Source organism: Chiloscyllium plagiosum, unplaced genomic scaffold, assembly GCF_037043375.1.
Source record: "Chiloscyllium plagiosum isolate Xiang-an unplaced genomic scaffold, Cpla_swu_hap1 HiC_scaffold_33, whole genome shotgun sequence".
NCBI classification, from domain to species: domain Eukaryota; kingdom Metazoa; phylum Chordata; class Chondrichthyes; order Orectolobiformes; family Hemiscylliidae; genus Chiloscyllium; species Chiloscyllium plagiosum.
This window is the reverse complement of record NW_028270171.1, coordinates 5,882,636-6,015,152: the sequence shown is the minus strand read 5'-3', so window position 1 is coordinate 6,015,152 and position 132,517 is coordinate 5,882,636. Positions and strand designations below refer to the sequence as shown.

Genomic DNA, 132,517 nt, shown 5'->3' with positions numbered 1-132,517 from the left:
GGGAGAGAGGGGGGTCGGGGAGAGAGGGGGGTCGGGGAACAGGAGGGGGAGAGAGGGGGGTCGGGGAACAGGGAGGAGGAGAGAGGGGGGTCGGGGAACGGGGAACAGGGAGGGGGAGAGAGGGGGGTCGGGGAACAGGGAGGGGGAGAGAGGGGGGTCGGGGAACAGGGAGGGGGAGGGGGGCCGGGGGGGAGGGGGAGGGAGGGGGGTCGGGGAACAGGGAGGGGGAGAGAGGGGGGTCGGGGAACGGGGAACAGGGAGGGGGACAGAGGGGGGTCGGGGAACGGGGAACAGGGAGGGGGACAGAGGGGGGTCGGGGAACAGGGAGGGGGAGAGAGGGGGGTCGGGGAACAGGGAGGGGGAGAGAGGGGGGGTCGGGGAACAGGGAGGGGGAGAGAGGGGGTCGGGGAACAGGGAGGGGGAGAGAGGGGGGTCGGGGAACAGGGAGGGGGAGAGAGGGGGGTCGGGGAACAGGGAGGGGGAGAGGGGGGGGTCGGGGAACAGGGAGGGGGAGAGGGGGGGGTCGGGGAACAGGGAGGGGGAGAGGGGGGGGTCGGGGAACAGGGAGGGGGAGGGGGGCCGGGGGGGAGGGGGAGGGAGGGGGGTCGGGGAACAGGGAGGGGGAGAGAGGGGGGTCGGGGAACAGGGAGGAGGAGAGAGGGGGGTCGGGGAACAGGGAGGAGGAGAGAGGGGGGTCGGGGAACAGGGAGGAGGAGAGAGGGGGGTCGGGGAACAGGGAGGGGGAGAGAGGGGGTCGGGGATCAGGGAGGGGGAGAGAGGGGGGTCGGGGGAGAGAGGGGGGTCGGGGAGAGAGGGGGGTCGGGGGAGAGAGGGGGGTCGGGGGAGAGAGGGGGGTCGGGGGAGAGAGGGGGGTCGGGGGAGAGAGGGGGGTCGGGGGAGAGAGGGGGGTCGGGGGAGAGAGGGGGGTCGGGGGAGAGAGGGGGGTCGGGGGAGAGAGGGGGGGTCGGGGGAGAGAGGGGGGGTCGGGGGAGAGAGGGGGGGTCGGGGGAGAGAGGGGGGGTCGGGGGAGAGAGGGGGGGTCGGGGGAGAGAGGGGGGGTCGGGGGAGAGAGGGGGGGTCGGGGGAGAGAGGGGGGGTCGGGGGAGAGAGGGGGGGGTCGGGGGGAGAGAGGGGGGGGTCGGGGGAGAGAGGGGGGGGTCGGGGGACAGAGGGGGGGGTCGGGGGAGAGAGGGGGGGGTCGGGGAGAGAGGGGGGGGTCGGGGGAGAGGAGGGGGGGGTCGGGGGAGAGAGGGGGGGGTCGGGGGAGAGAGGGGGGGTCGGGGGAGAGAGGGGGGGTCGGGGGAGAGAGGGGGGTCGGGGGAGAGAGGGGGGTCGGGGGAGAGAGGGAGAGAGAGGGGGGTCGGGGAACAGGGAGGGGGAGAGAGAGGGGGGTCGGGGAACAGGGAGGGGGAGAGAGAGGGGGAGAGAGAGGGGGGTCGGGGAACAGGGAGGGGGAGAGAGAGGGGGGTCGGGGAACAGGGAGGGGGAGAGAGAGGGGGGTCGGGGAACAGGGAGGGGGAGAGAGAGGGGGGTCGGGGAACAGGGAGGGGGAGAGAGAGGGGAGTCGGGGAACAGGGAGGGGGAGAGAGAGGGGAGTCGGGGAACAGGGAGGGGGAGAGAGAGGGGGGTCGGGGAACAGGGAGGGGGAGAGAGAGGGGGGTCAGGGAACAGGGAGGGGGAGAGAGAGGGGGGTCGGGGAGAGAGAGGGGGGTCGGGGAACAGGGAGGGGGAGAGAGAGGGGGGTCGGGGAACAGGGAGGGGGAGAGAGAGGGGGGTCGGGGAACAGGGAGGGGGAGAGAGAGGGGGGTCGGGGAACAGGGAGGGGGAGAGAAAGGGGGGTCGGGGAACAGGGAGGGGGAGAGAGGGGGGTCGGGGAACAGGGAGGGGGAGAGAGGGGGGTCGGGGAACAGGGAGGGGGAGAGAGGGGGGTCGGGGAACAGGGAGGGGGAGAGAGGGGGGTCGGGGAACAGGGAGGGGGAGAGAGAGGGGGGTCGGGGGAGAGAGAGGGGGGTCGGGGAACAGGGAGGGGGAGAGAGAGGGGTCGGGGAACAGGGAGGGGGAGAGAGGGGGGTCGGGGAACAGGGAGGGGGGTCGGGGAACAGGGAGGGGGAGAGAGAGGGGTGTCGGGGAGAGAGAGGGGTGTCGGGGAACAGGGAGGGGTGTCGGGGAACAGGGAGGGGGTCGGGGAACAGGGAGGGGGAGAGAGGGGGGTCGGGGAACAGGGAGGGGGAGAGAGGGGGGTCGGGGAACAGGGAGGGGGAGAGAGAGGGGGGTCGGGGGAGAGAGAGGGGGGTCGGGGAACAGGGAGGGGGAGAGAGAGGGGTCGGGGAACAGGGAGGGGGAGAGAGGGGGGTCGGGGAACAGGGAGGGGGGTCGGGGAACAGGGAGGGGGAGAGAGAGGGGTGTCGGGGAGAGAGAGGGGTGTCGGGGAACAGGGAGGGGGGTCGGGGAACAGGGAGGGGGGTCGGGGAACAGGGAGGGGGGTCGGGGAACAGGGAGGGGGGGTCGGGGAACAGGGAGGGGGGTCGGGGAACAGGGAGGGGGGTCGGGGAACAGGGGGGGGGGTCGGGGAACAGGGAGGGGGGGTCGGGGAACAGGGAGGGGGGGTCGGGGAACAGGGAGGGGGGGTCGGGGAACAGGGAGGGGGGGTCGGGGAACAGGGAGGGGGGGTCGGGGAACAGGGAGGGGGGGTCGGGGAACAGGGAGGGGGGTCGGGGAACAGGGAGGGGGGTCGGGGAACAGGGAGGGGGGGTCGGGGAACAGGGAGGGGGGGTCGGGGAACAGGGAGGGGGGGTCGGGGAACAGGGAGAGGGGGGTCGGGGAACAGGGAGGGGGGTCGGGGAACAGGGAGGGGGGTCGGGGAACAGGGAGGGGGGGTCGGGGAACAGGGAGGGAGAGATGGGGGGGGGGTCGGGGAACAGGGAGGGAGAGATGGGGGGGGGGGTCGGGGAACAGGGAGGGAGAGATGGGGGGGGTCGGGGAACAGGGAGGGAGAGATGGGGGGGGGTCGGGGAACAGGGAGGGAGAGATGGGGGGTCGGGGAACAGGGAGGGAGAGATGGGGGGGTCGGGGAACAGCGAGTGAGAGATGGGGGGGTCGGGGAACAGGGAGGGGGAAAGAGGGGGGTCGGGGAACAGGGAGGGGAAAGAGGGGGTCGGGGAACAGGGAGGGGGAGAGAGGGGGGTCGGGGAACAGGGAGGGGGAGAGAGAGGGGGGTCGGGGAACAGGGAGGGGGAGAGAGAGGGGGGTCGGGGAACAGGGAGGGGGAGAGAGAGGGGGGTCGGGGAACAGGGAGGGGGAGAGAGAGAGGGGTCGGGGAACAGGGAGGGGGAGAGAGGGGGGTCGGGGAACAGGGAGGGGGAGAGAGGGGGGTCGGGGAACAGGGAGGGGGAGAGAGAGGGGGGTCGGGGAGAGAGAGGGGGGTCGGGGAGAGAGAGGGGGGTCGGGGAGAGAGAGGGGGGTCGGGGAGAGAGAGGGGGGTCGGGGAGAGAGAGGGGGGTCGGGGAGAGAGAGGGGGGTCGGGGAGAGAGAGGGGGGTCGGGGAGAGAGAGGGGGGTCGGGGAGAGAGAGGGGGGTCGGGGAGAGAGAGGGGGGTCGGGGAGAGAGAGGGGGGTCGGGGAGAGAGAGGGGGGTCGGGGAGAGAGAGGGGGGTCGGGGAGAGAGAGGGGGGTCGGGGAGAGAGAGGGGGGTCGGGGAGAGAGAGGGGGGTCGGGGAGAGAGAGGGGGGTCGGGGAGAGAGAGGGGGGTCGGGGAGAGAGAGGGGGGTCGGGGAGAGAGAGGGGGGTCGGGGAGAGAGAGGGGGGTCGGGGAACAGGGAGGGGGGTCGGGGAACAGGGAGGGGGGTCGGGGAACAGGGAGGGGGTCGGGGAACAGGGAGGGGGGTCGGGGAACAGGGAGGGGGGTCGGGGAACAGGGAGGGGGTCGGGGAACAGGGAGGGGGGTCGGGGAACAGGGAGGGAGAGATGGGGGGGGGGGTCGGGGAACAGGGAGGGAGAGATGGGGGGGGGTCGGGGAACAGGGAGGGAGAGATGGGGGGGGTCGGGGAACAGGGAGGGAGAGATGGGGGGGTCGGGGAACAGGCAGGGAGAGATGGGGGGTCGGGGAACAGCGAGTGAGAGATGGGGGGGTCGGGGAACAGGGAGGGGGAGAGAGGGGGGTCGGGGAACAGGGAGGGGGAGAGAGGGGGGTCGGGGAACAGGGAGGGGGAGAGAGGGGGGTCGGGGAACAGGGAGGGGGAGAGAGGGGGGTCGGGGAACAGGGAGGGGGAGAGAGGGGGGTCGGGGAACAGGGAGGGGGAGAGAGGGGGGTCGGGGAACAGGGAGGGGGAGAGAGGGGGGTCGGGGAACAGGGAGGGGGAGAGAGGGGGGTCGGGGAACAGGGAGGGGGAGAGAGGGGGGTCGGGGAACAGGGAGGGGGAGGGGGGTCGGGGAACAGGGAGGGGGAGAGGGGTCGGGGAACAGGGAGGGGGAGAGAGGGGGGTCGGGGAACAGGGAGGGGGAGAGAGGGGGGTCGGGGAACAGGGAGGGGGAGAGAGGGGGGTCGGGGAACAGGGAGGGGGAGAGAGGGGGGTCGGGGAACAGGGAGGGGGAGAGAGGGGGGTCGGGGAACAGGGAGGGGGAGAGAGGGGGGTCGGGGAACAGGGAGGGGGAGGGGGGTCGGGGAACAGGGAGGGGGAGGGGGGCCGGGGGGGAGGGGGAGGGAGGGGGGTCGGGGGAACAGGGAGGGGGAGATGGGGGGGGTCGGGGAACAGGGAGGGGGAGAGAGGGGGGTCGGGGAACAGGGAGGGGGAGAGAGGGGGGTCGGGGAACAGGGAGGGGGAGAGAGGGGGGTCGGGGAACAGGGAGGGGGAGAGAGGGGGGTCGGGGAACAGGGAGGGGGAGATGGGGGGGGTCGGGGAACAGGGAGGGGGAGATGGGGGGGGTCGGGGAACAGGGAGGGGGAGATGGGAGGGGTCGGGGAACAGGGAGGGAGAGGGGGGCCGGGGGGGAGGGGGAGGGAGGGGGGTCGGGGAACAGGGAGAGGGGGGGTCGGGTACAGGGGGAGAGAGCGCGAGGGGGGGGGGAACAGGGAAGGGGGGAGAGAGAGAAAGAATTGGCATTGGCAGCGAGAGAAAATTGGGGTGGAGAAAAACAAAAAAAGACAGAAAAAATGTGAGAGACAAAAGGGGGAGAGGAAGAGCCAAGAGTAAAACAGGACCCGCCAGGAAAGCGGGGAAGCCGAGGTTGCCCTGAGTCCTGAGGGAGACAAGCTGAGCTCAGTCAGACTGCGGGTTATTATTCTCCCCTTTTACAAACACAAAAGGAATAACCTCCAGGGAACACACCCAGGGAGCAGGACACTCACCAGGGAACACACTGCTCCGAACGTCTGAGAACTGTTTTCTTTCTTCGGAAATACTTGACAAAGTTTCCCTGAGTTGCTGGAGAGGTCAGGAAAGAGAAGTTTCAAACTTCCGAAGCTCCATTCCAAACTTCTGAAACTATCAGCAAGTTCTTACAATGAAACTGACACAGAGTGAGGGGAAAAGCAGCCGGCCGGCTTCCGGGTTCTGCTCTTAAAGGGATCCGGAACTGTTTAATGTCGACAGACAATAAACAAATCACATACCCTGGGGCGGCAGTACCAAAGTATTTATGCTTCTGGTTGGAGACTGAAGTCCAAATCCCACTGTGGAATTAATAAACCAAAGTACTGCGGATATTGAAGATCTGAAACAAAATCTGAAATTGCTGGAGAAACTCAGCACCTACCGAGAGAAACCAAAGTGAACGTTTCCAGTCCAGTGACCCTTCTCCAATCATCATGGAATTAAAATTGTTCCTTGGAGTATAGGAACAGGAGTAGGCCATTCACCCCCTCGATCCTATTCCCTTCAATGAGATTCTGGCTGACCTGTGACCTCACTCCAATTACCTGCCTGAACATGTTTGCTGATTAAAAAAAGAAATCAATCTCTGATGTAAAATTAACAACTGGCCCAACATCCGCTGCTGTCTGTGGGAGAGAGTTCCAAACCTCTCCCATCCTTTGTGTGTTGAAATGCTTTCTAACATCTCTCCTGAGCAGTCTGGCCCTAATTCTCAGACTATACCCCTAGTTCCATAATCTCCAACCCGTGGAAATGGTTTATTTTCATCTATCCCGTCTTTCCCTGTTAATGTCTTGTAGGGTTTGATCAGGTCACCCCTTAACTTTCTAAATTTCCAGAAGAATCAAGCCTAATTTGCAAAATCTCTCCACACAACCTACCCCCTGACGTCCATGGATCATTCTTGTAAACTTTCTTTGGATACTCCCTCCAATCTATCCTCCCTGAGCTGACCAGGCCTGCTCTCAGTGCTCCAGGTGGGGTTGAACCAGCATTCTGTAGAACGGCAGCATCACCTCTGCATCCTTGTATTCAAGTCCCTTAGAAATAAAGGCCAACATTCCATTAGCATTCTGCATCTAGTCCTGGTGTTTGAAAGATCAATGCACCGGAACATTCAACTCTCTTTCAATATCCACTGTATTTAACTTCATACCTCCTCCAGCCACTATGCCCCTCCCTACCTCTGTAACCTCCTCCAGCCACTATGCCCCTCCCTACCTCTGTAACCTCCTCCAGCCACTATGCCCCTCCCTACCTCTGTAACCTCCTCCAGCCACTATGCCCCTCCCTACCTCTGTAACCTCCTCCAGCCACTATGCCCCTCCCTACCTCTGTAACCTCCTCCAGCCACTATGCCCCTCCCTATCTCTGTAACCTCCTCCAGCCACTATGCCCCTCCCTACCTCTGTAACCTCCTCCAGCCACTATGCCCCTCCCTACCTCTGTAACCTCCTCCAGCCGCTATGCCCCTCCCTACCTCTGTAACCTCCTCCAGCCGCTATGCCCCTCCCTACCTCTGTAACCTCCTTCAGCCACTATGCCCCTCCCTACCTCTGTAACCTCCTTCAGCCACTATGTCCCTCCCTACCTCTGTAACCTCCTCCAGCCACTATGCCCCTCCCTACCTCTGTAACCTCCTCCAGCCACTATGCCCCTCCCTACCTCTGTAACCTCCTCCAGCCACTATGCCCCTCCCTACCTCTGTAACCTCCTCCAGCCACTATGCCCCTCCCTACCTCTGTAACCTCCTTCAGCCACTATGTCCCTCCCTACCTCTGTAACTTCCTCCAACCCCCTACACCCCTTCATTCCTCCATCCTCCATTCCTCCATCACCTAAAACACTCTTTATCACTGTAACCTCCTCTATCCCTTATAACCCTCTATATACTGTACCTTCTTCAGTGCCGAAACCCTCTTAATCTCTCTAAGCTCTTCCACCCCCTGTAACCCTCCATAACTCTGTAATCTCCTCATCCCCTATAACTCTCTATATTTCTGTAACCTCTTCCAGCCCCTATACCCCAGATATCTCTGTAAGTTCCTTCTGTCCCTACAACTCTTGAGATCTTTGCACTTCACTAACTCTGGCCTCTTCTACATCTCAGGCATATCACTTCCCCATTAGTGGTGGGAAGGTTATAGTGTGATAGTAATATGAGACTGGATTGGGGAAATTCAGAGGCACAGACTGATTTATTTTTATATTTCAAAAATATACTTTATGCATAAAAAATTGTCACAAGTGCAGTTTTGTTATGTATAGATGCAAACACACAAACATTGGAATTTGACTCTATCCGAATAAACTAAAGACATCTCTTACTTGACCAAGACTATGTTTACATGTACTTGAGGCACCAGGAAGGTCTGATAAGTCAACTGACCCCAATTCTCCCCAGTTAGAAGGATGAGGGGGGATCTAATTGAAACTTACAGAATACTGAACAGAGTGGATGTTCATCATAGATCATAATCGAAACAGGCCATTTGGCCCAACAAGTCCACACCAACCCTCCGAAGAGTAACTCACCCACCTCTATTCCCCTCCCCTATATCTCCCTGACTAATGCACTTAACCTACACATCCCTGGACACTATGGGCAATTTAGCATGGCCAAGTCACCTAATTTGCACATCTATGCACTGTGGGAGGAAACTGGAGCACCCGGAGGAAACCCAAGCAGACGCGAGGAGAATGTGCAAACTCCACACAGACAGTCACCTGTGGCTGGAATCGAACCTGAGTCCCTTGTGAAGATGTTTCCATTGGTAGGAGAGATTAGGACCCAAGGGCACAGCCTTAGAGTAAAGAGAAGACCTCTTAGAATGGAGATAAGGAGAAACATCTTCAGCCAGAGAGTTGTGACCTTGTCCATTGCCACAGAAGGCTGTGGAAGCCAGGTCATTGAGTATATTTAAGATGGAGATAGATAGGTTCTTGATTGTCAAGGGGTTCAGGGTTACAGGGAGAAAGCAGAAGAATGGGGTTGAGAAACTTAGCAGTGACTGAATCGTGGAGCAGACACGATGGACTGAATGGCCTAATTTCTGCTCCTATGTCTTATGGTCTTATTTAACTTTGGCAGAGAGACCTCAGAAGGTGGCCTTTCCCCACTGTGCCTTGGCAGCAGCTGCCCCAGGCTTTAGTGCTTCCCTCAGCACGTGGTCCTGGACCTTGGAATGTACCAGTCTGCATCACTCGCTCAGGGTCAACTCCTTGCTCTGGAAGATCAACAAGTTTCAGGCAGACCAAAGAGCATCGTTCATTGAGTTGATGGTCCTCCAAGCCCAGTCAATATTTGTCTCTGTGCCACAGATTGGGGACACAGGTTCATAATCCTACCCAGGTAGTTGGTGCAATTTGAGGATAGTTAATGGATCTCCTTGTAAAAACTCGTCTCAGTAATAGTGACCAGGAAGTGTTTGTTGCAAAGACCCATGTAACATCCTTCAGGAAAGGAAATCTGCTGTCCTTCCATGGTCTGGCCTCATTTTGACTCTATTCCCCTCGAGTCCCTCATCGTAACTGCCCTCTGAAATGGCCCAGTGGGCCAAGAGGCATGTGCAACAAATGCTGGCCTTGTCAGCAACGCCCACATCCAATGAAACCATTTCTAAAATCTGAGGCTTTAAAATTCCCTCCCTACCCCTTTCACTCTCCTCATTTAAAACTCACTGCTTTGAGCAGGATCTTAGTCATCTTGGGGTGGCACGGCCAGAGACCTGGGTTCGATTCCAGCCTTGGTCTACTGTCTGTGTGGAGTTTGCACATTCTCCCTGTGTCTGTGTGGGTTTCCTCCATCAATCCAAAAATGTGCAGGCCAGATGAATTGGCCATGCTAAATTCCTGTAGTATTAGGTGGAGGAAAGTGGGTCTGGGTGAGTTACTTTTCAGAGGGTCAGTGTGGACTTGTTGGGCTGAAGGGCCTGTTTCCACACTGTAGGGAATCTAATCTCTAATCAACAGTCACCTAACATAACCTAATGCGACTGAATGTTAAATTCTGTTTGGTTATAATCTTGGGACATCTTACTCTGTCAAAGGTGCTATGTAAATGCAAGTTGGTAGTTGATGTTGGTCAAAAAAAAAGACATCAGAGTTGACTTCAAATGCCTCTCATGAAGTAGCCCCATGTGGTTTTTCCATGTGGTTTAATGTTTGACATTAAACACAGGAAGCCATTATTGGTTGTTCTGAGTGGTGCAGAGGAACTCCTGGCTTTTCCAGTAATGTTGGCAATTCACCAAGGCTCCTCAGACAGCACCTTCCAAAGCCGCGACCACTGCCATCTAGAAGATCAAGGGCACAGGAATGCAAACTCCTGAAAATTCCACTCCAATCTGGATTAGCACGATGGCTCAGTGGTTAGCACTGCTGCCTCACAGAGCCAGGGACCTGGGTTCAATTCCAGCCTTGGGGTGACTGCCTGTGTGGAGTCTGTACATTCTCCTCGTGTCTGCATGGGTTTCCTCCGGGTGCTCCGATTTCCTCCCACGGTCCAAAGATGTGCAGGTTCTGTGGGCTGTGGGTTATGGGATAGGGAGGAATGCCCTCCAGAGGGTTTGTGTGGACTTGATGGGCTGAATGGCCTGCCCCCACATTGTGGGGATTCTATGAGGAATCACACACCACCCTGACTTGGAAATATACCACCTTTCCTTCAGTGTTGCTGGGCCAGAATCCTGGAATGCATGGGTCTACCTCCACTCCAAAGGACTGACTCTCAAATCCATCTTCTCAAGGGCCAATTCAGGATGGATGATAGATGCTGGCCAATGACACTGACGCTCCAAGAATGAACAAATTTTATGCCATACACCTTTCTGCCACAAGTGGGTGCCCATGTGCTGGATTCCTGCTTATGAACCACTACTCAAAGCATTGACAGTGACAAGATGACAGCACATGTTTTCACACTGGGAATTCAGTATTTGTTTATGGTTGTGAATAATCCCATGGGCTATTCTGTCCTTCCCCCAACTGGCAAAAAATAAGCAGCTGGAATGTGATATCCATAATTTTGTCCTTGTCATAACATCATAAAGGACCTCCAGTCATTTGGATCTGTAATGCCAAAATATACTACTACTGATAATAATCCCACCTTCCAGCACTAGGCCCAGGACCTTGAATGTTATGACACTTAAAGTGCTCATTTGAATTTTTTTTAAAGGTTGTGAGGTTTCCCACCTCAACACTCTCCCCCCACCCCAGGCAGTGCATTCCAGACCTCCAACATCTTTCCCTATATCTGTAACTTCCTCCAGCCCCTATTCCCCTCCCTATCTCTGTAACCTCCTCCAGCCCCGACACCTCTCCCTATCTCTGTAACCTCCTCCAGCCCCGACACTTCTCCCTATCTCTGTAACCTCCTCCAGCCCCTACACCTCTCCCAATCTCTGTAACCTCCTTCAGTCCCTACACCCCTCCCTATCTCTGTAACCTCCTCCAGCCCCTACATGTCTCCCAATCTCTGTAAGCTCCTCCAGCCCCTACACCTCTCCCTATCTCTGTAACCTCCTCCAGCCCCGACACCTCTCCCAATCTCTGTAAGCTCCTCCAGCCCCTACACCTCTCCCTATCTCTGTAACCTCCTCCAGCCCCTACACCTCTCCCTATCTCTGTAACCTCCTCCAGCCCCTACACCTCTCCCTATCTCTGTAACCTTCTCCAGCCCATACACCTCTCCCTATCTCTGTAACCACCTCCAGCCCATTCACCTCTCCCTATCTCTGTAACCTCCTCTAGCCCCTACACCTCTCCCTATCTTTGGAACCACCTGTAGCCCCTCCAATACTCTTTGATCGCTGGCTGTGTTCTTTTCTAAACCAGAGAGTGATACAGATGGTGACCATTCAGCCATTGTGTCTGTATTACAGAAGTGTACATTTGTCTTCAGGTTTACTCCCCATCACCCTGCAAGGCCTTCCATGTCAAGTACTCATCCAAAGCCCTTTACTAGGAAGATGCATTCTCGGTGACCACACCCACATAGCGACCTTGTTATATTCTGAAGACAGGTTTGTGATGATAACCTTGATGTAAAGTTGTGGGGACTCAATCGTAGATTTGAGGGTCTCTCCTGAAACGGAATCGTGAGTTAGCATGTCTGTAGATGGGGAGCATGCTCAGCTCAACTGCAGCACTATCCAAATGCAAGCTGTTGTTGTTACCTCTGAATATCACCAGCCTGTGAACCCTGAGTTCTCCTGTGTGGTACAGAGAGTCTGAGGGTTGTTGGTGAGCTGTGAAGGGGAGGGATGGGCTGGGGGAAAGTGGTGAGGAGTCTATCCAGAGGAAGAAAAATGGAGCTGTGCATTTCCATAGTGCATTTCATGACCCAGAACATCCTATCATACATCACAGTCAATGAAGAACTTTCTGAAGTGTTATCTCTGGAGCCATGTCCTTTAGGGAAGAAAGCTGCCATTCTCTTACCTGGTCTGGCCTACATGTGACTCCAGACCCACAGCAATGTGGTTAGCTTTTAGTTGCCCTCTGGGTAATTAGGGATGAGCAATAAATGCTGGCCTGACCAGCGATGCCCTCATCCTGTGAATGAATGTAAACAAATTGTCTGAAACATGGCAACCAATTTGTGCTCAGCAAGATCCCAGCTTGATGATCTAACCTTGTGATGTTGATCGAGGTACTAGGACAGTGGAGAGAACGCCCCTCCTCTTCTTTGATTCTTGCGATTGGAGGATAGGGAAGACCTCAATTCTCCTCTGAAAGACAGCTCCTCTGACATTGCAGTCTTCCTACAGTACGGCACCAGGAATGCGAGATTTATGGTCGGTTTCTGCAGCGTGGAGTCCCTTCTATGTATGATAATGTTTCTGAAATGTTTAATATTTGAGACTACATTAAGCTCTGTTGTCTATTGTGGCTGGAATAGAGTCCTGAAACCAATTCTCCTTTCCAGGCTGACTCTAAAGGTTAATCTAATTAGTAATGATACATGAGTTACCACTTGGGAGTCTTAACAAGGCTTATAGAGGTTTACAAAATTATCAGGGGCAAGGATAGGATAAATAGACAAAGTCTTTTCCCTGGGGTGGGGGAGTCCAGAACTAGAGGGCATAGGTTTACGGTGAGAGGGGAAAGATATAAAAGAGACCTAAGGGGCAACATTTTCACACAGAGGGTGGTGCGTGTATGGAATGAGCTGCCAGAGGAAGTGGTGGAGGCTGGTACAATTGTAACATTTAAGAGGCATTTGGGATGTGTATATGAGTAGGAAGGGTTTGGAGGGATATGGGCCGGGTGCTGGCAGGTGGGACTAGATTGGGTTGGGATATCTGGTCGGCATGGACGGGTTGGACCTAAGGGTCTGTTTCCGTGCTGTACATCTCTATGACTCTATGTCATTTATGACAGGATCACAGTCGCTACAAGTTACAATGACTGCTAGGCCTAATTATGCATAAAACCTATCAGGAGCCAGACATGTTATGTCTGACTCAATGTAACTAGTAACATTAACCCGTTCAGAACCATTATCTTATACAACAGATTGTACTCAATCTGATAATGTCATGTGAACTTAGGTGACAAAAGTCAGAAAGCTTAAAATCTGTAGAGTGTATTTGCTATGTCGTTTCAGAAAGTTAGTAAGAATGTGTATCTCACTCATGAAGTTTGTTCCTAATTGCTAGCTTTGCTTTAAGACTCACGAGTGTTCCTACAACCAAGGTGACTTGGTAGATGTCTATAAAATTATGAGATGCATAGATAGGATTGACTGTTAGGATCTTGTTCCCAGCACTGGAATGACTAATACTAGGGGATGCATTTAAGGTGAGCTGGGGGAAAGTTCAAAGGCAATGTGAGAGGCAAGGTTAATACACTGAGAGTCTGGAACGTACTGCTAGGGGTGTTGGTCATGGCAGATACAGTTATTTCTTCTATAGCGCAATAGTTGCATTTCTGTGTGACGGTGCACCCTACAAGAATCATGCACTACAAATTACACTCAGTGGTGGTGATGCAATTGCACTATAGCCAGTACATGTTTTAAAATTTTGTGCTTTAGAAACAGTGTCCCCTATTGGTCAGTTGCATTATGCTTTGATGAAATATGCGTTATAGCAGAATGACCTGTACAATGGGAACATTTAAGAAACCTTTAGATTAGACATAAATATACAAGGAATGGAGGGATATGGAGCAAGGGCAGGCAGAAGGGATGCATTTAATTTGGTGTCATGTTTGGCACATCATAGTGCGCCAGAGGGCCCGTTTCTGTGCTATACTGTCCTGTGTTCTGTGTCCTGTGTTCTGTGTCCTGTGTTCTGTGTCCTGTGTTGTGTGTTGTGTGTCCTGTGTTGTGTGTCCTGTGTTGTGTGTCCTGTGTTGTGTGTCCTGTGTTCTGTGTCCTGTGTTGTGTGTTCTGTGTTCTGTGTCCTGTGTCCTGTGTTGTGTGTCCTGTGTTCTGTGTCCTGTGTTCTGTGTTCTGTGTTGTGTGTTCTGTGTCCTGTGTTCTGTGTTGAGTGTCCTGTGTTGTGTGTTCTGTGTTGTGTGTTGTGTGTTCTGTGTTGTGTGTTCTGTGTTCTGTGTCCTGTGTTGTGTGTTCTGTGTTGTGTGTTGTGTGTTGTGTGTCCTGTGTTGTGTGTTCTGTGTTGTGTGTTCTGTGTTCTGTGTTCTGTGTTGTGTGTTCTATGTTGTGTGTTATGTGTTCTGTGTTCTGTGTCCTGTGTTGTGTGTTCTGTGTTGTGTGTTCTGTGTCCTGTGTTCTGTGTTCTGTGTCCTGTGTTGTGTGCCCTGTGTTGTGTGTTCTGTGTTCTGTGTCCTGTGTTGTGTGTTCTGTGTCCTGTGTTGTGTGTCCTGTGTCCTGTGTTCTGTGTTGTGTGTTCTGTATCCTGTGTTGTGTGGTCTGTGTCCTGTGTTCTGTGTCCTGTGTTGTGTGTCCTCTGTCGTGTGTCCTGTGTTGTGTGTCCTGTGTTCTGTGTTCTGTGGTGTGTGTTCTGTGTCCTGTGTTCTGTGTTGTGTGTTGTGTGTTCTGTGGTGTGTGTTCTGTGTCCTGTGTCCTGTGTTCTATGTTGTGTGTCCTGTGTTGTGTGTTCTGTGTCCTGTGTCCTGTGTTGTGTGTTGTGTGTTCTGTGGTGTGTGTTCCGTGTCCTGTGTTGTGTGTTCTGTGTCCTGTGTTCTATGTTGTGTGTCCTGTGTTGTGTGTTCTGTGTCCTGTGTCCTGTGTTGTGTGTTGTGTGTTCTGTGGTGTGTGTTGTGTGTCCTGTGTTGTGTGTTGTGTGTTCTGTGGTGTGTGTTCCGTGTCCTGTGTCCTGTGTTCTGTGTCCTGTGTCCTGTGTTCTGTGTCCTGTGTCCTGTGTTCTGTGTTGTGTGTTGTGTGTTCTGTGTTGTGTGTTCTGTGGTGTGTGTTCCGTGTCCTGTGTTGTGTGTTCTGTGTCCTGTGTTCTGTGTTGTGTGTCCTGTGTTGTGTGTTGTGTGTTCTGTGGTGTGTGTTCCGGTGCCTGTGTTGTGTGTTCTGTATCTTGTGTTGTGTGTTGTGTGTCCTGTGTCCTGTGTTGTGTGTTGTGTATCCTGTGTTGTGTGTTCTGTGTCCTGTATCCTGTGTTGTGTGTCCTGTGTTGTGTGTTCTGTGTCCTGTGTCCTGTGTTGTGTGTCCTGTGTTGTGTGTTGTGTGTTCTGTGTTGTGTGTTCTGTGGTGTGTGTTCCGTGTCCTGTGTTGGTGTCCTATGTAGTGTGTTCTGTGTTGTGTGTCCTGTGTTGTGTGTTGTGTGTCCTGTGTCCTGTGTTGTGTGTTGTGTGTCCTGTGTTGTGTGTTCTGTGTTGTGTGTCCTGTGTCCTGTGTTGTGTGTTGTGTGTCCTGTGTTGTGTGTTCTGTGTCCTGTGTTGTGTGTTCTGTGTTGTGTGTTCTGTGTCCTGTGTTGTGCATTCTGTGTTGTGTGTTGTGTGTTCTGTGTTGTGTATTCTGTGGTGTGTGTTCCGTGTCCTGCGTTGTGTGTTGTGTGTTCTGTGTTGGTTGTTCTGTGTTGTGTGTTTTGTGTTCTGTGTTGTGTGTTGTGTATTATGTGTTGTGTGTTCTCTGTTGTGTGTTCTGTGTCCTGTGTTGTGTGTTCTGTGTTGTGTGTTGTGTGTCCTGTGTTGTGTGTCCTGTGTTGTGTGTTCTGTGTTCTGTGTTGTGTGTTGTGTGTCCTCTGTTATGTGTTCTGTGTCCTGTGTTGTGTGTCCTGTGTTGTGTGTTCTGTGTTGTGTGTTCTGTGTTGTGTGTTCTGTGTTCTGTGTTATGTGTTGTGTGTTCTGTGTCCTGTATTGTGTGTTCTGTGTTGTGTATTGTGTGTTCTGTGCTGTGTGGTCTGTGTCCTGTGTTGTGTGTTCTGTGTTCTGTGTCCTGTGTTGGGTGTTGTGTGTCCTGTGTTGTGTATTCTGTGGTGTGTGTTCCGTGTCCTGCGTTGTGTGTTGTGTGTTCTGTGTTGGTTGTTCTGTGTTGTGTGTTTTGTGTTCTGTGTTGTGTGTTGTGTATTATGTGTTGTGTGTTCTCTGTTGTGTGTTCTGTGTCCTGTGTTGTGTGTTCTGTGTTGTGTGTCCTGTGTTGTGTGTTCTGTGTTGTGTGTTGTGTGTCCTGTGTTGTGTGTTGTGTGTTCTGTGTTGTGTGTTGTGTGTCCTCTGTTATGTGTTCTGTGTCCTGTGTTGTGTGTCCTGTGTTGTGTGTTCTGTGTTGTGTGTTCTGTGTTCTGTGTTCTGTGTTATGTGTTGTGTGTTCTGTGTCCTGTATTGTGTGTTCTGTGTTGTGTATTGTGTGTTCTGTGCTGTGTGGTCTGTGTCCTGTGTTGTGTGTTCTGTGTTCTGTGTCCTGTGTTGGGTGTTGTGTGTCCTGTGTTGTGTGTTCTGTGTTGTGTGTTCTGTGTCCTGTGTTGTGTGTTCTGTGTTCTGTGTTGTATGTCCTGTGTTGTGTGTTGTGTGTCCTGTGTTGCGTGTTCTGTGTTGTGTGTTCTGTGTCCTGTGTTGTGTGTTCTGTGCCCTGTGTTGTGTGGTCTGTGTCCTGTGTTCTGTGTCATGTGTTGTGTGTTCTGTGTTCTGTGTTGTGTGTCCTGTGTTCTGTGTCCTGTGTTGTGTGTTGTGTGTCTTGTGTTCTGTGTCTTGTGTCCTGCATTATGTGTTTTGTGTCCTGTGTTGTGTGTCCTGTGTTGTGTGTCCTTTGTTATGTGTCCTGTGTTGTGTGTCCTGTGTTCTGTGTCCTGTGTTCTGTGTTGTGTATTCTGTGTTCTGTGTCCTGTGTTGTGTGTCCTGTGTTGTGTGTTCTGTGGTGTGTGTTCTGTGTCCTGTGTCCTGTGTCCTGTGTTGTGTGTTGTGTGTCCTGTATTGTGTGTCCTGTGTTGTGTGTCTTGTGTCCTGTGTTGTGTGTTGTGTGTCCTGTATTGTGTGTCCTGTGTTGTGTGTCCTGTGTTGTGTGTTCTGTGTCCTGTGTTATGTGTTCTGTGTCCTGTGTTGTGTCCTGTGTTGTGTGGTCTGTGTCCTGTGTTCTGTGTCCTGTGTTGTGTGTCTTGTGTTCCGTGTCTTGTGTCCTGCATTGTGTGTTCTGTGTCCTGTGTTGTGTGTCCTGTGTTGTGTGTTCTATGTTTTATGTTCTAACAGGCAGGGCCTCTAGACCCAGTTGAGGAAAGAGGATGGTGGCAGCAAAATACCTGATAGCGGTTGGCATGGCAGCACATATGAGGGCTTTAAGAAATAAATTGGGCCCGAAATGCAGCTCTAACTTTAAAGAAAGTTTGCAGATGGAAGGATCACGGCTGTATATTAAAGTGTTTGAAGAAAGGGTTTGTGATGTGACTTCTGTCTTCAAAGTCTGTGCTAACTCAGGACACAAGCCTGAGTTAGGTTTTGCCTTCACGGATTCCAGCAACCATGGGGTCTGGGTGCCTGTCCTTCACTCCTGAGGCTGCCGCAGTTAGTCTGCCCTTACTCTGCTGTGTCTCTGCCTTGACTCTCAGGGATTTCTGTAATTCTGGATTACATACAACTCTGGTTTAACTCTTCCATTCCTCCCTTCTTAGTGAATGTTGATGGATATCATCATCATGGCCAGACTTGTTCCCATTAAGCCACAGATATCTGGGAGGGTAGAAGGTGTAATAAAGACCAGTACACACTGACAGTTAAGGGGCATTGGTGTCTGAGAAATAAGGAAAAGATTTAGCAAGGAATTCCACAGAACAGATCTACAACAGCTAGCCTGTTGGAGTAGGAAGGAAACCAATTGAGTAAGAGGGAATTCATGCTTCAGTTAAACAGGATACTGAATTAACTGAATTTGGGGCAGCATGGTGGCTCAGTGGTTAGCACTGCTGCCTCACAGTGCCAGGGACCCAGGTTCGATTCCTGCCTTGGGCAACTATCTGTGTGGAGTTTGCACATTCTCCCCGTGTCTGCTTGGGTTTCCTCCCACAATCCAAAGATATGCAGGTCAGGTGAGTTGGCCATGTTAAATTGCCCACAGTGTTAGGTGCATTAGTCAGGGGTAAATATGGGGTAGGGGGAATGGGTCTGGGTGGGTTACTCTTCCGAGGGTCACTGTGGACTTGTTGGGCCGAAGAGCCTGTTTCCACACTGTAGGGAATCTAATCTAATGAATACCTGGACTCATGCACCTAATATCCGTCTCTTTACATAAGGAAGGATGTATTCAAGTTCATTGGAAGCAGCTCAGTGAAGGTTTATTGGGCTAAAACCTGGAATGAGTGGGTTGTGTTATGGGAAACGGTTAGACAAACTGGGCATGCTTCCATTTGAATTTAGAGGTTTTTTGGGGGTGACTTGAAGGTAAGATAGAAGATCCTGAGGACTCTGGACAGGGTTGATGTGGGGGAGGCTCTTTCCTCTTATCGGGGAGTCTAAAAGTGTTTAAAAATTAGGGTTCACCCTTCTGAAACAGAGATAGCTGAACTTATTTTCTTTCAGAGAGTCAGGAGTTTTTGGAATTCTCTTCCTGAGAAAGTGGTGGAAGTAGGGTTAATGAATATTTTGAAGGCAGAGCTGGAGAGATTTCTGCTCAGCAAGGGGTAGGGAGATGAAAACTAACCAGGGCGTGGTCGGAATGCAGATTGGAGGTCACAATCAGATCAACCATTAACTAACTGAATAGTGGGAGCAGGCTCTAGGGGCTGAATGGCCCACTCTGCTCCTTTGGTCATCTGTAAGACAGTGATGGTTGAGTTACAATGCTATAAGAGGTGGTGTTAAAGTGGTGTTAAGGTGGGGTTATGATGATTTTAAAGTTGGACTAAGGTGGCGTTAACGTGGGGTTAATTTGGTGTAAATGTAGAGTTATGATGACGTTGAAGTGGTGTTAAGGTGTGGTTATGATGATCTTAAAGTGGGATTAAGATGGTGTGAAGGTGAGGTTAATTTAGTGTTAAGGTAGTGTTACGATGATGTTAAGGTGGTTTACCCTTGGAAGTCATGATTTGGAGATGCCGGTGTTGGACTGGGGTGTACAAAGTTAAAACTCACAACACCAGGTTATAGTCCAACAGGTTTATATGGAAGCACTAGCTGGTGTTGTGTGATTTTTAACTTTGTATACCCTTGGAGGGATTTACAAAACATGGACAAGATTTTTAAATTCATGTTTTGGACACGTTGCTGTCAGAGGAAAGAACTGTAATTTCCAAATCATTTGTTCTACAATTTTTATCTAATATCAACAAAAAGGTGGAGTTTGTTCCTCTGTGTTTATTTGATGTAAAAACCACTATTCCTGAGGCGAGCCAAGAGGTAAATGAAGGCCAAATGTTGAACCTTCTCAATCAATTGGCTTTTCACTCTCCTTTTTATTGACAAATGCATCTCAGAAGCTCCTGCCCCAGGCTTACTCAGAGTCTTCACCCAGTCAACTCTGAGCTTTAACCTCCAGCCCCATAAGGGGTGACCTTTGTCATCAGGACCTGATTATTTCGGTGACTGCCCAATCTTGGATGGGTTAGGGCTAGGGGGTTTCCTTCGGGTGCTCCAGTTTCCTCCCACAGTCCAAGGTCAGGTGAATTGGCCATGCTAAATTGCCCGTAGTGTTAGGCGAAGGGGTAAATGTAGGGGAATGGGTCTGGGTGGGTTGTATTTCGGCGGGTCGGTGTGGACTTGTTGGGCTGAAGGGCCTGTTTCCACATTGTAAGTAATCTAATCTAATCTAATCTAATGGTGCTGAAAGGGTTAATGTTGAATGCTTTAAGCTCTGCCCAACCTGATGATATCACACAGTCCATGGGTTGGGAATGAGGAGTTGAGCACAAGACCCCTAGTGGAGACGGAGACATAGTTACTCTCTGTAACTATGACAAACTGGTCAATGTAACTTTTACCAATTGCTGTCATGCCATTAACTACATCTTGATGTTAAGACAAGTGATTCTTCATATTCAGAGTTGATTGTTGTTTAATTCTCTACTGGGTGGCACGGTGGTTAGCACTGCTGCCTCATGGCACCAGGGACCTGGGTTCGATTCCACCTTCCGGTGACTGTCTGTGTGGAGTTTGCACATTCTCCCTGTGTCTGCGTGGGTTTCCTCCCACAATCCATAGATGTGCAGGCTGGGTGGATTAGCCATGCTAAATTACCTGTAGTGTGCATCCTACAGGTGAGGACATGTAGGATTACACTGATTGGTTAAGGGGGTGGATCTGGGTGGGATGCCCTTTGGAGGGTCAGTGCAGACTCAGTAGGCTGAATGGCCTCCTTCCACCCATTAATTAGATATACACAGCGTTGCAAAGGAGGCAGTGTTCCTGATTCAGATCCTGGTGCCCACTTTCTAGCTCTTAAACCTGTTTACATCAGGCAGCGAGTGCTTCAGACAGAGGGTTTAAGTAGGGCTACTTGTGGGGCAGTGGTAGTGTCCCTACCTCTGAGCCAGGAGAACGTGATGGCTGGAGATCAGAGTCGAGAGTGTGGTCCTGGAAAAGCACAGCAGGTCAGGCAGCATCTGAGGAGCAGGAGAATCAACATTCGGGCAAAAGCCCTTCATCAGGAATGAGGCTTGTGGGTTGGGACTGAGAGATAAATGGGGGCGATATCTCTGAGCCAGGAGACCCAGGTTCAAATTCCACCTGTTGCAGAGGAGAGTCATGACATCTCTCGGGGGAAGAAAAAAATGCGAATAAGGCAGCACTTTATCCAGGCCTTTAGTTGTTCACTTGGCAATATATGTCTTGCAGAAGAACAAATGAGCCCCATTTCCAAGGAAAGAAATACAAAACAACACAACAGCCTTGGTACTTTTCTTTTATAACTTTATTAAACATAGAAAGCATTTCTTATTTTTAAAAAATCTTTACAAAATAGAAGTAAGAAATTTACAATCGTTTAATCCCCTCGCATGATGAAAATACCAACAGGAACTACTATTACCAGGTTGGGAGATTATCGGTATATGTCCGAAAACTTTGTAGAGGGTTTCCAGTGATCAGGGATAGTATCAATAGATGATCACGATGCTGTTTGAGAAGGCAGCTAGCACACTCGGGGAAATCGTAAATTCAGAGGATTGCTCTCTTGACCAGACCACTCACAGAATTTTGCACATTCTAAGGTCAGCAGAGTTTTACACCATTTGGAATACAGTTCCTAACATTTCCAGATTTCCTGAGAATTCAAGTAATCCCTATAGTGTGGAAGCAGGCCATTCGACCCATCAAGTCCACACCATCCCGCTGATGAACATCTCGCCTAGACCAACCCCATTCCTGCATTTCCCATGGTGCACACCCTGGGCAATTTAGCATGGCCAGTCCACCTAACCTGCACATCTTTGGACCATGGGAGTAAATCCACGCAGACACGGGGTGAATTTGCAAACTCCACACAGACAGCTGCCTGAGGATAGAATTGAACCTGGGTCCCTGGCTAACCACTGAGCCACCATACCATCCACTTAGGCAATTCCCTCTTTCGAGAACCTTTAGTTGAGGTAAACCCCCCCCCCCCCCCCAATTGAACTGGGTGCAATACTCTAGTTAGGGACGAATCAGAATTTCAATAGATTAATTTAATGGTTTTGTTGAAATGCAGAGAGCTGCCAACATTTCAAGTTGAGACGAGACTCTGATTTCCAGCATCTGCAGTCCTCATTTTCGCCTAACATTTCACGTTAGCTGACCCTGAGGTGCAATCAGCACAATATAAATGCAACTTCCATCTGGCCTCTCCTCGTGTCACTGGTTCTTTTGTCCTAGAAGCTGACCTGAGCCAATGAAAATCTCTCCGTGGGTATCTCAGGATTACCCATCAACATAATTCAGATTCCAGTCCCTCATGGAAAGTCGAGGGGACTGGAATCCTGGTTGAGCTGATCTTGGCTGTGGCAGTCAACTGAGCTGCCAGAGTTAACCTCAATGTTTCTTCTACATGGCTGGCCTGAGAGAGCGGATGTGTTTGCGCAGCTCCCCAGTCAGCCTGAACTGGTACACCTTGCTACAGGCCATTGACCAATTGAAAAGATGCCCAGTTTTGACAAAACAAAACAAGCTAAGAGTTTAAACAAATAATCCAAAATTATGCAATGCACTGAGAGTACGTTAACTCATAAATCCACAAAGGCCACACCTGTAATCTTTAAGGACAGTAATTTTCATAAAGCTTGTATTCTGATTTACACATCTCTTTCACTGGTCATCCCCTGTTCCCAATGGTCTATAATGCCTTCTGACTTTTTACTTGAAATTTAGATTTGAAATCCTCCTTCTCGTGTTCAAAGTTATCCATTTCCTCAGTTTTGTCTGACCCACCTCAATCTGCAGAATCCTTTGGGGTCTTTGTTCTCCCACAACACCACCTCCTACACACTCCCTTCATCTCACTGCTGGAGACTGCAATACGGCACTAAGTCTGGAATTCCCTCCCTAAACCTCGCTCTCCTCCTTAAACTCTACATCAGGGACCAAACTTTGGTCCACCAACCTCCTCTACTGCAGCCTCAAATGTTGTTTGATGACCCTGCTATAGAGCACATTGGAAGGGTTTTACTGCATTGAATGCTCTATATAAATTCCACTCATTGTTTGATGCGGAAGGGGAACTGAACAATGATCAGCATTTCTTTGGTTAGTCGTAATTTTTGTTACTCACTCGTGGGACATGGGTGTCGTTGCTGGGCCAGCATTTATTGCCCATCCCTTGTTGCCCCATGAGAAGGTGGTGGTGAGCTGCCTTCTTGAACCGCTGTGCTGGAGGTCCACCCACTGTTCCCTTAGGGAAGGTATTCCCATTAGTTGTGAAGAGTCGGTTGAGGTTTGGAGTTGTATAGAATCCCTACAGTATGGAAACAGGCCCTTCGGACCAACAACTCCACACAGGCCCTCCAAAGAGTAACCCACCCTGACCCCTATTGATCTATTTTTACCCCTGACTAATGCACTTAACCTAAATTGTGAACACTATGCACAATTTAGCATGGCCAATCCACCTAACCTGCACATCTTTGGACTGAGGGAGGAAACCCACACAGACACTGACAGAATGTGCAAACTCCACACATACAGTCACCCGAGGCTGGAATCAAACCCAGGTCCCTGACGCTGTGAGGCAGCAGTGCTAACCACTGAGTCACCGTGCCACCCCAAAGTTGTTGGAGGCTCCCAAACATCTCTCTCACGACCCATTTTCCTCACCTAATGCCTCATCTATAGAGACTAATCAATGATTCCATACATGTGATGAGCAGGATGGTGGAGAGAGTGGATTAGATGAACTTTGACCTTCTGTTGGCCTTCAATGCTCATGTCTCTTAATCCCATGAAACTGTAATGTGACAAATCGTAGAGGATTAAGGTAATTATGTTGATACTTCCCCTCGACTCAGAGGGTTGCTCTCTCATTAGAGAGAGAGAGAGGGAGGACTGGTGGAGAGGTTAACTGAGGCGAGGTGGAGAAGGTAGGTTATGACCTCTCTCACTGGAATTGAAACCCTGTTATTGGCATCCCTCCAAGCCAGCCATCCAGCCAGTTGAGCTAACTGGCCCCAATTTACATCAGTGCTGCCCAAGTCCTAGTGAGGAGCTCTACGCCCTGATACAACATTGGCTCCTGTGCATCTCAGCGTGAACTCAATTAAAATGGTATCATGCGACCCTATCCTTTCCCCAAATTCCTCCCATTCTCTCCCAAAAATACTCACTCAGAGGACCATGTTATGTACCTTTCCTGAATGTTGGATATGGATGTCACAGGCACTACCTTTTGAAGGTGATGGAATGTTACCTAATAGTTGCAACTGAGAGGCATGATGGGGCATTTCAGAATAATGGCATCACTGTGGGTGTGGAGTCACATATCGGCCAGACCAGTTAAGAATGGCAGATTTCCTCTGCCAGAAGGATTGAAGTAAATCAGCTGGGGCTTTTGAGGATAATCCAAATGGATGCCATTACCAACATCAAAATTTTAATTCCAGATTGTATTTAATTTCTTTTTGAGTCATATAGCATGGAAACAGGCATTTAGTCCAACTCGTCCAAGCTGACCAAGTTTCCCAAACCAGGTTAATCCCATTTGCCTGCAGTTGGTCCATATCCCTCTAAACCTTCCCTGTTCCAATATCTATCCAAACGTATTTTAAATGTTGTAACCGTATCTGCATCTATCACTCCCTCTGGCAATTCATTCCACACACAGAAAAATTGTTTGGGTTCAAATCACCTAGAGGCTGTTACAGGATTTGAACTTCATACCTTTAGATCATTTGTCCAGACCACTGGATTTCTAGACTGGTAACATAAGTACAAAGTACTGCACCACAAGGGGAATTATGTAATGTAGAGGTGTGGTATACAGAGAGGTGAGTTATAGAGTGGATGAGGTTATATGGGCAGGTGTAATTCTCAAGATGTGGTTTATACACAGGTCATACAGAGGGCAGACTGGACATGAGGTGGAATGATACTGTCGATGGTTTCAACCCAATCTACACAGGGATTTATCCAGGGAAGACATGGGCACAGGGTGTTAAGGCCAAAGCAAAATCTTAGGTCAGATCAGCAGCTCCATGAGCAAAGACTAACTTTGAAAAGTCTTCATTAGCTAGCTGACTCTCAGACTGCAGCCATGGTCCGAGTCATCTGAATTGTGGAAAAGCTGTTTTGCTAATGTCTAAGTAAACGGAGGTGGCAACGGTTAAAAGGACAATGATTAGGTTGACACTTCAAGTTGCATTGTCTGATAGCTACCAGATGGCACTACTTCACCATTGAGGAAACAATCGGTGATGGACTGATGATAAATGGAGCTATTGATCTTGACGGACAGAGTTCTGGTCCTACACTGTTTCTGGACCTTTTTCTGTATTTGGCTTTGGTTATGACCAATTGATTTGATTTATTACTGTCACGTGTACCGAGGTACAGGGGAAAGTGCTTTACAGGCAGATCATGCTGTACAAGTGCATCGAGGGAACAGAACAGAGTGCAGGATGTAATGTTACAGTTGCCGAAAAGATGCAGAGAGAGATCAACATTAACATCTAAGAGGTCCTTTCAAAAGTTGGATAACAGCGGGGAAGAAGCTGCTCTCTGCACGTGTATTCAAACTTTTCTGTCAGTTGGGAGAGGTGTTAGCTCCATTTCTCATCCTGCCAACCCCAGAATGCTTCACCGCGACTTTTGTGAATGAAGCCCCTCAGCTTTTAGAATAGACGCAGAAATGACAGTCAGCTGAGAAATGAGGCTACTAACGGCGAGGGAGGGCTTGGATCCTGAGTCCTTGCCGCCTCCAGGTTCCTATTCTACACGAGTGAAAACACCTGGCGTGAGGGAGAGGGTTTTGTTTTTGTTGTTCTTGCTGTTGGGGAAATCCTTCAGCCCTTCAGCTCCTCCTAATTCTGCTCTGTTCACCCCACATTACTTCTTAAAATAAAAAAAAATTCAGCTAGTCGCGTGGCCAGGTTTCCCTCAAAAGGTCCGAAGTCAACTTCAAGTGCTAGACCCTCCTCGCTCATTTTGAATGGGTCAGGACATCGAGGGAGAGAGCGGGCTGCCCTGAGGGAGGTGTCAGTACCGTACTGGACCATACCCGCTGCTGGGACGGGTACCGCGTGTGCCTTGTGCCCTCATCAATGCGCAGCGAGTCTTTGCCCTGTCCCAGCCAATCAGGGATCTCAGTTTTGGGGGGAACAGCGAGGTTGGTGGTGCTCAGGTAATGCTTCAGGGTTCCTCCAGTCCAGGTGAGGTAGTCCCGATTGCTTCTAACCGACCGCTTCCCCATTGTCTATTTTAAAGATGAGAAGAAACCACAAAAAAGATTCAAGTCTTTTGGAGTTTTATTTCTGAATTGAGAGTCATAAGAACATAAGCAATAGGAGCAGGAGTAGGCCATTTGGCCCATCTAGCCTGCTCCACCAGTTATTAAGATCATGGCTGGTCTTTTCATGGACTCAATCCCACTTACCCGCCCTCTCACCATAACCCTTACTTCCTTTACTGTTCAAAAATCTACCTATCTAAAAAACATTCAACGAGATAGCCTCAACTGCTTCACCGGGCAGAGAATTCCACAGATTCACAACCCTCTGGGTGAAGGAGTTCCTCCCCAACCCAATCCTAAATCCAATCGGACACTATTACCGACACCAGATTTAGGGACATGCTTCAAATATGGGCGATGGCCTAGTGACCTGACTGGGATGTACAAGACCATGAGGGGCACAGACAGGGTGGATAGGAAGCAACTATTCCCCTTAGTTGAAGGGTCACTAACAAGTGCTCATAAAGGGGCTCTTGTGACATGGTGGTAGAGTCCCTATGGAGGAGAAAGTGAGGTCTGCAGATGCTGGAGATCAAAGTTGAAACTTTATTGCTGGAACAGCACAGCAGGTCAGGCAGCATCCAGGGAACAGGAGATTCGACGTTTCGGGCACAGGCCTAGAGTCCCTATGTCTGGGCCAGGAGGTCTGGATTCAAATCTCACCTGCTCCAGAGGCATGTAAGAACATCTCTGAACAGATTGATTGGAAAACAAGGGGGCATAATCGCTGTACTATTAATCCAGAGACCCAAGTAATGTCCTGTGGATCTGGGTTCGAACCCCACCATGGCAGATGGTGGAGTTTGGGTTCATTAATAATCCGGAAACAAGATTCTAATGGTGAGCATGAAATGATTGTCGGGGAAACACCCACATGGTTCCCTTTAGGGAAGGAAATCTTTAATCCTTACCCTGTCTGACCTACATGTGATTCCGAACCCACGACAATGGGGTTGATTCTCAACTACCCTCTGGGCTACTAGGAATACACAATAAATGTTGGCCCAGCTAGTGATGCTCACATCCATTAAGGAATTAAAATAAAGCTGAGCCCCTTTGGCTCATTGAGCTGAGCTGATACTTTTAAAAGTGATCCCACTTTCCCACACTAGACCCATGGCCTTGAACATTATGATAGTCAAGTGCTCATCCACGAACCTACCTCACCTCCCCTCCCCTCCCAGACAGCACATTCTATATCTCCGCCACCTACAGGGCGAAAAACATTTTTCCTATAATCCTCCAGCCCTTCACTTTAAAATTATACCCCCTCATTCGATATTTTCCGATTGATCTGTTCAGAGATGTTATTACATGCCTCTGGGACAAGTGAGATTTGAATCCAGGCCTCTTGGCCCAGATGTAGGGACACTAGCACCATCTCAGTTGATATTTTGTGCGGAGGACTGTGTACGAGTTGTTTTGCTCAGATTTTTGATTGCTAACATACTCCTTTTGTCCAGTGTCAATTTCAATACAGTGGTACCTAGGAAGTTAACATCTTCCGTGTGCGTTGTGACTTTAAGTTTAAGGGAGGGTTGATAATTGGTGAAGATATTGATGAATTCTTCTAATTCTGCTTCGGGGTGTTTCCCAAACATCATATCAACTCAAGTACAGAACGTAATATCACCAACTGATGTTATTACCCAATAGTCTAGATTAGAGTGGTGCTGGAAAGCACAGCAGGTCAGGCAGAATCCGAGGAGCAGGGGAATCGACGTTTCGGGCCAGACCCTTCATCAGTAATGAGGCTAGGAGCCTTGGGGGTGGAGAGATAAATGGGAGGGTTGTGGGGCTGGGGAGAAGGTAGCTAAGAGCATCCTGCTCCTTGGATGCTGCCTGACCTGCTGTGCTTTTCCAGCAACACACTCTCGACTCTGATCTCCAGCATCTGCAGACCTCACTTTCTCCATCTAGCACATATCAGTCAGATTCCTCCCTCCTCAACATCTCAGTTCCAAAGAAAATAACCCATGTTTATCCAGCCCCCACTCAACGCTAAACTGCTGCCTCTCAGGGCGCAACTCGATGAATCTCACCCGAACTCAGTGTCTGGCTTTTCCACAGAGCAGCCAGAAACCAAGCAGACGCAGAGACACCCTCCACCTGACAGTGGGGACCCTCATTTACCCCAGGGTAAGGCAGGAAATGAAGGAATCCCAGCCAGGATCCTGACTCAAACCATCAAAAAGTGAAGGACGTCCATTCCAGCTAACATTTATCACTCCAGAGGGAGCTGGGAAAAATTGAAATCACTGAAGGACTGAATTCTTGCAGTTGAGCATGGAGTCTCTATCTTAAGCACACAAGCGATTGGGAGCTACAGGGCAGAAAGAGGCCATTCAGCCCACTGAGTCTGTGCTAACCCTCCATAGATCATCCCACCCAGACTCAGCCCCCTACCCTATTTCCGTAACCTTGTATTTACCACGGCCAATCCACCTACTGTGCACATTCCTGGATATAATGGACAATTTAGAAATCACTGAATCCCTTCACTATGGAAGGAGGCCATTCAACCCATTGAGTCCACACTGACCCTCTGAACATCATCCAACCCAGATCCACCCCTCTACTCTGCCCTTGTATTTTCCATGGTGAACTCACTTAACCTACACACTATGGGCAATTTCCCATGGCCAATCCACTCTAAACCACATATCTTTGGACTGTGGGAGGAAACCGGAGTATCCAGATGTAACCCACGCAGACACAAGGAGAATGTGCAAACTCCACATAGACAAGTCGCCCGAGGCTGGAATCAAACCCGGGTCCCTGGCACTGTGAGGCAGTAATGTTAACCACTGAGCCACCGTGCCACCTAAATACAAACACCTTTGAGTTGGAAGGATGTAGCAGATGCTATTGCAATGAACATTGTCAATTGTTAAGTTTAAATCTGCGATTGAGATCTGAGATGCAGTAAAAATGTAGTCTCTGCCTGGTTAAAATATCCTCACTTCATGCATATGTGCAGCAAGCACACTAACTGAGACCTCACCATTCTGTGGAAGACATTTTTAGGGTGATGATATTTTGTGCGGAGGACTGTGTACCAGTTGTTTTGCTAACATACTCCTATTGTCCAGTGTCAATTTCAATACAGTGGTACCTAGGAAGTTAACATCTTCCATGTGTGCTGTGACTTTACGTTTAAGGGAGGGTTGATAATTGTTGAAGATATTGATGAATTCTTCTAATTCTGTTTCGGGGTGTTTTCCAAACATCATATCAACTCAAATACAGAACGTAATCTCACTATCTGATGTAATTACCCAATAGGAGAAAGTGAGGACTGCAGATGCTGGAGATCAGAGCTGAAATTGTGTTGCTGGAAAAGCGCAGCAGGTCAGGCAGCATCCAAGGAGCAGGAGAATCGACGTTTCGGGCATAAGCCCTTCTTCAGGAATGAGGAAAGTGTGTCCAGCAGGCTAAGATAAAAGGTAGGGAGGAGGGATTTGGGGGAGGGGCGTTGGAAATGCGATAGGTGGAAGGAGGTCAAGGTGAGGGTGATAGGCCGGACTCGGGGTGGGGGCGGAGAGGTCAGGAAGAAGATTGCAGGTTAGGAAGGCGGTGCTGAGTTCGAGGGATTTGACTGAGACAAGGTGGGGGGAGGGGAAATGAGGAAACTGGAGAAATCTGAGTTCATCCCTTGTGGTTGGAGGGTTCCTAGGCGGAAGATGAGGCGCTCTTCCTCCAGTCCAAGGACCTGCATGTCCTTGGTGGAGTGGGAGGGGGAGTTGAAGTGTTGAGCCACGGGGTGGTTGGGTTGGTTGGTCCGGGTGTCCCAGAGGTGTTCTCTGAAACGTTCCGCAAGTAGGCGGCCTGTCTCCCCAATATAGAGGAGGCCACATCGGGTGCAGCGGATGCAATAGATGATGTGTGTGGAGGTGCAGGTGAATTTGTGGTGGATATGGAAGGATCCCTTGGGGCCTTGGAGGGAAGTAAGGGGGGAGGTGTGGGCGCAAGTTTTGCATTTCTTGCGGTTGCAGGGGAAGGTGCCGGGAGTGGAGGTTGGGTTGGTGGGGGGTGTGGACCTGACGAGGGAGTCACGGAGGGAGTGGTTTTTTCGAAACGCTGATAGGGGAGGGGAGGGAAATATATCCTTGGTGGTGGGGTCCGTTTGGAAGTGGCAGAAATTACCAATACTCTAGATTAGAGTGGTGCTGGAAAAGCACAGCAGGTCAGGCAGCATTGACCGACTAAATCAACATGGAAAGGGAGCCATAGAAAGGTTGCGCTTAGAGAACTGCCATGGGCAGCATGGTGGCTCAGTGGTTAGCACTGCTGCCTCACAGCGCCTGGGACCCAGGTTTGATTCCTCCCTTGGGTGACTGTCTGTGTGGAGTTTGCACATTCTCCCTGTGTCTGCGTGGGTTTCCTCCGGGTGCTCCGGTTTCCTCCCACAATCCAAAAGATGTGCAGGTCAGGTGAAATTGGGGATGATAAATTGCCCATGGCGTTAGGTGCATTAGTCAGGGGTAAATGTAGGGGAATGGTTCTGGATGGGTTACTCTTTGGCGGGTCGGTGTGGACTTGTTGGGCCGAAGGGCCTGTTTCCACACTGTAGGGAATCTAATAAGAAAAAATATATTTTTACCAATGGCACTCAAATCGCATGAAGGAATTATAAATTGACTACACTTGAAAATATACTCTAAAACATATAAGATTGCTTTGAGGTTCTCAGAGGTAATGCATTAGCTCTTCCTACTGGGGCTGGATGAGAAAAACTGGACTAAAGTACGAGGAAGGTGTACTGTTATTTCTCAGTGGCACTCACCCTATGTAGCATGGTCCTCTGTGGAGCTGTAGAAGGCGTGGATCTGGCTGTTTCGGGTGGTATGGCACAGTACGTCTCCAATATCAGAAGGTCACAGCTACGAAAGCAGCACTGCTCCACAATGCCTCGGTTCTGTCTGTTCCGACGACCCACCATTTTGCTGACTAGGAACCAGAAAAGTGCAGCCATTAAACGTAGGGGAGTCTAATGGTTGATCACTCAGACTAGTTGCTTCAGTCCTCCTACCTTGCACTTCACTCGAGTTCTTTGCTTTATCTTCTGCTCCAATAATTTTCATTAGTGGTAACAGGAAAATGTTCTACATGCTGGGCAGTAGGACTCCCCATCAACCGCTCCCAGGACAAGGACAGCATAGGGTTAGATACAGAGTAAAGCTCTTTCTACACTGTCCCCCATCAAACACTCCCAGGACAAGGACAGCATAGGATTAGATACAGAGTAAAGCTCCCTCTACACTGTCACCATCAAATACTCCCAGGACAAGGACAGCATAGGATTAGATACAGAGTAAAGCTCCCTCTACACTGTCCCCCATCAAACACTCCCAGGACAGGGACAGCACGGGGTTAGATACAGAGTAAAGCTCCCTCTACACTGTCCCCCATCAAACACTCCCAGGACAGGGACTGCACAGGATTAGATACAGAGTAAAGCTCTTTCTACACTGTCCCCCATCAAACACTCCCAGGACAAGGACAGCATAGGATTAGATACAGAGTAAAGCTCCCTCTACACTGTCCCCCATCAAACACTCCCAGGACAGGGACAGCACGGGGTGAGATACAGAGTAAAGCTCTCTCTACACTGTCCCCCATCAAACACTCCCAGGACAGGGACAGCACAGGGTTAGATACAGAGTAAAGCTCTCTCTACACTGCCCCCCATCAAACACTCCCAGGGACAGTACAGGGTTAGATACAGAGTAAAGCTCCAACTACATTTTTAAACTGAAAGTAAAGCTTTCTCTGCAATGACCCATCAAGCGCTCCCAGTACAGGTATAGCATAGGGTTAGATGAAGAGTAAAGCTCCTTTTACACTATCCCCATCAAACACTCCCAGGAAAGGTACAGCATAGTGTTAGATACAGAGTAAATCTCTCTCCACACTATCCCATTAAATACTCTCAGAAGTACATTAGTATTATAAAATTATTACAAATAGATTTCATCATAATAGATTTTGTAGTTGGGAATATAGAATAATTTCAAAGAGCAGGCCATTCAGTCCACTGTTGTTGTGTCTGCATATTGAAATATCTCCCATCCCTATAATTTTTGTCTGAGCACTACATCCTGTCCAACAAAGTACTTAACCAAATCCCATGTTGAAAGATAGTATTGAATCTCCTTCAATCACCATTTCAACCAGTGCACATTATTTAGTATTTGATTAAGCTTATCTGCTCACTGATCCTTTTACAGAGGTTGATTGCTTTAGTCTATGGCTGAGTGAAGTAATAACCTCTTGACTCTGAGAGGAAGTTTGGAAGGTGGGCTGGACATGTGGCTCCCCCTCGCTATAATGGCATGCATCGTGACAGTTCTATAATGTTCCCACGATGTTTTAAATTAACCGATTTTAGAACTGAGAAATTTACTCTGAGATAAGCAAGACATACAGTAACTCAATCTAAACATATCACACTGGATTGTAAAAATTCACTTCGTAATTTCCTGAAGGAGTCTCTGATTCTGTTTCCAGCTATTTAAATTGTATCCCTAGGTCACAGATCCTCCAGCCAGTTACTCTATTTACCAACGCATGTGTGATGCTGAACATATCAATCAAATCTATCCTGCTCTGAGGTGGACAACCTCAGTTAGTTACATCTCTCCACACAACTGCACCTTCCATCTCTGACTACTTGAGTAAAAGCCTGAGATGTTGATGGAGGCAGGTACTCTCGCAACATTTAAGAAACATCTGAATGAGCATTGACGTAGCAGGCTATGGACCAAGTGCAGATTTTTAAATTCATTCATGAGATGTGGGCATCACTGGCTGGGCCCAGCATTTATAAGCCATCCCTAGTTGCCCTTGAGAAGGTGGGGGTGAGCTGCCTTCTTGAACCGCTGCAGTCCATGTGCTGTAGGTAGACCGAAAATGCCCTTAGGGGAGAGAATTCTAGGAGTTTGATCTAGTGACACTGAAGGAACGGTGGTATATTTCCAAGTCAGGATGGTAAGGGACTTGGAGCATCTTGCAAGGGGTGGTGTTCCCATGTATCTGCTGCTCTTGTCCTTCTAGATGGAAGTGGTTGTTGCTTCAGAAGGTGCTGTCTGAGGATGTTTGGGGAATTTCAGCAGTGCATTTTGTAGATAGTCCACACTGCTGCTGCTGAGCGTCACTGGTGGAGGGAATGGATACTTCTGGGTGTGGTGCCAATTAAGCGGCTGCTTTGTCCTGGATGGTGTCAAGCTTCTTGAGGGTTGTTGGGGCTGCATCCTTCCAGGCAAGTGGGGAGTGTTCCATCACACTCCTGACTTGTTTCTTGGACAGATTTTGCAGAGTCAGGATCAGTTATTCAGCACAGTATTCCTCGTCTCTGTCTTGGGATCAAAAGCAATGTGTAGTTTGGTCAGCATTGATGCGATGGGATGAATAGCCTGTTTCTATGCTGTTTAACTCTGACTCTAAATCTCTAACAGTCTCAAAGGCCTTGACACTCTTCGGAATGTGTGGTTCCGTGAATTAGTCATATTCTCAACCTTTGCAATGCAGGCATCGCTACTGAATCTAACATTTGTTGTCAAGCCCTAATTACCCCTGAGCTGAGTGGCTTGCTGGACTATTTTAGGGAGTCGTTAGGAGTCAACCACATGGCTGTGGGTCTGGAATCACAAACAGGGTCAGGCGAGGTTAGCACAGCAAATCTCCTTCCCAAAAGAACATCAGTGGACCAGACCAGGCTGTGTAACAACTGCTGCTAGTCTTTTGGCTGCGTTTAAACTAAATAGCAGGGGGGGGGGGGAGGGGACAAACTGGAAGTTTAAGAAGGAATTTGAAGGGAAAGTTAGAACAAAGGAAGTCAAGAAAGACAACGGTATCAATGAAGCAGAAAACTCAAAAAGGGATCATGCTGTAAGGTTGAGTGAAATAAGAGTTGATAGGAAGGGTGAGGGCAGTAACAAATTAAAAATACTATATATGAATGCACGAAGTATTAGAAATAAGATGGATGAGCTTGAGGCTCTTTTGGAAATTGGCAGCTATGATATTGTGGGGATAACTGAGACGTGGCTTCAAGTGGACAGGGCCTGGGAAATGAATATTCAAGGCTATATGTGCTATCGTAAGGACAGACTGACGGGCAGAGGGGGTGGGGTGGCCCTGTTGGTAAGGGATGATATTCAGTCCCTTGCGCGAGGGGACTTAGAATCAGGGGATGTAGAGTCAGTATGGATAGAGCTGAGAAATTCTAAGGGTAGAAAGACCCTCTTGGGAGTTATCTACAGGCCCCCAAACAGTAGTATGGATGTAGGGTGTAAGTTGAATAAGGAGCTGAAATTGGCCTGTCGCAAAGATGTTACTACAGTTGATATGGGGGATTTCAACATGCAGGTAGACTGGGAGAATCAGGATGGTATTGGACCTCAAGAAAGAGACTTTGTGGAGTGCCTCCAAGATGGATTCTTTGAGCAGCTGGTGCTGGAGCCTACCAGGGAGAAGGCAACTCTGGATCTGGTATTGTGCAGATCAGGGACCTCGAAGTGAAGGAGCCATTAGGAGGTAGTGACCATAATACAATAAGCTTCAATCTGCAATTTGAAAGGGAGAGGGTACAATTGGTAGTGACAATATTTCAGTTGAATAAAGGGAACTATGGAGCTATGAGGGAGGAGCTGGCCAAAGTTCAATGGTGCAATACCTTAGCAGGGATGACAGTGAGGAAAAATGATTCTAAGAAGATGATAAGCCAACAATTGCTAACCAGGTAAGTTTAGGATGTCATCAGATTGAAAGAAATAAAATATAATGTAGCAAAGATTACTAGTATTGGGCTGCTGTGTTTTTCCAGCACCACATTTTTCATACCTGGCATTTATCCAACTTAAACCCCATCTGCCACTCCTCAACCCATTGGCCCAATTGATCAAGATCCCTTTGTAATCTTCTTCACCAATTTTGGTGTCATCCACAAACTTATTAACCATACCTCCCATACTCTCATCTAAATCATTTATATGAATGACAAACAAAAGTGGACCCAGCACCGCTCCCTGTGGAAAACCATTGGTCACAGGCCTCCAGCAACCCTTCACCATCACTCTCTGTCTCCTGCCATTCAGCCACTTGGCAAGCTCACCCTGAATCCCATGTGATCTCACTTTACTAATTAGTCCTCTAATTAGTTTAGTTTAATTTAATTAGTTTACTAAGTAATCCCAGTGTTTGAATTCAATTTATAATACAGTCCCAAATAGGGTTCTTGTATTACTGGAAGTGTCCCTACCTCAATGGAAGACGGACCTGGTTCAAGTCGCAACTGCTCCAGAGGTGAATAATAGTCTCTCTGAACTGGTTGGTTAGAAAATATTAATCGTCTCAGTGACAATAGACAATAGACAATAGGTGCAGGAGTAGGCCGTTCTGCCCTTCGAGCCTGCACCACCATTCAATATGATCATGGCTGATCATCCTCAGTCAGTGTCCTGTTCCTGCCTTATCTCCATAACCCTTGATTCCACTATCCTTGAGAGCTCTATCCAACTCTTTCTTAAACGAATCCAGAGACTGGGCCTCCACTGCCTTCTGGGGCAGAGCATTCCACCCAGCCACCACTCTCTGGGTGAAGAAGTTTCTCCTCATCTCTGTCCTAAATAGCCTACCCCTTATTTTTAAGCTGTGTCCCCTGGTTCGGGACTCACCCATCAGCAGAAACACGTTTCCTGCCTCCAGAGTGTCCAATCCTTTAATAATCTTATACATCTCAATCAGATCCCCTCTCAGTCTTCTAAACTCAAGGGTATACAAGCCCAGACGCTCCAATCTTTCAACATAAGTTAGTCCCGCCATTCCAGGAATTGACCTCATGAACCTACGCTGCACTCCCTCAATAGCCAGAATGTCTCTCCTCAAATTTGGAGACCAGAACTGCACACAATATTCCAGGTGTGGTCTCACCAGGGCCCTGTACATCTGCAGAAGAACCTCTTTGCTTCTATACTCAATCCCTCTTGTTATGAAGGCCAGCATGTTATTAGCCTTCTTCACTACCTGCTGTACCTGCATGCTTGCCTTCATTGATTGGTGTACAAGAACACCCAGATCTCTCTGTACTGCCCCTTTACCTAACTTGACTCCTTTTAGGTAGTAATCTGCCTTCCTGTTCTTGCCACCAAAGTGGATAACCATACATTTATCCACATTAAACTGCATCTGCCATGCATCCGACCACTCACCTAACCTGTCCAGGTCACCCTGTAATCTCCTAATATCCTCCTCACATTTCACCCTGCCACCCAGCTTTGTATCATCAGCAAACTTGCTAATGTTACTATTAATACCATCTTCTATATCATTAACATATATTGTAAAAAAGCTGCGGTCCCAGCACGGATCCCTGCGGTACCCCACTGGTCACTGCCTGCCATTCCGAAATAGAGCCGTTTATCACTACTCTTTGTTTCCTGTCAGCCAACCAATTTTCAATCCAAGTCAGTACTTTGCCCCCAATACCATGCGCCCTAATTTTGCTCATTAACCTCCTATGTGGGACTTTATCAAAGACTTTCTGAAAGTTCAGGTACACTACGTCCACTGGATCTCCCTTGTCCATCTTCAGAGTTACATCCTCAAAAAATTCCAGAAGATTAGTCAAGCATGATTTCCCCTTCATAAATCCATGCTGACTCTGACCTATCCTGTTACTGCTATCCAGATGTGTCGTAATTTTATCCTTTATAATTGACTCCAGCATCTTTCCCACCACTGAGGTCAGACTAACTGATCTATAATTTCCTGCTTTCTCTCTCGCTCCTTTCGGAGGGATATGTGCCTGGAGCAGGCAGGTGGGGCTAGTTTAGTTTGGGATTATGGTCGGCATGGACTGGTTGGGCCGAAGGGTCAGTTTCTGTGCTGTCTGACTATTTGAAGCCACATCTTTCATGAAGCAATCAGTTGGCTTTTGAGATTACTAACTCACCATCTTCTTTAGCTATCCCTAAGCACTGCTGTGCAAAGTGTCAGTTTCATATTTTAGCTTCCTTGCAGTGTGGAAACAGACCCTTCGGCCCAACAAGTCCACACCAACCCGCCGAAGCACAACCCACCCAGACCCAATGTGCAAACTCCACACAGTCAGTTGCCTGAGGCGGGAATTGAACCCAGGTCTCTGGCGTTGTGAGGCAGCAGTGCTAACCACTGTGCCACCATGCCGTCCATGCCTTGTATTGATTTTAAATCCTGAGAGGGTGATAAGGTAGATTGATGCAGATAACCATGATCCAATTGAATGGTGGAGCAGGCTTGAGGAACCAAATGAATCAGAGAAACCCTACAGTGCAGATGCAGGCCATTTGGCCCATCAAGTCCATACTGCCCCTCCAAAGAGCATCCCAGCCAGACCCATCTCTCATCCCCCAACCCTGAATATCTCATAGATAATTCGCCTAGCCTGTACATCCCTGGGCAACGTAGCCAGGCCAATCCACCCTAACCTGCACAGCTTTGGACTGTGGGAGGAAACTGGAGCACCCAGAGGAAACCCACACAGACACGGAGAGAATGCGCAACCTCCAAACAAACAGCCACCTGAGGGTAGAATCAAGCCCAGGTCCCAGGCACTGTGAGGCTGCAGTGCGAAGCACCCTATATGGTCTAAGCTATTCCAATTTCTTATAAATCTTTATCTAAAACAATAGATTTTTCAATTTTCTTCAAGTAAAAGCAAAAACCTGGAGAACGTAGGTGAGATCCTGCATCGTGCAAAGCCTTGTGAACTGATAGTGCTTTGATTAAACTGTTAGCTCATTTTCCAAAAAGTTCATTAATCTTCTGAGGTATTGATGCAGCCAACTAAACATGCCCCATCGATCACTCTGCAGACTAAAAACATCTAGTCAGCACTTCCAGTCCCCACACTGGTGACATGTCATGGACAGTAAATATAACTGAACCGAAGTGCAAATATACCTTAACTTACATGTAAATATACCAACTTAATGCAGAGTTCTGCCAAGTAGCCTGGCCAATATTTATCCTTCACACAGCATCAATGGAGAGGGTGGCGTGGCCATTATTGCATTGCTGTTTGTGGAATTGGGCTGTTCATTATTTGCCTGTGTTGCAGCCCTGACTGACATGCACTGGCTGCAAAATACTTTGGGGCCTCTCAAGGAATTGCTGAGATGCGAAACAAAGGAAACCCATCTGTTCTCCAGGAACAGTGGTCAGTCACCAGGAGAATGAATGGGAGCTGTACAACAATGTACCCCAACCCTGAAACATCTCAACCCCGAAATACCCCAATACTGAAACATCCCCAGCCGAGAACACTTCAACCCTGAAACACCCCAAATCTGAAACCCGCACAACCCTGTTATACCCAACCCTGAAGCATCTCAACCCTGAAACACCTCAACCCTGAAACACCCCAATACTGAAGTACCCCAACTGTGAAACACCCCCAACCTGGAACACTCCCAACCCTGAAACACTCCAAATCTGAAACACGCCCAACCCTGTTACACCCAACCCTGAAACATCTCAACCCCAAAACACCGCAACCCCGAAACACCCCAATACTGAAGTACCCCAACCCTGAAACATCCCCAACCTGAAACACACCCAACCCTGAAACACCGCAACCCTGAAACACCCCAATCCCGAAATGCCCCCACCCTGAAACAGCCCCAGCCCCAAAACACTCAACCCCGAAGCACCCAAATCCTAAAATACCAAAACCCAAAAAAACCCCAGCACTGAAATATCCCAACCCCGAAATACCCCAACCCTGAAACACCCCAACCCCAAAACATCCTAGCTCCAAAATATTCCAACTTTGAAATATCCCAATTCTGAAATACTCCAACCCTGAATTGGTACTCAATCACTCCCAGAATTGAAACCCTGTCGCGAAAGGGCCACCAAGAAGTGTTTACAATAGCCTCCCAGGAAACACCGGGTGAGGAAAGGGTCAAGCTTCTGTGTGTTCCTGGCACCTCATAGTGGGTGAGTTTCAAGAAATATTGATCCCATCCATGGCTCAGTTATAAATATTGATCCCATCCATGACTGAATTATAAATCGATTGACTTGATTGTAAGCCAACTGGACAAGGGATTCAAACAACATTGGAAAAGATTGGGAAATGTGCATGGGCACACAGCAACAGGAGAAGATAATCCAGCTCCTTGAGTGTATCATTTTCCATCTCCCTCAACTCCATGCTTCCACACTATTCCCATTTCCTTTGATGTAATTCATAGCTGGACATCCATCAATATTCGCCTCAAGCTTACACCTCCTCCCTGTGCAGGGGATTTCAGTGATTCATCACTCTCTGTCTATCTGTGTTGTATTGGTGCTTTGAGACCGTCATGTATGGTGTGTCCACAGGTTGTGGTGTTTAAAGACACACAAATGGCTGTTCTCACCGAAATAGAAGCCCCTCTCTGCACAGATGAACTGCAGTGCGTCCACGAGTTCAGCTCCACATAAAGTCTCCTCGATTCGTGCCTCTGATGTTCCCATGCAAACAGTGAGAGCAAGCAAGAGACACAGTGGTTGCACCGGGCTCCTCGAACCAATTACCTGCGTTGGAGAAAGAGAACTTGCCTCAGTTTGCTTCTGTTTTCTTGCAAAACTCTCAGGACGAGGCAACCTCACTCACCCCAAACTTAAGGCACGGCACAGTGGCTCAGTGGTTTGCTCTGCTACCTCACAGCGCCAGGGACCCGAGTTTGATTCCTGCCTCGGGGCGACTGTCTGTGTAGAGTTTGCCTATTCTGCCTGTGTCTGCGTGGGTTTCCTCCGGGTGCTCCAGTTTATTCCCACAGTCCAAAGACGTGCACGTCAGGGTGGATTGGCTGTGCCAAATTGCCCAGGGATATGCAGGCTAGGTAGGTTAGCCATGGGAAACACAGGGATAGAGGAGGGTTTGGTTGGGATGCGCTTCAGAGTGTCGGTGTGGGCTTGATGGGCCAAATAGCCTCCATCCACACTGGAGGGATTTTATGATTCCCTTTTGTGACCAAACTGAGATAAGGAGAAATTTCTTCAGCCGTAGGACGGTGAAGCTGTGGAACTGTTTGCCACAGAGGGCTGTGGAGGCCAAGCTATTGAGTGTATTTAAGCCAGAGATAGTTTGAGTTCTTGATTAGTAAGGGAGTCAAGGATTGAAGACAGGAGAATGGGGTTAAGAAACATTTGTCCATGATCAAATGGTGGAGTAGACTCAATGGGCAGAAAGAAGGGCTGAATGGCCTGAATGGCCTGAAGAAGGGCTCATGCCCGAAACATCGATTCTCCTGTTCCTTGGATGCTGCCTGACCTGCTGCGCTTTTCCAGCAACACATTTTCAGCTCTGATCTCCAGCATCTGCAGTCCTCACTTTCTCCTCAATGTGCAGAAAGGCCTAATTCTGCTCCTATGTCTTATGGGCAGTTCTCGTCTTTTTTAAAAAATTGATCTTGGGTCCACCCAGCTACTTGACTTTCTCGCAAGGAATGAAGGGATACGGGGAGAGTGCGGGTAAGTGGCGTTGAAATGCCCATCAGCCATGATTGAATGGCAGAGTGGACTCGATGGGCCGAATGGCCTTGATGGCCGAATGGCCTTACTTCCACTCCTATGTCTCATGGTCTTGTGGACTTCCTGATCTTTCAACCTTTGAAGGTGGGTGGTAATGGAAATGGAGTGGTTATCCCGCTGGATTATTAATTCAGAACCTCAGGCTGATGCTCTGGGGATGTGGGTTCGAATCCCACAATGGCAACTGTTTAAAATGTGGAGTCATTAACAAATTGGAATGCAAAACCAGCCAAGTGGAAACCAGGTAAGCACAGTCAATTGTTGTAGAAGCCCTAGCAAAAGCTCAGTAGGTCTGGTGGCATCTGTGGAGAGAAAGCAGAGTTGATGTTTCGGGTTGAGTGACCCTTCCTCAGAGCAAATTACCCTTGTGGGAAAATTCTGTGGAACGTTGACCGGACCCGAAAGGTTAACTCTGATTTCTCTCCACAGATGCTGCCAGACTTGCTGAGCTTTTCCAGCAATTTCTGTTTTTGTTTCTGACTTACAGCATCTGTAAGTTCTTTCAATTCTTGTGTAATAGAAACTCATTTAGTTCACCAGTGCCCTTTAGGGAACGAAATCTGCCATCCTTACCTCGTCTGGGCCTACACGAGACTCCAGGTGTGGTCGACTCTGAACTGTCCTCAGGGCAATTAGGGACGGGCAATAAATATTGGCCCAACTGGTTCTCCCATAAGATGTAGCAGCAAATGTAGGCCATTCGGTCCATCATGTCTGCTCTACCATTTAATGAGATCATGGTTGATGCTCAACACCACTTTCCTGCCTTTTCCCCAAAAATCTTGATTCTCTTCCTGATTAAAAATTGTCTGTCTCAGTCTTGAATATACAACAACTCAGGTTCCATTGTCCTCTGTGGCAAAGCATTCCACAGATTTGCTAGACTCTGAGAGAAAACATTCCTCCTCATCTCTGTCTTAACCTCTTATTCTGAGATGATACCTCAACCACTGTTGGAATATTGTGTGCAATTCTGGTCTCCTTCCTATCGGAAGGATGTTGTGAAACTTGAAAGGGTTCAGAAAAGATTTACAAGGTTGGAGTGTTTGAGCTATAGGGAGAGGCTGAGTAGGCTGGGACTGTTTTCCCCGGAGTGTCGGAGGCTGAGGGGTGACCTTATATTGGTTTATAAAATCATGAGGGGCATGGATAGGGTAAATAGACAAAGCCTTTTCCCCGGGGATGGGAGAGTCCAAAATTAGAGGGCATAGGTTTAGGATGAGAGGGAAAAGATATAAAAGGGACCTAAGGGACAACTTTTTCAAACTGAGAGTGCTACATGTAAGGAATGAGCTGCCAGAGGAAGTGGTGGAGGCTGATACAATTACAACATTTAAAAGGCATCTGGATGGGTCTGTGAATAGGAAGGGTTTAGAAGGATATGGGTCAAGTGCTAGCAAAAGGTTAGGATATCAGGTCGGCATGGATTGAAGGATCTGGTTCTGTGATGTACATCTCTATGACTCTATGGCTCTGTGGCTCAATGGCCCTATGCCTCTATGACTCTATGATTCTGTGACTCTATGATTCTATGACTTTATGTCTCTGTTACTCTATGACCCTATGACTCTATGATTCTACGGCCCTATGACTCTATGTCTCTGTTGCTCTATGACTCTATGGTTCTATGACTCTATGATTCTATGACTCTATGAATCTATGATTCTACGACTCTATGACTCTATGACTCTATGACTCTATGGCTCTATGATTCTATGAGTCTATGGCTCTGTGACTCTATGACTCTGACTCTATGACTCTATGACTCTATGGCTCTGTGATTCTATGACTCTATGACTCTGTGACTCTGTAACTCTTTGACTCTATGATTCTATGATTCTATGACTCTATGTCTCTGTGACTCTGTGACTCTGTGACTCTGTGACTCTACAACTCTATGACTCTATGACTCTATGATTCTATGACTCTGTCTCTGTTGGTCTATGACTCTATGGTTATATGACTCTGTGACTCTGTGACTCTACGACTCTATGATTCTATGAGTCTATGGCTCTGTGACTCTATGACTCTATGATTCTATGACTCTATGACTCTACAACTCTATGGCTCAGTGATTCTATGACTCTATGACTCTGTGACTCTGTAACTCTTTGACTCTATGATTCTATGATTCTATGACTCTATGTCTCTGTGACTCTGTGACTCTGTGACTCTGTGACTCTACAACTCTATGACTCTATGACTCTATGATTCTATGACTCTGTCTCTGTTGGTCTATGACTCTATGGTTCTATGACTCTATGACTCTGTGACTCTGTGACTCTGTGACTCTACGACTCTATGATTCTATGAGTCTATGGCTCTGTGACTCTATGATTCTATGACTCTGTCTCTGTTGGTCTATGACTCTATGGTTCTATGACTCTATGACTCTATGGTTCTATGACTCTACGACTCTATGACTCTGTGACTCTATGGTTCTATGACTCTATGACTCTGTGACTCTGTGACTCTGTGACTCTGTGACTCTACGACTCTATGATTCTATGAGTCTATGGCTCTGTGACTCTGTGACTCTACGTCTCTATGACTCTATGACTCTATGACTCTATGACTCTATGACTCTATGTCTCTGTTGGTCTATGACTCTATGGTTCTATGACTCTATGACTCTGTGACTCTATGACTGTATGACTCTACGACTCTATGACTCTATGACACTATGACTCTGTGACTCTGTGACTCTGTGACTTTACGACTCTATGATTCTATGACTATAACTCTGATACTATGATTCTATGGCTCTGTGGCTCTATGCTCTATGACTCTATGACTGTATGATTCTATAGCTCTATGGCTCTATAGCTCTATGGCTCTATTGCTCTATGACTCTATGACTCTATCACTGTATGGCTCTATGGTTCAATGGCTATTTAGCTGTAAGGCTCTATGGCTCTATGGCTATATAGCTCTATGGCTCTATGGGTCTATGACTTTATGACTCTATGACTCTATGATTCTATGGCTCTGTGGCGCTGTGACTCTATGACTCTATGTCTCTGTGATTCTATGACTCTACGTCTCTGTGATTCTATGGCTCTATGTCTCTATGACTCTATGGTTCTATGACTCTATGACTCTATGAATCTATGATTCTACGACTCTATGACTCTATGACTCTACGACTCTATGATTCTATGAGTATATGGCTCTGTGACTCTGTGACTCTATGATTCTACGACTCTATGGCTCTATGGTTCAATGGCTATATAGCTCTATGGCTCTATGGCCCTATGGCTCTATGGATATATAGCTCTATGGCTCTATGGGTCTATGACTTTATGACTCTATGACTCTATGATTCTATAGCTCTGCAGCTCTATGACTCCATGACTCTATGTCTCTGTGACTCTATGACTCTATGTCTCTGTGATTCTATGACTCTATGTCTCTATGACTCTATGGTTCTATGACTCTATGACTCTATGAATCTATGAGTCTATGAGTCTATGACTTTATGACTCTTTGACTCTATGACTCTATGACTCTACGACTTTATGACTCTATGATTCTATGAGTCTACGGCTCTGTGACTCTATGACTCTACGACTCTATGGCTCTGTGATTCTATGACTCTATGACTCTGTGACTCTGTAACTCTTTGACTCTATGATTCTATGATTCTATGAGTCTATGTCTCTGTTGCTCTATGACTCTATGGTTCTATGACTCTTTGACTCTGTGACTCTGTGACTCTACGACTCTATGATTCTATGAGTCTATGGCTCTGTGACTCTATGGCTCTGTGATTCTATGACTCTATGACTCTGTGACTCTGTTACTCTTTGACTCTATGATTCTATGATTCTATGACTCTATGTCTCTGTTGCTCTATGACTCTATGGTTCTATGACTCTATGACTCTGTGACTCTGTGACTCTGTGACTCTGTGACTCTACGACTCTATGATTCTATGAGTCTATGGCTCTGTGACTCTGTGACTCTATGATTCTATGACTCTATGACTCTATGACTCTATGGCTGTATGATTCTATGACTCTGTGACTCTGTGACTCTATGACTCTATGATTCTATGACTCTGTGACTCTGTGACTCTGTGACTTTACGACTCTATGATTCTATGACTATAACTCTGATACTATGATTCTATGGCTCTGTGGCTCTATGCTCTATGACTCTATGACTCTATGATTCTATAGCTCTATGGCTCTATAGATCTATGGCTCTATTGCTCTATGACTCTATGACTCTATGACTCTATGGCTCTATGGTTCAATGGCTATATAGCTGTAAGGCTCTATGGCTCTATGGCTATATAGCTCTATGGCTCTATGGGTCTATGACTTTATGACTCTGTGACTCTATGATTCTATGGCTCTGTGGCGCTGTGACTCTATGACTCTATGTCTCTGTGATTCTATGACTCTATGTCTCTGTGACTCTATGACTCTATGTCTCTGTGACTCTATGACTCTATGTCTCTGTGATTCTATGACTCTATGTCTCTGTGACTCTATGACTCTATGTCTCTGTGATTCTATGACTCTATGTCTCTGTGATTCTATGACTCTATGTCTCTATGACTCTATGGTTCTATGACTCTATGACTCTATGACTCTACGACTCTATGATTCTATGAGTATATGGCTCTGTGACTCTGTGACTCTATGACTCTACGACTCTATGGCTCTATGGTTCAATGGCTATATAGCTCTATGGCCCTATGGCTCTATGGATATATAGCTCTATGGCTCTATGGGTCTATGACTTTATGACTCTATGACTCTATGACTCTATGATTCTATAGCTCTGCAGCTCTATGACTCTATGACTCTATGTCTCTGTGATTCTATGACTCTATGTCTCTGTGATTCTATGACTCTATGTCTCTATGACTCTATGACTCTATGAATCTATGAGTCTATGACTTTATGACTCTATGTCTCTATGACTCTATGACTCTATGAATCTATGAGTCTATGACTCTATGACTCTATGACTCTATGAATCTATGAGTCTATGACTTTATGACTCTATGACTCTATGACTCTACGACTCTATGACTCTATGATTCTATGAGTCTACGGCTCTGTGACTCTATGACTCTACGACTCTATGGCTCTGTGATTCTATGACTCTATGACTCTGTGACTCTGTAACTCTATGGCTCTATGATTCTATGATTCTATGACTCTATGTCTCTGTTGCTCTATGACTCTATGGTTCTATGACTCTTTGACTCTGTGACTCTGTGACTCTACGACTCTATGATTCTATGAGTCTATGGCTCTGTGACTCTATGGCTCTGTGATTCTATGACTCTATGACTCTGTGACTCTGTTACTCTTTGACTCTATGATTCTATGATTCTATGACTCTATGTCTCTGTTGCTCTATGACTCTATGGTTCTATGACTCTATGACTCTGTGACTCTGTGACTCTGTGACTCTGTGACTCTACGACTCTATGATTCTATGAGTCTATGGCTCTGTGACTCTGTGACTCTACGTCTCTATGACTCTATGACTCTATGACTCTATGTCTCTGTTGGTCTATGACTCTATGGTTCTATGACTCTATGACTCTGTGACTCTATGACTGTATGACTCTACGACTCTATGACTCTATGACACTATGACTCTGTGACTCTGTGACTCTGTGACTTTACGACTCTATGATTCTATGACTATAACTCTGATACTATGATTCTATGGCTCTGTGGCTCTATGCTCTATGACTCAATGACTCTATGATTCTATAGCTCTATGGCTCTATAGCTCTATGGCTCTATTGCTCTATGACTCTATGACTCTATGACTCTATGGCTCTATGGTTCAATGGCTATATAGCTGTAAGGCTCTATGGCTCTATGGCTATATAGCTCTATGGCTCTATGGGTCTATGACTTTATGACTCTATGACTCTATGATTCTATGGCTCTGTGGCGCTGTGACTCTATGACTCTATGTCTCTGTGATTCTATGACTCTATGTCTCTGTGATTCTATGGTTCTATGACTCTGTGACTCTGTAACTCTTTGACTCTATGATTCTATGATTCTATGACTCTATGTCTCTGTTGCTCTATGACTCTATGGTTCTATGACTCTTTGACTCTGTGACTCTACGACTCTATGATTCTATGAGTCTATGGCTCTGTGACTCTATGGCTCTGTGATTCTATGACTCTATGACTCTGTGACCCTGTTACTCTTTGACTCTATGATTCTATGATTCTATGACTCTATGTCTCTGTTGCTCTATGACTCTATGGTTCTATGACTCTATGACTCTGTGACTCTGTGACTCTGTGACTCTGTGACTCTACGACTCTATGATTCTATGAGACTATGGCTCTGTGACTCTGTGACTCTACGTCTCTATGACTCTATGACTCTATGACTCTATGACTCTATGACTCGATGTCTCTGTTGGTCTATGATTCTATGACTCTGTGACTCTGTGACTTTACGACTCTATGATTCTATGACTATAACTCTGATACTATGATTCTATGGCTCTGTGGCTCTATGCTCTATGACTCTATGACTCTATGATTCTATAGCTCTATGGCTCTATAGCTCTATGGCTCTATTGCTCTATGACTCTATGACTCTATCACTGTATGGCTCTATGGTTCAATGGGTATTTAGCTGTAAGGCTCTATGGCTCTATGGCTATATAGCTTTATGGCTCTATGGGTCTATGACTTTATGACTCTATGACTCTATGATTCTATGGCTCTGTGGCGCTGTGACTCTATGACTCTATGTCTCTGTGATTCTATGACTCTACGTCTCTGTGATTCTATGACTCTATGTCTCTATGACTCTATGGTTCTATGACTCTATGACTCTATGATTCTATGATTCTATGAGTATATGGCTCTGTGACTCTGTGACTCTATGACTCTACGACTCTACGACTTTATGGCTCTATGATTCTATGACTCTATGACTCTACGACTCTACGACTTTATGGCTCTATGATTCTATGACTCTGTGACTCTGTGACTCTGTGACTCTATGACTCTATGATTCTATGACTCTACGACTCTACGACTTTATGGGTCTATGATTCTATGACTCTGTGACTCTGTGACTCTACGACTCTATGATTCTATGAGTCTATGACTCTGTGACTCTGTTACTCTTTGACTCTATGATTCTATGATTCTATGACTCTATGTCTCTGTTGCTCTATGACTCTATGGTTCTATGACTCTATGACTCTGTGACTCTGTGACTCTACGACTCTATGATTCTATGAGTCTATGGCTCTGTGACTCTGTGACTCTATGATTCTATGACTCTATGACTCTATGACTCTATGGCTGTATGATTCTATGACTCTGTGACTCTGTGACTCTGTGACTTTACGACTCTATGATTCTATGACTATAACTCTGATACTATGATTCTATGGCTCTGTGGCTCTATGCTCTATGACTCTATGACTCTATGATTCTATAGCTCTATGGCTCTATAGCTCTATGGCTCTATTGCTCTATGACTCTATGACTCTATGGCTCTATGGTTCAATGGCTATATAGCTGTAAGGCTCTATGGCTCTATGGCTATATAGCTCTATGGCTCTATGGGTCTATGACTTTATGACTCTATGACTCTATGATTCTATGGCTCTGTGGCGCTGTGACTCTATGACTCTATGTCTCTGTGATTCTATGACTCTATGTCTCTGTGATTCTATGACTCTATGTCTCTATGACTCTATGGTTCTATGACTCTATGACTCTATGAATCTATGATTCTACGACTCTATGACTCTATGACTCTACGACTCTATGATTCTATGGCTCTGTGGCGCTGTGACTCTATGACTCTATGTCTCTGTGATTCTATGACTCTATGTCTCTGTGACTCTATGACTCTATGTCTCTGTGATTCTATGACTCTATGTCTCTATGACTCTATGGTTATATGACTCTATGACTCTATGGCTCTATGATTCTATGACTCTATGACTCTACGACTCTACGACTTTATGGCTCTATGATTCTATGACTCTGTGACTCTGTGACTCTGTGACTCTATGACTCTATGATTCTATGACTCTACGACTCTACGACTTTATGGGTCTATGATTCTATGACTCTGTGACTCTGTGACTCTGTGACTCTATGACTCTATGATTCTATGACTCTATGACTCTACGACTCTACGACTTTATGGCTCTATGATTCTATGACTCTGTGACTCTGTGATTCTACGACTCTACGGTTCTATGACTCTATGACTCTGTGACTCTGTGATTCTACGACTCTATGACTCTACGACTCTATGGCTCTATGATTCTATGACTCTATGACTCTTTGACTCTGTGAATCTACGACTCTATGACTCTATGATTGTATGACTCTGTCTCTGTTGGTCGATGACTCTATGGTTCTATGACTCTATGACTCTATGACTCTGTGACTCTATGACTCTATGATTCTATGACTCTATGACTCTACGACTCTATGGCTCTATGATTCTATGACTCTATGACTCTGTGACTCTGTGACTCTATGACTCTATGATTCTATGACTCTATGACTCTACGACTCTATGGCTCAATGATTCTATGACTCTATGACTCTATGACTCTGTGACTCTATGACTCTATGACTCTATGACTCTATGATTCTATGACTCTATGTCTCTGTTGGTCTATGACTCTATGGTTCTATGACTCTATGACTCTGTGACTCTATGACTGTATGACTCTACGACTCTATGACTCTATGACACTATGCCTCTGTGAATCTATGACTCTACGACTCTATGACTCTATGACTCTACGACTCTATGACTCTACAACTCTATGAGTCTATGGCTCTGTGACTCTATGAGTCTATGAGTCTATGACTTTATGACTCTTTGACTCTATGCTCTATGACTCTATGACTTGATGGTTCTGTGGCTCTATGGCTATATGCCTCTATGACTCTCTGGCTTTATGGCTCTATGACTCTATGACTCCATGTCTCTATGACTTTACGACTCTATGATTCTATGACTATAACTCTATGATACTATGATTCTATGGCTCTGTGGCTCTATGCTCTATGACCCTATGACTCTATGACTCTATGACTCTATGGCTCTATGGTTCAATGGCTATATAGCTCTATGGCCCTATGGCTCTATGGATATATAGCTCTATGGCTCTATGGGTCTATGACTTTATGACTCTATGACTCTATGACTCTATGATTCTATGGCTCTGCGGCTCTATGACTCTATGTCTCTGTGATTCTATGACTCTATGTCTCTGTGATTCTATGACTCTATGTCTCTATGACTCTATGGTTCTATGACTCTATGACCCTATGAATCTATGAGTCTATGAGTCTATGACTTTATGACTCTTTGACTCTATGACTCTATGATTCTATGAGTCTACGGCTCTGTGACTCTATGACTCTACGACTCTATGGCTCTGTGATTCTATGACTCTATGACTCTGTTGCTCTATGACTCTATGGTTCTATGACTCTTTGACTCTGTGACTCTACGACTCTATGATTCTATGAGTCTATGGCTCTGTGACTCTATGGCTCTGTGATTCTATGACTCTATGACTCTGTGACCCTGTTACTCTTTGACTCTATGATTCTATGATTCTATGACTCTATGTCTCTGTTGCTCTATGACTCTATGGTTCTATGACTCTGTGACTCTGTGACTCTGTGACTCTGTGACTCTGTGACTCTGTGACTCTATGACTCTATGATTCTATGAGTCTATGGCTCTGTGACTCTGTGACTCTACAACTCTATGACTCTACGACTCTATGGCTCTATGATTCTATGACTCTGTGACTCTGTGACTCTGTGACTCTACGACTCGATGACTCTATGACTCTATGATTCTATGACTCTGTCTCTGTTGATCTATGAATCTATGGTTCTATGACTCTATGACTCTATGACTCTGTGACTCTATGACTCTATGATTCTATGACTCTATGACTCTACGACTCTATGACTCTATGATTCTATGACTCTATGACTCTGTTACTCTGTGACTCTACGTCTCTATGACTCTATGACTCTATGATTCTATGACTCTGTCTCTGTTGATCTATGAATCTATGGTTCTATGACTCTATGACTCTATGACTCTGTGACTCTATGACTCTATGATTCTATGACTCTATGACTCTACGACTCTATGACTCTATGATTCTATGACTCTATGACTCTGTTACTCTGTGACTCTACGACTCGATGACTCTATGACTCTATGATTCTATGACTCTGTCTCTGTTGATCTATGAATCTATGGTTCTATGACTCTATGACTCTATGACTCTGTGACTCTATGACTCTATGACTCTATGACTCTATGACTCTATGACTCTATGTCTCTGTTGGTCTATGACTCTATGGTTCTATGACTCTATGACTCTGTGACTCTATGACTGTATGACTCTACGACTCTATGACTCTATGACACTATGACTCTGTGAATCTATGACTCTACGACTCTATGACTCCATGACTCTATGACTCTACGACTCTATGAGTCAATGGCTCTGTGACTCTATGACTCTATGACTCTATGAGTTTATGACTCTATGACTCTATGACTCTATGACTCTATGACTTGATGGTTCTGTGGCTCTATGGCTATGTGACTCTATGACTCTCTGGCTTTATGGCTCTATGACTCTATGACTCCATGTCTCTATGACTTTACGACTCTATGGTTCTATGACTATAACTCTATGATACTATGATTCTATGGCTCTATGCTCTATGACTCTATGACTCTATGATTCTATAGCTCTATGGCTCTATAGCTCTATGGCTCTATTGCTCTATGACTCTATGACTCTATGACTCTATGGCTCTATGGTTCAATGGCTATATAGCTCTATGGCTCTATGGGTCTATGACTTTATGACTCTATGACTCTATGATTCTATGGCTCTGTGGCTCTATGACTCCATGACTCTATGTCTCTGTGATTCTATGACTCTATGTCTCTGTGATTCTATGACTCTATGTCTCTGTGACTCTATGGCTCTATGCCTCTGTGACTCTATGACTCTTTGGCTCAATGGATCTATGACTCTATGACTCTATGACTCTAAGACTCTGTGGTTCTATGGCTCTATGACTCTATGGATCTATGACTCTATGACTCTATGACTCTAAGACTCTAAGACTCTATCACTCTATGACTCTATGGTTGTATGACTCTATGACTCGATGATGCCTCTGGTCCTAGTCTCTCCCACACAAAGGGAAACAACCTCTCCGCATCTACCCTGTTGAAACGCTTAAGAATCTCAGATGTTTCAATAAATCCACCTTGTTTTTTTTAACCACTCCAATTAATACTGGACTAACCTAGTCAGCTTCTCCGTATACAATAATCCCTTTTGACCCAGGATTGAAGAGAGAGTGAAAAGTTTAGGCCGACACTCTCTGGAATTTAGAAGAATGAGGGGAGATGAAATTGAGGCGTCCATAATGATAAAAGGTGTGGATAAACTGAGCAGCTGCTTCCCCTTGTCGGGCATTCTGGGACGAGGGGTCATCGTCTTAGGATAAGGGGGAGCAAATTTAAAACAGAGGTGATGAGAAACGACTTCTCCCAAAGGGTTGTTAATCTGTGGAATTCACTACCCCATAGTGCTGTGGATACTGAGACAGTGAAGAAGTTTGAGGAGGAGCTGGACAGATTTTTAATTGGTAATGTGTTGAAGAGTTATGGAGAGAGGGCATGAAAATGGGGGTAAGGAGCATATCAGCCATGATTGAATGTCGGAGCAAAATTGATGGGTTGAATGGCCTAATTCTGCTGCTAGATCTTATGAACTTATGAGGGTCAGCCTGGTGAACTTTCTCTGGACTGCTTCCAAAGCGAGCATACCTTTCTTCAGTGAAAGGGAACAGAACTGTCCATAGTGAACCCACAAATGAAAAAAAAATCCTTAACCCTTAACCCTAGGATTGCCAAGAATTAATTCACCTGTGGGATGCGTGGGTCAGCATTTATTGCCTGTCCCTAGTTGCCCTTTGAAGAGGTGGAGGTGAGCGGCTGATTACTTCCTAGATCCCGCTGTGAGAAAAGCCAAGAGAAAAATCATAGCCGTGTAGTTTTTGAACAATCGTCTTTGATTTCTTTTGCTTCTTGGTTAGTAGAAGAATTGGAGATGTGAAAGAGAAAGAGACTTTGGCTGGTAGAGCCAATTGGATGGGATCTTCAGGAATGCTTCCTTCCAGAATTGATCACCTGATGTCTAACTTGTGCTAATGTCTCAGAGGAACTGAGACACAGATGGCCCAACCTCTCACATTCTGTCACTTACATAGGCATCAGATTGAAAGGAGCAAGCTCAGCCAAGCTAGAACATCAGAACTAGGAGCAGGAGTAGGCCATTCAGCCCCACGAGCCTGCTACCCCATTTAAGACAATCATGGCTGATCTCATCTCGGCCTCAACACCGCTTTCCTGCATCGCTCTCCATAACCCTTTAACCTTCACTAATTTAAAATCTGTTTGTCTCCATCCTTAAATTTACTCAATGTCCCAACATCAACCTCACTCTGGGGGGAGTGAATTCCACAGATTCATGACCCTTTGAGAGAAGTAATTTCTCCTCATCTCTGTTTAAAATCTGCCGCCCCTTATCCTAATACTGTGACCTTTCGTCCTGGACTAGCCCACGTGACCTCTCTTAACCTCTATTTTGTCTATGCCCTTTAGCATCTTCAGGACTTCGATTAGCTCTCCATGGGCAGCCTGGTGGCTCCGTGGTTAGCACTGTTGCCTCACAGCGCCAGGGACCCAGGCTTGATTCCAGCCTCGGGTGACTGTCTGTGTGGTGTTTGTACATTCTCCCCGTGTCTGTGTGGGTTTCCTCTGGGTGCTCCAGTTTCCTCTCACAGTCCAAAGATGTACAGGTTAGGTGGATTTGCCATGAGAAGTGCAGGGTTATAGGGTAGGGTTGGGTCTGGGTGGGATGCTCTTCGAAGGGTTGGTGTGGACCCGATGAGCCGAATGGCCTTCTTCCCCACTGTAGGGTTTCTATGGGCCTTCTGAACTCTGGAAAACATAGGCCTAAACTTCTGATTAGACATACCCCTCATCTGTGGAATTAATTTAGTGAATCTTCAATGAATCCATCAAACTTAGGGATCATAACTTGAGACAGATGCTAGTAAAATGAAGAAAAAGAAAGACTTGTGTTTTTAAAGCACCTTTTACAATTCCAACTTTTACAATCAATGAAGTACTTTTGCAATTGTAAAAACGATTATAAATGTAGGAATGGAACAAATGTGTGCACACCAAGCTCCAACAAGCATCAATGTGACAATGACCAATTAATTAGATTAGATTCCCTACAGTATGCAAACAGGCCCTTCGGCCCAACAAGTCCACACTGACCCTCTGAACAGTAACCCACCCAGACCCATTCCCCTACTTTATATTTACCCCTGACTAATGCATCTAACACTATGGGCAATTTAGCATGACCAATTCACCTGACCTGCACATCTTTGGACTGTGGGAGGAAACTGGAGCACTCGGAAGAAACCCACGCAGACACGGGGAGAATGTGCAAACTTCACACAGACAGTTGCCTGAGGGGGGAATTGAACCTGGGTTCCTGGTGCTGTGAGGCAGTAGTGCTAACCACTGTGCCGCCTAATCTAGAACTTTGTGATTTGGTTGAAAGGTAAACATTGCTTATTGAAAAATCTGCTGCAAAGGCTTCTCGTCTTTAATATTTATTTATAAAGATTGGATAATTCATGCAATTACCAATATAACAACAAAGCCATCATTGGAACCCTTTACCTTTAAAAAGTGGAATTCACCATCAGATAAAAGTAGTTAGTGCAAATAGTTTGGAGAGAAAGGGCCGAATGGTCTTGTTCTGTGCTGTCAATGACTAAATGGTCCTTTATTGGTCAGAGCATTGAGTATAGGAGTTGGGAGGTCATGTTGAGCTGTACAGCATTTTGGTTAGGCCACTTTTGGAATATTACGTTCAATTCCATTGTCCCTGTTATAGGAAGGACGTTCTGTAACTTGAAAGGATTCAGAAAAGATTTACAAGGATGTTGCCAGGGTTGGAGGGTTTGAGTTATAGGGAAAGGCTGAATAGGCTAGGGCTGTTTTCCCTGGAGCTTCGAAGGCTGAGGGGTGACCTTATAGAGGTGTATAAAATCATGAGGGGCATGGTTAGGATAAATAGCCAAGGTCCTTTCCCCAGAGTTGGATAGGTTTAGGGTGAAAGGTGAAAGATTTAAAAGGGACCTAAGGGATAACATTTTCATGTAGAGCATGGTGCGTGTAAGGAATGAGCTGCCAGAGGAAGTGGTGGAGGCTGGTACAATTACAGCATTTAAAAGCACCTGGATGGGTTTATCAATAGGAAGGGTTTAGAGGGATAGGGGCCAAATGTTAATTTAGGATATCTGGTTGGCATGGATGAGTTGGACTGACGGGTCTGTTTCCATGCTCTATGACTCTATGATTCTAAGATTCTCTGGCACTATGACTATATGACTCTCTGGCTCTATGGCTCTATGACTCTGTGGCTCTATGACTCTATGGCTCTATGGCTCTATGGCTCTTTGGCTCTATGACTCTATGGCTCTATCGCTCTTTGGCTCTATGACTCTATGACTCTGTGGCTCTATGACTCTATGGCTCTATGATTCTATGCCTCTATAGCTCTGTGACTCTATTGCTCTATGACTCTATGACTCTATGACTCTTTGACTCTTTGACTCCATGGATCTATGACACTAAATAGAATTTAAAGGGAATCTGGTTAAATGCATGCGCAAAATGAGATAGAAGTGTACAGTGATGGAGCACAATGTGCAAAATGAATTAAACTAGTGGGAATCTAACCAGCCTCCCTTGCCTTTCAGTTACATTACCATCACGGAATAGCTGACCACTAACATCCTCTCATCGTTAACCATAACAAAACTGGAGCCTTTGGAAAAATTCCGTGGCTTCCAGAGGTATGGAATTTTGCAGTGTGTGACACACCTCCTGAGTCCATTAACCCTTTCCACTTGGCTGGATGGGTGCAGCTCCAACAACGTTCAAGAAGCTTCTCCAGAACAACGTGGCACACTTGATTGGCACCACATGCATCCCATTTTGTACCATCTGCAAGGTGTTTACAGTAACATATCAAGCCTCCTTTGACACCACTTGACATGTCTGTAACCTCTACCATTTAAGGCAGTGGCTGTCCTTGATTTGAAATCTCTTTAGCTAGTTACAGACCACCCTGATCTGGAACTATATCATTGTCCCTTCAATGTCACTGGGTCAAAATTCTGGGGCTTCCTCCATATGAGCATCTTTGCCACGCAGACTGTATTGGTTCAAGACTGTGGCTAGCCACCATCTTTCAAAAAGCAAAAGATGGACCCAATTAATGTTTGGCCTTGCCATTGATGTCCATGAATTAATTTGGAATAAGTAGCAATTAAAACTGGTGGTTCTGTAGATAGATTAGGGAATTCTCCCCAGTGTTCAGTCTAAAGTACCTCCGTCAATCAATGCCATACTAATTGGTTGCTGCATTTCATTGCTATTAATGGGATCCTGCTGTGCAGAAGGTGCTGCTGCACATGCAATTTTGACAAGAACGAGATGAGGGAAATTTCCGGCTGTCCAGGAATGCACTGCTTGAAAGGACAGGAGAAGAGATTCAATAGCAACTTTCAAAGAGGATTAGGTTTTTAAAATGACCAGTAAAGTTCAGGGCTCCATGCAACGTTCTGGTGGGGAGTTCCTTTGAGAAGTCAGTACCAAGACAATGAATTAAACAGCCTCCATCTGTGCTGGGAGATTCTGGGAATGTATTCTGTATGAAATACTGTGACAACCATGTGATGAAGTTTTCAGTTTGTAAAGACTTGAAAGAGAAATCTCTGCAGTGAAATGCTAAAGTACTAAAATTCTGGAGCGTTTCTAAGTTACCTTAAAGGGGTACGTTCCCGTGGAAGGAGGAACCTGGCAGATCCCAGTGAAACTGAGGACACAAAGTTTTCCCATCGTCGAGCTGCTTGCTTTTCCACACACGAGCCAAGGAAATCCTCACAGTGGGATTGAGAGCCAAAGTGACCCGCAGCTAGGAGCTGCAGCAATCATTATCAAAGTCTGTCAGAAGGACTTTGCTCTGGCAAGTTTGCTAGCCAACTCTGTGTTTGTATGTTTAAGTATATGTATGCATGGAGTGTTCGAGTGTGTTTCTCATGTGTGTGGATGCATTCTGTGTGTACGTGTATCTGTTTCTTGTGCGAATATGTGCTGCTGATGGTGTGCATGTATGCGTTTCTTGTGTGTGTATGTCTGTGTGTGTGTCTGCACGAGTATGTATGTGCATGTGCATGTGTGTGTCTGTGTGTGTATGTCTGTGTGTGCATCTGTGTGTCTGTGTTTGCACATATTTATGTATTTGCATACACATGTATACATATCTATGTGTGCATGTCTGTATCTATGTTTGTCTGTGTTTGCATATGTGTGTCTGTGTATGCTTGCCTATTTGTGTTTCTGTATCTGTGTGTGTCTATGTTTCTTTGTGTGTGTCTGTGTGTGTGTGTGCCTGTTTGTGTGTCTGTGTTTCCATGTGTATGTTTCCATGTGTGTGTTTGTGTGTTTCTGTGTGTGTGCCCATGTGCATGTGTGTGTCAGAGAGTGTGTGTGTGTGTGTGGGAGTGTGTGCGTATGTGTGTTTCCATGTGTGTGTTTCAGTGTGTGCATGTATGTGTGTGAGAGAGTGTGTTTGTGTGTGTGTAGGGGATAGAAGGCACGGTATGTATGAACTAGGAGCAGAATAGGCCTTCAGGCCCTTGAGCCTGCTCATTGCTGACTTGATTTTGCCTCAGCTCCCACTTTTCTGCCTGTCCCCTTGATTCCCTTGTAAGGCCCAAGTGAATCCCCTTGATTCACTTGGGCCTTACAAATATTCAATAGCCTAGCTTCTACCCATCACATTAATGGATTATTACACACACAATAACTCGATCCAATGTGACCCCAGTGCAGTTGGTGACAGAAACACTGAGAATGCAGAGAGAAGCTATTTGTCCTGTCTGATCCACACAAGCGCAGTCACCTTCCCTCTACATTTAACCCTTTTGACATTCCAATCCTTTCTCCCTAACGTCTCCCTTTCTCCCCCTATCCTTTTCTAGTTTCCGCTCATATGTGTCTCTCCTCAATTATTCTCTGTGGGAGCAAGGTCTGCATTCTAACCATTCCCTCCTTCTCCCTCAGAAATGAAAACCATGCAGACCCCATCCAAATTCACTCGAGTGTTTCCTCGTGACTCCTTTAATCTTCCAACAATCTGTGCAACCCCCCACCCCCACCCTGTGCCAACGCTACGGGAGTCAGGTCTTCAGTCCATGCCCCAAATTATGTTGTACACATTAATTACTTCACCCCTCAGCCCCCAGCTAATCCAACCTTTCCTCATGCCTGCAATTTTCAACCTCTGGCTAACATTCTCGTAAATCTCCTCTGTATTCTCCCTAGAAAATCAATGCCCTTCCCAACTTCATCAGAAGGACCTTCCTCGGGCCCCTCCCGAGCAGTTATTCCATTCCTGAGCCAGATGGTGAAGATCCGTTGTAGACCAGTTCTGAGATGTTCCTCCATGTGTCGGCCTGAGCCATCTTTCACCTGGGTCAATGGAAAGATTCTTGGTAGTGTGGATGTGCAGAGGGATTAGATTAGATTAGATTACTTAAAGTGTGGAAACAGGCCCTTCAGCCCACACCGACCCTCCGAAGCGCAAACCACCCAGACCCATTCCCCTACATTTATCCCTTCACCTAACACTACGGGCAATTTAGCATGGCCAATTCACCCTAACCTGCACATTTTTTTTGGACTGTGGGAGGAAACCAGAGCAACCGGAGGAAACCCACGGAGAGAATGTGTAAACTCCACACAGTCAGTCGCCTGAGGTGGGAATTGAACCCGGGTCTCTGGCACTGTGAGGCAGCAGTGCTAACCATTGTGCCACCGTGCTGCCCACTGCCACCGTGCCACCCACTTGGAGTCCATGTACATAAATCCCTGAAAGTTGCCACCCAGGTGGATAGTGCTGTTAAGAAGGCATACGGTGTGTTAGGTTTTATTGGTAGAGGGATTGAGTTGAGGAGCTGTAATGTCATACAAAACGCTAGGACGGCCTCACTTGGAATATTGTGCAACTTCTGGTCACCCCATTACAGGAAGGATGTGGAAGCATTGGAAAAGGTGCAGAGGAGATTTACCAGGATGTTGCCTGGTCTGGAGGGAAAGTCTTATGAGGAAAGGCTGAGAGACTTGGGTCTGTTCTCATTGGAAAGAAGGGGCTAAGATAGGGACATACAAGATGATCAGAGGATTAGATAGGGTAGACAGTGAAAGTCTTTTTCCTAGGATGATGATGTGTAAGAGGGGGCATAACTACAAATTGAGGGGTGATAGATTTAAGACAGATGTCAGAGGCAAGTTCTTTACGCAGAGAGTGGTAAGGGTGTGGAATGCCCTACCTGCTCATGTAGTTAACTCAGCCACAATAGGGGCATTTAAACAATCCTTAGATAAGCACACGGATAATGATGAGACAGTGTAGGGAGATGAGCCTAGATTAGTTCACAGGTCGGCGCAACATTGAGGGCCAAAGGGCCTGTTTTGCGCTGTGTTGTTCTACGTTCTATGTGGCAGTGCAGACAGCAATGAAACAGCATTTCCATAGCACCTCTGGGAAGCTACCAATGTGCATCACAGAATTCGGTTTGATTTATTATTGTCCCATGTACCTAGGAACAGTGAAAAGTTTTGTTTTGCCTGCAGTGCAGACAGATCATACCATACAAAGTGCATCGGGGTAATAGAACAGAGCGAGGAATAGAATGTTACAGCTGCAGAGAAGGTACACAAGAAGTGAGGTCAACATTAGATTGAAAATTAGAAAGATCCATTCAGCACTGAAAAGTGTGGCCCTGGGAAAGCACAGCAGGTCAGGCAGCATCCGAGGAGAAGGAGAGTTGTCCGAGAAGTTGATTCTCCTGCTCCTTGGGTGCTACCTGACCCGCTGTGCTTTTCCAGCACCACACCTTTCGACTCTGACCCTCCAGCATCTGCAGTCCTCACTTTCTCTCAGGTCCACTCAACATCTGATAACAGCGGGGAAGAAGCTGTTCTTGAATCTGTTGGTACTTGTGAGCGTCATTAAGCAAAATCTGATAATCCCACCACCCTATGGTGATGTGGGACTGGAGAGCTAAAGCTTGGTCAATGAGTGCTTTAAGAGAGGACGGAGAGATTTAGGGAGGAAATTACAAAGCTTAGGACCCAGGAAGCTAAAAGCAACAGCCTTTAAGAATGAAAACCGGGGATGTGTGGTAGTGGTGTCTGGAAGTGGACGCTGATCAATGCTCATGGGCCACTTCAAGCGGTTGTGTGACTACACAGCTTAGAGGGACATTGATCAAGGTCTGGAACCGTTCAAGAAGGTGACTCACTCCATCTTTCCTGATTAGGGATGGGCATTAAATACTGCCCCAACCAAAGACCTCCAGATCCCATGAATGGATAGATGAATGGATGTAGGCAATAGATTAGACATGATTCAAAAGCCTTGAATAAGCAAGCACGTACTACGCAGCCTGTCAGAATTCAACAATTTTCCATCACTCAATCATTCAAATGAACCACTTTGAATTTTAAGGTCAGTAAATTCACATCCTGCTTACTTGATTTCAACCTGGAATGGGACAATTTAAAGATAAAAAATGTGAATCATTTCTTTTCAGGTTAATGCAATCTCAGGAGGAGCTCTCTGCTAAATTAGCGTATCCTTTTCAGCTCCCTCAATAGCAATCTTCTGTTTGGTTTGGCTAATTAATTATACACAGTTCTGAGAACTAGGTTTAAAGTCATTTAAATTAAGGCAGATGTCTTGTTGTGTCTGATTAATTCCCTCCCTAAGGGCATTGTGGGTCTACCTACAGCACATGGACTGCAGCGGTTCAAGAAGGCAGCTCACCCCCACCTTCTCAAGGGGCAACTAGGGACGGGCAATAAATGCTGGGCCCAGCCAGAGACACCCACATCCCACAAATGAATAGTTAAAAAAAGTGAATATTGGTGAATTTCTGCAGTGCATCTCATAGATAGTACACGCTGCTGCTGTGGGTGATGGAGGGAGTGGATGCTTGTGGATGTGGTGCTAATCAGGCAGCTGCTTTGTACTGGATGGTGTCAAGCTTTTTGGAGCTGCACTCATCCAGGCAAGTGGGCAGTATTCCATCACATTCCTGACTTGTGCCCTGTAAATGGTGGACAGGCTTTGAGAAGTCAGGAGGGGAGTTACTCGCCACAGGATTCCCAGCCTCTGACCTGTTTTTGTAACCACTGTATATATTTGGCTGGTTTATTGCGATTCTGATCAATGGTAATCCTCTCCCTGTGATGTTAAAGGAGGGGAATTTAGTGATGGTGATGTCTGGAGGTAAGTGATTAGATTTTCCCTTGTTAGAGATCGCGGGGAATTTTCCACCTGTATCTACAACCATAATGAGCTGTTAGAGATAAAGATACAGGCATCCCCTGCTTTTCGAAAGTTCGCCTTACGCCAGTTTGTTTTCATGTTAGACTGACGTTAGTACCTGTTTTCACTAACTGAAAGAAATCTGAAGAGGATTTTCACTTTTATGAGATAAGGTGAAATTTTTCTCCATGTAAATTAACACTTCTTCGCTCTACGCCATTTCGGCTTATGAAACGTTTCATAGGAACGCTCTCGGATAGCGGGGGAACATCTGAATAGAGAGCATTGGCACCGTGAGAGTTAAAACCAAGTACGTGACTGCAGGCAGGATATTTCTGGTGAAGGGTTCAGACAGAGTGAGAGAGTGAAAGCTGAATGGGATGGGCAGGCTAGGACTGGCTCAATGGGAGGGCGTGGATCCAGGTTGAAAAACAGCTCCCTGCCTCTCCACTGCCTCTCACTCCAGGAAGGGTTCTGCTTTGTTCAGGCAGCACCCGCCGGAGCGGCTGCTCCCCGGAATGCCAATCAGCACAGAGCTGGAGCCAGGGGCGCGTGCCTTGGCAGGACGGAAGGGGAGGGCGAGCCCGGCCGTTCTCTCGCGGGGACCTCGGCGTGCTGCTGACGCTGGTGACCGACGCAACGCGCGCGAGAGGGACCGGGTGCGGCTGGTCAACCTGGGCTTCGCCAACCTGCAGCGGCACGTGCCCCAGAGCCGGGCAGGCAAGAGGATGAGCAAGGTGGACACCCTGAGGTCAGCCAGCAACTACATCCGGGCGCTGGAGCTGCTGCTGAGGGAACCAGGCACTCGAGACTCCCCGCGGTCTACCATCTCAGTGACGGTCAGCGGGTCCCCCTCCGACTCATCCCCCTCTGACTCGCCTCCCTCTGACTCCCCCCTCTCTTCTTACTCCTCGGGGGATACCTCCCAGGACTCCAGCTGCTCTGGGCGGGACCTCGTGGCCTACAAGGAATGGCTGAGGATTGAGTGACCAGGGTAAGTCTTGACCTCCCGAGGTGAGGCCATTTGCGATCATGTTGAATGGCGGAGCAGGCTGGAGGGGCTGAATGGCCTCCTCCTGCCCCTCGTAGTTGGGAGGGTGGTGTTCATGGTGTTCTGGGTTGGGGAATGGTGGGTGGGGGATATTGGTTTCCCCTGGCGGCCCAGAGAAGCTGCCGAGTATGAGGAAATGGTGGTCCACTTACAATCCCAGGAGGCTCCGGGCAGGGATTGCCTCTACATAGCGCCTTTCATTATCTTGCCCAAGTCCTTCTGGAAACGCTTTCTGAGATGCAGTGTGCTGCCCCAATTTGAGCTTGGCCAACGCCCACAAGTACCAACGTGGGAATGAGCGCCTGGTGTGTTTGACAGAATGTTGACTGGGACACCGCAGAGAGTCGCCCTGCTCTGAAATAGCGCTGTGTGATCTTTAACATCCACCTGAGAAGACAGCCAGGGCCTGAGGAAAGGTGCTCCTGGACGCGTCAGCCGGGAATCTGAGATCCAGCCTCTGGACTACTGAGTGAGAGCTGAGAATGTTACCCACTGTTCAAGCAAGAGTCTGTAGTGGCCATCACAGGGAGGCTGTACGAGACTGCTCTGAGATCCTTTGTAGCAGGAAGTTAGAACGGGTGGCATTAGGTATGATTGGTTGCCTCCAACTGTTGCTAAACATGAAATAGGATAGTGATACAAAGTTAAAAATCACACAACAGCAGGTTATAGTCCAACAGGTTTATTTGGAAGCACTACCTTTTGGAGCGCTGCTTCATCAGGTTGTTGCGGAGAATAAGGTTGTAAGATACAGAATTTACAGTGAACGTTTACAGTGTGATGTAACTGAAATGATATATTGAAAAAGACCTGGATTGTTTGTTCAACCTCTCATCTTTTAGAATGATCTGGAGATGCCAGTGTTGGACTGGGGTGTACAAAGTTAAAAATCACACAACACCAGGTTATAGTCCAACAGGTTTAATTGGAAGCGCTAGCTTTCGGAGGTCTGAGGAATGAAGTCAAACATGCTAAAGGTCTTCTTCACCTCTCGGTCTACCTGCGACACAAATTTCAAAGCATTATGTACTTAAACCGCTAAGTGTCTCTGTTCCATAACACTAAGTAGGGCCCTACAATTAATTGCACAAGTCTGTCATTAACTATTTCTGAAATAGCTGTCATTTTTCAATCATCTTTTCTGCTAAATTCCTTTCAGTCCACACCAGCCAACTATGCTATCATTGCTTTTTCATTACCCTTCTAGAGGTGGTTATCACGATCTTGGTTTGGAGACGCCAGTGTTGGACTGGGCTGTACAAAGTTAAAAATCACACAACAGCAGGTTATAGTCCAACAGGTTTATATGGAAGCACTAACTTTCAAAGCGCTGCTCCTTCATCAGGTGGATGTGGAGAATAAGACTGTAAGACACAGAATTTATAGCAAACGTTTACAGTGTGATGTAACTGAAATGATATATTGAAAAAGACCTGGATTGTTTGTTAAGTCTCTCATCTTTTAGAATGACCATGTTGGTTTCAGTTCTTTCATATGTAAATTGCAAAACTTTTTAAAAAAATGTTACATTCTCAAGTAAACTTTAACAATATCTGGGCCAACTTGACACCCATTGTTAAAGTTCGCTTGAGAATGTAACTTTTAAAAAAAGTTTTGCAATTTACATGTGAAAGAACTGAAACCAGCATGGTCATTCTAAAAGATGAGAGACTTAACAAACAATCCAGGTCTTTTTCAATATATCATTTCAGTTACATCACACTGTAAACTTTTGCTATAAATTCTGTGTCTTACAGTCTTATTCTCCACATCCACCTGATGAAGGAGCAGCGCTTTGAAAGTTAATGCTTTCATATAAACCTGTTGGACTATAACCTGCTGTTGTGTGATTTTTAACTTTGTACAGCCCAGTCCAACACTGGCGTCTCCAAACCAAGATCGTGATAATAAGCAGCAGCTCCCATAGGTCAGTTTTCTGTCCTTCCTCCCTGATTGAGTTTGGGAATAAATTATTGCTCCCAATGATAGGAGGCTGCATATCACACACAAAGAATCATAGAAGCCCTACAGTAGGGAAAGAAGACATTTGCTGGAAATGTGTTGCTGGAGAAGCGCAGCAGGTCAGGCAGCATCCAGGGAACAGGAGAATCGACGTTTCGGGCATAAGCCCTTCTTCCAGCAACACATTTCCAGCTCTGATCTCCAGCATCTGCAGACCTCACTTTCTCCTCAAAGAAGACATTTGACCCATCGAGACTGCATCGACCCTCTAGAAGAGCATTTCACCCAGACCAAGCCTCCCCCCTCCCCCCCAATCACTGTAACCCCACATTTCCCATGGCTAACCCACCTAGCCACACAATGGGACATTTAGAGTCAAAGTCATAGAGATGTACAGCACAGAAACAGACCCTTCGGTCCAATCCGTCCATGCCAACCAGCTATCCCAACTCAATTTAGTCCCACCTGCCAGCATCTGGCCCACATCCAAACCCTTCCTATTCATGTACCCATCCAGATGCCTTTTAAATGTTGTAATTGTACCAATTTAGCATGGCCAGTCCATCTAACCTGCACATCTTTGGACATAGACATGGTGAATGTGCAAACCCCACACAGACGGTCACCCAAGGCTGGAATTGAGTCCGGGTCCCTAGCGCTGTGAGGCAGCAGTGCTAACCACTGAGCTACCGTGCCTCCCCAGAGAGGAAAGACTAAGGGAAGAGCTGATAGTTTTCAGAATCATGAGGGCCTGGACAGAGTAAATGAGGGGAAACTATTCCCACTTGTAAAAGGATTGAGAACAAAAGGATGCAGATTTAATTTAATTTGCAAAAGAAGCAAATGCCATAAGGGGCCATCCATTTTTCTTAAGAAATGGAAGTCTGACTGCTATATAAATTAGATTAGATTCCCTACAGTATAGAAACAGGCCCTTCGGCCCAACCAACCCTCTGAAGAGTAATTCACCCAGACCCATTTCCCTCTGTCTAATGCACCTAAGACTATGGGCAATTTAGCATGGCCAATTCACCTGACCCGCATATCTTTGGACTGTGGGAGGAAACCATGACACCCAGAGGAAACCCACGCAGACACGGGAAGAATGTGCAAACTCCACACAGACAGTCAGCCGAGGTTGAAATCAAGCCTGGGACCCTGGTGCTGTGAGGCAGCAGTGCTAACCACTGAGCCACTGTGTGAGAGTTTCACAGCCTGGGGAAAGAAAAAGCCATTTGTAGCTGTGCAAGACAATCTCAAAGCAGTGAGGGGGATATTTGAGACAGAGTAGCTCCAAGTGATGGGAAAAACTGCTTAGCAACTGTCATCGGTTGGAATGAGCTGCAATTTGTGACAAATGTGTAGGTGCAGGGCAGCCACCGACTTGTGAGACAGAGAAAAACTCGCTCTGCTCCTTTGGAGGAAAGGAGAGAAAACCAAGAATGTTTAAAAGCTAACTCAATTTAAAAGGACGTATTTTGATTTTTAAAAAAGCAGCCCTAGCACCACTGGGTCAATTGTTAAAATGAAGAATGGCCACACTTCAGATAACGGTGCGCTCAAAACTGCAAGGAGCTGTGAGGGACAACTCAACCCATTCTTGTGGTCTAGACTTTTGATCTTCTGAATTTTATTCCCCATCTACAGATTTTTCCATTCATAATATCTCTGTCGAGCCACCTGTCTGAAATGTAAATGAGTCGGTGTGCATTTGAGGGTTTTCAAGGGGTATAGTTTTAGTTGCACAGTTGTAGATTCATAATCCTTTCTTTGCAAAAGTTAAAGAGTGTTACCACTGAGCTATTTTCTGTTCACCACAAATCCTGCTGCTGCCAGACAGGCAAATGGGTCAGAGAGTCACAGAGGACTACAGTACAGAAAGAAAAAGGCCCTTCAGCCCATCAAAGCCGACTAAAGAGACCTTGGAATGCAGGTTCATAGTTCCTTGAATGTGGAGACACTGGTAGACAGGATGGTGAAGAAGGCTTTCAGTCTGTTTGCCTTTATTGGTCAGTGCTTTGAGTGCAGGAGTTGGAACATCATGTTGTGGCTGCACAGGGCACTGGTTAGGCCACTTTTGGAATTTTGCATGCTATAGGACTCCCTGCTATAGGAAAGATGTTGTGAAACTTGAAAAGATTTACAAGGATTTTGTATGTAGGTTTGCTCGCTGAGCTGGAAAGTTCACCTACATCCAAAACCTCAACCTGAGTTACAAATCTTCTCAAAAATTTACAAGGATGTTGCCAGGGTTGGAGAGTTTGAGCTACAGGGAGAGGCTGAATTGGCTGGGACTGTTTTCCCTGGAGCATTGGAGGCTGAGGGGTGACCTTACAGAGGTTTATAAAATCATGAGGGGCACAGAAAGGGTAAATAGACAAGGTCTTTTCCCTAGGTTGGGGGAATCCAGAACTAGAGGGCATAGTTTTAAGGAGAGGGGAAAGATTTAAGAGGTACAAGGGACAACTTTTTCACGCAGAGGGTGGTGTGTGTATGGAATGAGTTGCCAGAGGAAGTGGTGGAGTTGGTACAATTACAGCATTTAAAAGGCTGGGTATATGAATAGGAAGGGTTTAGAGGGATATGGGCCAAGTGCTGGCAGGTGGGACCAGATTAATTTAGGATATCTGGTCGGCATGGATGAGTTGGACCGAAGGGTCTGTTTCTGTGCTGTACATCTCTATGACTCTATCAAGTCTGCACTGGTCTGAAAAACACATTCTGATTGCAAAATTGTCACTTTGATGATCTAATTATAATTTTATACATTTTGTGATGCTTTGTGGAATATTGGGGCACAGTTTATTGACGTGGTACATGATTCCTACTTAGGGCATGGCAACTCAATGTGAGAAAATACCGTTTCTCTCAGAGGGTAGTTCAGGTCTGGAGTAAACTTCTTGGAAAGATATAGAGGCAATTTCAATAGAGGCATTGAAGGAGGTTTTGGATGATGATGCGAAGAGAAATCAGGTACAGAGTTGCAGGGATTAAGGCAGGGGAATGAAATTAAGCAAAACAGAAGTTGCTGGAAAAGCTCAGCATGTCTGGCAGCAGCTGTGGAGAGAAATCAGAGTTAACGTTTCGGGACGAGTGAGCCTTTCCCAGTTCTGAGAATTGTTCACTCGGATAGTATTCTGCAGACATGATGGGCTGAAAGGTCTCCTCCTGCACCACAACAATTCTGTGATTCTGGGAATTCGTGTACTCCATTGGCCAATGCATGAAGTCAGTAGTGTAATCAGAGGCTCAGACAGAAGGTGTTGGAGAAACGTTTCAGGTCTGGTAGAGAGTGATGAACAGAGTGAAAGTTTTGAGTTCAGTGACCCTTCATCAGAACACACATGCACAACGCATTCACAGTGTGGGGTTTCCAAAGTCATAAGGAACTAACTTTAGGCTTGTGGTGGAGTATTAAAATACAGAATGTCACTAATCTGGACCAGTCTCAAATCCATTTATTTTAGAATCCAGGATCTCACTTGTGGCTTTGAATTGGTGCCAAGCTATTAGAACGCATTCCATTCTGTGATTTTGAGAAACCTCATACAAACTTCGGGAAGCCACGTGCACATATTCTCAACTTTCACACTCACACAGACCTTCTCGTGACTGGGTGGGCGCAGTTGTCATAGCAACAGCCGAGCAGGAAGTTAGAGCTGGAAGTTGCCGAGAGCAAGATTTAGCAACGACTGTGCCTTCAGTCAGAGGCACAGTCTTTCCCAAGAGATATCAAATCAAGGTCCTGCCTTGAGATATTTGAGAATGATCAAAGGGGAGTACTCCCTGGTTTTTTGGTCCAATGCTTATCCCTTGATCAGTACAATAAAACCTGATGATTTGTCCGCTGTCACCTTGCTGTTTGTGGGATCTTGCTGTAGTTTATATACCACCAAAGATTACTCAATAATAGTATCTATTGTAACAGTATTTCGACGGAATTTGGAAACACCAAATTAAACCACCATGATTCCTTCCCCCTTCATTTCCTATCTGATTCACCTTCAAACCTGCTTTCTGCTGCACTTCCTATATTACAACGGTGACCACCTCCTACAGGTTCCCTTCCACGTCTTTACTGTCCTGATTTGGGAATATATCGCTATTCCTTCACTATTGCCAGGTCAAACTTCTGGAACTCGATAAATGTGAGATATTGCATTTTCAAGTCAAAGAGGTTTACAACATGGAAATAGGCCCTTCAGCCCAACTTGTCCATGCTGGCCCATTTTCACAATTAATCTAGTCCCATTTACCTGCGTTTGGTCCATATCCCTCCATACCTATCCCATCCATGTACCCTGTTCAAATATTTCTTAAATGATGAAATGCCGGAGGCGGCACGGTGGCTCAGTGGTTAGCACTGCTGCCTCACAGCGCCTGGGACCCCGGTTCAATTCCAGCCTCGGGTGACTGTCTGTGTGGAGTTTGCACATTCTCCCTGTGTCTGCGTGGGTTTCCTCCCACAATCCAATGATGTGCAGGTCAGGTGATTGGCCATGCTAAATTATCCAGAGTGTTAGGTGCATTAGTCAGAGGGAGTTGGGTCTGGGTGGGTAACTCTTCGGAGGGTCGGTGTGGACTTGTTGGGCCAAAGGGCCTGTTTTCACACTGTAGGGAATCTAATCTAATCATGAAATTGTAGTACCTCTGGCAATCCATTCCAGACACTCACCACTCTCTGTGTAAAACAATTGTCTCTTTGGCCCCTTTTGTATCTCTCCCCTCTCACCTTAAACCTATGGCCTATTTTGGTAATACAAGCAAGGGCAGGACTTGTACAATAAATGGTAGGGCCCTGGGCAGTATTGAAAATGTGTTGCTGGAAAAGCGCAGCAGGTCAGGCAGCATCCAAGGAACAGGAGAATCGACGTTTCGGGCATGAGCCCTTCTTCAGGAATGGCTTCTGGATGCTACCTGCTGCGCTTTTCCAGCAACACATTTTCAGCTCTGATCTCCAGCATCTGCAGCCTTCACTTTCTCCCTGGGCAGTATTCCAGATCTGAGAGACCTAGGGGTTCAGGTACATAATGCTTTGAAGTTTGGATCTCACGTAGGCAGGGGGGTTAAGAAAGTGTTTAGCACACTTGCCTTCATTGCTCAGACCTTTGAGTATAGGAGTTGGGGATGTCATGTTGAGGTTTTACAGGACGTAGGTGAGGACTCTTCTGGAGTACAGTTCTGGCCTCCCTGTTATAGGAAGGATATTATTAAACTGGAGAGCGAAAAGATATTGCCAGAAATGGAGGGTTTGAGATATAATAATAGACTGGAAAGGCTAGGATTTTTTTCAATGGAGGGTAGATTGAGAGGTGGTCTTATTGACGGTTATAAAATTAGGAAGTGTATAGATAAGGTCAATGATAAGAGTATTTTCCCTAGGGTGGAGGATTTCAAAACTAGGGGGCATATTTTTAAGGTGAGAGGAGAAAGATTTAAAAAGGACATGAGGGACAACTTTTTTACACAGAGAGTGGTTCATGTGTGGAATGAATTGCATGTGGAAGTGGTGGATATGTGTACAGTTACAATATTTAAAAGATTATAGTCCAACAGGTTTATTTGGAAGCACTAGCTTTCGGAGCACTGCTCCTTCATCAGTTGGTTGGGGTGTATAAGATTGTAAGACACAGAATTTATAGCAAAAGTTTACAGTATGATGTAATGAAATTATATATTGAAAAAGACCTGGATTGTTTGTTAAGTCTCTAATCTTTTAGAATGGGCATGTTGGTTTCAGTTCTTTCACATGTAAATGGCAAAACATTTTTAAAACTTAAGTTGTCAAGTGAGCTTTAACAATGGGTGTCATGTCGGCCCAGATAATGCATTTCTGGGCCGACGTGACACCAATTGTTAAAGTTCACTTTGATGACATAACTTTTAAAAAACATTTGCAATTTACATATGAAAGAACTGAAACCAACATGGTCATTCTAAAAGATTAGAGACTTAACAAACAATCCAGGTCTTTTTCAATATATAATTTCATTACATCATACTGTAAACTTTTGCTATAAATTCTGTGTCTTATAATCTTATACACCCCAACCACCTGATGAAAAGCATTTTGAGAAAAAAGGAGGTTTAGAGAGGGGCCACTGACCATGGGGCCAGTGTCGAGGAGTGAACAGAGGGGGACACGGGACTTGGTGTGAGTTAAGCCAAAGGCAGTTGAGTTTAGGATGAGCTCAGGCTTAGAGAGGGGAGTCAGCGATGGCACTCAAAGGAAAGGCCTGATGATATCCCAAAGCCAATGTCAATAGCCAGCTCCCCGAGCACAGTCTATCATTGGGTGCCATCTGAGACCAGGTGCATAAGCCCTTCACCTCTGCATGTCCCTAGATTACTCTGCCCATTCCTTACACTAAACTCGAAGCTACCTTCCTCAGGTAGATACCCCATCTCCAATCTCTACTCACCCTGCAGCGACGAGTGGGAGTGAAGTGGGGGGGGGGGGTGTATCCGCCATTTTGAGATACAAAGGCAGAAGGTCAAAGGAACCTTTGCATTTGACTCCCCAGGAGTCAGGCCCTTTGAGATCAGAGAGCGGGGAAAAGATTTCAAAGTGGAGAAAAGGTGTTGGGGAGAGGAAAGAGAAATTAACCCCCAAACTAATTCACACTTCTCCTTTATTTGCAGGAACGTTGAGTTACCTGGTTGAAGGACTGCTGGAAGGGGAGTGACTGGTCTGTTTTTTTTCATCCCTGTATCTCTGTTTGCTGACAAAGTTCTCCTCTGCATGGGGACTATGCTCACAAAGGACAGGATTTTGATATCTCCAGCTGTCTCTGTCTGCGGACTATGAGCATCTCCATTATTCTGTCTCCATATCTGTCGGCTTCAACTGGACGTTATTTATGTTGGATGTACCATAAATGTACAGGTTTTGTCGCGGTAATTTGGGTGACCGGTCTTCATCCTCATTTAGCGGGAAGTGGGTACTGAGGGATGCCAAGGGCTGGCAAGGGTCAAAGGGCAAGGACGCGTTCCCAGGGCACGCCTGCCACCTCTGCCAAGGGTACCAGTAGGGGGGGACACTGAGGAACATTCCTGTTTAAAAGTCTCGATGGGAGCACTGTGCTTGTATCATGCTGCATGCAATCTCTTGTAAACCGCTGAGGAGGGGGCATTCCCTAAGATATGGACTAAGGCTACACATGTCTGTGAGACCGTCAACTCAGGAAACTGCTCAGTCCGAGACTGTTGTCCCGTCATCTTCCAGCAGCTGACTGTTACATAACGGCCCAGGGACAGGTGTGGAAGAGACACCAGACCATGAGGAAAGTCTTTGCTGTTAGTTGGCACATTGCTGTATTATAGTGCAATAGTCCACCTTTGTGACAGATAAATGCAGCGATCCATTTTTGCACAGCAACAGTCCACAAGGTTGATGGCCAGGATGATTGAGGGGGGAAGGAGGGAGGCACTCAGCTCACTGTTCAGGATCATCTCTGAGATCTTCCATTGTCCCTTCGTACGACCTCACTGCCTGTTGGCCAGATGGTACCTTCCACTGGCTCAAAGAGTAACAAAGTCCAAATGTTCCTGAAACTCACACAGGAAATGCAGGTCAACATTCGCTCGATAATCCTGAGGGAGCACTGCACTGTCGGAGGGTCAGTGCTGAGGGAGTGCCGCACTGTCGGAGGGTCAGTGCTGAGGGAGTGCTGCACTGTCGGAGGGTCAGTGCTGAGGGAGTGCCGCACTGTCGGAGGGTCAGTGCTGAGGGAGTGCTGCACTGTCGGAGGGTCAGTGCTGAGGGAGTGCCGCACTGTCGGAGGGTCAGTGCTGAGGGAGCACTGCACTGTCGGAGAGTCAGTGCTGAGGGAGTGCTGCACTGTCGGAGGGTCAGTGCTGAGGGAGGGCCGCACTGTCGGAGGGTCAGTGCTGAGGGGGTGCCGCACTGTCAGAGGGTCATTGCTGAAGGAGTGCTGCACTGTCAGAGGGTCAGTGTTGAGGGAGTGCCGCACTGTCAGAGGGTCAGTGCTGAGGGAGTGCCGCACTGTCAGAGGGTCAGTGCTGAGGGAGCGGGCATTGTCAGAGGGTGCGTGCTGAGGGAGCGGGTACTGTTGGAGGGTCAGTGCTGAGGAAGTACTGCACTGTCGGAGGATCAGTGCTAAGGGAGTGCCACACTGTTGGAGGATCAGTGCTGAGGGAGTGCCGCACTGTCAGAGGGTCAGTGCTGAGGGAGTGCTGCACTGTTGGAGGATCAGTGCTGAGGGAGTGCCGCACTGTCAGAGGGTCAATGCTGAGGGAGTGCCGCACTGTCGGAGGGTCAGGAATGAGGAAGTGCCACACTGTCAATGGGTCAATGCTGAGGCAGTGCTACACTGTCAGAGGGTCAGGAATGAGGAAGTGCCACACTGTCAGAGGGTCAGTGCTGACGGAGTGCCACACTGTTGGAGGGTCAGTGCTGAGGGAGTGCCGCACTGTCGGAGGGTCAGTGCTGAGGGAGTGCCGCACTGTCGGAGGGTCAGGAATGAGGAAGTGCCACACTGTCAATGGGTCAATGCTGAGGCAGTGCTACACTGTCAGAGGGTCAGGAATGAGGAAGTGCCACACTGTCAGAGGGTCAGTGCTGAGGGAGTGCCACACTGTCAGAGGGTCAGTGCTGAGGGAGTGCCACACTGTCAGGGGGTCAGTGCTGAGGGAGTGCTGCACTGTCAGAGGGTCAGTGCTGAGGGAGCGGGCACTGTCAGACGGTCCGTGCTGAGGGGGCGGGTACTGTCGGAGTGTTAGTGCTGAGGGAGTCTCACTGTGTAAGAGTTGTTCTCTGCCTGGCTCCTCTTGATTGTGAAAGATTGAAGAAGAGTTCCATTTTATTTCTTGTCCAATATTTATCACTCAGCTGAAACAACAAAAGTGGGTGATCTCGTCACCATCATTCTGGCTTTTATGGGAGTTTGCCTTGTACATATTTTCCACTGCTTTGCCTCCAACAGGGACCACCTCTGGCAAATTCACCTCCAATTTGGATCCAGGTCCTGGAACCCATTGCCTGACAGCTCAGTGGGTGTCCCGATACCACCTGGACTGCAGCGGTTCAGGCAGGGGTCAACATCACCACCCTCAGCAGGGGCAATTAGGGATGGGTGAAACATCTCGCCAAACGTAGGAGAAGAAACTTCGAAAAGGTCCTTTGTTTCTGTGAAGAGACCTTGAGATATCCTGAGACACAATTAATAAAAGGCAAGATCTTTCTTTATAAATCACAGATGGTTCCTCACTGAGACTGCACTCAACTGAGAAGGAACTGTTGCATTTTGAGTATCTTATTTTAAACCTTTCGCTTAGACAGGGCCACAGAATGACCAGGGCAGTTTGCAAAGTGAGTGTGGACCTGGGCCTAGCAGGTTTTAGATTACTCTGTCCTGAGGAAGTACATGTACAGATTGGAACGGGGTCAGCCAGGTGGAGTTTATAGAATATGAGTTCCCTGATTGGAGCTGTTAATCTGGGTTGAAGAGGGTGGTGCTGGGAAAATACAGCTGGTCAGGCACCATCCATGGAGCAGTAAGCCCTTCATCAGGAATGTCATCAGGATTGGATCAGATTAACCAGCTGTTAATCTGGTCCAATCAGGGAGCTCTGGCTGACAGATACACACTGGAGTGTCAGGAGTTTTGTTCACTCTGACTCTGTGCTAGCAGGATCAGTATCACATACTATCCATGTGTGAATAAAGGGTAGCTTGGTGGTAGGATATTTCTATCGGGTAAAAGGTTATACCAAGGCCTGGGGTTGGGAGTTAGGGAGAACCCCCTCCACCACTTGCCCCAAAGGGTCCTCCCATGATGCAGATTTGGGGACAGGGTCACATGACATCTGAGGATTTGCCCCAAGAGAGCTTTGGGTGTTCGTTGTTCAGTGGAGCTGTGATATAAGGAGGAGTGTAGCTGAGGAGGACCAGACCAGAATCAGTTGTCAATCCTGGTACAGGATGGGTTACCTTATGAGGAACCATTGGACTGACGGGGCCTGTAGCCTTCAGAGTTTAGGAGAATGAGAGATGATCTTGTTATAAGATCTACATTTCTGAGAGAGCTTGACAAGATGAATGCTGAGAGAGAAGCAGAGAGTGCTGGCGGAACTCAGCAAGTCTGGCAGCTAAATTGCCCATAGTGTTCAGGGATGTGTAGGTTAGGTGTATTAGTCTGGGGTAGATGTAGGGGAATGGGTCTGGGTGGGTTGCTCTTCGGAGGGTCGGTGTGGACTTGTTGGGCCGAAGGGCCTGTTTCCACACTGTAATGGTTCTATATCTATATCAATGATTCTGCATACCTATATCAATTCCTCAACAAACTCTTGATTCCATGACAAGATCAATAATCGGGTCTCTGCATTAATAGTCTAGTGGTGTTACCTCTAGGCATTGGTCTCCCCTTAACGTCATAAATGGTTCTTTGTATTCTTGACTTAACTGACGTGGGCGTACAGTACAAGAGCCTGAGGGTTGAGAGAAAAAGATGTGGAGGTGCCGGTGTTGGACTGGGCTGGACAAAGTCAGAAATCACTCTACAACAGGTTAGAGTCCAACAAGTTTATTTGAAATCAAAAGCTTTCGGAGCGCTGTTCCTACAGCAGGTAAAGTCACTTTACCTGACAAAAGAGCAGCCCTCTGAAAGCTTGTGATTTCAGCGAAACCTGTTGCTCTATAACCCGGTGTCGTGTGACTTCTAACTTTGAGAGAAACAGAAAGTTAATGTTTCAAAACAAGCACCTACCTATTCTAATCCCATTTTCCAACACTTGTTCTAGATTTGATTGTGCTCTGTTCCCTGTTCAGCATTTAGCTGTAAAATTAAACTGTAAAAATTATACCAAACAAATAAGACCTCACATCTCATGTGTTAGTGTTTGTGTGTTAGTGTTCTGTCTGTGTCAGTTTGTGTGTTATTATGTGACTGTGTGTGTTTCTAGTGTGTGTGCTATTATGCATGTGTCTCTGTCTGTGTCAGTTTGTGTGTTAGTGTGCCTATGTGTGACTGTGTGAATCCTAGTGTGTACATTTGTGTGAGTATATACGCATGTGAGTATGTTTGTGTGTATACATTTGTGTGTGTTAGTGTGTACACGTGTGGTGAGTGTGTACAGTGTGTATCCATTTGTGAGTGTGTACATGTGTGTGTGTTAGTGTGTGAACATTTGTGTGTGTGCTAGTGTAGATGTGTGTGTGTTAGTGTGTACATGTTTGTGTGTGTGTTAGTGTGTACGTGTGTGTGTTATTGTGTATATGTTTGGGTGAGTGTGTTCATTTGTACATGCGTGTAAGTCAGTATTTTAGTGAATGTGTGTTAGTGGTGGCTTCTGTGTGTACCTATATGTGAGTGTGAGTCATGTTGCTTTACTGTGATTTTGATGAATTCGGAACTCATCTGTGTGAATACTCCCAGTTTAACAACTTTCGCACATCATCTGTAGTTTCCTGAAGCAAATCTAGTATTAATGGAACTTAAGGTGAGATGTGAAACTCGATGCCTATCCCTCTCAGGTGGATATAAAAGACCTCACACTTACTGTTGGAAGGAGAACAGGGGAGTTCTGACCAATATTAATCTCCCGTTCGATATCACTAGAAACAGTAACAGGTTAGTCCTGTCTATGGGAGTTTCTGTGCTAATGGTGAAGCCTTTGTATTATTACAGCAGTATCTATACCTCAAACATGACTGTGGAAGCTTTGGGGCTTTTTAAAAAAAATCATTCACAGAATGAGGGCGTTGCTGGCTAGGCCAGCATTTATTGCCCATCCCTAATTGCCTAGAGGGTAGTTAAGAATCAACCCCATTGCTGTGGGTGTGGGGTCACATGTACAACAGGCCAGGTAAGGATTGCAAACTTACTTCCCTAAGGGCATTAGTGAACCAGATAGGTTATTCCTGACAACTGATATCAGATTCATTGGTTTGGGGCAGCACGGTGGCTCAGTGGTTAGCACTGTTGCCTCACAGCACCAGGGACCTAGGTTCGATTCCCACCTCGGGCGACTGTCTAGAACAAGGACAAAGAACAAAGAAAATTGACAGCTCAGGCCTTCCAAGACTGAGCCGATCCAAATCTACTGTCTAAACCTGTCGCCCAATTCCTAAGCATCTGTATCCCTCTGCTCCCCACCTACTCATGCATCTGACCAGACACATCTTAAATGAATCTACCATGCCTGCCTCTAGCATGTTCTGCTGGTAACATGTTCCGGATGCCCACCACCTTCTGTGTGAAGTACTGCACATCTGTCTGTGTGCAGTTTGCATATTCTACCTATGTCTGTGTGAGTTTCCTCTGGTTTTCTCCCACAATCCAAAGATGTGCAGTTTAGGCAAATTGGCCATGCTAAATTGCCCATAGTGTTCAGGGATGTGTAGGTTAGGTGTATTAGTCTGGGGTAGATGTAGGGGAATGGGTCTGGGTCGGTTGCTCTTCGGAGGGTTGGTGTGGACTTGTTGGGCCGAAGGGCCTGTTTCCACACCGTAAGGGTTCTATATCTATATCAATAATTCTGCATACCTGTATCAATTCCTCAACAAACTCTTGATTCCATGACAAGATCAATACTAGGGTCTCTGCATTAATAGTCTAGTGGTGTTACCACTAGGCATTGGTCTCCCCTTAACGTCATAAATGGTTCTTTGTATTCTTGACTTGACTGACGTGGGCGTACAGTACAAGAGCAGGAAGGTTATGGTGAATTTGTATAAGATGTTGGTTAGGCCTCAGTTAGAGTATTGTGTACACTTTAGGAAGTTTGTAAATGCGTTGGAGAGAGTGCAGAAGAGGTTTACAAGAGTGTGATGTGAAATATCATTCTTGGGGATAGGCTGGAGAATGTGGGATTGTTTTACTCTGAGGGGAGGAGGTTGTGGGGTTGAAAATCGTGATGCGATCTGTCCAGTGTAAATAGGGAGGAACTGGTCCCACTTGTAAAGGAATAGAGAACCAAAGGACACAGTTGTCAAAAAATTGCGAAGCAAGCAAGTTCTTTTTCACCCAATGAGTGGCCTGGGTTTGGAATGCATTGCCTGGAAGTGAAGTGGAGGCAGGTTCAACTGAGGCCTTTGGATGACTAGTTAAATAGGAATAATGCAAATATGTGGCAATTGGTACTCGGTTGGAATACTCAGATATGATGGGCCAAATGGCCTCCTTCTGTACTCTAACAAACCTGTGCCATATTCCTTTTCTTATAGTTTACACTTTGAGACATTCAAACTGATATGAGGAGGGATCATATTTACTCAGGGCTTTGTGTTTCTGGTTTATTTGCAAATGGGAGTGGGAACAATACAACGTGCCAAACAAACAGGACATGGTGAATCATTCTTCTAGACCTCTGCTGTCTGACATCCTGAATGAAATCATTATCATTCCAGGAAATGGCTCAGATATGACAGAGCAGAGAATTAGTTTTCCATTGCTTTCTGAAACACAGTTTAGTGGCACAGGAAGAAATGGCGATTCCACCTGGAAGTTGCAAAGGGGTACTGATCAGTTAAATCACAGAAATCAGTTAAATCATTCTCAGGATGAGGGCATTGCTGACTAGGCCAGCATCCTTATTTGTCAAGAGGGCAGTTTAAACATAATACTATGGGGGTCTGGGGTCACACATAGGCCAGACCAGGTATGGATGGCAGTTTCCTTTCTCAAAGGGGAAAGAGGTGGGTTTTCCCCCTAACAATAATTTCATGGTCATTATTTAGACTCAATTTGAAGGTGTCGGTGTTGGACTGGGATGTACAAAGTTAAATATCACGCAGCACCAGGTTATAGTCCAACAGGTTTATTTGGAAGCACTACCTTTTGGAGCGCTGCTCCTTCATCAGGTGGTTGTGGAGTGTAAGATTGTGAGACGCAGAATTTATTTTTGCTATAAATTCTGAGTCTTACGATCTTATACTCCACAGCCACCTGATGAAGAAGCAGCACTCCGAAAGCTAGTGCTTCCAAATAAACCTGTTGGACTATAACCTGGTGTTGTGTGATTTTTAACATTATTAGACTCTTAATTCTAGATTGCTATTGGATTCATATTCCACCATCTGCTGTGGCAGGATTCAAACCTAGGTCTCCTAAACACTACCTGGGTCTCTGGATTAACAGTCCAGTGATAATGCCACTAGGCCATCATCACCCCCCTTGGAGTATTTGGTGGGTCATTCACTTCAAACTAAGAAAGATAATACAATCTACATTTTGAATTGTACAGTGCTAGGAAGAGGCAGAAATGTCTAAACGCTGGCAGATAAGTACAAAAAAGCTTTTAAAAAGCTAATAGAATGTTAATATCTAACTCTGTTTCCATGTTTTTATGTTGACAATTGTGCTTGACAAATCTACATTAATTCTTTGAGTCTGTAACTAATATATATGATCCGGGGGTGGGGGGAGGGAGAGAGTGCAGTAGATGTGGTTTATTTGAACTTTCAAAAGGTTTTAACACAGTCTCATGTAAGAGATTAATGTGTAAAGTTAAAGTGCATGGGTTGGAGGTAATGTATTGAGATGGATAGGACTCCAGATATTCACAATGTATATCATTGATTTAGATGAGGGAACTAAATACAATATCTCCAAATATGCAGATGACACAAAGCTGGGTAGGAGGGTGAGCTGTGAGGATGATGCAGAGATGTCACAGTCTGATTTGGACAAGCTGACTGAGTGGGCTAATGTATGGCAGATGCAGAATAATGTGGATTAGTATAAAGTTATCCACTTCGATAGCAAAAACAGGAAGGCAGATTATGATCTAACTGGTCATACATTGAGAGGGTGGGATGGGGTGGGGGGGGGATGTTCAGTGAGACCTAGGTGTCCTTGTGCAGCATTTGCTGTAAATAAACATTGCAAGTATAGTAAACAGCAAAGACATCAAACTGCTTGGTGGTCTTCAATGTGAGAGGATTTGAATACAGGAACAGGGTTGTTTTGCTGCAATTATACAGGACCTTGGTGAGGCCATACCTGGAACACCGTGTGCAGTTTTGGTGTCCTTATCTGAGGAAGGATGTTCTTACTTTAAAAGGAAAATAGCAAAGGTTTCCCACATTGATTCATGGAATGGAAGGGCTAACGTTTGAGATGAGATTGACTCAGCTAGGTTTGTATTCACTGGAGTTAAGAGAAATGAGGGGGATCTCATAGAAACCTATAAAATTCTAACAGGAGTAGATTCAGGTTAGATGTTCCCAGTGGTGGGAGAGCTCAGAACAAGGGGTCATATGTTAAGGATAAGGGGTGAACCTTTTAGGACTGAGATGAGGAGAAATGTCCTCACTCAGAAAGTGGGGAACCTGAGGAATTCTCTGCCTCAGGAAGTGGCTGAGGCCAGAATGTTATGTGTTTTCAAGAAAAAGGTAGATATAACCCTTGTGACGAAAAGGATCAAGGGATTTGGGGGCAGAGATTATGATATTAGCTCAGTCAGCCATGATCATATTGAATGATGGACCATGCTTAAGAGGTTAAATGGCCTCCTCCTGCTCCAGTCTTCAATGGTATGTTTCTAGGATGCAGTGCAGAGCTGAGGGGGTGCTGCATTGTCAGAGGCACTGATTTTCAGATGAGATGCTGAACTGTGTCTCTGTCTGGCCTCTCACATGGCTGTGAGAATGCCTCCAGTCCATGAGTGCATGAGAAGTAAAAGAGCGAATGACCTGCAGTCAGTGTTGTGGTGAGGCAGACTGGGGAGAGTAGACTGCAGCCAAAATGTTCATGAAGGAATTGGACATGGTTCTTTGGATCAAAGGGATCCAAACAAGAATGGGCTGGATGGTCAGCCATGATCACACTGAATAGCGGAGTGGGCTCAGCTGGCTCACTCCTATTTGTCTTGGTTTGATGCTTCTTCCTAGTGTTCTGGCCAACATTAACATGTCTACCACCAACCCCCACCCCTCCTCCATACCCCTCACTCCAAAACCAATCTCCCCAACATTGTGAATTAGACCCTGGGCTGACTCTTCAGAAAATGTATCATGCATCATGCATCAAACCCATCGAGTTTGCACGATTTTGAGTTGAAAGGTCAGACCACACACACAAAACCCCTCCAGGCTTCCATCTTCGGGATGTGATGTCCCCCAGCCCTGCTCAGTTCCGTACAGTGTGTGCAGCCTTCCAGCAAAGTGCTGGTGTTGCAAACAAACTCCAAACCGGAGAAAGATTGTAACGGTCATGGATAAAATCCTGGGGGTGTTGGAAATCTGAAGCACAAACACAAAACACTGGAGAAACTCAGCAGGTCTGGCAGCATCCGTGGAGAGAGAAACAGAGTTAACGCTTCGAGTTAACATCTGAAAACTGTTGTCGTAATGGATCAAGCAATTTGCAGGAAGACTCAGGTCGTCACTGTGGGATCTTGCTGTGTGAAAATTGGTGGACGTGTTTGCCTCCAGAGTGATAAGCTAAGTTCATTCAGACCTTCTGAGAATGTGCAAAGTTCTTTCCAAATGCAAGTTTCTTATTGTTCCACTCTGAGTGAGATCTGTGCAGGTTGAGTTCAATCGGTGCAAGGTTAAAGTGTATTTAATTGTTAATGTGAGTTAGCTCCAGGCACTTTATGCAGAATGCAGAGATATTTTTATGAACAGATCATCCCTCGATGAATAGGTAAGTGCCTCACCCAGTTAACACCCACATGCCCCTCAGAAATGTTCACTACTGTTGGCTAAACATGTGTCACAACCCAAGTGGACAAATCCAATTTCTCAGTTCCTCTTAAAGAGTCATTTATGTACTGGGGCCTGCAAGCTATGAATGTGATTTGTGATGATGCCAGTAATAATCAGCACTTATACCAGCTTGTTAATAGGTCATGTCCAAAAAGAACCGTTAGAGGGTCAGTGCTGAGGGACTGCTGCACTATCAGAGGATCAGTCCTGAGGGAGAGCAGCACTGTCAGAGTATCAGTGCTGAGGGAGTGCCGCACTGTTGGAGGGTCAGTACTGAGGGAGTGCCGCACTGTCGGAGGGCCAGTGCTGAGGGAGTGCTGCACTGTCGGAGAGACAGTGTTGAGGGAGTGCTGCACTGTCGGAGGGTCAATGCTAAGAGAGTGTCGCACTGTCGGAGGGTCAATATTGAGGGAATGCCACACTGTCAGAGGGTCAGTGCTGAGGGAGCAGGCACTGTCGGAGGGTAGGTGTTGAGAGAGCGCCGCATTGTCGGAGGGTCAATGCTGAGGGAGTGTCACACTGTCGGAGGGCCAGTGCTGGGGGAGTGCCGCACTGTCGGACGGTCAGTGCTGAGGGAGCACTGCACTGTCAGAGGGTCAGTGCTGAGGGAGTGCCACACTGTCGGAGGGTCAGTGCTGAGGGAGTGCCACACTGTTGGACGGTCAGTGTTGAGAGAGTGCCGCACTGTCGGAGGTTCAGTGCTGAGGGAGTGCCGCACTGTTGGACGGTCAGTGTTGAGGGAGTGCCGCACTGTTGGACGGTCGGTGTTGAGGGAGTGCCGCACTGTTGGACGGTCAGTGCTGGGGGAGTGCCGCACTGTCGGACGGTCAGTGCTGAGGGAGCACTGCACTGTCAGAGGGTCAGTGCTGAGGGAGTGCCGCACTGTTGGACGGTCAGTGCTGGGGGAGTGCCGCACTGTCGGACGGTCAGTGCTGAGGGAGCACTGCACTGTCAGAGGGTCAGTGCTGAGGGAGTGCCGCACTGTTGGACGGTCAGTGCTGAGGGAGTGCCGCACTGTTGGACGGTCAGTGTTAAGAGAGTGCTGCACAGTCCTATTTGCTTCCACTTACATTGGATCAAGGAGGAGAAGACATAGATTTAAAACAATTAGTGAAAAATGCAATATAAGATCAACCTTTGCACGTTGCAAGTAGTCAAGTTGTGGTATACGCAGCTTCAAAAGGGGCAGGTTCAATCAAAAGTTCAAAAGGGAATTGGAAGGTTATTTGAGAAGAGATGATGTCAAGGTTCTGCAGTAGACTGACACTGAGTGAAGTCCTTGCTGGGAAGGTCTGAATGGCCCAACTCTACAATGCAGCAATTCTGAGATTTTCTGAAGAGCTCTTTTTGGTAATTATTTGGCCCAATTCATTCATTCAGAATCAGACTTTGCTTTCTGGAACATAGGGTGTGAATTATAAACCGAGGGGAAGCCAATCCTTGTTTATCATGGTCTTGTGAAACCACATGTACAAGAACCAATCTGCCACATTGTGGAACAGTCCAACTTAATCATTCCATCAGACAATATCACTGGAGTGACTTACATCATTGAGCGGGAGTTAACTGCTCTGATGCCAAGTATCAAGCATTCCTCAAAGTTTAAACCTTTTTAAAATTTTACATATTTCTATGTCTCTTTTCAATGTTTTTTTTTACATCAATTTTTAAAATTAATTATTTTTTGCAATCAAACTAATCTTCAGCTAAGTCAATTGTTACAGGATCCAGTTTTGGGACTCTCTGCCAATTAACACTATAAAATATAGCAACATAATTAGGCCATTCAGCTCATCAAGTCTGTTCCGCCATTTAATATGTTTCTCAACCCCATTCTACTGCCTCCTCCCCATAACCCTAAACCCTTTACTAATCAAGTATTTAGTATGCTTGCCTTTAATGTTCAGTGCATTGAGTATATGAGTTGGGAGGTCATGTTGCGGCTGTACAGGGCATTGGTTAGGCCACTTTTGAAATACTGCATGTAATTCTGGTCTCCTTCCTATTGGAAGGACGTTGTGAAACTTGAAAAGGTTCTGAAAAGATTTACGAGGATGTTGCCAGGGTTGGAGAGTTTGAGCTACAGAGAGAGGCTGAATAGGTTGGGGCTGTTTTCCCTGGAGCGTCGGAGGCTGAGAGGTGACCTGATAGAGGTTTATAAAAGTATGAGGGACATGGATAGGATAAATAGCCAAGGTCTTTTCCCTGGGGTAGGAGAGTCCAAAACTAGAGGGCATAAGTTAAGGGTGAGAGGGAAAAAATTTAAAAGGGACCTAAGGGGCACCTTTTTCACAGAAAAGTTGGTGCACGTATGGAATGAGCTGCCAGAGGAAGTGATGGAGGCTGGTACAATTACAGCATTTAAAAGGCATTGGGTTGGGTATATGAATAGGAAGGGTTTATAGGGATATGGGCCAAATGCTGGCAAATGGGACTGGATTAAGTTAGTCGGCATGGACTTGTTGGACCAAAGGGTCTGTTTCCATGTTGTATATCTCTATGACTCTATCTCTGTCTTAAGTATACTGAATGACTTAGCCTCCACACCCCTCTGTGGCAATGAGTTCCACAGATTCCCCACCCTCTGGCTGTAGAAATCCCTCCTCATCTCAGTTCTAAAGGGTCATCCCTTCACTCTGAGGCTGTGCCCTCGGGTCCCAGTCTCTCCTACTAGTGGAGACATGTTCTCCATGTCCACTCTACCCAGACCTCTCAGTATTCTGTAAGTTAAACCAGATCCCCCCCTCATCCTTCTAAACTCCATTTAGTACAAACACAGAGTTCCCAACCGCTCCTCATATGACAAGCCTCTTATCTCCAATCTCATTCTTGTAAACCTCATCTGGACCCGCTCCAACAGCAGCACATCCTTCCTTAGATACAGGGCCCAAAACTACTCACAATATTCCAAACGTGGTCTGACCAGAGCCTTACACAGCCTCAGCAGTACATCCCTGCTCTTGTATTCTAGCCCTACTGAAATGAGTGCTATAATTGCATTTGCCTTCCTAACTGTCAACTGCTCCTGCACGTTAACCTGAAGAGAATCCTGAACTAGGATTCCCCAGTCCCTTTGTGCTTCTGATTTCTGAAGCCTTTCCCTGTTTAGAAAATAGTTTATGCCTCTATTCTTCCTGCCAAAGTGCATAACCTCACACCTTCCCACATTGTATTCCATCTATCACTTCAACCTGCCTGTCCTTTTGTGAGGATGTGTATCCTTGGTTGTTTAGTTCCCCTTTGCAGCCACATTTCTGTGATACCCACAACATTGTACCCGCCAATTTAAATCTGTGCTACAAACTCATTTCCCTTGTGTCACATACTGCGTGTCTTTAAATACAACACCTTCACTTCTGCATTGACTGACCCCCTTTCTCATCGTTAAAACGTGTGGTGCTAGAAAAGCACAGCCGGTCAGGCAGCATCCGAGGAGCAGGAGAGTCAGCCTTTCGAGCATAAGCCCTTTATCACATTCCTGATGAAGAGCTTACGCTCGAAACATAGACTCTCCTGCTCCTCGGATGCTGCCTGACCGGCTGTGCTTTTCCAGCACCACACGTTTTGACTCTGATCTCCAGTATCTGCAGTCCTCACTTTCCCCTTCTCATAGTTGTCCCCTCACCTGCTGTGTCTGAAGTTAGATTCTGAACCCTTTCCCATCCATACTCTCTATCTTATTCCTTGTTCTAGAAACTTTCATAACCTCTGCTGAGCCCATCCCCTCCTTTAACTTTTTTCCATAGTTTTCCAATGCAATTGACACCTTCCACCACCAATATTTATTTAAACCCTTATCCACGGCCCTAGTTTATGCAATTTGCTGACACTGGATTCAGCTGAAGCCCTTCCCTTTGGAACAGTTCCCACCTTCCCCAGTCCCGGTGCCAATGTCCCATGAATGCCTGGTGATGGCTAGCATGAGGGAACATAGGTATAAATTGAGGGGTGATAGATATAGGACAGATGTCAGAGGTAGTTTCTTTACTCAGAGCAACTAAGTAGGGGCGCACTGCCTGTAACAGTAGTGGACTTGCCAACTTTAAGGGCATTTAAATGGTGATTGGATAAACATATGGATGAAAATGGAAGAATGTAGCATAGATAGGCTTCAGATTGGTTCCACAGTTCTGCGCAACATCGAAGGCCAAAGGGCCTGTACTGTGTTGTAATAGTCTATGTTTTAATTCAGACCTATTTCTCCAACATCAATCTTTGAGCTTATCTCTTTAATCTTGTTGACCCTGTGCCAATTAGCTTGTGGCTCAGGTAGCAATCAAGCATTTATTGCCTTTTTGGTTTTGCTTCTCATTTTTCTTTATTTAACCCCTAACTTCTCAGTTTCCCCGAGAAGAATCTCTTTCCTCTTTCTCCCAATATCGCTGGTACCTATATGGACCACAACGGCTGGATCTTTCCCCTCCGACTCCAAGGTCCTCTGCAGCCCTGCTCAGATATCCAGAACCCAGGTACCAGATGGGCAACACAACCTTCAGGACTCTTGATCCTGGCCACAGACAACAGAGTCTATTCCCCTTGCTGTACTATCCCCTGTTACAACTGTGTTTCACTTTTCTCTCCTTTATTAAATGGCTCCCTGTACCACAGTGCTGTGGACAGTTTGCTCGTCCTTTCCACAGTCCCCACTCTTATCCACACAGGGGACAAGAATTTCAAACCTGTTCGTCAGGCCCAAGGGCTGAGGCTGCTTCAGCACTACCTCCTGGATCCCTCTACGTGCCTCGCATGTAGTCACAATCTCCTGTCCCTGCCCACTGACCGGATTCAATGTTGTTAATCTAAGCAGTGTGACTGCCTCCTGAAACACAGCGTCCAGGTAACTCTCCCCCTCCCTGGTGTGTCGCAATGTTTGAAGCTCAGACTCCAGCTCATCGACTCTGAGCCAGGGTTCCTCAAGGAACTGATAGTTGCTACAGATGTGGTCACTATCACCCACCATGGAGTCTACCAGCTCCTACAGCATGCAGTTTAGATTAGATTAGATTACATTACATTACAGTGTAGAAACAGGCCCTTCGGCCCAACAAGTCCACACCGACCCGCCGAAGCGAAACCCACCCATACCCTTACATTTACCCCTTACCTAACACTACGGGCAATTTAGCATGGCCAATTCGCCTGACCCTGCACATCTTTTGGACTGTGGGAGGAAACCAGAGCACCCGGAGGAAACCCACGCAGACACGGGGAGAACGTGCAAACTCCACACAGTCAGTCGCCTGAGGCGGGAATTGAACCCGGGTCTCAGGCGCTGTGAGGCAGCAGTGCTAACCACTGTGCCACCGTGCCGCCCATACAACACACCACCTGGTCCAGCAGCTCCATTTTATTTAGTTAGTTCGAAATTTGATTTTTAAGAAATTACTACTGGTCTTTTAGTTTGTGGTCTGTGAATATTTCCCTATTTATCTTCAATCTGCAAGTAACAGATAATAGGCAAATTAGTAGCTATTACCAACCAATGAGTTTATAGTTTTCCTGCACTGGGCCCCTGATTCTGGCCTTCAGTTCATCTTGTAAAAAGACTTTACAAACTATGAACCAAAAATGTAAGCAAAAAACACCCCATGATCCTCGGCACCGAATTCCCACACTGCCTCCAAATTCCCAGAGCATTACAGTAGTCCCCCCGTGCCCCCCCGGGAATATGTTTCAGGACCTACTGCAGAAGCTCGAAACCGCAGATAGGATTCATTCAAATGGGAAGCATACCATCCCGGCAGCCTCCTGGTCCCTGGTTCTGGAATGTTCCCGACAATATGTTCCAGCTGCAGTAAACTGCAGGTAACTGAAACCGTGGAAATCGGACCCACAGATCAGGGGTTCACCCTGTACACTCACTCAGGCTGTGTCTCACTCTGGATGGACCTCTCTCTCCTTCCTGTCCATGTGAACTTTACTGCTCACATTCAATCAACAGGCTCTCTATTAAGGCAAATACTGCTTGCTGCTTTCACCATGTCTTTAAGTCACTGCAGACCAGGTGCTTTACGTTGACCCACAATGGCCTTAGGGAGGGAATTCCAGGATTTTGACCCAGCGACAGTGGAGGAACAGTGATATATTCCCAAGTCAGGATGGTGAGTGGCCTGGAGGGAACTTGCAAGGGGAGGTGTTCCCATGTATCTGCTACTCTTGTCCTTCTGGATGGAAATGGTTGCAAATTTGGAAGGTGTTGTCTAAGGAGCCATTGTGAATTTCTGCAGTGCATCTTGTAGATGGTACACACTGCTGCTACTGAGCATCGGTGTTGGAGAGAGTGGATGTTTGTGGATGTGGTGCCAATGAAGTGGATTGTGGTCAAGGGACTATGGTCAGATTCTATTGTTGGACATGGCATTGCCCAGCATTTATGTGGTATGGATGTTACTTGTCAAGCCTGGATATTGTTCAGAACTTGCTGCATTTGGACACACACTGCTTCAGTATCTGAGCAGTAGCAAATGGTGCTGAACATTGTGTGATCATCAGTGAACATCCCCACTTCTTACCTTATGATGGAGGGAAGGTCATTGATGAAGCAGCTGAAGATTGTTGGGCCTAGGATGCTACCCTGAGGGACTCCTGCAGAGGTGTGGTGGAGCTGAGATGACTGACCTCCAACAACCACAACCATCTTCCTATGCGTCAGGTATGACTCTAACCACCGGAGAGTTTGCCCCTGATACCCAGTGATTCCAGTTTTGCCAGGGCTCCTTAATGCCGCACTCGATCACGTTAAGCTGTGGAATAGCAGCTGCTGGGAACAAAGGTGTAAATAATGAATGGTGGCAGTCCCAGTATTGTTCCCTTTGGAGTACCACTTGGCACCGTCTACCAGTGTGAGCAGACCCTCTAAAAGTCCTCAGAGGGCAAAGGGTGGCAAGTACTTGCAATCTCTTGTTGTGCTTTGTCACCTGTCCCCATGACTTGTCCTACCTGCCTATCGTCCTTTCCACCTATCCACTCCACCCTCCTCTCTGACCTATCACCTTCATCCCCATCCCCATTCACCCATTGTACTCTATGCTACTTTCTCCCCATCCCCACCCGCCTCTCTTTTATCTCTCCATCCTCAGGCTTTCTGCCTCTATTCCTGATGAAGGGCCCGAAACGTCGATTTTCCTGCTCCTCGGATGCTGCCTGACCTGCTGTGCTTTTCCAGCACCGCTCTAATCCAGAATCTGGTTTCCAGCATCTGCAGTCATTGTTTTTACCTAGTGCTTTGTCACCAGTTTGACACTGAATCCTGTTCTGTCCGACCCACATGCAGACCCCTGTGTTCATTGGGAAGCCGGGCTCTCCAGTCAACTCCACCACACTTCTGGTGTTAGCCCATCCCTCTGCCTGGCCCATACACTCATCCATTGTGGTTCTGACTGCCCACTACCAGTGACCCTTCCTCAGAACTAGTTAACCGAAGTGTTAACTCTGCTTTCTCTCCTGTCAGACCTGCTGAGCTTTTACAGCAATTTCTGTTTTTGTTTCTGATTTCCAGCGTCCGCAGCTCTTCCAGTTTCAATTTTTATTTGGTGGGGTTTGAGCCTCTATCCCCATCCTGGGTCATTGGAGAAGCAGTACCAGAGGCATGGACTCTGCCATCCCTATTCAAGAACGGAAGTTCGGTTTTGCCAAGTAACGATTGTAAAAGCCTTTCCCACTGGCTAGAGCTGTGTGTGTCTTGTTACAACAGTTGGGTTACATCTGTGGCTTTGCCCTCAAGGTCATGTCCGAAATGCCAACCTGTTCTTTGGCAGCAGTTGGTGCGCCTGACCCTTGTCTCATGTCCCAGAAGCTGGCAGGTTAACACCCACAGTGTGTTTTACCCATCAATCCTCCCCACCATTACCCACTTGCCTGTGTTTATGTCGTTCCCATAAGGTCAGTTATCACACTTCCTCTAATGAGTGTTCCTGTTGATTACACACTTTCAAAGAATCCCCACAGTGTGGAAAGAGACCATCATTTCAGCACTAACCCTCCGAACAGCATTCCAACCAGACCCACCTGATCCCTGCATTTCCCACAGCTACCCACCTAGCCTACAGATCCTTGCACAGCCAATCCACCCTAATTTGCACATCCCTAGACACTATGGGCAATTTCCCAAGGCAAATCCACCCTAACCTGCACATCCCTAGACACTATGGGCAATTTTCCAAGGCAAATCCACCCTAACCTGCACACCCCTAGACACTATGGGCAATTTTCCAAGGCAAATCCACCCTAACCTGCACATCCCTAGACACTATGGGTAATTTCCCAAGGCCAATCCATCCTAACCTGCACACCTTTGGACTGTGGGAGGAAACCGGAGCACCTAGAGGAAACCCACACAGACACGGGGAGAATGTGCAAACTCCACACAGACAGTCGCTTGGGGGTGGGATCAAGCCTGGGTCCCAGGCGCTGTGAGGCAGCAGTGCTAACCACTGAGGTACCATTCATCCGTTTTGCTGAAATCCTTTTCTGGGCTGTTTCGAGTATCTCATGTACCCAAGAGTGTGGAACATGGAAGAATGTGGAGGGGCTCTGAAAGTCAAACTACAACAGTATGATTGACCCCATTTTTTAAAATACAGCATTACCCAAAATGCCAATACCCCAGTGGCCACATATAAACATACAAAAAAGGAGCTGAAAGAGGCCGCTCAGCCCCTTGAGCCTTGAGTCATTTGATGCCATCATGGTTGATCTGCCTGTATTTCAAATTCTACATTCCATGGGCTGAGGGTCAAGCCCCATGAAGCAGGATCACATCCTGCTCAGTTCCTGAGCCTTTCGGTCATCCTGTTGAGCATTGGAGTTGACATCCCTCTGGCCACGGCGGGGAAAATTTGTTGGCAACGTTCCCGGGAGAAGTGTTCATTTTGCTGACTTGCTTGAAAATATTTGCAAATGTTTGTTTGCCACTCCCAGTTTAATGTTAACATGGCAAAAACCATCTAGTCAAATATTACAGACATCAGTCAACACTGTTTAACAATGGATATGGTATCAGACAGAGGACGATATCATTGGATAGCATAGGACATGCCAGGCTTTGGAGGACATTAATGGGCAAAGTAGGGTAGTTACTGAGCCAGTGTAGGACTGATTCAGTCAGTATAGGACAGTATTGGGCAGTGCAGAACACTATTGGGCATTGTAAGACAGAGTCAGGCAGTATAAGACACTATCGGACATTGTGAGCCATTCTTGGGTAGCTTGGGACACTATTCGGCAGTGTGGCACTTTTTTGGGCAGTGTAGAATACTATTCAGCAGTGGAGGACATTTCTGGGTGGTGTGGGACATTATTGGACAGTGTAGGACATTTTTGGGTGGTGTGGGACACTATTGGACAGTGTAGGACATTTTTGGGTGGTGTGGGACACTATTGGACAGTGTAGGACATTTTTGGGAGGTGTGGAACATTATTGGACAGTGTAGGACATTTCTGGGCAATAGAAAATATAGGTGGACAATACAGTACGTTGTCAGTCAGCACAGGACAATTCAGAACACAGTCGAATTGAGCAGATTGCTTTGATCCAGTTCTCTGCATCGATGAAAATAAACACGCAGCCTTTCCCAGAAAAACAATGCATTAAAATAGCATGGGGAAACAAGGCGAGCGAGAATTGCAGGTTCTTGCATAAAAAGCCTTGGCAGAGAGGGGGATTGTGTACTGCTGTGTAAATCATGCTGGGATTGATTTTACTGCAACCATCGTCAAATCCCCAAGATGGAAATTCTCCCGAGTGTTGGACTGAGTTTATGCTATTCGCGTGGATTTATTTTTGCCTTTTTATTGCAAAAATATACTTTATTCAGCAAAAGATCTTTATCAACAATAACAGGCACTGAAGCAGTTCTGTGCTGCCTCTGTGTATCAAGGAAAAAAAACATTGGAATCTGCCATTCCCTGCAATTGTAAAAGCCTAAGGTATTTTTACTGATGCAGGACACTATTTGCATACATTGAGGCATTGAGGTGATATCTGAATGGACCCCCATTGTACTTCAGCAGGAAGACCTCAGACAGTGGTCTTTCCCCACTGTGCTTTGACAGCAGCTGCCCCAGGCTTTAGTGCATCGCTTAGCATGTAGTCCTGGACCTCAGAATGTGCCAGTCTGCATCACTCGCTCAGGGCTAACTCCTTGCTCTGGAAGACTAACAAGGTTCAGGCAGACCAAAGAGCGTCTGTCACTGAGTTGATGGTCCCCCAGGCGCAGTCAATGTTTGTCTTGGTGTGTCCCGGGGAATGAACCGTAGAGCACAGTGTCCTGCCTCATGGAGCTGCTTGGGACGAACCATGGCTTCTCCCTCCAGACTTCCTTTACAAAGGCACATTCCAGCAGGAAATGTGTGTCAGTCTCAAACCCCCTTCAAGGGGGCAGTGTGTGGTGACACAGAGACTCGGGGCGTGCATGACGGATCTCACAGGTATTGCCCTTCTCACCACCAGCCAAATGATGTCTTGGGGTTTGTGAGAAAGTTCTGGCGATGAGGTGTTCTACCAAATGACTTTGACAGTCTGCTCAGGGAACCACATGACAGTATCCACCCTCTCATTTTCCCGCAGGGTCTCAAGGACGCTACGTGCTGACCACTTCCTGATGGATGTGTGGTCAAAGGGGATTTTCTTTACAGGTTTTTCCATGAGGGGCAGGTGATATGGAACACTCCAATGACTTGGTGGCACCAAGCCCAGGCCCATCCTTCGCAACAATAGGCACAGGTAGAACCTCAGTACATAGTGACCCTTGGTGTTTGTGCACCAAGGATTTACACACAGCTTGATGCAGCCACATAGAAAGATGGCTGTCAGGATGAGGGCAGTGTTGGGCACGTTCTCCCTCCCCTTATCCAGAGCTTTGTACATGGCGTCCCTGTAGACATAGTCCATCTTAGAGCTCCAGATGTAGTAGACAATGGCTGCAGTTTTGGGGAATGGGCCATATCTGTGCCATGTACAACAGAGAGACATCCTTGCAATGGAGAGGGAGAGGTGCTCCTGAAAGACCAGTTCCTGCCTCACCTTGGCAACGCACACCTCAGTAATCTGTCCAAAGAAGATGGCCTCGCTCTTGCCTTGATTTCCCTTGGCTCCAGAGGTCACATGGAACTCTTCACACATGTTGGACAGTATGAGCACTGACAGCGGATCCCAGCAGAAAACAGTGATGTTTTCACATACAGGAAAGCTTTGACCTGCAGGCCCCTGCTGCTTGGAATAGTCTGCCCTCACAGGCTGACATCTTTCCTAAAGGACTCAGCAAAGGGCTCTATACGACACACAAGCAAGGCAGGAGAGAATGGGCAGCCCTGCCTGACTCTGGATCAGATCGGGAAGCCTTCTGATTGGTTGAGTTTGCATTAATGATGTTGGTATGGAGCAGTCAGATCCAATTGCAGATTCCTCTCCCCAAAGCCCATTTTAGAGAGCAGGTCCCACATGGATGTGCGCAATAGCCTATCAAAGGCCTTCTCCTGGGCCAGTTCTGTGAGGCAGGCGCCCACCCACCTGTCCTGTACGGAGGTTATTGTATCCTTGAGGAACGGGGGGGCTCTCAGAGATCGTCCTCCCTGGTACAGCACAGGTTTGGTCAGGGTCGATCACCGATCCTACAGCATTGTTAATCTGGTTAGTGATGACCTGAGACAGGACTTTGTATGCCACATTGAACAGTGAGATTGGTCACTAATTTTTTGTCCCCTCCCTCTTCTGCTTGTAGATGAGGGTGATGATGCCTTTCCTCATGGATTCGCTCATGGTACCTGCAGAAGAATATTGACATGCACCTCCAAAGGTCCTGCCCAATCAAGTCCCACAGAGCCAAGTGCAACTTGGCCTATAACCCGTCACCACTGGGGATTTTATTCCTTTCGAAGGACTCGAGGGCTTGGTCAGCTCATCCAGATAACAGTTGGTCCAGCCTTTCCCACGGGCTGTCAACTAAGACCTCCGTGGTAGAGATCAGGAATAATCAGGTGGTCATGCTATCTGTGGGCTTCATGTCAATCCACACAGATTAATCAGTATTTGTACAGTTTTGGATGGCCATGGGATGTTGGGGCATATTGTCCCTGCTGCCTGTCTGTGTCCTCTCTATTTAAGGAGGGGCTAACACTCACCCGATAGCTCCCTCAGTTCCTGGTCAGAGGGTCCTGGCTTTAATAGATCAGGAGCAAAGTAGTTTCATCACTGAACTAGTATTCGAGAGATGGGTTCACATGCTCTGGGAATATGAGGACAAATCCCACCAGGGCAGCTAGGCAACTTAAACCTGGTTAATGAAACACTTCCAAAATAAAATTTCATGTTAGAAAGTAGTGGATATTTGTAAAATCTTGTCTATGGAAAGAGAAATGCAGTTAATGTTTTGAGTCCATTATGAATCTTTCTGAAAGGTGTTGGAAAATGTTAGTTTTTAATACATTTAACAGAGGCAGAAAGTTACCAGACAGTGTAGAGAACACTGAGGATCAGAGGGACCTTGGTGTGTGTGTGTACACTGCTCCCTTAATGTAGATAAAGTGGTTACAAAGGCACAGGGAATGCTTGTGTATATTAGCTGAGGCGTAGAGTTTAAGAGCAGGGAGAATAATCTGGAACTGTGTAAATGTTGGTTTGGCCACATCTAGAGTATTTGGTGCAGTTTTGGAATCCATATTATAGGAAGGGTGTAATAGGACTGGGAGAGGATGCAGAAGGAGATTTACCAGGATGGTGCCTGGGCTGGAGAATTTCAGTGATGAAGAGAGATTGGACAGACTGGAGCTGCATCCCTTGGAGCAGAGGAGATTGAAGGGGGACATGATTGAGATGTGTAAAATTATGAGGGGCGCAGATAAGGTAGACAGTTTTGGAATCCACATTATAGGAAGGATGTGATAGGATTGGGAGAGGGTGCAGATTTATACCCTTCATGATTTTAAAAATCTCGATAAGGGGTAACTTTTTTCACGCAGAGGGTGCTGCATGCCGGGAGTTGCCAAAGGAAGTGGTGGAGGCTGGTGCAATTACAACATTTAAAAAAAAATCTAGATGGGTCTATGAATAGGGAACGTTTACAAGGATATGGGCCAAGTGCTGGCAAATGGGACTAAGTCAGATTGGGATATCTGGTTAGCATGGATGAGTTGGACTGAAGGGTTGTTTCTGTGCTGTATGACTCTATAACTATGAACCATGGAAAAGCTCCTTGTTATTTTCACTCCAGGATGAACCTGTCCACACTTTGGAAAGTAACTGACTGCAGAAAGGGCTACAAATGCAATGATTTATTAAGCTCCACAGCAAGGAAATAAACATATTTGACCAGACATCTACATCTTCAACGCATCAACTGCACAAGTCTAAAAGAGTTCAAGATCAGAATACTGAAGCACTGCGACTGAATCTCTGTTGTGGTCTTTCTGTTGGTCAGTCTCCTCACACATTGGGAGCACCATGATGTTGCGATACAACAGTCACCAGGCAACAGGCAAATTCAAACTGTGACAAATGTACAGGAGGAGTCCGTGACCGCAAGAGTGCAAAGTCCCAGAGGGTCATGGTGCCCGATGATGGGGGAATGCAGGCGGGCAGGACAAGGTGCCGAGTGTAGCTGTGGGAGAGTGAAATGGAACCCAGGTGGGTTTTCGACGCTAAGCTGGGGTGGTGGCTGAGTTGGGGAAGAGTGATCGCTAAACTTCTGAGAGTCGTCATGGGTTACCGTGGCCCAGTGGGGAACACTCCCAGAATCAGACAGTTTCGAGTTTCCCTCCGGAATCCCAGCTGACACTCCGATGCAGCACTGAGGGAGTGCTGCACCACCAGAGATGCCGTCTTTCCAAGATGTTATACCTAGCCCCCAGTTGGAATTACAAAAAAAAAAGCCACAGCCATGATTTGATTTATTCTTATTTGTGTGGGCGCCAGTGACCAGGTCAGCACTTACTGTCCATCCCCTGGATTTGGGTGGCCCACTCAGACATTTCAAAAGGCAGTTGGGAGACAATCACATCGCTGTGGGTCTGTAGCCCAGACCGGGTAAGGATGGCACATTTCCTTACGTAAAGGACATACACGAACTAGATGGGCGTTTACAACAATCAACAATCATTGTTATCACTCTGGCTTTTTACTTCCAGATTGGCATTGAACTCAAAACATGTTGGTGATACACTTGTCCCTAAACATGTGGCTGGGACTCTGGATCGCTTCCTGCTGTCCCAGCCAATAATTATCCTTCAATCAGAATCACTAAAACAGGTTATCCAGTTATTGTAATGTTGCTGCCTGTGGGATCTTGGTGGAAACTGGTTGTGGAATTAAAACAATTATACTTCTATAAAATTGTTTTTAAAACACTTGGAGAAATCCTGTGGTCACAAATGTGCTATAAATGTGTATATCCTTTTTATTTTAATCCAATTGCCCAGATCATGGTGGCACGGTGGCTCAGTGGTTTGCACAGCGCCAGGGACCCAGGTTCAATTCCAGCCTCGGGCGACTGTCTGCGTGGAGTTTGCACATTCTTCCCGTGTCTGTGCGGGTTTCCTCCGGGTGCTCCAGTTTCCTCTCACCGTCCAAAGATGTGCAGGTTAGGTGAATTGGCCATGTTAAATTGTCCATAGTGTGAGGTGCATTAGTCAGAGGGGGGTGGGTTACTCTTCAGAGGGTCGGTGTGGACTGGTTGGGCTGAAGGGCCTGTTTCCACGCTGTAGGGAATCTAGTCATGAATGCCCACCAAACACATCCTTGCCAACCTTTGGTCTTCTCTCATTAACACGTTTGTGACATTGTTTCTTCCCAGATTTTCACTATCTTTGGATATTGTGGAGTTGAATGCAAGATGGGTTTCTCTCATCCAGAAGTTCCTATGTTCTTTTTTCTACTTATTACATTGAATGTAAAGCTTCCTCGACACTGTCCCCATCAAAGAATCTCAGGACAGGGACAGCACAGGGTTAGAACAGACGAAAGCTCGTCCTACTCTTTTAAAGTGAAAGTAGATCACCCTCTACTCTTTTTATAACCAAAAGTAGAGCTCCCTCTACACTGTCCCCATCAAACACTCTCAGGGCTGGAACAACATGGAGTTAGACACAGTGTAAAGCTCCCTCTACACTTTTAAACTGAAAGAAATGCTTTCTGTACACCATCCCTGTCAACCGCTTCCAGGAGGGACAGCACCGGGTGAGAAACAATGTAAACCTCTCCCTACCTTTTAACCCGAATGTAAAGCTCCCTCAACACTGTTCCCATCAAACACTTTCAGGAGAGGGACAGCTCGGGGTGAGATACACAGCAAAGCCTCCTCTACACCTTCTGAATCAAACACTCCTGGTACAGAGACAGCACAGGGTTAGATACAGAGCAAAGCTCTGACTACACGGCACAGTGGCACAGTGGTTAGCACTGCTGCCTCACAGCGCCAGAGACCTGGGTTCAATTCCCGCCTCAGGCAACTGTCAGTGTGGAGTTTGCACATTCTCCCTGTGTCTGCGTGGGTTTCCACCAGGTGCTCCGGTTTCCTCCCACAGTCCAAAAATGTGCAGGTTAGGTAAATTGGCCATGCTAAATTGCCCGTAGTGTTAGGTGCACGGGTAAATGTAGGGGAATAGGAATGGATCTGGGTGGGTGCACTTCGGCGGGTCAGTGTGGACTTGTTGGGCCGAAGGGCCTGTTTCCACACTGTAAGTAATCTAATCTACACTGTCCCCCATCAAACACTCCCAAGACAAGGAATGCACAGGGTGAGATACAGAATAAAGCTCCCTTTGCACTGTCCAAGTCAAACTCCCAGGACAGGGACAGCATCGGGTTAGATACAGACTAAAGCTCCCTTTAGACCTTCCACATCAAACATTCCCAGGACAGGGACAGCACAGTGTTAGATCCAAGTAAAGCTCTATCTACACTGTCCCCCATCTTAACCTTAAATGTTTGCACAAAGAGACAGGAAGTCAAAGCTTTTAGTCCTTTACTCATTAGGATTGGAACCCAAGAAACCAAAGTTCATTATGCCTTTGTCCCTTTTTCAAAGTTTGACTTCTTGCACCCATTCTTGATGAACGCAAGGCCAAAGATGTTGAATTTGTGTCTCTCTTTCTCTAAGGGGAGATGAACGTGTATGAGAAGCAACTCGGGAATGACTCACTCGGCTGAGTCCTGGGATGAAGGAGATTTCTCCTGAGGAAAGGTCAAGCAGATTGATCTTGTGTCCAATGGAGTTGAGAAGGATGAAGGCTGATCTAACTGAAACATATTAGATCTTGGCAGGGACCTTGATCAAACATTCCCAGGACAGGGACAGCACAGGGTGACATACAGAGTAAAGCTTCCATTACACTGTCCCCATGAGGAAACATCCTCTCTACGTTTCATCTGTCAATCCCCCTTATTATTGTATGTACAGGATGTCCCCAACTTCAGAACATTTGACTTACGAATGCTCATACTTAGGAACATTACCCCATACAGTGTTAGATCCAAGTAAAGCTCTGTCTACACTGTCCCCCATTTTAACCTTAAATGTTTCCACAAAGAGACAGAAAGTCAAAGCTTTTAGTCCTTTACTCATTAGGATTGGAACCCAAGAAAATTCAACATGACAACATTTCCTGTGCTACTTTACATTCCCCTGCATTGTGTTCTGCCTTACACACAAATCGATTTGCAAATGGACTCCAGAACAGAATCCATTCGCAACCCAGGGACTGCCTGTACCTCAATTAGGTCTCCTTTCATTCTTCTAAACTACAGAGTGCACGGGTCTTAACTACTCAATCTCTCCTCATAAGACAAACCCCTCATCTCTGTATTCAATCTAGTGACCCTCCATTGAACGGCCTCCAATACAGATACATTCCTCCCCAAGAAAGGGGACCAAAGCTGAACACAATACCCACGGTACAGTCTCAGTAACATCTTGTAACCAATTAGCTTAAGTTAGCCCAGGCACTGGGATGCATCTGACTGTAAAATCTATAATAGATCTGGAACTGTAATAAGCATCTTTCAATAACATATTACCCACATTCAGATCTTGTGTTACGGAAGCTAACACAAGCATTGACCCATCAGGTACAAATATATGAATAGGGTTTAGAGGGACATGGGCTTAATGCTGGTAAATGGGACTAGATTAATTTAATGTTGGATATCTGGTCGGCATGGACGTTTCAGACCGAACGGTCTGTTTCTGTGTTGTACGGCTCTATGACTATGACCTGCGAGAGGTCATAATGCAGTGGCAGATCTCTGAGCTCCCCAGTAGGAGGAAGTGAAATGTTTGGAAATTAATAGCCCCTCCCCAAACCGCAGCCCCTTCCTCCCATAGGAGAGGGTATGGGAAATGGGGCAATTAATCATTCGAGAGAGGGGCAAGTGCGTGGAATGTGAGAGTCAACATAGTGCTCTTAACATTCTGAGAGGTCCCATGGGAGTGTTATCAAACTAAATGTCACAGAAGACATGTTAGGACAAGAAGGCAGGGATTGTAGTGTTACACAGTTTTGAGAGGGGTAGACAGAATGGAGTCATAGAGTCATACAGCACAGAAACAGACCCTTTGGCCCAACCAGTCCATGCTGAACATAATCCCAACTAAACTAGTCCCATCTGCCTGCTCCCGGCCCATATCCCAGAGGGAAGAGTTATTAAGGTAAGGAGAACAGGGTTTAGAGGAAAATATTTTTTCACCCCCAGGATGAAAGGGGTGGTAGAGGCAGGAACTTTCATAACATTGGAGAAGAATTAGATTAACACTTGAAACAGCACTGCATTCAGGACCAAGGGCTAAGTGTTAGGCAATAGGATTGGAATAGATAGAAATCTATTGACCAATGTGGATACACAGGGCCTTTCTCTGTGCTGTTAAAGACCCAATCACTCTAAGTGACTATGAGCCTGGTCAAAGAGGCAGGTATTAAGAAGCATCTCCAAGGAAGGGACAAAAGGGGGCTTCAAACCATCAGCAAGACACACTCACAGTGAATTGTGGACACAATTTACAGCAAGTTTAACTTTCCTGGTGAGCAGCTCCACTACTCTCTATCAACACCAGACCCCACACAAACTCCCAAGGAAACATGAAGCGTTTCAGGTCAAGCTGAGAGAATAGTGCACTTAGAAAGATAAGCTTACTCTTGTTGCTGAACATTGACTACTGATAACAAACTGAAAGCAGGGACCCAAAATTATAACAAAGAGGGCCCACAAAACAGGGATTAGCAAAAGGCCCTAAAGTCTAAAATTGCCTCTCCCTCTGCTAAAGACTGCATCGAAAGTTTAGCTCCTGTTTTAAATATCTCTGCCTGTCTTCACCCTTTGAAGAATGTTCTTCACAGTTTGTTGATGAATATCCCTGTGCCCCAATCCCAATGAGTTCATTGCTGGCCATTGGAAGGTCACCAGTGTCTATTTCCACGTGTTATTAACATTTCAGTCATATCCTCTCAGTCTAACTCCATATCAGAGTCTGAATGGAATGATATCTGTTCAGCCATTTGTTGCACCGTCTCGTCCAATGGCGTGAGCTTCCCATCACAGCCTACTCCCATTGGCTGGATAATCTGTTCTCTACAATAAGTAGAACAGTGTGTTAAGAAAATCGGAACAAGGAGATGGGGTAGCGGGGGGAGTCAGAGAGAGACAGCAGGTGGAGACGGAGGGAGAAAGCAAGGGGACGGAGATATGGAGTGGGTGGGAGAGGACAGCAAGGTTGGAAGAGACAGAGAGCGGAGAGAGAGAGACAGAGGGTGAGTGGAGGAAGAGAGAGTTGAGGGAGGGAGGGAGATAGAAAGGAGCGGATTAGAAATGAGTGCAAGGGGCAAATGAAACAGCATTATGAGTATGGGGGGGGGGCAGAGAGGGAGAGAGGAGAGAGGAAGGTAAAAGAGGAGGAGACCCTTCAGCCTCTCATGCCTGTTTGGGATGGCATGGTGGCTCAGTGGTTAGCATTGTAGCCTCATAACTCCAGGGACACAGGTTCGATTCCAGCCTCAGGCAACTGTCTGTGTGGAGTTTGCACATTCTCCCTGTGTCTGGGTGGGTTTCCTCCGCGTGCTCCGGTTTCCTCCCACAGTCCAAAGATGTGCAGGTCAAGTGAATTGGCCATGCTAAATTGTCCATAGTGTTAGGTGCATCATTCAGAGAGAAATGAGGTCTGGGTGGGTTACTCTTCAGAGGGTCAGTGTGGACTTGTTGGGCTGAAGGGCATGTTTCCACACTGTAGGGGAATCTAATTCCCTTAGTTAGATCGTGGATGATTTGGACCTTGGCTTCATCTATTCACTCTGGATCCATATCCCTCACTCATTTACACAATAAACATTGAACAATCTCTGTCTTTATATTTTCAGTTCACCTCCCCAGCCTCAACTCTACTTTAGGGGAGAAATTCTACATTCCCTCTCCCTTTGGTGGGTAACAGTCACTGGGTGAGGCTAAAGCAGATGGGGGTTGGGGAGAGTGATGGGGCCAATGGGATTTCCTGGCACTTTGTGAGATTGCCCCGTCTAGGTCTTCCCTCCACAGGCTGGGGGGGGGGAAGGTGGGGAACCAGGATTCAGACTGGGCTCGGGCAAAAAGAGGGAGAGTCAGTAGTGGTTGGAAAGTATCTGGAATGTGGGGTCCAGAAATAAGGAATAGTGGGTAAAGGGGAAGGGGTGGATTGGGGAAGGTGGAAAGGGTCAGGATTTGAGGAAGGGGTCATGAATAGGCGGAGTGGAACATGGAAGGGCTTAGGAATAATTGGAGGGGGAATGAGGGGTAGAGGTCTGAAATTGAGATAGGGATTGGAAATGGGGGTGGGGGCAGGAATGGGGATGTGGAAAGAATGGGAATGGGGAAGAAGTTCGGAATATGGGAGAGGGAATGATGGAGGGAACAGTGAAAGGGTAAGGATTAGGGGATGAGGTCATGAGTGGGAGTTAGGGGCCAGAAATGGGGACGAGGTGGGGAATGGTGAAGTGGAATGGGCTGTGTCAGGAATGGGGGAGAAAGGTCAGGAATGGGGGTGGAGGAACATGGAAGAGGTCAGGAATGACTCATAAATGGGAAAGGGGATTGGGAAAGAGTTCAGGATTGAGGGAGGAACAATGGGGAAAGGTTGAGAGTATGGAGTTGAAAATGTGGGAGGGAGACTAGGAAGCAGATTGGGATTGGGGATTGGGTTTGGTTGTTGGGGAATGGGCAGTGGGATTGGGGAAGTGATTGGGATTGGGGAATGGGGGAACATGGAGGGGGAAGGGATTGGGATTGGGGAATGGGGGAATGTGGAGAGGAAAGAGATTGGAATTGGGGAATGGAGAGAATGTGGAGGGGAAAGGGATTGGGATTGGGGTAGGGGAATGGGGAATGGGGAAGGGGAATGGGAAGGTGGAATGGGAAAGGGATTGGGAATGGGGATAATTAGGAATGGGGAATGAGGGAAGCGAAATGGGAAAGGGGGGAGTCGGGAAGGGAGAAATGGGCAAGGGGGAATACGAAAGGGATTGAGAATGGGGAAGGGGAATAAGGAATGGGGAGGGGGGGAAATGGGGATATGGGAAATTAGGATTGGGGAGGATGCCCTGTGTTAGAGACACGGCTGGAGGGAACGTACCGGGATAGTCTGTCGAACATGCTGACGAGCTTCATTGCCTCATATTCCTTCTGTTCATCCGTCATCCCATCCATGGGGTTCGGCAACTTCTCCTCGACTCGCCCTGTCACTGGGTTTATACTAGGGAGGGGTGGGGGGGGGGGGGGGGGGGGGTGGTTTGCAGGGGGTGGAGGGAAGAAGGTGATGAATGAGTTGTGTTTAAACAGACAGACCCACCTCCATTCTCCAGCCCTGCCCCCGGCCCTGAGCTTGCTTACTTTGGTTTGGCCTCTTTATATTCCTCAGTGTCAGTGTCCTCCTCCTCGGAATATTTTCCATCTCCTTTACCTCCCCCCAGGAGTCCACGAGCGGCCAGCAATCCCGCTGCATTCCCATATCCCGTGTATTTCACAAAACGGGAAACTGCGGAAGCAAAGGGAACAGAGTGACAACAAGTGATGGAGAGAGAGAGAGAGAGAGAGGTAGAAAGGGAGGGAGAGGGAGAAGGAGGGAGAAAGGGAGAGAGGGAGAAAGGGAGGGAGAGAGAGGGAGGGAGAAAGGGAGATAGGGAGAAAGGGAGGGAGAGAGAGAGAAGGAGAAAGGGAGGGAGAGGGAGGGAGAAGAAGATGATAGGGAGGGGCAGAGGGGAGGGAGAGGGAGAGGGAGAGGGAGGGAGAGAGAGGGAGGGAGAGGGAGAGGGAGAGGGAGAAGAAGGGAGAGAGAGGGAAAGAGGAAGGGAGGGAGAGAAGGAGGGAGAGAGGGAGGGAGAGGGAGAGGGAGAGGGAGGGAGAGGGAGAGAAAGAAGGAGAGGGGAGGGGGAGAGAGAGAGGGAGAAGAAGGGGGTGCGAGGAGAAAGGCAGAGAGAGGGAGGAAGAGAGAGAGGAGGAGGGAGAGAGAGGGGGGAAGGAAAGGGATTGGGGTGAACAGGGAGGGCTGGAGGGAGGGGGAGGGAAGAGGGGCGAAAAGTGGGGAGATGGGGGAGAGCGAGCAGGAGAGAGGCAGGGAGAAAAGGAGGGAGGGAGAGGAACGGGTGGAAGGAGAGGGAGAGAGGGAGTGGCAGGGAAGGAGGAAAAGAGGTGGAGAGAGGCAGGGAGAGAGAGGGAGATAGAGAGAGGAATGAGGGGGATGGGGGGGTGGTCAGAGTGGGGATCGAGCAGGGGAGAGAGGCAGCGGACAGGCAGAGAGGGAGAGACAGGTTCCCCCCAAACCCCACCCAGCAGCTTTAACTGCCCCTCTCCATGGGCAGTTTAGGAGTTTAGGTCAAGGGAGGATTTGGTGCACCATTGAGGCTGCTCCTTGGCTCCTCCTAGTGTCAGGTTAGGGAGTAGCAGGTTGTTCAGGTGCTCATCTGAGAACAGAGAACAGGACAGCACAGGAACAGGCCCTTCGGCCCACCATCTCTGTGCTGACCATGATGCCATTCTAAATTAATCCAATCTGCCAGCATTATTCTTCCTACGTCCCCTCTAACTTCTCGTATCCCTAAAAGGAACAGAGGTCAATGTGAATGCACTCAGATCAGTGTCTGGATAGGGAATTAGATTAGGAAGTGGTGAATTTATGGAATCCACTGCCACAGAAGGCTGTGGAGGCCGGGTCATTGAGTATATTTAAGGCTGAGATAGATAGGTTCTTGGGTATCAAGGGGATCAAGGGTTATAGGGAGAAAATGGGAGAATGAGGTTGGGAAACTTATTAGCCACGATTGAATGGCAGGGCGGACTTGATGAGCTGAATGGCCTAATTTCTGCTCCTATGTCTTATGGTCTTACAGATAAAGGAAAGGGATTAAATAAGGAAGTGCTAAGGAGGTGGTCACCCAGAGCGGAAAGGAAGAAAGGTCTTGCATTGCTATAGCACCCTCTCTCAAAGTCAGGACGTCCAAAGTGAGAAATGTTTGACAGCCAACACAGTATTTTAGGAATGGGATCCCTGTTGGAACGTGTGAAATAATGGCAGCCAATTTGTGCACAGCAAGATCCCACAAGCAGCGATGTGGTAATAGGCAGACTACCCGGGTCACTGATGTGCAGAATGTCAGAGCTCCCCGACTCCTCTTCAAAACTGCAGGATGTTTCACCACCTTCCGAGGATTGCACGCGCTGTCTTCCAAGAGGCAGTGCCTCAGGCAGTGCAGCACCTCCAACCTCCACCCTCCAACCCACTCCTCAAACTCAAGGTCAGGTCTCTGGGGTGGGCAGGGAGTGGGGAAGGGCATGGAATCGAACCTGCAGCCCACAGGAACGAGTGAGCGAGGGACTAAAATCGCCAATCGGGATCCGTCAGGATTGGGAGCCTATGTCTGTGCTGCTATTTAAAGAGTCAAACCCCTGTGTTGGGTGGGTGCGGGTTTGGCGATGGGGAGCGGGGAGTTCTGGAGTGAAACTTTAGCCCCCCCCACCCCCATCCTTCCATCGCCATGGTTACTCACCATTCTCCTTGCACAGCACAAACAGGAACTCAGCCGCACAGTGCTTCACATCCGTGTTGACGTGTGTCATCAGGCGTACCAGCTTGTTCCGCAAAGCTTCCCCCACTTCTGGGCGATTCGTAACGTCCCTGAGAGGGGGCAGCACCTGCAGGCGACAGGGTGGGGGGAATAGCGGGGAACAGAAACCCAGTCAGGCCGGGGTTGCTGTTGAAGCCTCCTGCCCCTTGCTTTACCCCTCAGCTGCCCTGCCTGTGGTACCCACGTCCTACGTTCTAGAAATCACACCTCGATGCTCCAACTGCAGGGGTGCACCCAGCTCTCTCTAGACCCTTCCTGAAGAAGGCCTCCAGCCCAAAACGTCGATTCTCCTGCTCCTCAGATGCTGCCTGATCTGCTGTGCTTTTCCAGCAACACACTCTCAACTCCGATCTCCAGCATCTGCAGATCTCACTGTCTCTCTGGGTGTGGTGCTGGAAAAGCACAGCAGGTCAGACAGCATCCAAGGAGCAGGAAAGTCTACATTTCGGCCTGAAACCTTGCCTTTCCTGCTTCTCGGATACCATCTGATCTGCTGTGCTTTTCCATCTTCTCATCTCTTGACTCTGCTTCCAGCACCTTGCTTACTGTCTCCATCTGTCTCTAGACACCTCCTCCTCCCACCACAGTCACAATATAAAACAGAAATATACCCATAACCGAATCTGGGGAATTAACAGCCAGGGAATTCCTAGAGGCATGGCACTCATCCACAGATTCAATCAATAAGCACATCGACCTGGACCCAATATACCGACCACTGCAGTGTACAGCTGGAACTGACAACCAGAAGCGGCAGATTCAAACCACTATAAATGCCGGAGGAAAGATCACAGAAGCACTTCACAGGAGGCTCCCAAGCACTGAGGATGTCACTTAGACAGGGGACGAAACGTCTGCAACACAAATTCCCAGCTCGGCGATCAAAACCACAACAAAAACACCATTATTGATATATAGCAAAATAAAACTAAGTAATAATTGGTTAACAGACACAGTTGGCAATTTGGAAACATAAATGTTTATCCTGTTGAAAATCCCCAAAACGTACACATAAATACACTTTAGGAGAAGAGGGGGAAAGAAAATAAATTCTCTGCTGAGATTGGCTTTCGGAAATATACATACTTTGACCAATGCGTTAATCTTAAGAGGATAAATCACAGAATCCCTACAGTGCAGAAAGAGAATGTTCGGCCCATCAAGTCTGCACTGACCCTCCGAAGAGCATCCCACCCAGACCCACTCCCCTACCCTATTCCTATAACCCCACATTTTGCTTGGCTAATCCACCTAACCTACACATCTCATGCCAGTCCACCTAACCTGCACACCTTTGGACTGTGAGAGAAAATCAGGGCACCGGGGACGGGGGAGGGAACCTACACAGACACAGGGAGAATGTGTGAACTCCACACAGATGGTCACCCAAGGGTGAAATCGAATCCAGGTCCATGGTGGTGTAAGGCAGCAGTGCTAACCACTGAGCCACCCATGATAGAATACGCTGGAGCCTGTTGCTCTGATATCCTGAGACATGTGCTCAAAATCACTGACCATGCACGGCTGTCTCTGGAGTCTTGCTTCTCCAAGGAATACAATCTTGGGATGTTCTTTCAGTCCCTCTTTTGAAAGAACAAGTTGGTTTCACCCTGAACTGATGTAGAGAATTTTCTTTTCAGAAATGAGAAGAGTCAGCTGGACAGCAGGTTCTGAGCAGGCTTTCCTCCAACCTAGTTGGGGGAAACCAGAACCGCTCCAACGCAGACCCAGCAGGGATGCACCGAAAAGCAAACAGTTATCATCAGCCTTGTGATTTCTAGGAATTCTTGTTTTAAAAACCCTCCAACGCCCACAGAGATGTTTCAATGGCTTGCGGACAATAAGGACTGGAGATGACCTTGAAAGAGACCACTCCAGGTCTGCCCGCAAAACTCAAAATAAATTCCTCTCTTCCACAATTCTTTGATACCCAAGGCCTCCAAGCAATATGGCTCAGTGGTTAGCGCTGCTATCTCACAGTGCCAGGGGCCTGAGTTTGATTCCAGCCTCGGATATTTGTCTGTGTGGAGTTTGCACATTCTCCCTGCGTCTGCATGGGTTTCCTCCCACAGTCCAAAGATGTGCAGGTTAGGTGGATTGGCCACAGGAAATGTAGGGATAGGGGATGGGATGCTTTTTAGAGGGTTGGTGTGTACCCATTGGGCCGAATGGCCTGCTTCCATACTGTATGAGCATTAAATATAAAGCATCTCCGTAGCACTCATGTTCAAATGCCCTCTTTACCTCTGTACCAACTTCAAGCACCATTCCATCACCCCTGAAATCTCTGCATTCCTCCAATTTCACCCATTTGCATTTCCTCACTGCACCCTTGCTCCTGCTGCTTGGGTCCCATGGCCCAGAATACTTTCCCTAAACCTCTCACTCGCACTCTCCCATCCCTTCAACTGCTCCTTAAATATCAGTTCTTTGACCGAACATACGGTCATCAGGCGTCTGGTGTCAAATGCTGTTCAAAGAGAGCCATGTTTTGTGACATGAAAGGTGCTATATGAATGCAGGTGCTTGTTGTTGCGAGTCATCCTTACCCTGGCACGCAGGAACTTGCGAGTCTCTCGGTGGTAACGGGAGCTCTCTGTCAGGAGGTTGAGGACTGGAGTCAGAGATTCCCTCAGCTTCAGACCCTAGAGGGACACATCATTTAAAAGGGTTAGACTCCAGCGATGGGAGTCACTATGGTCAGTGCCCCAGCAACCAGGGGATAGGGGTGGGGGGGTCACCAGTCACTTGTGACAAGAGGGAGCAACACACAAGGGCGAAACGATAATACCAATGGACTAGTAATTCAGCAGTCATAGAGTCATACGGCATGGAAACAGACCCTTCGGCCCAACCAGTCCATGCCGAATATAATCCCAAACTAAACTAGTCCCACCTGCCTGCTCCTGGCCCATATCCCTCCAAACATTTCCTTTTCATGTACTTATCTAAGTGTCTTTTGAATGTTGTAACTCCCTCAGGAAGGTCATTCCGCACATAAACCACTCTCTGTGTAAAAATATTTGCCCCTCACGTCCTTTTTAAATCTTCCTCCTCTCACCTTAAAAATATGCCCCCTAGTTTTGGAATCCCCCACCCTTGGGAAAATATCCTAGTCATTCATCTTATCTATGAACCTCAATAAGATCACCCCTCAACCACTTATGCTCCAGTGAAAAACATCCCAGCCTTTACCGTCTATTTTTATATCTCAAACCTTCCATTCCTGGCAATGTCCTGGTAATCTTTTCCGAACCCTCTCCAATTCTCCTTCCTGTGACAGGGCAACCAGAACTGGATACAGTACTCCAGTACTCCAGAAAAGGCCTTACCAACGTGCTGTACAACCTCAGAATGACGTCCCAACTCCTGTAATCAAGGGTCTGAGCAATGAAGCCAAGTGTGCAGAATGCCTTCCTAACCACCCTGTCTATATGTGACGCAAACTTCAAACAATTATGTACCTGAACCCTGAGGTCTCTCTGTTCTACAACACTACCCAGGGCCCTACCACTATGTGCAGGAGCAGGTGTTGGACTGGGCTGGACAAAGTCAGATGTCACACAGCACCAGGTTATTGTCCAACAGGTTTATTTACAGTCACAAGTTTTTGGAGCTCTGCTCCTTCATCAGATGAAGTTCCTGCCTTCCAATTATTGTATATGTTGTGCCCTTGTTTGTATTACCAAAGTGCAATACCCCACATTTATCCAAATTAAACCCCATCTGCCACCCCTTAGCCCATTGACCCAGTTGTTCAAGAACCTTCTTCACTGTCCATTATACCCCCAATCTGGTATCATCTGCAAACATACCAACCCTGCCTCGTATACTCTCATCCAAATCATTTATAGAAATGAAAATCAAAAGTGGACCCAGAACCAATCCCTGAGGAACTCCAGTCCGAAAAACAACCATCACCACCCTCCGCCTCCTGCTGTGAAACCAATTTTTGTGTCCACTTGGCAAGCTGACCCAGAATCCCTTTACTAATTAGTCTACCATGCAGAACTTTGTCAAAGGTTTTACACAAGCCCAAGGAAAAAATGTCCACTGCTATGCCCTCATGAATCTTCTTGGTTACTTCCTCAAAAAAACTCAGTCAAGTTTGTGAGACATGATTCCCCTCGCACAAAACCACACTGACTATCCCTAATCATTCTTTGCCTCTCTAAATGCATTTATATCCTATCTTTCAAAAATCACTTCTAACAACTTACCTAGCAATCACCGATTGTCATTAGAAATGTCCAGTTTGCTAATGTCCTTTAGGGGAGGAAATATGCCTTCTTTCACCAGTCTGGCCTATGTATGACTCCAGACACAAACACAGGCTAAGGGCAATTAGGGATGGGAAACATGTGCTGGCCCAGTCAGCGATGCCTGCCCCGTGACAGAATTCAGAGAAATAAAGCTGTTACCCTGTCCAATCTCCTGTTCATGAAGTCTAGCAGAGCCTCCACTGTGTCCATGTTCATCCCCATGTATTCCACAGATCCCGGTTCCACCTTTGGCATGAGGAGCACATCCAAACACATCAACGGAAGGTTGACCAAGACATTGACCGTGTGGCTGAGGAGAGACTGGGAGGTCAGGACAAAATCTCAAGACCCAGTGAGACCACCATATACTCCTCTCCACTTCTAACAATCTCCCGTTCCAATTGGGAACCGGTGGACTCATCTACCCCCTGAGGAGGATTTAACAAACCCCACAGGACCAATCTGAAGAGAGGACCAGATGAGAGCCCCACCCCTGGTATTTTAAACTAATATTTATCCTTTACTAAGCTCCAGTGCGGAGGAGATGGTGGTGTAGTGGTAATGTTACTGGAACCACAAACAATATCTCAAACATGTCACCTTGCTATAGGAAGGATGTTACTAAGCTGGAAAGAGGGCAGAGTAAAATTTACAAGGACGTTGCCAGGACTTAAGTTAGAGGGAGAGGTTGGATAAGCTTGGACCTTTATCTTTAGAGCGTAGGAGACTGAGGGGGGACCTTATAGAGGTGTATAAGTTCATGAGAGGCATGGATAGGGTGAATGCACTCAGTCATTTTCCCAGGGTTGGGGAATTGAGGACTAGAGGGCAAGGGCGAAAGAACTAAAGTTAAAGGGGAAAGAATAAAAGGGAAACCTGATGGGGCAACTTTTTCACGCAGAGTGTGGTACGCATATGGAATGAGCTCCCAGCGGAAGTGGTTGAGGCGGGTACATTAACAACATTTAAAAGGCATTTGGGACAAATACATGGATCAGAATGGTTTAGAAGGATGTGGACCAAGTGCAGGGAAGTGGGTATAGTTGTGGATGGACATTTTGGTCAGCATGGACCATTTTGGGCTGAAGGGCCTGTCTCTGTGCTGTGGGACTCCATGACTCTATGACTTTATGTATTTGGGGGTGTGGGTTCGAATCCTATCGTGGGCTGATGTGGGAAATCTGATCTCAATTAAAAATCTGAAGCTGGAAAATGAGCCCAACAGTGATTATTGTTCTGAAAGCCCATCTGATTCCCTAATGCCCTTCAGGGAAGGAAATCTGCTGTTCCTACCCGAACCGGCCTACATGTGACTCCACACCCATAAAACAATATGGTTGGCTCATAACTACCCTCTGGCTAATTAGGGATGGTCCCAGCCAATGACACGTCCATCCCATGAATGAATCAAAAACAAAATTGAGACCACACAGGTCTTTATCACATTTATATTTATGGGATCTTGCTGTGCACAGAACTCCTGCACTTACAGTGGTACTTCATTGGTCATAGAGGATTTTGGGATATCCTGAGATTGTAAAGGGTGCTACAGAAATACAAATTCTTTCTGAATTCCACTTGTAGAGTCATAGTCATAGAGTCATACAGCACGGAAACAGACCCTTTGGCCCAACCAGTCCATGCTGAACATAATCCCAAACTAAACTGGTCCCACCTGCCTGCTCCCAGACCATATCCCTCCAAACTTTTCCTATTCATGTATTTATCCAAATGTCCTTTAAACATTGTAACTGCCCGCATCCCCACTTCCTCAGGAATTTCATTCCACACACGGACCACCCAGTGTGTAAAATATTTGCCCCTCATGTCTTTTTAAAATCTCTCTCCTCTCACCTTAAAAATATGCCCCCTAGCCTTGAAATCCCTCACCCTAGGGAAAAGACAACTATGATTAACCGTATCTATACCCCTCATGATTTTATAATCTTCTATAAGATCATCTCTCAACCTCCAAGTCCCAGTCTATCCAGTTTCTCCTCATAACTCAAAGCCTTCATTCCCAGTAACATCCCGGTAAATCTCTTCTGAACTCTCTCCGGCTTAATAGTATCCTTCCTATAACAGTTCGACCAAAACTGGACTTGTCAGTTTCCAGTCAGTCCCAAATCTAAGTACTCAGTGATAACCAGAACTCACCTGGCTACGGTCCTTCACCCAGCTTGGAAATGAGGTAAAGGTCGCTAACAGTCCCTTTCCATCTACTGCACTCCCAGCAAAACACCCAACACCTTATTGCAGTGTTGAGGAATAAGTATCAGTGGAAGATAGAAGCAAATTTGCTCAGCTCAATGGCGATGCCCTTCCAAGTCAAATAGCAAAATGCCAAAAGTAGCTGCATCCAAAAAGCAGTCCTCTCCATGGGAGGGTGAAGATTGAGGGAGCACTGCTTTAAGGTAAAGGGTTAAATAAGTAATGGGGCTTTACATCACAACATAAGAACGAGGAGCAGGAGTAGGCCGTCTGGCCCATCGAGCCTGCTCCGCCATTCAATAAGATCATGGCTGGTTTTTATTGTGGACTCAGCTCCACTTACCCATCCTCTCACAGCATCCCTTAATTCCTTTATTGTTCAAAAACAAATCTACCTTAGCTTGAAAACGGTTTACTGAAGGAGCTTCAACTACCTCCCTGGGGCAAGGAATTCCACAGATTTATAACCCTCTGGGTGACTCGGGGTAAAGTATTTCCCTTGGGTTATTGGGGGGTCAGACATTTAACTGCTCAAGCGGGTGGTGCAGGCAGAAAGGAAGAGAAAGTGCCCACAGGACCAGCGGGATAAGGTGGCAGCACAGGACTGAAGGAAATTTTATTGAATTAATTCATGGGACGTGGCCATTAATTGCCCCTTGGGATGGTAGGGGTGAGCTGCCTTCTTGAACCGCTGCAGTCCATGTGCTGTAGGCAAACCCACAATGTCCTTAATATTAGATTCCCTACAGTGTGGAAACAGGCCCTTTGGCCCAACAAGTCCACACTGACCCTCCAAAGAGTAACCCACCCAGACCCATTCCTCACCTTATATTTACCCTTGACCACTAATGCGCTAACACTATGGGCAATTTAGCTTGGCCAATGCACCTACCTGAACATCTTTAGACTGTGGGAGGAAACCAGACCACCCGGACAGACACAGGGAGAATGTGCAAACTCCACACGGACAGTCACCCGAGGCTGGGATCGAACCCAGATCCCTGGTGCTGTGAGGCAGTAGTGCTAACCACTGTGCCACTGTGCCACCGTGCCACCCCGACAGAGGATTATGACCCAGTGACAATGAAGGAACAGCGATATATTTCCAAGTCAGGATGGGGAGTGGCTCGGAGGGGAATTGGTTGTGTTCCCATGTATCTGCTTGTCATAGAGTCATTCAGCACAGGAACAGACCCTTCGGCCCAACGCGTCCATGCCGACCAACTTTCCCAAACTGAACTAGCCACATTTGCCTGTGTTTGGCCCACAGCCCTCTAACCCTCCATGTACCTATCCAAACGTCTTTTAAATGTTGTAACTGTACCCTCATCCATCATTTCCTCTGGTGGTTCATTCCACATACAGCCACCTTCTGTGTGAAAGAAATTGCCCCTCTGGTCCCTTCTAAATCTTTCTCCTCCGACTTTCTCTTGCAGAGTACCAGCACAGGCACCAAGGGCCGAAAGGCCTCCTTCTGTACTGCGAGAATTCTATGATTGAACAAAATGCAACTCTTTCTTTACATCTGCTTTCACAAACAGGCACCAGTGAAGACACTGCTGAGAAACTGGAATCTCTGGGACACAGCCTGAATCCTCTTGAAGTGAGAGAAGGAGAGAGAGACAAACCCATTATAAAGGCGTCCTTACAAGAAAATAGAGCACAAGCCAGGAGGAAATACCAGACCCGAGATGCTGACCATTCTTACCCGTGAAATTCCTGCGTCCACTCCTTGCTGTCGCTGTCAGTCAGCAGGCAGTAGCGCAGAATGGCTGCCAGGTGGCGGTAGAGAGCAGCATCCTCCTGTTGGTGGACAGCAGACATGTCAAAGGCTGGGCCCAGCAGCTCTCCCTCTCGGTGCCAAGGACACGGACACGTTAAAGAGTGCAACGCAAGTCAAGAAATAGGGAAGGCCATCAGCACCCCCCCCCCCCCCCCACCCCACTTCCATCAGTCAATGAGGTCATGGCTACTCCTTAACTCTATGGTTTCTGCCTTCCCCCATGACCCTGGACGCCCTGGTCAATGGAAATTCCATCTACTTCCAATAACGCGTCCCTATCACTGGGGAAGTGGATTCACCAGACCCTGGGAGGAGAAATTCCTTCGCGGTTCCATCTTAAATGGGGGAGCCCTCATCTTGAACCTGAGCTTCACCTCAACCCCTCCTCCAGTTCCCAGCTCGAGACTATTCAGTGGGGCCCAATGTCCTCCCAGCATCCACCCTGTCAGGTTATGGGTGGTGACACGCTGTTAACATCCTCGTGTGCCACTGTACTGTCACCTTGATAACAACAGGAGAATTCTCCCTGGTCCCCTGGACAATATCTAGCCCTTGACCGGACAATGTTAGGGGGGGATTTATCTAGCCAGTTAATCCGTGGCTGCCTGTGGAATCTTTCTGTGTGCAAACGAACTGCAGCCTACCTTACATGGTAACAATGACCCTCCCCAAACCGCAACCCTCCCCCCACCTCTGCCATCTGGTCAGGAGTACCTCGCCAGCTGGTGAAATGCTTTGGGACCACTTGAAGTTGTGAAAAGCTGCTGCATAAATGCAGGTCTCTCGCTTTAATCTGCCTCCCTCCACCCCCTCCTTTTCTACTGAGTAATCTGTAATTAGGAGGTGACCAATGTCAATTGTCGGATTAAAAAACCCCCATCTGGTTCCCCTTTAGTGAAGGAAATCTGTCAACTTTACCCGGTCTGGCCTACATGTGACTCCAGACCCACAGCGATGTGGTTGTCTCTTAATTACCATCAGGGCAACTTGGGATGGGGAATAAATGCGGGCCCAGTCAGAGATGTTAACAGCCCATCAATGAATTTGAAAAATAAAACTCAGGTTTAATTCCAGCCTTGGGTGACTGTCTGTGTGGAGTTTGCACATTCTCCCTGTGTCTGCGTGGGTTTCCTCCGGGTGCTCATGTTTCCTCCCACAGTCCAAAGATGTGCAGGTTAGGTGAATTGGCCATGGGGTAAATTGCCCATAGTGCTCGGTGCATCAGTCAGAGGGAAATGGATCTGGGTGGGTTACTCTTTGGAGGGTCGGTGTGGACTTGTTGGGCCGAAGGGCCTGTTTCCACACGGTAGGGAATCTAATCCAATCTGGTTCACTATTGTCTGTTGAGGGAAGGGAATCTTCAATCCTTACCTGGTCTGGCATACACCTGACTCCAGGTTCACAGCAATGGGGTTGACTCTTAGCTGCACTCTGGGCAATCAATCTTGCCTGGTGAGCGACACCCCCAAGCTGCTTTGCTGTCGCTCCCCCTTCAGGCCCCTTTCCACATGTCCCCATACCCCATACCCCACCTTGCGCGACAACGGGATCCTTGCCTCATCCACTTGCTGTTTGCTGGTCTCGAATGTGATGTTGAAGAGGATCTTGAGGATCTCCATGGCACGCTCGGTCACATCGCGTGGGAGGGGTTCCCCGGAGCGTGAGGTGGCCACCTCATGCACATCCAGCCACCGCAGGCCCAGGGTGGTCTCCAGGGCGTCTGCCAACAAGGCCACGCCGTGGAACTGGTGGGCCAGCTGCCTGCGGATGTCCAACCGCAGGGCGGTCAGCAGGAAGGTCAGCCGCAGCTCGTAGAAGCGGGTGATGCCGCGGCGGCCACTCTCTGGTGCCCCACCGTCTGCCTTCAGGCAACGGGCCAAGCCGCCGATCAGCCGCACCTCCTCAGCCGCCATGCCCTGGGCCTCCTCGCTGTTGTAGATCGTGTTGCACAGGCACTTGAGGGCCTCGCAGGCCACCTCGCCATCGGAAGCTTCCGGAAGGAGGCCACCCTCCTCCGTGGCCTCCAGTCCGGCCAGCCGGGCCAGCAGGCGCATCGAGTCGGTGCGGGCGAAGGGCGCCAGGCCGTGCTTGTCCCGCGACAGGATGCGAATCGCCTCCAGGATCACCAGCCGGCAGCAGGGCTGAAGCTCCCAGCTCAGCGAATCGATCAGCAGCTCCCCGATTTTCTGAAACAAAACCAAATGCTGGTTAGGAGGACAACTGGAAAACGCCACACAGCTACCAAGAAGGTAGGAGCAGGAGGAGGCCATTCAGCCCCTCCAACCTGCTCTTTCATTCTCTACAATCATGGCTGATCATCCGACTTAGTCCCCTGTTCCCACTTTCTCCACCATACCCTCTGATCCCTTTAGCCCTAAGAGCTATATCTAACTCCTTCTTGAAAATATTCAATGTTTTGGCCTCAAAACGCTTTCTGTGACAGAGAATTCCCCAGGCTCCCCACTCTCTGGGTGAAGACATTTCTCCTCAGCTCAGTCCCAGTGACCTACCCTGTATCCTTCGACTGTGTCCACCTTGTTCTGGATCGGGAACATCCACCCTGTCTAATTCTGTTAGAAATTTGAAGGTTTTTATGAGACTCCACCTTTATTCTTCTACACCCCCGTGGATAAAGTCCTAACCGGTCCAGTCTCTCTTCCTCCATCAGTCCTGCCACCCCAGGATTCAGTCTGGTAAACCTTGGCTGCTCTCCCTCCATCACCAGAACATCCTTCCTCAGATAAAGAGACTGAATTGCACACAATACTCCAGGTGTGGCCTCACCAAGGCCTGTACAACCACAGCAAGGATTCCCAGCCCCTCTGCTCAAGCCCTCCTTTCAGAAAACATTGACAAAAGGTATTCCTTCTTTTCCCAGCTGCAGTCAGCCGGTTCCTTGCCACGGTGGTACGTGGGGACACACAGCAGGCTGTCCCTCTCCGCAGTAACACATGCAGTTGGTGAGAACTAGGAGCAGTAGGTCATTTAACCCCTCCAGCCTGCTCCCCCATTCTATACGATTGTGGCTGATCTCATCTCAGCTTCAACTCCAGTCTCCTGCCCGCTCTCTGTAACCCTTCAACCTGTAACTAATTAAAAATCTATCCATCTTCTCCTTAAATTCACTCAGCCTCCAATTCCATCAATTCTACAGATTTTGAGAGAAGTAATTTCTCCACATCTCTGGGTTAAGTCAGCCACTCCTTTTCCTAAAACTGTGACCATCTGTTCTAGATTTCCCCACAAAGTAACATACTCTCTATGTCTACTCTGCCAATCCCCTTTTACATCTTACAGACCTCAAATGGATCTCCTCTCATTCTCCTACGCTCAAGAGGTTTAAGGATGTGATTGCGTTAGAGAGGGTGTAGAGGAGATTTACCAGGATGCTGCTTGGAGGACCTGATTTATGAGGAACGTTTGGATAGGCTGGGGTTTGAAATGACTCCACAGAGGCCGCTATTGTGTGACCAAGTCACCCTTTAGTAACACACGGAGAGTCCTTGACACTGATCCAGCTCCCTCTGAGTCAGCTCTCAGAGTGAATAGAACCCCTGGCACTCCTGTTTATTTATTTATTTTTCTTTTTTTTGGCAATGGTCTTCTGGTTTTTATTTTTGTTTTTTTTTATTAACCCCCACACTACCGCCTAACCGCCGTAGTGCTTATTTTTTCCCCAGCACCTATGGTGTGTGTGTGCAGGTATGAGACACAGTGAGACACAAAGTGCACAAATCTTTATTCAATTTCCACTCCTGTTATATCTGTCAGCCAGGGCTCCCTGATTGGACCAGATTAACAGCCCCAATCAGGGAATTCATATTCTATGAGATCCACCTGGTTGACCTCATGTTGATCACTCCAGGATTATTTTCCTTTGAGCAGGGGAGATTAAGGAGGGATCTGATGGAGGTGTATAAGGCTATGAGGGGCACTGACAGGGTGGACAGGAAAGAACATTAGTAGAGGGGTCAACCCCCAGGGGCAAAAATCTAAGGTATGAAGCAGGGGGCTGACAGGAGAGTTGAGGAGGCTCTTTTCTCACCCAGAACGTGGGCAGAATCTACAATGGCATTGCCTGAAAGGCTGTGGGTTTGAGTCAGAAAATCTCGTAACATTAAAACCGTATGTAGATATTCACCTGCACTGCCATAACCTTCAGGGTCAAGAGCTGGAAAAAGGGATTAGAATACAGGAGCAGGGAGGTTAATGCTGCTACTGTACAAAATGGTTAGTCAGACCACAGCTGGAGTACTGTAGGAAGGACGTGACTGCACTGGAGAGAGTGCAGAGGCGATTTACCAGGATCTGAAACAAAAACAGAGATTGTTGGAGAAACTCAGCAGGTCTGGCAGCATCTGTGGAGAGAAAGCAGAGTCAACATTTCGGGTCCAGTGACCTGTCACAAAGCTGGTCCCTCTTTCCTAAAAGCTCTTCCTTTTGTCAAGGAGACTGTGTCCTTGGTTTTTCCCAGGAAGAACTCCCGGTTCTGATTAGATTGGTTTGGTACAGAGATGAAGGGATATTGAGAGGCCTTTTGTTTATATGTAAACAGATGAGACTTCAGGCCAAAGTGGTCATGTTTTAGAAGTGACCTGTATAAAGAAAGGGGAGTGGTCAGCTCTCTAGCTGAGCAGTTCAGCCCAAAACTAGTTAGGAATCCAACAGTGAGCTGTGGAGAAAGAGTTTGCTAAACTCTCTGTTGTTCCTCCTTTCTAACTTCAACCTGGAAGGATTTATTCCATTTTATTACTGCTTTTTAAGAAAGTGTGCATATTCGGACTGTTGTGTATATTCAGAACAGCATAATTAAGTCTAGTTTGGATAGACTGAGTTCTATAGGGTTCTTTATTCTGTTCTTCATGTTTCATTGTGTAATTTTGTGAATAAATCTTTTGTCTGTTTTAAAATCTGGTAGTCAACCTGACTAACTTACTCCGGGTAATTTTCTACACTTATTGAAACAAATTACAAAGTTATGGTCTGGGCTGCCTGCTTAAGAATGTTTTGAGTGGTCTGGCCTAGTCCATAACAGACCCTACCTCAGAGCAGTTCACCCAGACATTTCCCACGTTACTGTGGCACCTTCTTCCTGCACATCGTAGCCTGGAGCTACAGAATACAGGCCCCAACTCCTTCCCCATCACAGGGGTCTCTCCCACTCTCCCCACCTTCCACTATAGGTATTGGACAGATTGATGAGTTGATATTTAACCTGTTTGGCTATATTATGAATACACTTGGCTTCAGAGTCCTGGAGGAGACTTGAGAACCTGGAGCTTTTGCCTCAGAGGCAGGGGCACTATCCACTGCACCACCTTTGGTATATGCTGCATATTGTGATGTTCCTCAACTCTTTCAGTCTTCTTCTTGTTGCCAATAATAGCAGTGGCAGGCTGCTCCCCACTGATGTATGTGGCTTGCTTATATTATATTGTTTATATTCATTCGTGGGGCATGGGCATCTCTGGCTGGGGCAGCCTTTATTTTGCCCATCCCTAGTTGCCCCTTGAGAAGGTGGGGGTGAGCTGCCTTCTTGAACCGCTGCAGTCCGTGTGCTGTAGGTAAACCCACAATGCCCTTAGGGAGGGAATCCCAGGATTTTAAAGAAGTGATTTGGATGAGAATACAGAGGCATGGTTAGTAAGTTTGTGGATGACACCATAGCCGGTGGACAGTGAAGAAGATGATCTAAGATTGAACAGAACCTTGATCAGCTGGGCCAAAGAATGGCAGATGGAATTTAATGCAGATAAGTACAAGTTGTTGCATTTTTGTCAGCCAAACCAGGGCAGGACTTACACAGTCGATGGAAGGGCCCCGGGGAGTGTTGTCAAAAGGACAGATCTCAGGATGCAGGTACATAGTTCCTTGACAGAGATGCCACGGGATGGTGAAAAAAATGTTTGGCATGCTTGCCTTCGTCAGTCACAGCATTGAATACAGGAATTGGGACGTCACATTATGGCTACACAAGACATTGGTATGGCAGCATTTGGAGTACTGTCTACAATCCTGGTCACCATCTATCGGAACAATGTCATTAAACTGGAGAGGGTGCAAAACAGATTTACAAGGATGTTAGCGAGGCTGAAGGGTCTGAGTTATAAGGAGAGGCTGGATGGACTGGGACTTTTTTCCCTGGAGTTAGGAGGCTGAGGGGTGGTCTTACAGAGGCTTATAAAACCATCAGGGGCATGGATTGGGTGAATAGCCAAGGTCTTTTTCCCGGGATAGGGGAATGCACATAGGTTTAAGGTGAGAGGGAAAGATTTTAAAGAGACCTGATGGGCAATTTTTCACGCAGAGGGTGGTTTGTATGTGGAATGAACTGCCAGAGGAAGTGTTGGATGCAGGGGCTGTTACAACATTTAAAAGACATTTCGACAGGGACTGGGATAGGAAAGGTTTAGAGGGATATGGGCCAACTGCAGACAAATGGGATAAATTCAGTTTGGGAAGCCTGATCAGCATGGACGGGTTGGGCCAAAGGGCCTGTTTCAGTGTTGCATGACTCTATTTTGACCACCTGGTGTGTAGGTTCAAGTCACACTTACTTCAGAAGTGTGTAACAACATCTCTGATCAGGTTGATTAGAAAGAAACTATCAACCAGTTCAAGGTGGGATCATGGCTGATCTGTAATGACTCCACTCACTGAGCTTGGCTCCATACCCCTTTGTACGTACACGCAAGGATAAGGAGCATGGCTTAATAACAGAGCAGAGGATCAGACAGTGCACGTTATTGTAAATGACTCGATGGGAGATAAACTGCCAAAAAGGCCAACCCCAGCCCTGCCTCCAAATGAAGAGTCCTGCCTCTTACCTCTCTCAGCTTCACCTCAGGATCATTCGAATGGTCAGAATCAGAGTCGGAATCCGAGTTGGAAAAGTGCTCTTTGCGTTTCATTTTCCTGAACTATGTCCCAGAAAGACAACGGAAGCAGATGACATGATTGATAAAGAAACAGTGGAGCAGACAGAACAAACATAGACTGTTTCTGAATCTGGCATTCCCTTTGGGGGAAGTGGGGGAGAGGTTGTGTGTCTGTGTGTGTGTGTGAGAGAGAGAGAGAGAGAGAGAGAGAGAATGTGTGTGTGTCTGTGTGAATATGTATCTCTGTGAGTGTGTGTGTGTGAGAGAGAATGTGTGTGTCTCTGTGAATGTATGTGTGTGAGGGAGGATGTGTGTGTAGTGGGTGTGTGTGAGAATGTGGGTATCTCTGTAAGTGTGTCCATGAGAGAATGTGTGTCTCTGTGAGTGTGTGTGTGTGAGAGAGAATGCGTGTGTGTGTGTGTGTATGACAGAGAGAATGTGTGCGTCAATGTGAGTGTGTGTGAGAGAGTGAGAAAATGTGTGTGTTAATGTGTGGGTATGTGTGTGTGTGTGTGTATGTGTGTGTCTGTGAGAGTGAGAGAATGTGTGTGTATATGTGTATGTGAGAGAGAATGTGTGTGCATGTGTGTGTATGTGTGTGTGGCAAGGAGGAGTTGAGGTGGGTGACAGAGTGGGGCTGAGAGGAGGGAGTACAAATTAAAAGAATAATCTAAACATAAAGTGTAACATTTGAAGTAAATATTGGACCCTGTAAAATGATTTCCAGAATCCGCGGGACTTGCATTTTTTAAAAGAGTCTGGAGCTCTGTATTCTCTACGACAGGGAGCACAATGACTCTCTGAAGCAGGGCTACCCAAAGTAGGAGCAAGCAGCTCAAGTGAGGGCCATGAGACAGAATGGACGCCGTGGAACTGTAACAAGCACATCCCTCTTTACGAAGAGGAGATTCCCACAGATACAGGAGCCACCTTCCTCTCGCAGGGCTCCCAACCCTACACCCTACCTGGTGGGGCTCCCATCAATATCCAAAAATGGGGTTAGAGTAAGAAAAGGCTTGAGAAATGCTGGGCTATAGTGAGCTAGAATTTGGACCCTGACCCCCGTGTTGGTCCAGTACAGTCAACCACACAGTGGCCAGCAATGTTAAATCAGGCTGGGCATTCTCAAAAGTCTTCTTGTGTTGAATTAGCTAATGATTATCAGTGGGTTCTACTCTTGCAGCTGACGAAGAAGATTTTGCATTTGGCACCAACTTCAGAGGCTTAAACCCAAATAATCCTGTGAGACATTCCTGAGCAGTGCTGAGGGTGGCGTGATTTTAAACCCAAACTCTCTCCAGCAGCTGTAAAAGACTCCGAGATATCACTCCAAAGGGAAGCAGAGGGTCCATTCCCAGTGTAGGGGTCAATATTTCACCTAGGCGAAAGTGAGGACTGCAGATGCTGGAGAATAGAGTTGAGAGTGTGGTGCTGGAAAAGCACAGCAGGTCAGGCAGCATCTGGGGAGCAGGAGAATTAACGTTTTGGGCAAAAGCCCTTCATCAGGTAAACACATTCTCTCTCACACACACATGCACGCATACACACACACACACACATTCTCTCACACACACATACGCACACACGGACACACGCATTCTCACACGCATACAGATTAACATTCTCACATACACACACTCACAGAGACACACACATTCTCTCATATATATACACACACACACATATTCACACAGACAGACACACATGCACAGAGAAATACTCTGCCTCTCACACACACATACACACATACACATTCTCTCTCACACACACATTCTCTTACACACAGAATCGCACAAACACAGACACACATGCACACACAGACACACACATTCTCACACACTGACAGAGACACACACACACACATTCCTGATGAAGGGTTTTTGCCCGAAATGTCTATTCTCTTGCTCCTCGGATGCTGCCTGACCTGCTGTGCTTTTCCAGCACCACACTCTTGAGTATTTCACCCTCAGCCGTACTATTATCTGGTCATTATCGGTGTTAGTGGGATCTTGCTGTGTACATTTGGCTATCTAGTTTCCTACATTAGTGGAATGACTACACCTCGGAAAAGTAGTTTGTTGTCTATACAGCATTTTAGGTGCCCTGAGATTGTGAGAAGTGAGAACCATAAGCCCTTTTCGAAACATCAGAGTATTGGCAACGCATTGGATGAAATATAAAGCAACTTACTGGGAGCAAGCTATCTGATCAGCAGAGTCACAACAGCAGACAGCAACAAGCAAGGAAGACATGGGAAAGGTAATCCCAAGGTTGGCTGGATTGCTATGAGAAAGGAAGGAGGAATAAAAGGCTACATTTTGCAATTTGTCATGCTGAAAGAACTGAGGACTAAACTACAGGAGGGATTCCTTTAATAAAAACAAAAAGTGACCAAACTCAGCTCTGAAGAGAGTCGTTTCGGACTCAATGAAATATTAACTCTTTTTTTTCTCTCCCCACCGATGCTGCCAGACCTGCTGAGTTTCTCCAGCACTTTCTGTTTTTATTTCATAACTTCAGCTATTCGCGGTATTTTGCTTTTATTTGAGAGAATCCTTTACCTCTTCCAGTTTCTCACGCTGCCGACGTAACAGTTGGGGGGGGGAGGAAAGATGCAAAAGTTAAATTTAAAGACATATCATTGACTCACAGTGAAAACTGTAGTGAAAACTCACACACAGACTGCCGCCTGGCTGGGTAGAAGATTGGATAGTTAGACATTCTGAACCTTCTTTCTAATAGCTACCTGGATGTTGTCCTGTCTCACTTGCGACCCCTGGAGGTCTTAGGGAGCAATGGGTAACATCTCTGTCTCTAAGTCATGGAGTCATACATCACATATATGACCCTTTGGTCCAACCAGTCATTGTTGACCATAACCCCAAACTGACGAAGGGGCTGTGCTCCAAAAGCTTGTGATTTCAAATAAACCTGTTGAACTATAACCTGGTCTCGGGTGACATCTGACTTTATACACTAACAGATCTCAAATATAATGCTGAGCTGCCAAAACCCGTTGAATTTCACTTACCTTTCTCTTCTCTCTCTCCTCTGCATTGAAAAAGAAGCTCTGAGCATACTAATATATAAAAGAGAAACACAAAGACAAAAATATCATGCAGTGAGAAAATTACATTCATAGAGTCATAGAGATGTACAGCATGGAAACAGACCCTTCGGTCCCACCCGTCCATGCCGACCAGATATCCCAACCCAATCTAGTCCCAATTGCCAGCACCTGGCCCATATCCCTCCAAACCCTTCCGATTCATATACCCATCCAAATGCCTCTTAAATGTTGCAATTGTACCAGCCTCCACCACTTCCTCTGACACCAGCGTGTACTTGTTTTTATTTAGCCATTTTATAGATAGGGGATCTTTTCTAAGGCTCAACCACGTTAGGTGCTGAGAAGAGGGAGTATGTGGTCGCTGTTGTAATGCCACAAACCCAGCAGTCAAGTTGTGCACAGCAAGATCCCACAAGCTATGGTGAAATTACAGTTGGATAATTTGCTCTTTGTGAAGGTGCTGAGTGGTTAGCACTGCTGCCTCACAGTGCCAGACACCCTGGGCTCGATTCCACTTTTGGGTGACTGTCTTTGTACAGTTGGCATGATCTCCATATGTCTGCAGTTTTCTCCTACAGTCCAATGATGTGCAGTTAGGATGGATTGGACATGGGAAATTGCCCCTTGTGCAGGTTAGGTGGATTAGCCATGTGATGGGTCTGGTTGGGATGGTCTTTGGAGGGTTGGTGCAGACTCGATGGGCCAAATAGCCTGCTTCCACACTGTAAGGATTGTATGACACGGATACATTTTAGCCCAGGATATAAGGGAGAACACATCTGCCCTGCTGCAACATAGGATCTTTTCCCAGCTGTGCAGAGAAACAGAGTCCCATCTTCGAGACTATAAGATGGCATCCCTTTCAGTACAGCAGGACAATACAGATGGGGCTGAACAGCGGCAAGTGGAATCGATCCTGAGAAGTGCCAGATGATGTATTTTGGGGAGCTAACAAGGTGGGGGAGTACATGGTGAACAGTAGGATCCTAGGGAGTACAGAGGGAGTGAATGTCCATAGATCCTTAAAGGCAGCTGGAACATGTTAATAAGAGGGTTACAAAGGCATAGGGGACCTTGCTTTTTGGATATCCAGGTCTTGAATACAAGAGCTGAGAGGTTGTGATGGAGCTATACGTAATGATGATGAAGGGTTCTTTCCTGATGAAGGGCGAAATGTCGACTCCTCTGCTCCTCAGATGCTGCCTGACCTGCTGTGCTTTTCCAGCAACACACTCTCGACTCTGTATGTGATGTTACTGAGGCCACTGCTGGAGCACTGTGTACAGTTCTGGTTACCAATCTATAGGAAGGATGGGATTGTGTCAGAGATGGTTTCAGAGTATGTTCCCTGGGCTGGAACGATTCAGCGATGAAGATAGACAGGATAGGCTACGGTTGTTTTCCTGTAAGTAGAGAAGGCTATGGAGTTGGGGGAGAGGGGTTGTGGATTTATTAAGGGAATACAGAATTATGAGGGATGGAGTTAGATGAAACATTTCCCCTCAGTTTGGGGAAACAAAGGGGCACGGTTTTAAAGAGAAACAGAAATCACTGGAAAAGCTCAGCAGGTCTGGCAGCATTTGTGGAGAGAGAAACAGAGTTAACATTTCAGGTTGAGTGACCCTGCGGAAGGGTCACTGGACCCAAAACGTTAACTCTGATTTCTCTCCACAGATACTGTCAGACCTGCTGAGCTTTTCCAGCGATTTCAGTTTCCTGTTTCTGGTTTACAGCATCCACAGTTCTTGTGGCACAGTTTTAAGGTGTGGATCAGGAGGATTAGAGGAAATTTGAAGAAAAAAATCATTGTAAACCAAAGAGTTGTGGATATCTGGAACTCACTGCCTGAAAGTGTGAACAGGCAGAAACTGTAATGATATAGTGACAGGCAATTGCTGGAGAATGGGATTGATTTTGTTCATTCACAGGATGAGGGTATCGCTGGCTAGGCAGCATTTATTCCTCATCCCTGATGAAGGGCGTTTGCCCAAAAAGTCGATTCTCCTGCTCCTCAGATGCTGCGCTTTTCCAGAGTCACACGCCTGACTCTAATCTCCATCCTCACTTTCACTTCGGCAGCATTTATTGCCCAGAGGGTAGTTAAGAGTCAACCCCAGTGCTGTGGGCCTGGAGTCACATATAGGCCCGACCAGGTAAGGATGGCAGTTTCCTTCCCTAAGGGGCATTAGTGAAGCAGATGGGTCTTTCCCAATTATCGATTCATGGCGATTATTAGACTCTTCATTCCAGTTTTTCCCTCTCCACTGAATTCAAATTCCACCATCTATCACAACAGAATTCGAATCCTGGTCCCCAGAACATTACCTGAGTCTCTGGATTAACAAGTCCAATGATAATACCAGTAGGCCATTGCCTCCCTGTCTGAATAGCTAGATGCTTGATGACTAGTGTAGACCTGATGGGCTGAAGGGTCTCTTTCTGTTCAGCAGGGCTGGACTTTCAACAGGGCTGGAGTGTCAGTCTGGGACAGTGACTGAAGTATTGCAAGAATGAGTCGAGAGTGTGGTGCTGGAAAAGCACAGCAGGTCAGGCAGCATCCCAGGAGCAGAAGAATCGACGTTTCGGGCAAAAGCCTTTCATCAGGAAGCCCTATTGTAAGAGCCCAATCCCATTAAAAATCATGACTGGAAAATGTGCTGTAATTATCCTTTCAAATTTCTGAAAAATCTGGATTGGTGGAAGATCGGGAATACCGGGATTTGGGAATGCTAAAATCACAGCCCATTGTGACAAACTGTGAGCTACATCCCACGGTGTGACACTCCATCACCCAGGCAACACAGCCTCCCTCACCCAACCTCCTTAACACCTCACCCCCGCCTCCATTAAAATACACCATTACACTCCTCTTCACTACAACACAAGTGGTGTCACTCGATTTAAATGTAATTACTATAGCAACAGAGTGCGCTGTCTGGCAGCCAGAAAAGAGCTCAGAGATAATGGCTGAGGGATGATTTTTATTGGTCACTTGCATGGGTTTATAAATCCCTCACCAATTACGCATTTTGACAGAACAAATTCAGTGAAAACAGAGAAACGGGCCAAGTGCATTTAGCTTCTGAACCTCTGTGCATGCACTTTGCAACAAAAGCCAGCTTTTATATAAAAATATTGAAGGCTGAAGGGAAAAATACTGGCTGGAGTCATTTTGTTCAATCCCCTGCACTCCTACTATTTTGTAACTGATGGCCATTTTATCCCCATCCAGTTTGGAGTTGAATTTCCCACCCTGGGGACAGGGGCTGGAGCAGTGTTCCATGGGGATAGGCCTGTGCCTGGTTTCCAGTTCACACAGCGACCCTGGGAGATCCTTAACTCCCACTCCTGAACCGCAATGCACTGGGCTACCCTCTGAAATGGCCGGGAGAGCCAATCCACTCAAGGGCAGCTATAGGGCAATAAGTGCTGGCCTTGCCGACATCGGTACAAAGAATGAAGGAATAAACAGCAGCAAAACTAACAAATGCTGGAGATCACAGCGGGTCAGGCAGCATCCATGGAGAGAGAGCGGGCTAACGTTTCAAGTCAAGATGACTCTTCATCAGAGCTGAAGTGAAGTGAGGAGGGGGCAGCATTTACACTATAGTCTGGGAGTAGTGAGGGTGCAGGGTGCCGACGGAGAAAAGATGTTGATGATTCAGATGAAGTGATCGGAATGTGAGAATGGCAGAAGGATGGTGTGTCTAGCTGCCAGACTGGGAAGGACAGACAGTCCCCTGCGATGGGGGTGATGGGAGAGAAGGACACGGTGACAGAGAATACAACAAGATAAAAGCCAGGGAAAAAAATGGGAATGGGTTCACAATTTAAAGGGGTTGAACTCCATGTTAAGTCCAGAAAGCTGTAAAATGCCTGGTCTGAGGATGAGATGCTCGCCCTCCAGTTAGTGCTGTGATTCACTGGGGCACTGCAGCATGCCGAGGGCACACACCACGGGCATGAGGGCAGGAAGGTCAGGATTCTGCTTGCACACAGACCGGAGGTGTTCCACAGAGTAGTCACCCAGCTTGCGCTTGGTTTCTCCAATGTAGAGTAGGCCACATTGGGTGCAGTGAACACAATACACAGGATTGGAGGAGGTCCAGGTGACATGTTGCTTCACCTGGAAAGACTGTTTCGGCCTTTGGATGGTGAGCAGGGAGGAGGGGAAGGGGCAGGAGTTGCACCTTCTGCAGTTACATAGGAAGGTGCCGTGGAGTTGGGGGTGTGTGATTTGGCTTTGGGTGGAATGGATTAGCGTGTTCCGGAGCGAACGATCCCTGCGACAGGGGGAGTGAGGAGAAGATGTATTTGGTGGTGGCGTTCTGCTGGAGTTATCCAAAATGGCGGAGAATGATCCTTTGAATGGGGAGGCTGGGTGGGAGAGAAAGTGAGGATAAGGGGTATTCGATCAGGCTGGTGTGAGTGATGGGAAGGGTCAAGGGTGGAAGAATAGGGTGACAGGTCAAATGCAGTTGAGGGCCCTGTCACCCACAGTGGGTGGGACACCATGGTCATGGAAGAAAGGAGCCATGTTAGCAGTACCAGTTTGGAAGGTGGCATAATCAGAACAGATGTGATGGAGACGAAGGAACTGGGAGAATGGAATAAAAAACACTGCCCTGTCAGACATGGCCTTTTTCATCAAAGGTCGCTCTGGTCGCTTTGTGTTCCAGCCATCTATCAGGATAGGGGAGGTGGGGGGGAGCATTTCTGATAGGGACCTCTGTGAGTGGTCTTCGGCAGTTAGGAGATGGTGGAGGATGGGTTCCTGAGAGTGGCTGCATCAACAGACTGCACACTATCTGACCTAACACTATCCGCTTAACACTAAACAGATTACAATTCAAACAGAAATTAAATCAAGTCTAATCGCCTGTGTTCTGGGCTCATGGGATGTGACGGAGATATCTGTTACAGAGAACAAGTGATACCACTGAAGGAAAAGCCATGGAATGGCAGAGGCTATTCTGCCCCTCAGATCTGTTCTGCCTCTATTTAATAAGATCATGGCTAATACGTGACCAAACTCCATAAGCCCTACTTTCCAAATCCCCATGTCTATAGGTGTCACAGTGGCTAGCACTGCTGCCTTACAGCACTAAGGGCCTGGGTTCAATTCCATCCTTGGGCAACTGTTTGGGTGGAATTTGCACATTCTCCCTGTAGATGTGCTCTGGTTTCCTCCCACAATCCAAAAATGTGCAGGTTAGGATGGATTGGCCATGGTAAAATTGTCCATAGTGTCCTGGGTTGCGCAGGCTGGGTGGGTTAGCCCTGGGAAAGGCAGGGACAGGGTGGGATGCTCTTTGGAGAATCTGATGGGCCAAATGGCCTCCATTCTATGATTCAAAAAACATCAGGTTTAGAATCAATCAATTAAAAGGAAAAACCTGTCAAGTTTGGAAATGTCACAATTCATCTTTTATCCCTGAAAAGACAAGTCCAGGATGGATCAGTACATTGTCATTTCTAAAACTGAATTTTTGACTTAAATTGCCATTTGTGGAAGAGAATTCCAAATTTCTAACTGTCTTGTCTGTGTGTAAACAGGTTTAACAACTTCACTCCTTAAAGCTCTGACTCAAATTTTCAGGCTAATGCTCCCGAGTGCTGGACACCCTGAAGGATTCTAGATTAGAGTGGTGCTGGAAAAGCACAGCAGGTCAGGCAGCATCCGAGGAGCAGGAAAAAGCTAAGCTTTTGCCCGAAACATCAATTTTCCTGCTCCTCGGATGCTGCCTGACCTGCTGTGCTATTCCAGCACCACTCTAATCTAGACTCTGGTTTTCAGCAACTGCAGTCATTGTTTTTACCCTCAAGAAGTCGCTTCTCTCTATTTGACCAGTGTGTTCCCTACATACTTGGAAAGTTCTGATTAAATTGTCCCTTAAGCTTCTACATTAAGGAATGTTCCACCATGTTCTCAGTATTTAGCATGAAACAAGAAGGAAAAGTAAAGATGAACTCTATTGCTGTATTTTCTGGTTGAAGTTTGTGTTTTTTCTGTGTTTTAAGATGGCGCCAAAGAGTGGTGATTCTCAACAACACTTTTCACTGTATGTGTAACACACATGACATTAAATATATCTCAATGTAAGTCTTGGCTCCCAATATCATTCTGGTAAACATATGCTCTGCTTTTTCTCATCACTAACATTGATGACAGTGATGTACTGTCAGATGTACACTCGTAACTTGAGTGCAGCTCGGTGGGTGACCCTCCCACCTCCGTGTTAGAAGATTGTTGGGTAGGGACTCCCTCCGGGATCTGAACGCCGTGATCCAAGCCCGGAGACTCTCAATGCCAGTGCTGAGGGAGCCCTGCACTGTCTCAGGAGCTTTCTTTCACACAGAGCTGCCATACAGAGTCTGCCTTCAGAAAGTGAGCAAGTAACTTGCTGTAAAGTTCCCCCGATTGTCACGAACAATTTACACTCCTCTGTCAACCAACGGCTGGACCCGACTGTGTGGAAGTCACCGTGTTGCTGCTTGTGGGATCTTGCTGTGCACACATTTCCTGCATTGTAACAGTGCCTATACCCCTGTAAATGGGTTGTGAAGCTCTGAAGGCCTTGAAAGGAGATATATAAATGCAAGTTCTTTTTTGACCTTGCAGTCTTCAGGTTGATCTATGTACAAGGGAGGTAAAAACAATGACTGCAGATGCTGGAAACCAGATTCTGGGTCAGTGGTGCTGGAAGAGCACAGCAATTCAGGCAGCATCCGACGAGCAGCAAAATCGACGTTTCGGGCAAAAGCCCTTCATCAAGGGAGCTCACTGAAACAGATGAAATTCTTACCAGGTTTGACAGGGTCAATGTTAGGAGAGTGTCAACCATCCCCAAACTTACTCCAGGCTAGAAGATGGGGTCACAGCCTCAGGATACGGGCTCAGCCATTTAGGACTGAGATGAGGCAAGATTTCTTCATTCAAAGGATTGACAACAAGTTCAAAGATTCACAGCAACAAGTTATATTTATATAGCGGCCTTGACGCAATGAAACATTCCACAGTGCTTCATATGAGCATTAAGCTAGACAACATGCCACTTAAGAAAGCATTGTGGGCGGCACGGTGGCAGAGTGGTTAGCACTGCTGCCTCACAGCGCCAGAGACCCGGGTTCAATTCCCGCCTCAGGCGACCGACTGTGTGGAGTTTGCACATTCTCCCCGTGTCTGAGTGGGTTTCCTCCGGGTGCTCCGGTTTCCTCCCACAGTCCAAAAATGTGCAGGTCAGGTGAATTGGCCATGCTAAATTGCCTGTAGTGTTAGGTGCAGGGGTAAATGTAGGGGAATGGGTCTGGGTGGGTGTGCTTCGGCGGGTCGGTGTGGACTTGTTGGGCCGAAGGGCCTGTTTCCACACTGTAAGTAATCTAATCTATTACATCAGATGAGCAAATGCTCAGTCGGGGAGGGAGGTTGTGAAAGGTGAATTCAAGAGGCGAAGCGAGGTTTTGAAAGACAGGCATGAAAGAGGGCATGCCAGAATTTAGGGCCCAGGGAGCTGAAGGCTTGGCTACACCAATAGTGGAGCAATTAGAATCAGGAACGCATGGGGCTGGTGGAATTACAGGAGATCAGATATCACGGAGAGGTTGGATTGGATAACGGAAGGAGGGAGGAGTGAGTTCACAGAAGGATTTGAGTACAATAATGAGGTTGTTAGACCAGAGAGCTGCGGATGCTTAGTCACCGAGTACACTAGAGGCTCAGATTGATAGATTGACATTCGAAGAGATAGGCTTGGGCAGGAACATGCCACTGATGGAGAGAACCCGCTGTTACTATATTGAATGGGGAACAGCTAAAGGGACCTATTCCCGTCCTATTCTGAAGGTTATTATACTGAAAGAAGCATAGAAAACAGACCCTTTGGCCCACCATGTCTGTACTAACCATGATGCCATTCCAAATTAATCCAGCACAGTGGCTAGCACTGCTACCTCACAGTGCCAGGGACCTGGGTTTGTTTCCACCTTTGGGTGACTGTATCTGCAAGTTGTCCCTGTGTCTGCATGGGATTCCAAACGTGTGTAGATTAAGGTGGATTGGCCACGTTAAACTGTCCATAGTGTCCTGGGATGTGCAGGCTAGGTGATTTGGTCATGGGAAATGTAAGGTTACAGGGATGCGGTGGGTCTGGACAGGATGCTCTTCGGAACATCTGTGTGGACTCGATGGGCTGAATGGCCTACTTACACAGTTCATGGATCTTCATTCAGATGCATTATTTCGAATGCATCCTATTGGACTTAACATCAACCTCAGTGTAAAACAGGATTACTTATGCAGTTGCTTTGCATATTTCACTTCCTCTAAGTAGTAACATTTCCGGTTAAAATATTTCACATTGACACTGTATTTCTTAGTCAAGATGCATGTTTCAGACTCAATCCAACCAGACTGGAATGTGTGAATGGTGAAAATAAATTAGTAATTTCTCTGTGAAATAATTTTCCACAAAATAATTTAAGTTCCTCCCAGCAAACTAGTAGAAACGTCAGAACTGCATCTGGGGTGTGGACAAGGTGTGAAACATCACTGGATATGACCACAGGAAATAGAAGCAGGAGTAGGCCATTCGGCCCCTCACAGCTGCTTCACCATTCCACACAATCATGGCTGTCACTGGTTTTCAGCTCCACTTTACTGCACGCTCACCTTCAGAAAATAGATCACAGCTCAATCTGGAATGATCAGCCCCTTATCCTGAGGCTATTTTAGATTCCCCTGTCAGAAGGTTAATCTTCCAAACCCATAACCACTTCCATCTGGAAGGACAAGGGCAGCGGATACATGGGAACACCACCCCCTGCAAGTTCCCCTCCGAGCCACTCACCATCCTGACTTGGAAATATATCGCCGTTCCTTCACTGTCACTGGGTCAAAATCCTAGAATTCCCTCCCTAAGGGCATTGTGGGTCTACCTACAGCACATGGACTGCAGCGGTTCAAGAAGGCAGCTCACCCCCACGTTCTCAGGGGCAACTAGGGACAGGCAATAAATGCTGGCCCAGTCAGTGACATCCACATCCCATAAAATGAATTTAAAAAGAAGCTTTCAGCACCTGCCCTATCAGGTCCCTTTAGAATCATGTCTGTCTCAATGAGATCACCTCTCATTCTTCCAAACATTACAGAATATCCACTCCATTTTCTCAGTCTCTTGGTACAGGGACCAATCTGGTAAAGTTTTAATCTCAACGACAATATATCCCTTTGTAAGTGTGGAGACCAAATGTGCACATAGTACAACAGCAACGAGAGCTCATTACGCCTGCACTCCAAACCAACCAGACATCAACCCCCGGATTATTGTCAGCCATTAGTAACGTCACATCACTCACAGACATCTCCAAGTATTTCTCAGTCAAAATCCTGGAATTCCCTCCCTAAGGGCATTGTGGGTCAACCCAGAGCACATGGACTGTAATGGTTCAAGAAGGCAGCTTACCCCCCACCTTCTCAAGGGGCAACTAGGGACGGGGCAATAAATAATGGTCTAACAAGTGATATTCACAGTCTTGTAAATGAATTTTAAAGCCTACCCAGGTTTGATTTGGTTGGAAATCATTTGTAGTTTGGAAAGTTTCTATATAACCTATCAGGAGAATTTTGTAAAGTGTGACCCCAGTGTCACATTAATAGTCCGATTCCCCTGGTCTATTCTCTCATTCTCCTATCGCTAACTCTGGCACAGTGACCAAACACCTTAAAATACATTATACTTCCCCTTCAATAAGATACATTGATTTAAAACTGAACTCACACATTAGGTAGATGAATAAATTATCCTAGTTTTTATTTAAAGTGTTTTAACTTGCAACCAAAGCTGTTAAACCCTCCTGTGACTCCCAGGGTGATAGAGAATCAGTTGGCATTTCAACCACATCTGTCTAACCACCCCAACTAGAGCGAATTAACATTGCAAGTCAGATTTGGATTGAATCAGATCAGAACAGTAGTTTTGAGGATTTATATACATTCTAGGGGAGGGAGGGGAGGGGTGGACTTAAAACTGAAAACACTGACATTTGGTCAAATGCAACAGAAACTAAACCCAGTGGACTGTCCAGCTCAGTAATTCCTACCACCACCCCCACCCCACCAAAAAAAAATAGATCATTCCCACCTGGGGATTAAAAATCTAAGCCGGGGGGGATTTGGTTTGTGTGGCCTGGATTGTTTAACTACACTGAGCAAAAGCACAGGTTAAATTATCTTATTTATAAAAAAAATGTGTAACACACTATCCCCACTCCCCAAGCCCCCCTTGCAATTATGTGGTCAGAGTCAGCAGCTGGAAGCACTGACAGAGGCTGTAGGGCTAGGGGGAAAGAGAGGGAGGGTAACGCAAAGATATATTTGTATGTTATAAACAGTCTGGAAATGTGATTCTCTCTCTCTCTCTCTCTCTCAGACAGGCACCTCACCTCTCTGTTGAATTCTAGCAGTGCTTTCTGTACCGCATCCTGGTCACCAGTTTGCAAGATGTCAATTAATAAGCTCAGTTCCATCCTCCGCTATAGATATAGGGATTGAGGGCTGGGAGCTCTCGCCTCAGAATCCCAGCAGGTTTCTCGATCCGTGGGGTTTGGGAGAAAATTAATGCTAAATCCTCTCTCTCTCTCTCTCTCTGTGACAGGCAATGACATCACCAGAATGGGAGGAGGAAAAAGATATGTTCAAAACACTGCCTGTCTAACCATCTCAGTTCCTGCTCTCTCTCTCTCTGTGACATTCAATAGTGATTAACCCATTGAGGTCCACACGGCACACAGCCATTTTTTATGAATGTGTAGGTAAAATTGTCCTTGGTCTTTTTCTGTGAATTGTAT

At 47.3% G+C, this 132,517-nt stretch overlaps 3 protein-coding genes across 5 annotated transcripts; 1 reads left to right on the top strand and 2 right to left on the bottom strand.

Annotated features, from left to right (window-relative positions):
* Positions 1–20,600: 20,600 nt before the first annotated feature.
* On the bottom strand, positions 20,601–56,293 carry LOC122542124 (uncharacterized). Its single transcript, XM_043679520.2, has 4 exons — positions 56,141–56,293; positions 39,026–39,182; positions 30,406–30,569; positions 20,601–25,583 (listed from the first exon to the last, which is right to left on the bottom strand). Exons 1-4 carry the CDS (start codon positions 56,213–56,215, stop codon positions 25,311–25,313), a joined length of 669 nt encoding a protein of 222 aa, XP_043535455.1. The 5' UTR covers positions 56,216–56,293; the 3' UTR covers positions 20,601–25,310.
* Positions 56,294–61,180: 4,887 nt separating this feature from the next.
* On the top strand, positions 61,181–74,587 carry LOC122541965 (achaete-scute homolog 2-like). The gene is made up of 2 exons (XM_043679256.2): positions 61,181–61,707; positions 70,369–74,587. The coding sequence occupies exon 1, from the start codon at positions 61,232–61,234 to the stop codon at positions 61,700–61,702; it is 471 nt and encodes a 156-aa protein (XP_043535191.2). The 5' UTR covers positions 61,181–61,231; the 3' UTR covers positions 61,703–61,707; positions 70,369–74,587.
* A 19,065-nt stretch (positions 74,588–93,652) lies between these two features.
* On the bottom strand, positions 93,653–132,291 carry LOC122542123 (chaperone Ric-8A-like). 3 transcript variants are annotated; one of them, XM_087978236.1, is made up of 12 exons: positions 132,113–132,291; positions 121,634–121,681; positions 121,164–121,181; positions 118,552–118,644; positions 113,281–113,910; positions 111,650–111,744; positions 107,890–108,040; positions 106,018–106,113; positions 103,391–103,535; positions 101,238–101,382; positions 100,981–101,100; positions 93,653–98,954 (listed from the first exon to the last, which is right to left on the bottom strand). In XM_087978236.1, the coding sequence occupies exons 1-12, from the start codon at positions 132,194–132,196 to the stop codon at positions 98,831–98,833; spliced, it is 1,749 nt and encodes a 582-aa protein (XP_087834362.1). In that variant the 5' UTR covers positions 132,197–132,291; the 3' UTR covers positions 93,653–98,830. The 3 variants fall into 3 exon arrangements, with proteins under 3 accessions (XP_087834362.1, XP_087834363.1, XP_087834364.1); XM_087978237.1 differs by lacking the exons at positions 118,552–118,644; positions 121,164–121,181; XM_087978238.1 differs by lacking the exons at positions 121,164–121,181; positions 121,634–121,681; positions 132,113–132,291 and adding an exon at positions 120,793–120,996.
* Between the last annotated feature and the right edge of the window lie 226 nt (positions 132,292–132,517).

Bases quoted from the DNA above. Each gene is read 5' to 3' on its own strand.
- LOC122542124 (XM_043679520.2), bottom strand. From the start codon at position 56,215: ATGGGAAAACTTTGTGTCCTCAGTTTCACTGGGATCTGCCAGGTTCCT. The intron at 39,183-56,140 runs GTAACTTAGAAA...TCTCCAACGCAG, and splicing joins CGGGAACGTACCCCTTTAAG to GTAATTGGTTCGAGGAGCCC. The intron at 25,584-30,405 runs GTGAGTGCCACT...TCTTTAAAATAG, and splicing joins AGAGGACCATGCTACATAGG to ACAATGGGGAAGCGGTCGGT.
- LOC122541965 (XM_043679256.2), top strand. From the start codon at position 61,232: ATGCCAATCAGCACAGAGCTGGAGCCAGGGGCGCGTGCCTTGGCAGGA.
- LOC122542123 (XM_087978236.1), bottom strand. From the start codon at position 132,196: ATGGAACTGAGCTTATTAATTGACATCTTGCAAACTGGTGACCAGGAT. The intron at 113,911-118,551 runs GTAAGAGGCAGG...GTTTTGTTTCAG, and splicing joins CTGAGGTGAAGCTGAGAGAG to AAAATCGGGGAGCTGCTGAT. The intron at 101,101-101,237 runs GTAAGCAAGCTC...ACCCCTCCCTAG, and splicing joins TATAAAGAGGCCAAACCAAA to TATAAACCCAGTGACAGGGC.